Raw genomic sequence first — 144179 nt, 5'->3', positions numbered from 1 at the left:
TCCCATGTGCCTCAGCGTTGGTGTAGTACCTCCAACCAGTTGCAGACTAGTTCAGAGGTGAATTTAAAAGCATGTACCTGGGAGATACGCTGAGAGCCCGAAATGGACACGAGCTTCCCTTCCTGCTGTAGAAAAATCTTCCTCAAAGTCTTTTCCTCTTATGCAGATGAGCATAAATTAATGGTTGTTTTTCAGCAAAGAAACAGCAGTAGATGGGAAGGTGCATAAACAGGTGCATCGTTTCTCTCCTCCCCTCTTGAGCAGCTCATTTTAATATACACCAGTTATTGCTGTGCATAATAATGCACATCTGTCAAACGCTTTCCAGAGTGTGTGAAAATACACCTACAGAGCTACAAAGCAAGTAAGCTGCGTAGTAGCTGTGCTGCTCCCCGTGTTGCCAGTGAAGCTTCTCCAAGTTAAAATCTCCTCTGTTCACTCTACTTCAGACCTGTATTTTCTAGTGAAATACGTTATTCCTTTGCACAAAACATAAAGAGACTCCAGTGATGGCCAGTGTCCCTGATGCAATTCCACAGAAACCTCTGACTCCTCCTGAGTCCAAGGCCCTGGAGGGCCCCAGTTCCTGAGGTAATGGGCTCCTGCCAGGAAAGAATGAGGTCCCCTGGGTCAAATTCTCCCCCCAGATAGAGCCATTGCAACCCTAATAAAGGAAACGAGGTTGCCAGGGTGTGGTTGGAGACTGATTTTGGCCATATTTGAAGTGTGTGGAGTGACTCCAGGATGAGATCAAGAATTGGCCTCTCCCCCCAGCCTCCTTAGTTCTTTATGAAGCAGCATACATTGCCTCATGCTTGTATTCCTGGAGCAGAGGCTAGGTCCAAAGCCCTCTAAAGAAGTGAAGCGTTTTCCTTTTGGAGGCTAGATCAGGTTACCAGAGAAGACACACTATCCAACTGCAATAAACTGGTTCTTTACATGTATTTTTGTTCAGACAAATCTCAGACTTAATGCTTACAGCTGAATTTGAAAACTCCTTTTTGCTTTTACTTTGCTCCATCAAGAAGTAAGAAGGAGTTGCAAAAAATAGCCCCAAAAGAAACCCCAACACTCAGCTCTGAGAGCCTGTATTTGGTTGGTGATGCTTTGCAGAGGTCACAGGGATTAATGAAAAACACAATTAGAACAACATCAAGCTGGGGGCCCCAGTTTGGCACTGAAGGAACCATTTGGGTATATCATATTGCATTATGTGATGTAAGAATGTGGGCTAGTGTAATCAAAATGTAACTGCAATCCTTACCAAAAACACCTGTTTAACCTCAGCTAACCCGGGAAGAGAACTTTAGACTTTTTTTTTTTTAATTCTGCATTGGAGGCGTACTGGTGAACGCACAATAATGAAGCTTCTGTTTGTAGGTCCTGGAAATGGAAGTATTCAGAGCTTGTGCCCAGTCTGTCCCAAAATCAATTTTATGTTCTTTAGCTATGTGCTTACTTAACTTAGTTTTGTGCTTGGGAAGACTGCCGAAGTGAGGGAAATGGAGGCTGAAGATCAAAATATTTCATCTGTGATTTGATAAATTGTGGCTAGTGGCAATACGAGCATCTCCTGGCCCAAGAACAGAGGACTATGAGGTACCAAATGCCCCAACTTGTGGAGGCAGCAAGGCCTTTTGGCACTTCTTGAGGAGAAACTGGTTTGAAAATGGAAAGTAGGTGATGAGTAATGATCAGAGCTCAGAACCCAGATCTGAGTTGAAATTGCCAATTTTATCATTTTGCCCACTGAGCTCTTGGAATCATTCTCTTGGTAATAAATGCCGAATAGACGCCAAGGCAGGTTGGCTCAGCAGCAAGAAAGAAATGTCTTGATGGTTCCAAGCATCAGTGTGAGACTGGAGAAAAGAGATTCTTGTCTTCTATTCTGCTTCAAACTTTTTATTTTTTGTGAGATTAGGCAAATTATTTAGGGTGCCATTAACCTAATTTTAGCTGTCTAGAATTTAGTTTAGTTTTTAGATTAGGTCAGTCACTGAAATTCCCTTTCTTCAGTGATTCATCCTGCTAATGCAGTTGCTTGAGTATGGGATGATTTACCTTCTGAAGACATTTCTCTCCAACAGTTGCAAAGGAGCACATATAACTACCTGAGATGAGATGCTAATCTTTTAGTTAACTAAGATGAGGTGAGATGACTCACATCTTTGCTCATGGCACCCCAGTTGATTGCTTCTGTAGAGCAAGGATACTCATCCTTCCTTGTTTAATCAGTGTAGGTACTTGTAAGAATAAATGTTAAATTTTAAAAGGAACAGCTTTCTAAGAGCATGCTGTTACCTTAACCTATAACAGGCCAAGTGTTTCAGGAGTTAGTAGGAAGCACTCACTTGGTTTTTCATATTTCCCCAAGAAGGCTGAAAAGCCACCACAGATCCTTCAGAGATTTTTTTTTTCACCTGTGTACATTAAAGCTTTCCTTCACTTGCAATGAGAGCTTGGTGTTGAATTGCTGCTTGTACCTTGAGCATCCTTACCCCTTTTTGCCGTGTTGTGGTGATAAATTTAGGGTGCTTACTGCCTTATAAGATCAGGAATCCTCAAGGAGATTTCAGGTGTCAGGCTGTTGACCTAAGAGCTCCAGTGCCAGATGCAGGTGGCTCAGTGAAGAAACATGGACCTGCAACTGAGGCTACATCTTGAGCTGGTGATAAATCAGCAAACTTTATTGACTCCAGCAGAGCTATTGCCTATTGCCTTGATTCCAGCCCAAAGTGTCTAGTGGATATATGATATTTTTACACTTCCAGGCAGAATCCTGAGTGAAGTGTCGAAGCTTTTGCAAGGTAAAGGTGTAGTTTTGGAAAAGTGGTCAGTGATGGAAAGCCAAAAAAGGATTTCTGAGATAATGTCAGACAAGTGAGAGACTTGGGCTGTGTGTTTTAAAGATTAGGGGAAGCTGTTCTGGCGAAAGGGCTCAGAGCTGAAAGGCCCTCCACAAATCTCTCATGCAAGGCAGCAAACTCCAGTGCACCAAAATCCCTGGTTTGCCATACCCCGATTCTGATGGGTGACCTACTGAGGCATTTTCTGCTTAAATACATCATGAGACCTTGTACAGGGTAGGATAGGAAATAAAAGGAGCATCAGTATAAACTGAATGAACAAAATACTGATACCACCACACCACCACCAGACCATACTATAGAGTACTTTATAGTATGTTCTGGCTTTGGTATAGCAGCAGTTACAGGGCCCATAATCACTGCACAGAGTCTACGCGGTGCCTATCTGTGCTGTGACTGATTTAACCAACACTATATGAATCACTCATTCCCAGAGGCATTAAATGGCCAATATTTTTTTAAGCAGCTTACCGATTGTATTTTTTTTTTCTTTAATCAAAGCAGGGTGAAACAACTTCCCGTGCTCTGCTGATGTCTTATTTCAGGGAACAGTTTATCTCAGACAGACAAGACTGTATTGAGTTCTCCACAGGCTTGTCAAGGCAAATACTTGTCAATGGTCTAAATACTTTTGTGAATATTAGGGAATAATCTTGCAAGAGGGATAAGAGCGCAAGTTCCAGCTGACCCCTCCCACCCCTTTCCTCAGCCACAAACCTGGGGGGATTAGTTACATTTTGAAACAGATGCCCCTATAATTAGGGAGGAAGAAACATGACTGGCTGTTTGGAAAAGACACCTTTGGGTAACATATCAGCGGACCCACAGATCCATTACAAAAGTGCAATCTGACAAAACAGCTTAAGGTCTCAACTCGCTGCTCCTCTTTCATGACGGCAGTTTGTATCAATGAAGATGCCTCATAGTCCTTCAGCCTAGAAAGGTTCAGACATGGGAGGGCCTGTGGAAAAATTTACAGCAGCCAAAAAGCCCGGTACCGAAATTTCTTTAATCTGATCAGACTTGTTCTTAACCCTGAGACATAAATATCCAGCACATTACACCTTTGATTTACTATTATGCATGTATTGGAGCAACAGTGGTCCTTTTGAATTATGCATTCTCTTAACAGAACATTAAACCTTATGGGGAGATGGAGTATCCCAACACATAACTATTATCCTGACAGAGGGGAGGGTGAGACCAAGAGTAATGCTCCCAAGCTACAGAAACTCTGAGTTTTTGTTGGATTGCTTGAATGAGCATTATAAATAGCACTTTGTTCCTTCTCATTAATAAATAGTGTTTAGATGGCTCACAAGAAACCTGATAGATGGCTCATCAAGAGAAAGAGAAGGGATTATTATTTGACATAAAAGAATAACAACATCCCTAAGTCCTGAAACTTGCCCTGAAACTGCTAAAAGCATGCAGCAGAACTGTGCCTGGGCATCTGAGAACAAAGCATACCTTTTAATAACTTGATAATCCATTTGTTATTGGTTCTTCATATCAAGTCATGACCAAAAGTTACTACAGTACTACAGGAAATCAAGTTTGATTTTGTAATATAGTCAAACAAGTACTTTGGATTGCCATGTCTAAGATCAATAAGGAAGCGGTAACTACATTTGCTGTCATATGATGATATTGATGTAAAAACATAATGGTCAAAATTATAAAATCAATTTCATAATTTAATCAGAAATGTTTATTGATACTATTAAAGCTGAATTCAATAGCTCCTGGTATGCAGTTAATTTCTTACCTGTCAGAAAAACATATTGCAATGTTCTTTCTTTTAAATGCTTGGAGTTAATTCATTGAAAAACCCAGCAGCGACCTGTGGCTGGTATGGGCAGAGCACGGTTGTTAGATGCGGAAAAGGGTGGAAATTCTCTAGCGGTTTATAGCAAAATGTTTTACGCTTTGCAGAGCGCTTGTGTTTTACGCGTGCATACACACATGTGTATAATGTAACATTGGCAATAACAGTGCTAGTAACTGCAGTGTCACAGCATGAATCCTGACCCTGATGAAGGCAGTGGAAACTTTGCTGTCAAATTCAGCACAGCCAGGACTGGTTGTTGGATAAAGGCTCAAAGATTTTCCTCCTACTCCATGACTGCATGTGGGTAGGAGCACAGAGCTGAATTGGGGGGGGGTCCAGGCTGCATTGTATTCTTGTACTACATATCCCTGGGATTGCGTAGCTGCTCCTCTGTGGTAGGCACGGAAGACAGAAGTAAATGCAAGTTTAAGGAAAAAAAAGAAATGGTTGTTTTTGCCTTTGAGCCTCTGACCCAATCTAGTCGATGTTTGGGCTAAATCCTATAACGTGGTGTGTACTGCAAAGGCAGTGGAGCAGGCAGAGGTGGCTGCAGAACAGGTCAACAGTGTGTGTGAGGTCAGAATTCATGGGTAAGAGTAGCCTATACAGGTGGAAGAAAGCAGAAGGCAGAAGGGAGGTTGCTAGGTAGAGATGATATCTACTGTGTGGATATGAAATGTTTTGTTCTGGGCTGTTCTCTTCGTGATGTTCCTGTGAAGGAATCTCTGAGCACACAGGGTAAAGATATCGCAGGGGCTAGGAAAGACACAACCCCACTGTAGAAATCAGGGAGTCACCGCTGAGGTAGTTCTTTGGGAATAAGAGGAGAAAGGGAGATGTCCAAAAAAGTGTATAAATAAATAAATAAAATTTGAGATTGTTGTGTGATTGGAATTGTCTGACCTAGAAAAGCTTTCATGGACCACAAGTGCCTAAGGGCTGGAGAAAGGATAGTTAAGACTGCCTAATTCTCTGTGAACTGTGTACATAATCATAGAATCATAGAATCATTTAGGTTGGAAAAGACCTTCAAGATCATCAAGTCCAACCATAATATAGAGTAAATCCATTAATCTCAGGGAGCCCTACTGACTATGTACTTCATTACTGAAGAAAAACTGATCTGACCCCTGGATGGGTTATTTTAACGTATTTTTTCCATATGGCACTTCATTTTAAAGGAGGCCGTATAGTGAGAAACATTCTCTGTTATCAGAGTATTTTTTCACTTTAAAGAAGTGAGTTTCGTTTGTACTCCATGTGATAGATAAATCATACTGTCTATTTAGGTCCTATTTCTCTACGTATGTGAGATTATAGGTCTTGCATGTAAGCATATATTTGAAATTGATCAATATAAATTACTGATGCAGTAATTTTTTTTCTTTTTTTACATAGCCAGTCAAAGATTAGTACTTCTTTTAGAGCAGTGCAAAAAATTTTTATGTTAAGATTTTCTTACTTTGATGTGTATTTGTCACGTGTCAGGAACAGATGTAGGTATGCACATATTCATTTATACTGAGATTCGTGTTCCTCATGGCTTTAAATCCGATGTGAAGCTACTTTTAATAGGCCAGAAACCAGCTCACTCCATGTCTCTGGGCCAACTGAAGATGAGACACAACTGCTAACCATGCCTTACTGTGGCTTTCAAGGCACTCTCCAAAGATGGAGACCAGATTTTATAACTGGCACGACTAAGTGTTGATAACCAAAAACTATTTGTAAGAGGCGATTTTTTGGTGGATAAAATGTAGCTTGGGCTACTCCTAAGGCCAGGCTTAACACTTAGCTCTGCTACAAGCCTTCTGCAGTACCTAACCTGCAGAAGGTAACTTAAACTGCCTGTTCATCAGATATGAATCTTACCACAGATACTCTGCATAGTGGTTGTGAAATAAAGAATGGCTTACCACACGTATAAGTCTTTCTTTTTTTCCTTTTGTAAAGTAGCAGAGACTATTTGGGAAGCCAACAATGAAATTCTCTGCTGTCATCTTTTCTTTCATTATATTTATCAGTACGGAATCAAATAATCTTTTCTCCTTCCTACCCTAGAAAATAATAGCAGCAAGCCTAAGAAACCTACCTGTTTCAAGGTTTGTGGAGTAAGGTGTTTTTAATATGACAGGTGAGAAGATAGATGAGGCATTTTTCAAAGTGGAAGCAAATTTAAGTCACTAAATCACACACACAGAGCAAGAGTCCCTTTCCCAAACATTTCCAGAAATTCCTCAATGTCCTTGAAATGTGACCCTAAAATCTGATACAATGAAGATTTTTTTTTCTCTGTAGAATTACACGGAGGATTTATATTTAACTTGGTGAGTGATACCCTTTCTTGAGAATGTAGGCTCATTCTCCTTGATTTGCACAGGCTTGTTTTACTGGACTTAAGCCTTTTAAAATTGTGTGTCCAAGTCTGCTCTGTGGAAGTGCCTGTTCACTCAGCTAACGGAGAAGAACAAGAACTGCTAGAAGGTGCATTTCATCTCAAACACCTATTGTAGGATGGGGTGAACCATCCTGAGAAAACTCTCTTTTTCCATTATGGAAGGAGTATAGAGGATGAGATTAGACCTAATTCTGACTTTCGCATGGTTATAGGGGAACTGAGTGACCGTAGATTTTGGAGGTATGCAAATGCAAAGATGTTGTAAGATGGCAATAAATTAACTACAAAGTTCAGAAGATTTTGCTACCTATTAAAATAGGATTGTCTGCCTCAACATTTAAGGCTTTATATGAGATTTAACTGAGGGAGCGCAGCCAATTAGTTAAAGATTAGACTATGGACTAAATGTGGCTAAGGTCTTTTCCTTGCTCAGATGTTGTTTTTCTGAGTGCTAATTGCTTGTCTATATTTTAATTTTCCTTCAGCATAAATAATGATGATAATGTGTAAATCATGATGGTCTTCTGTAACTGAATTCAGGAAGGATTATTAATCACTATGCTATTTTGGGTTGGACTGCATTTCAGAAATGGGAATGACAAGATTTGTTTTCATAAAACAAGTAGTTGAGCCTTTGAGATCTGATTTGGAATAGTTGTCTATATAATGCATATCAGTAAAGCAATTTGTATCCAGTTTGTATATGAGAAACTGGCATATTTTGTGACTGATATAACTGATTTAGAAATGAACTTAACAGATTGTCCTATGTACAGTAGAAAGGAATGTGCCAGGGTGGGGGAAGGATGGAGACTTTTTCTTGGAAATGTTCCGACATTTTGGAGAAGCATTTAGAGAAGCCACAGGAATGCCAGGATTAAGAGCCTGAATGCAGAATATAAGCTTAAGGAGATGGTGATGGATTGCTTAATTCTTTTATTAAGACCCCATACTGTGTTGTATTCAGTATAGTTTACCATCGTTTCCAAAAGATGCAGTCATAACTGAGAAGGGACTGAATGAAAAGGGCTCAGATGAAGCTAGGTCTAAAAAGAATATGAAGATTGACTAAAAATTTTAGTCTTCTAAAGGAATATTTTATGTGGCTCAACTAAGCTATATAAAATCTTAAATCATATACTCAAATCTACACTTCTATTGTGGTGTCATAAAGCCATAATAAACATTTGGTTCTTTGTCTACCATGAAAATGCAGTGTTGATGCATTTTGCTGTGGAATGTGGTAGACTCAGGTCATGGAGATATTATCAGATCTTTCATCACCATGCATCCAGGCAAATAAAATGTGAAAATCAGTTTTCAAAGCCCAAACCTCTAAAATGTCACAATGGTTTCTGAGTTTTAAAGCTTGAAATTGCAGCTCTTAGTGAAATGCCTTGTGCCGCCCTGTTAACATTTGTTAGGTGGCAGCAAAAAGGCCACTTAGAGCAATCAGGATGACTTTGTGTTTGTTTTCATCTTCCATTAGTCTATGACAAAGTATCAAATTTGCCATTTTAACCATAACTACCCCATTAGATCTATTGTCTCTTCCTGCAGTTTATGTGGAATTCTGAATTCAGAGAGATACCATCTAGATGACGGTCCTTGGCCTAAACCAGATGATAGAAACGCACCAATGGAAAGTGCATATGTGACTAGAAAGCACAAACATAGTAAGTCTGGACAGTGAGAAATCTGATGACGGCAAAACATCATACTGAATATATTATATGACCAAACATGACAGGTTGGGGAAAAAAACTCCAAACCTAAGCAGTTAAATAGCACCTTTTAAACAAAACAAAACAAAACAAAAATGTCACTTTATCATGTGCGAAAGCCAGGATGTGTAAATAGACAAAAGAATGTTTAGTGTCACAATATGACTTGGGAGTGGTGCTAAATCTTAATCAGCCATATAGTTTGCAAACTTTCCCACAGCTAAATTGATGGCCAAACCTAAAATAATTAGGGAGTGTAGCTGAGATAAATTTGTTCATACCTATGTGGCTCATCTCCCCCTTCCTAAAAGTAGGAAACAGTCAAGATGACAATTTGTCAGGAAAGTCCTGCAACTTTTTTGGAACAGCTGAAAAAAATTGCAAGAATGTTTTGGTGGGGTGTTTAGTTTCTGGACCCGTAACATAAGAAGGTCTAGCAGAAGAAATGTTAATGCAAGATTAGTCTGGCAGCTTTGATCCCAAAAGAAAAAAGAGAAGATCCAATTCAAAAGATTGGCTTCAATTTGGGGTTGACTTTTGAGTTTCTGGGAGATTTTTCTCATCTAACATAAATCAAGCACCTAGGAATTCATTGTCTTTAACGTAATGATATAGGCTCTGTCTATAGTTGGTGGGAGAGAAATGATCATTTCCATGGAATGATTAATCTGTATTGTCCTTGACAGTTATTTTAGGACAGGCTGAATCATACCCTGAAGATAGTTATCCCTCTCTGCTGGCTATAGGCAGCTTTGATGAGTAGCCTAGACTTACATACCTAAGTTTATGATGGCCAATGTGGATGCAGTGTGTCCTCCCTCAGTGACTCTGTAAGTCCATCTCTGATCCAAGACATCTGCTTTTAATCATAAAAAGTAAAAAAACTTCTTAAAGGTTTGTATTAATTAGGTGTGAAAAATTACTTTTTGGATCAGTTCAGGAGCACTTCAAGGTTGTTTAACCACCTCTAAATGACCTAAGACATATTAACTGAGATAGAGCAAGTGGGAAGAGGGAAACGGAAGTACCACTTTTTGAAGTATGAAAGAACACGATGAAAATAGTTCCTTCTCTTTTGCTTTTAAGATTTGCTTTTGTTCATCTCTTGAACTTAAAAATCTCATCAAACAATCTGTCAGCACCTGTACGGTGAACAGACCCCTTTAGCAGGAACAGTAAAAGGAAGCCATCAGTAGTTGGTCCTGCTTGTAATTTTAAGCATATCATTCAATCCACTTAAGCTGGTAGGACTTCTCTTAATAGTCACTGAATGCATGCATGTCTGTGAAAGGGCTTTTTCCTCCTTAATTATATGAATGTAAGGAGCCCAGCAGAAAGCAGCCATATGCAGGTGGCCTAAATTCCAGCTGTGTCCCTTTTACCTAGTCAGTGCAGAGAGCTAGCTAGCCTCGAAAACCAATGCAGGTCTACGTAAGGTACTGAGCAGGGAGCTGCCTAGAGCTAATTAATATGAAACACTAGGTAAAATAGTGAATTAGAAGAGATTTGCAGCAATAAGGAACAGTTCTGACCAGGAACAGGTTGAGAATAGTGTTTCAGAAATAAATTGGGAAAAAAAGAAAAGATACTGGAGTTGCTAACCTGCAGTCAGTACACTCTTGGATCCCACCGAAGGATGGGTTTAGTCCTGATACTTGATTCAAAGGAGAGATACCAGCATCATGGTGTGGAGAATCAAACAAATAGCCCATATGTCTGCCAGTACATCAGTTACCGTAAATCTGTTTTGCAAATGCTTTGTAAACCTGTGATGGTGTGGAGGTATTTTGATGAAGTACTTCCAGGACATCATTGCAGTAAATAACTGTAGTTTACAAACCAATTCACTGACTGGTACGAGGGAAAAAAAAAAAAGATTGTGTACTGCTTCTTTCCCTGGTGTTTCCTGTGCACGAATACCATAACTCACAACACATTTTAGCAAGATGGCCAAGTGATTTTGCTTAACTTGAAGTTTGCTGAGCTTTTCTGTTTGGTGGGGGACTCCTTAAGATGACTGTCGTGGTTTAACCCCAGCCAGCAACTAAGCACCACGCAGCTGCTCACTCCCCACCCCCCACAGTGGGGTGGGGGAGAAGATTGGGAAAAGAAGTAAAACTCATGGGTTGAGATAAGAACGGTTTAATAGAATATAAAAAGAAGAAACTAATAATGATAATGATAACACTAATAAAGTGACAGCAGTAACGATAAAAGGATTGGAATATACAAATGATGCGCAGTGCAATTGCTCACCACCGGCCGGTTGACGCCCAGTTAGTCCCAGAGTGGCGATCCCCCCCCAGTCCCCCCAGTTTATACACTAGATGTGACGTCACATGGTATGGAATACCCTGTTGGCCAGTTTGGGTCAGGTGCCCTGGCTCTGTCCTGTGCCAACTTCTTGTGCCCCTCCAGCTTTCTCACTGGCTGGGCATGAGAAGCTGAAAAATCCTTGACTTTAGACTAAACACTACTTAGCAACAACTGAAAACATCAGTGTTACCAACATTCTTCTCCTATTGAACTCAAAACATAGCACTGTACCAGCTACTAGGAAGACAATTAACTCTATCCCAGCTGAAACTAGGACAATGACATTCTGTTTCTCTTGCTTGGCAATTTTACAGTGTTTTGTTGCTTGAGGTGTTGCTTAAAATCTTCTGGTAATGCCGAACTCCTCTTGCTGTGAACCTAAAAGATACTGGTTACTTGGAAAAGGGTTAACTGTTGTCACAGAACCAATTCCCAGGAGATGCAGGCAAAGCAAGTGCTTTGATTCAACATGGAGTTTAGGATCTTGAGGATGAAAGTCACCCAAATGACTAGATCATCTAATCCAGTCCTCTGCCCAGAGCAGGACTGATTTTAACTTTTCTGGATAGATATTTGTTGAACTTGTTCGTACAAATCCCCAGCGCTGAAGACTTAATCATGTGCTGTTCCTCACAGGCAATCTAATTCAATTCTGCACTCTTAGGATCAGAGACTTGTTGCTAGTGTCCAACCTGAACTCCTCAGTGTTTTATGCCTATAACTTCTAGTTTATCCAATCTGGACATGTCCTAGTTTCAGCTGGAATAGAGTTAACTGTCTTCCTAGTAGCTGGTACTGTGCTATGTTTTGAGTTCAGTATGTGAAGAATGTTGGTAACACTGATGTTTTCAGTTGTTGCTAAGTAGTGTTTAGTCTAAAGTCAAGGATTTTTCAGCTTCTCATGCCCAGCCAGTGAGAAAGCTGGAGGGGCACAAGAAGTTGGCACAGGACAGAGCCAGGGCACCTGACCCAAACTGGCCAACGGGGTATTCCATAACGTGTGACGTCCCATCTAGTATAGGAACTGGGAAGTGGGGGCGGGGAATCGCCGCTCGGGGACTAGCTAGGTGCCGGTCAGCGGGTGGTGAGCAATTGCACTGCGCATCATGTGTACATTCCAATCCTTTTATCGTTACTGCTGTCATTTTATTAGTGTTATCATTATCATTATTAGTTTCTTCTTTTTATATTCTATTAAACTGTTCTTATCTCAACCCATGAGTTTTGCTTCTTTTCCCAATTTTCTCTCCCATCCCACTGGGTGGGGGGGGAGTGAGTGAGCGGCTGCGTGGTGCTTAGTTGCTGGCTGGGGTTAAACCATGACAGTCCATAAAAAACAGATGATGCTTTTTTTTTTTTCCCTGCAACCTCTTTGATTCACAAGGTGGTCTTAACTCTCCTTTTTGCTTGTGACTACTTGACTTCTCTTTGTCCAAAGTCAGAGTAATTCAATATTAGATACTCAGTGTCAAGGGCATCAAACCTTGTTCATCCTTGGCTCTCATGAAATGGAAGACTGTTCCTATCTCCTTATTTGTCTGTGCAAATTTAGTGTTCTCCAGGCACAGAGCAATACCAAGAGCTGATTCTGCTTTTTGCTGGTAAGAAAATGCAGTATGTTTCAAGAGGTCCAAAGAGAGATCTGACAAGGCTTTTTTTGCTGCTAAAAGCCTACCTGCCTACGGGTGAATCTCTGCCCAGCAGATTGAAGCATGAGGCTCCTGCTTAATAAAATGTGATCCTTTATGAGAAAGAGAAAACTGTGATCTCGTGCTCTGGTGTTGTGTTCTTTTTTCAGTTCCTATTGATTGGCAAGAAACGAGTACACACTTTAATTACATCTGGCCTTTTTACAACATGACTAAGCTGTCCAACAGATGTCTGCTTTAGGTCCAAACAACATGAACATATGACAGGGAAGCAAACAATAATCTCGAGGAGTTTTATCTCTCTTGTTTTTCACAGATTTGGTCACACTATATCAAAAACCTGTGTAAGCTCTTTATTCTTTTGGAAAGTAACATTGCCAACAAGTAGCTTCTGAATCTGGTCTCCTCTTATGACTTCCAAAGAATAAAGCCCTCTCTGGGAAGATATCCTCAGTTTGCATCTAATTGCCACTCATAACCTGATGATGCATACAGGGATCGAAGCTTTATAGGCCACACTCCAGCATAAATCCTTAAGGAGGACTAGGAAATGGATACCATCAGGCCAGATTTGGAGGACTGGAAATAATTTACCCATAACTCTTGATTTAATCTATCTGTCTGTTCAAATTCATCTCTCATCTAATCAATCTGAACAAGATGACTGAAATTCTGGAAATAGTGTGTTTATTAGTGTAAAAAAAATAAATAATAAAAAAAAGTTCTGGAAATATGTGTTTTAACAAGTTGTTGAGTTAGCAATTCTTTCTTACTCTACAGCCCGGCTCTGCCACACATACTCTAACTTTCATCTCCAGCCAGAAAACTTCAAAGTCCTTCTGAGGTCAAGGGCAGTGTGGCAACATGTATTAAATCAAGGGTTCCCAGATCAGTGTACGTTCTTGGATGTGGACATGGACTGCAATGTACAATGACATTGTAGAAACTAGACTAAGCTAGCCACTTGGAGAGATTAATGATGTGGGGCTGTATCAGCCTGCAGAGCTGAGAGGGTTGGGTTTGGATTTTTTGTTGTTGTTGTTTTAACTACTGTGATTTAAAGAGCAGAAGGCACGTATGTAACTTCAGCATATTGTTCTGCAGCTTTCTTTATTAGATCTACTCATTAGTGAAATTCACGTAATGGTGCTGCACAACCCAGTGGTAAGCTAAATCCTCTCAAAGCAGGGCAAGAAAACAGTCTTTCTCCAAATGTAGCTTTATCAGAAACATAATGAAAACCTGGTTTATAAGGTGAAACAGTCATCCATAATAATAGTAAGCTTGCAGCAATGCTCTGAATTGGTTGGGTTTGCTCCCACTTCTAGTATTTGTTCCATTTGGTATAATCTCGTTTTCCGTTCACAACCATCATGTTCTTTCTGTCCTGAGTATGAAATGCAAGCTAGTCCTTGCCTGATGTATTTCTGCTCAGAGCAGTGTAACACAGGGGCTTAGCTGTATTAGGCAGCAATAATGGTTGTCACTTTTCCTCCAAGCAGGTTGGAAAGAAACATAATGAAAAATTTACCTGTTTTGCTACAGAAACAAAACCAAAGCCTTATAGTAACTGGCAAGAGTTTACACGTTATCAGATGAACTAATATTCTGAAATTGTCTTCTTTAACCTTGGAATTACCAAAACTCATGGTGATAAGAAAGAGTTTCCACAAAAACAGAGCTGCATTTGAATCCACAAAATAATATGCACATAAAGCCTGCTTTCATCCCTTGAAAATACAAACACTTAAATAAGGTTTTAAATAATATTTTCATTACTGTAGATTCCCTCTGGGCTTGGTAGAGATAAACAGAGGGAGGGCAGCTTGGGTTTTGGATGCATTGAATCATTCTTTGGAATTGCCTATCTGATTTAGGCACTTCAGTGAAGTGTATACAGTTCAGCCTGGTGTGTTTAGCTAAAAAAGAGCACGTAGTATGTGCAGAGTATGTGGAGTACCTGCCTATCTGCTTTGTGTGTACAACTACACACTTTTAATTTTTCATAAAATTGCAGAAAGGACAGGGAAGAAAAATCTTCACAATGTTTATGTGAATTTACATGCATTATGTTCCCAGTCTTCTACAGATATTATAAGGTGGTATATCCATATACTATACATATTTAATATTTGCTTTGAAAAGCTTTCTTTAAATCCCACTTCCAAACTCACTTAGAAACCTTGATTCTCAGGGTGAGCTTAGTTAACTAAGGAGAGAATAATAAAATTAATTAACGGAACTGGTAACTCAGCTGCAGTTTCAAATATCCAATCTAATTGCCCCAAACTTCCAGGTAACTAATTTGGAATGTTGATTCCTCAGAAAACCTCCTTCCAAATGAATCACCCTCTTTGCTTCAGGCAGAACTTTGCTGTTCTTCAAGTTTCCCATCCACCTCTTGGCCGCTCCTAATTTGATATGGGTGCCAATCTGTCATAATTAGAGTGGGAATACGAAAACACAATTCAAGTGAACTTAAATAATATTTCTGAACTTCAGCTAAAGTACAGTTTAGATTTTCAGCCCAGATTCAGGTAGTTTCTATTTTTGCCAAACAAATTACCTCATTGCTGAATAAAATGGCTATCTTGCTTCATCAGCATTGCTCTGCGAAAAAAAGAAATTAATCAGATTTCCTGCCATTCCATTAGCTTTTTTTTTTGTTTCATTTAATATTTCAGCTGCCTCTAGAATGATTTTTCTAATACCAAAAGGGCTTAGTCAATTTTCAGGACTAACTACTTGCAAAATGTCAGTTTAATAAAGCAGGTTTATTGCTGGAACTTGGCACAAAAAGAAAAGCTGAAGCAATGTAAAAAGGTGTTTTGATGAACTTTAAAAAAAAAGGGGGGGGGGGTGGCAGTCCTGGTTGTTTATGAATGCCCTTGATTTCTGTAAAAACTGAGTCAGTTGAGGCTGCTCAGCTTTTTTTGGTGTTTGCACTCTTCATGCGCAGAAATCAGGATGAGCATCGGCACACCTGAAATGATAGACGGAGCCGTCAGTCCTCGTCCAGCCCATCAAAATAGTCTGGTCTCCAGAGCAGATTCTAATCAGGGCGCTAGAAGGCCAGGACCACCACTGTCAGCATAGGCATTTTTGGTTGGCATCTTTTACATTATTATCCAGTTACGCTTTAAACTTGGTTTAAATCTATCTGTTGATGGAAGATTTGACACGGAGTTTTCTCATGTGTTTCATATTGGTAAATAGGGAGTGGGCAACAGTTGTCAATCAGTTTGTTTGCAGGGATGAAAAAATGCAATTTCAAAACAACTAAAACCACTTATAAAAAAATTACTGAAAAAGCCAAATTCTTTTAAATTTCTTGTTCTGAAATAAAGTTTCAGGTCCAAATTAATCTGAATTAAGTATGTTAAATAATCAAAAGGCAAAAATAGAATCAAAACAAGAAAATCCCCCTGAAAGTTGGACACGGAGAGAAATGCTAATGTTTTGATTATCCCTTTCAACTGATTTTGCTTTTTTATGGTATGGAGAAAGCCCATTTCATTCTGGGTCAGCTCCAAAAGAGATAGCTTTTCATCTGTTTGTGGACTATCATGCTCAGATACCCATCTGGCTTGTGCTGGCCACTGGTGCCCTGCTAGAGCCCCTGGTAGGAGTGTATTGATGCCAAGCTGAAGGACGGGCAGCTCTTTCTCAGAGCTTTTCCCCGCTTTGCTTTTGCCCCCCTGCAGCCAGCCTGCTTATGTCAGGTGAACGCTTAACTGTCTTGAACAGCCATGCCTTGGGCTTCTTTAAAACTGCTAAACGAAGGAAACAAGGATGGAGAATTCCGTTTTGCGTGCGTGTTGGTTTGGCGTGAAATACTCTCACCTGCCATTCATCAGAAATAGTCACCAGCTGCTCCCAGGCTAACGTTACAGTGTCAATGGGAGGTCTTTAGCATGAGAGGGAGAAAAACGTCTTTGCCAAGATGTTAAAAAATGGAGTACAGTGAAACTGGAAACTTCCCCTGATAGTGAGCACATTATCTAAGCATCTTATTACAAATTACTGAGAGCCCTTTTAGCAATGTTTTTTTATTATGTCTTAAGGGGATTTAACTAATTAGGCACAAACTCTTATGCTCTGGATTTATTCAATCATATTTTTTCACTTAAGGTATGGCAAGTCGTCTGTTTTTTCATGTTCTGGTGGTCATTTGCGGATGAGGCAGATTTAGCTGGGAGGAACCCAGCTGCAGTTACTAATAATGTTCAGTGGTGCTGACTCCCCATGCTTGCCATGCACGAACTCCCGTTGGAGTCAGCTGAAGACCTGCATTCTTGCTAGCAAGCAGTTCTGGCCTTGCTGCTCGGATTGACACTGTCACATACCGTTGGTATAGCTATAGGACTCGATTTTGAGTATACAAGGGTGGCAAGGTTGGGTCATCAATGCTGATGTTGCTGCTTTCATTTGGAGAACAGGAGCCCCCCACCTGCCTGATAGCCGAGACTGGTAGTCCTGAAAAGCTCCAACTTGGAGTGGAAAAGAAGCAACAACTCAAGGACCCTGATGCCCTTACAAAAGAGCCTGGAGTATCTCAGTTAAGGACCTTCCCTCTGCCTGGTGCTTAGGTACTTGAAGTAGGCAGTGTGAATAGCTTGGTTTGGGGTTGGATCACTATGCCTTCGTAGAACACATCGCCTCTCTTACTAGTACTAAAACACATGCATAGGAAACAATTACTGGCCCTGGACTTCTGCACAGAGTCCACAAGTAACCTTAGACGATATAGTGACCTACGAAAGGTCATTAAGAAGAGGAGACCTATTGTCTGTGGATTTTAATCACAAATTTAACATGTATAGAGCTCTGTGGATAGATTGAAAACCACTTTTAATCTGACAGTTCCTGCTGTTTTCATTGAGACCTGTGATCTCACAAGCATTTCCACAGCAACCAGTAGTAAAGTCACAGAGATCTTTGTATTTAAAGTAGAATCATATAGCAGGAGAGAGTGGAGGTTATACTAGAGAGTACTGTGTGCCTTCAGCCTCTTGGACCTGCGGTGGGGTGGGAGAAGCAGCTTTGCAGACTCATATCCAAACTCACAAAGATTAATCCATCCTTGCTCATGTATCTGTAAAAATCAACACTGTGTTCTGGGTTGCAGAAATGCAGAAATATATTTGATGTATGAAATTTTTTCTCATTAGAATTTGTTACTGTCAGGTATTACTTAGCTTATAAAGGCTTTTTGAGAACCATTTGTTCTTTAAGAGTCAAAAATATGTTGCTGTACTTCCATTTCAGGTTTAGCTAATTTAAATAACTTTAAAAACTATTAATGGTCAAATCCTCAAGTTGTTCTAGACTCACGTGAGGTGAAATTTGCAATTGTTTTTTGATAAGACATGGACTCCTCCATTACATTGGGATCTTTGGAAGTCTTTGTCTGGTTTCGTGCCTAATGGTTAACTCAGAAATCCAACCATGTTCTCCAAACATCTTGCATTCATGCAGCAAAATTTCATCCTCTCACCTATAGAACTTGGCAGTGTCGGGGGCCATGCATAGGTTTCTACAGAACTTCACTTCATCTAAGGTACAGGGAGGCATTGCTGGCACATTCATTTAACCCACAGTTTTGGTTAATTTAATTCAGAAAGCCAAGCTGCAAAATGCTAAGATTTCACTACTCTTGAGTTTTACTGAACATGTTGCATGATACCTCAAACAACCAGAATCATCTGGCACCAACTATGTTTGACTTACTGTCGTAGTAAAAGGTGTATAGGAAAAATCAATATCTGTTTTGTTTCACAGTAGAAGATCTCAGCATTTTGCAGCCTAACATACATTTTAGTGGTTTCATTGCACCACTAAAGGTCAAGTACCATATCTGTGCCTGTGATTTCCTGTATTGCTTTAAAGCACATCCAGGGCCTGTAACTCTTTAAGCTCTTTAAGGGCACAATCCTGTTATACTGAAACGAATGGAGGTATTTTTTGATGGCCAAAAATGAAATGCAGAAAAGAATAATTTGTGCAGTATTTTTGGAGCTTTTCTTCAACTTTTTCTCATTTTCACGTGTAATATGTAGCAGTGATTCTATAAATTATGTGCTTAATTGTAAGCTCATGGCTAAGCCCATATTATAGCTTACGGGGCCAGGGACTCGGATAGCAGGGATGAGAACTGAATGGTAGCAGATTGTCTTTGTATTAGAAATTCCTTGATTATGAATGTTACATTGCTTTTTAAAGAATTTCAGATCTTGCATATTTTCTTAGTGCTGTTTCCTGACTCAATTCATATTCTGTAGTGCAAGCTGCATAGTAGCTCTGGTTTGTAGCATTTACATTTTCCACCTCTTCTATTGTCTGTTACCTGATATGTTGTATTTTCTTATTAGGAACTTACCTGGTGAAATACTTGACACCACAGTATCCCACACAGCTAATTCCAGACAAATTTATAAAAATCAGATAAACCCCACACTTGTTTACTAACCACTTTTGCATTTTATTGACATTTCTGGTTCTGCCTGCTTTCATTCTTTTTTTGCTGTGATGAAGGCTTTATGCTCCCTGATTTATTTGGTGTAGAGTACTGTTATACATACGAAAGGTACAATATAAATCAATCAATAATAATAATAAATAAAGTGAAGTTAACATTTCACTTTATCATTTTCTAAACATCAAAACACAAAGTCTCTGTTGACTGTCAGACGTTAAATGAAGCACTACACAAACACACCATCACACACCTCTTGTTACTTACTTGGTGCAACTAAACTCCAGGCTTAAGGGTGGCCTCTCAAGAGTTTATGACATGTCTTTTGTTGTCCTATCCTTTACTTTTAAACTGTATCTTGTAAATCAATTTCTATTATAATTCTCATAAAAGATTATTCTGTTCAATAAAGTTTATGCTATGGCGATATCAGATAACAGTACCTGGTTCCCCTTAGCTTGTTTGAGCCGTGTAGGACATGCATATCTCATAAATTGCTCTCCCTGTTTGATGACGCATCTATGGCTGCTTGCAGGAAACTGTATTTTTGTTAAGTTGAGAAGACTGTAATTCTTAAAGTGATCCCTGAACCTTACTTAATGCTGCAAAACACTACAGGAACGGGGGTTGAACTTTAATGTCTGCAAGGGGGAAAGTAATAACTTTCCCCATCTCTTCTGTAAGTGACTTGGGCTATGTGATGAATGCAGAACCTTCACTCACAAGGTTTTCCTGATATTATACACTTGTAGCAAATAAGGTTAGAACCTTTAAAATATAGCATTTAGTAATGTACTGGAAATAGCTTCTCCTCAATTCCTTTAAAGGTCACAGCATTTGCTTTTCAGTCGTAATTTTAGTTCAGGCCTCTACAGAGTAGAACTGAGAACACGCTTGGCAGTGTTCTCTCAATTTCACCAAGACTGAAAATAAAATGGCACAGGAGATTCATATATAGTGAACAAGTGTGTATTTCATGTGTGTTTGTATGCATGCATACAGAAAAATCTTCAAGTTTGGGAGTAGATAATCAGGCATAGACATAAAACACAGAGAAATGATCAGTTTAATATCCACTGTTTCCCTCAAATCTTAGCATGACCTCACTCCCTTCCACCACCCAGAGCTTGCAGATCTCCAGCCTCCCCAGCCAAAGAACAGGCCTGTTTCTAACTTTGTGATCACGTTTTGCTTAATAATATGGCCTGGCTATGAAAAAAAGATGTGCATTTCTTTAATGATTTGGTTAGGGCATCTAAAATGCAGAAAGACACTGAAGAATAACGAGTGGCTGTAAGATATATTTTTCCTCTCACACTTAGGAAATACTGGATGGCTAGGAGAGCAGTGTATTTCATAGTTGGCCTAAATTTGCCAGTAACGCTAATGTTTATTAAGACTTGAAGTTTACTCATTAAGGACAGGTGTGGAATATTTGGGTAAGGTATTACATGTTAGAGTAGGGTTAGAAGATGGATGTTAGGAGCATCTACGAAGTATGGGCTAGGGGAAGTGGCGTTTCACTTGAAGTGACACAGATGAGAAGCAGCGAAGATGGGGTTGTGCGGGAAGGCTTTTGATTCTTTTTTCTGGCTGTGAAAGAGTCACATAGGCTCAGATCCAATGAATATTGATGCTCCGGACTTCTAGTTTCAGTGCAAAGATTAGGAGCCATAGTAGCTGTCTAGAAAGGGGCTGTGATGCTAGAGGTCATTGTTTCAATACCCAGGTTTAACAGATTCCTCCAAGCAGATGCCATGACCCTGAGTTCACGTGCCTTTGCTCTTATCATTGGGAATGGTTGGCAGCTGAGAAGAGGATGTAATTTTTTTGCTGAAATAGGTCCTGAGCCATAATATTTTTTACACATGAACTTATATTTTAAGGTTCACCCTAGGCTTATAAAACAAATGCTTTTTTTAAAGCACATAAATCAAGTTGGATGCCAGCTGGATTTTCCCAGGAGAATATTCATATTCAGTGACTGAAAGGATTTATTCTCTGTTTACATTTATGAGATTTGGCAACAGTTAATGGAAGTAGAAAAATCAGCTATCTTCCTTTATAGCAGGTAACTATATCTCTTTGGCTGATCAAGATTTACAAACATCTTCCCAGTTGATTTATTCATGTTAACATTACTACTGGTCTATTTTGAAACTCAGAAGAATGATGCCAATTTTCATTTTTGTAAACAAAGGGGGAGAATTGGTTTTGTCAGCTACCAGCTAATAACTTTCCAAATAGTATGTTTGGAGGGTTTCACTGGACTATTTGGAAGATGTTTGGCCTGTTTTGTGTTAACTGAAGGACTCAGAGCTGTGTTTTCTAAAGTGACTGCTGAGAATACCTGATAGTTTAGGTGTCCAGCTGAGACATCCGGTTTTCAGCTCTCAGGTGCCCAGTATATGAAAATCTACCCTCTTTCAGGTGTCTCTGCTGGAGCTCCAAATTGAAATAGTCTGATCATTAGTTATCCTTTCTACCAATCCTTTCTGTCCTCAGACATTCTCTTTGCTCTGAAAGCATCTGCTCTTGAAAGCTCTGCTGGACACCCTGCAACAGGGTGCTTACTGTAGCTGGGGTCTTGGATGCAGTCCTTTAGCTGATGTGGATGGTAATAGACTGGATCAGGTTGCATTTCAAAACCACTTGATGCTAGCAGTGTGGCATGACTGTCTGCATGAGCTGATGAACAAACCATACCTGAATGTCATGGAAAGGAAGCCTCATTCGGAAAGTTGTGGCACCGGTTTTTTTTATTTTTCTCGTGTTTGTGGTGATCCAGGAAGACGGTGATTCCCAACCACTTTAGATCAGTGTCGGATCCTCAAAGATCTTGTGGAATGACACACAGTGTCATTTATGTGAAAACACTGTACATTTCATTGTCTGATATGTCTTTATAGACCTGCTGCAGAGTATTGAAGGTGGCCTTGTAGACCACAAGTGGTCCAGGACCACACTGTAAGAGATCACGGATTAAGTCTGTTATGCTTTCCTGACTGGTTTACACTTATAAGCTCTGTCTTGGTTTATGTGCTCTGCATTCAAACCTAATTTACAAATATACCCGATTAATTACCTCAGTGCATTTGCTGGGCAAGGCATTTCACAAATATGCTAAAGCTACAATTACCACTTTAAAAAGGCCCTACACCATTGATCCTGTCCTTCTAGAAAACACTTTGTGCCACAGCTGGAGCACAAGCCACTTTGGAGATTGAAATACCATCACATATTCTCCTTTGCATCTATAAAGGCCTTGCAACCTGAAGACAAATTTCTTTGCCAGCTTCTTGACTGGAGGAGCTAACCCTGCTTACCATCTCTCACCGTGCAGAGTGCTGTTGGCCTCCCAGCACAGAGGGGCCATAGAATATATTATTCCATTAACACTTCTCTGTGTTCTGTACTCTGCATATTAAAGCAACTGAGGAGATCAATTATCTTCAGCTGGGGATGCTAAGCCTTATTATGTCTTTTTTTTAATGTTTATCCAGAGCGCTATGAACTTTCATTCTCCAAAGGTAGCAATCAGCAAAGATAAATTGAGTGGCAGAAAGCAGCTACTTAACTAACCACTATCTCTACTCGGTGCAGGGATCTGAATTCAACAGAGGTGAGGCCCTAAAATGAAAGCTAAAGGAGGGGTTGGGAGGCAAAAAACAGTCAGCTGAGATCACAGAGAAAGAGATGTTAATGGCAAAGATCACACGCAACAAAACCAAACAAAATGAAGCAGCTAAAGACAGTGATTATATAGATCTGAGCAGACTGTTGACTATGTGGAATTGCAATTATCTCTCAGGCTCCTGGGACCTTGCTCATGGAATCATTACTACAAAACTAAGAGGATTGTTCTCAGGTGCAGAACATATTGATTTTGCTGTTCTCCAGCATCCTGCAAAGCAACTGACCATGTCATTTAAGTGTTCGTTAACCAAACACATCAATAAACATAAAACTTTCAAAAAAGTAAAAATCACCTCATAAATAATTATAAAGGAGTGAATTATTACCAAGGAGCAACTGTAATTGATGTCATTATAAATAAACCACAAAATATATCCTGTCCCAAGCTTAAAAATGTATGAAGGCATCCATCTACCTTGTTAAAAAATGATAGTTTATCTTGCCAGGAGGACAGCTTTCATAGCTGCCTGATTGGAAGAGGTGTGTGCAGGGAAGAGATTACATTGTAAATATTTTTTATTTGCTTTATTTTTCCTTTTTTTAAAAATTTTTATGTGAATTCGAAGCTTATAAAGAGAGAGGGACAGATAACATTTGTTACAGCTAAGCTGTAGGGAGAGCAAGAAGAGTTTCTCTGTGCGGTTCACATCAGCCGTGACCCACAGTGCTCCGACTATTGTAATCCTTGACCTTTGAAGAGCAGCTGTCAGTAACAACAGGCTTTTTTTCCCCCTAGTCTTTTTTTCTCTGACCCAAGGACTGCAGGGACAAGCAAATTCGTTTTGAATGTGTGATGTGAGGTAATCAGTAATGGCAAAGCACTCACATCCTCTGTTCTCCAATATTGCCTATTCACCCATAACTGCAATTAACACTGGTGAGATATTAATGCAGGAGGAAATGAGACCCTTGGCTCTCTGTTGACTGATGTCCCAACATACTTCTTAATCAGGGGTCCCTTCTTCTCCAAATAGTAAGACAGAGACAAACCCACAGGGTAGGTCAAAGGGGTAAAGATGAAGGCTTTAGATTTTCACTGACTAGTAAGTGAAAGGGACAGATGAATCTGGTAATGGTGGTCTTTTACCGCATATTATTTCATACATGAAAGAAAACAGTTGAATACTTTCTTTGTGTGTACGTTCATTTAAATAAGCACAAATCTGGGGCTGACCAACTCCCAGAGAAGTCAGTCGAAGACTGTCACTTGGATGTGAGATAGGGCTCACATGTTCCTTTGAAGGAGAGCTTTTAATAAACTTGGAAACTTCCACAACTTGTCATCCAAAGTGGATGGGAGAGTCTTTCCATCCCCCTTCCCCTGGATCCTGCATGGATCTGTACAGCAGCATGCCCACCAGGGATACCTGATTTGGGGATGCTGTTTATAAATTGTACATAAACTAGAGATGTGACTTCACATTGTGGGATTTTGTGAAATGTGATATTTCCTTATCTAGTGGGCTGATGTATCAGAAAACAATGTTTTCTGTTTTAAAAGTTTCAGTGAAGAATCTGAAGGAAAACTGATTTTGTTTTAATTTTGTATATGTCCAGTGATACATTTCTTTTCAGGTCAGATTAGCGCTAGCTTGTGGCTCTTCTTGAACCCTTGCACATCCTGAGAGATTTTGGAGTCAAAAGGGGTTGTTGGTTGTTTTGACTTCCAGGCAGTTGTTGCTTTTGGTTATTCATGTTTCTCCTTCCTGCATTGCACTCCCCTGGCTTCTGTGGGGGGTCTCTCTTTGCAGCTGTATTTCCACAGAGAGTCTTGAGACTCCTGTTCACATAATAAAATCTGAGTTTTCCCCGAGAAGATACTCTGGTTTTTTTCACCCTGGTTCAGCAGGAAAGCCAATGCCAAAATATCAGACTTTCTCATGGGGATTTTAGCAGTCTTTTCTTTGAAAGGCCTTCCATAAATTAAGATTCTCATTTTGCTGTCAGTTTTGGGCAAGCTGAGAAGAACATAGGCACTGCCTTGGAGACATGAGAGTATGAAAAAACAGAAATGGAGGCAGAGTGAGGGACTGGTACAGAAAGTCCCAAGAAAACGTTCCCCTGGTAATTCCATGGGACTTCTTATAGATCAGTCTGGGCAAAGGTATGTACTCAGAGGGGTGAGGGCAATGTTTGTCATGCAGTTTATTAGTTTTATTTTCTTTTCCTACTCAGACTCTTTCTTTATTAATTTACTTTATTAATGTAAGAACTTCTTCAAACATTTTTCAGAGCATCTGGATTGTTTCAGTTTTGACAAAATAAATTCAGAGGTGATATTTTCGCAGGAGATAATTATTGGCAAAGGAAGAGTGGATAAGGTGAGTAGAGGAGGGAAGAAGGAGGAATGTAGAAAGGGAATTGGGAAAGAGAAATAAATACAAAATGGAGAGAGAGCAAGACTAGGGGAAGTTGGAGAGCTGCTTATTAAAAAGGGACTCTATTTTCTTTTATGAAAAAAGGAAAATTACAGGTTGGTATCACCAAGTTTATACTGCCCATGTACTTGCACCTGGATTGCTTCCGTGCCTGACACGGAGTTCCCAGATAGTGCTGACCACTCAGTGTAGCAACACTTCTGGAGGAACTACTGAATTAAAAAAAAAACCAAACAAACCAATAATAGTAATAATAATGATAATCCCCTTGGAGATATACCAGACCTGGTGGGTCATCCGCTTATCCTAGACACATAAGTTTTTCTCTGGAAGGACGTTTGCTGTCTGCATAGACTGTTCTGGGAGTGCAGATTACGAGCTCGGCTTGCCTTATTTTTGCCTTATTTAGCTAATTTTTAGTGTCTAAAGTCAAACATACTCTAAAAGTCATATTCTTTTTGTAGAGATCACAATCATGACAAGCTTTTAAGTTTTCACTACATGGCACCATATAGCTTAATTAATAGAGTTGGCTGATGCAAGGTCTCAGGGCTCTCACTCCTACTGGATTTGCATTATTGTAACAGTAATAATTTAAGTGTATTTGCAATCTACAAAAGAGGAGGAGGGGATGGAGCACAGCTGTCAAAAAGTAAATTTGATTCATTAAAAAAAAAAGTTATCTGATCATTTGACTGATTTATCAGTTGACATGAAACAAGAGACAGTGCAAGATTGCAGCTACCTTAAAGCATGAAAAAGGGTGAGTTCTGGCATAACCAGCATTACAGAGAATCGAATAGAAAACTGAATACTTCCATAATGCAAGCCTGAAGTTAAGCAGTAGATTATGCCATTGAAAAAACAGGGACTTGACTTGGATCTGCAAAGCTTCAGTTTTGAATTTGGAGCTTTTTCCTTTGCTTTTCTAGACTGTCCAGCACTCTCTCCAGCTCCCACAACATTTCCTGGCACTGTCTCCATAACCCTGGTTGGAGGAGCTTATCTAAATCTCTCCATTGGGGAATGGAAATAGAACATATAGTGCAAGTTCCCTGGCTCATCATCTGCTCTGACAACAACCACAGCAACAACAAGAAGCTGGACTTATTTTTACTACTTGGCAGTGGAACAGCTTTGGGAAGAAAACATTTCTGAAATTACATTTTCATTAAAATTTGAGAAAACATTCAAGGGGGAGCACAAGGAGGTATATTTAACGGTACATTAAGAGACCTATTTTCAGTTGAGCAGAGGCGTGCTTGGAAATAACATTTGCCCCTGGACAAATCCACAATGCAACAAACTAAAACTGAACCTGCAATTGAATTCTGTATCCACAAAAGTTGTTAGCAAATCAGGCCAACAATGAGGGGAGGGCAGCCTTTGAAATACGAACCAGAATAAATCTCCATTTCAGCTATCACATTGCAGTAAATAAGTCATCGTTTTTTACCTTCTGGTCATGTAGAAATCTTTTATATCAATTTGTATCTTTTATGTAATAATAGGAGGTTCTGTATTAAGGAGTGATACAGTACTGACTCACAGGTTAGATATTTCTGATGGACTAATTATCTAGATGATAAGAATAGTTCCCACACTTTGGAATAATAATAAGAAAAAGGAGCAAATTAACATTTATTAAGTGTGTTTGAAAAATAATTGTTATTCAGCACTTCTTGCAGTTAGCACAGTATTAATTATCTCTGTCTAGTTCATTTGCTCAGTTATACCTAATGAAGACAGCAGCTTCTGGAAACAAAAACTATGTCTATTGAGAAGATTAAAATTATTGGAGGAAGTCCAAAATTCATTCATTTAATTCTGCTGCCTGAAATTTTTCTAAAAAGATTTTGTTAAACTACAGGATGAAATCCTTCTTTCACTCCAGATTTGCGGGGCTTTAAATGAGAGCAGACTCTGATACATAGGTTTTCGGGATTTTTTTATGTGGTGGAACATCTTGGTTCTGCACAACCCGAAAGTTGGCTGGTTCCCACATTCCTAACGATGACGTGCAGGAAGGAGTTCAGAGTGTTGGCTGTTGATTTGTCAATAGCTTAATTCTCCATGACAACCTCCCCAGAGGAGTGAGAAAAGTCAATAGCACAAAGTTCACATCACCTTGGATAGCTGATGGGAGGCAAAACACAATAAAGAAGATAGAGGCCATAAACTGTGATAGGCAATGATTAACCCATCAAACTGGAGAAGTATAAAGAATCATTAAAATGACAAAATACAATGAGTCATTTGGTGCTGATCTAATTAAATAGTATTCTAATGTAAATCAGTGAGTTATAATCTGAGAACTGAGGGAAAAAGGCATTTGGCCTAACTACTGATTTCTGAAAAGTCCCTATAATTATGTTCCTCTGCTTGATATCTCTGTCATCTACCTGTGGCTCATTTCTGTGAATTTGGTTTTGGTGAGGACAAGCTTGATCCAAATCCAGGCAGAGGCAGTGGAAAGGCTCTGACTGATTTCAGCATGCTTTTTGGCACAGCCAAAAATTGATTGGTGATGAATTTGGCAGAATGGATTTTTTTTTTCCAATTGGGGAGGAAGATTATTTTTTACCCAGAGTGTGTGCTTAAGTCTCATTATCATTTCAGAGTCAGCATGTTCCTTATTTCTAATGGCATTGTTGGTGGCTGTTGTAAGAATATGGACGTTCAGGTCTGGTTTTGAAAGACGTTGAGATGAGAAGACTGATACGGATTTCAGATCTCTTTTACCCTGGCCCTGGGGCTCTGAAATTCCTTTCTTTAACAGGAAAATCAGGAATGATTTGTTTTTGCCAGGACTTCCTTAGTAGTAATTTGGTTTCATAACATAAAAATAGATTAGGTTGGTTCAGGTGTAAGTTCCATGTTATCTGCATGCTCCAAGTCTGAGGGTGAAAGTTCTTGGGCATTTAAAAATTTGGTTGATTTTTAGTAAAAATTAACATTTGTGAGCTTATTTCTTTGGAAGAAATGGAAAAGATGTGTATGATATTGACTTTTTATTTTCTGCTTCGTATTTGAATGTTGTTACTCTTGCCGGTATACATCTTCCATCACTGTTATTCCTTTACCTGTATGAACTCTGGTGCACAGGGCTGCCATATTCGCTCCCTGCAAGTTTAGCAGCTGATGAACAATAGTATGGAAACAGATTCTTGTAGTTTTACTCATGCAGAGAGCCGGCATTTCTGATTTTACTGGTTTCATTGTCTGTATCTAGGCCAGAGATTAGGTAGCCGTGAAACAGGATCAAGAAGACTGATGACCAGCTCTTAAGGATGTTTTTTAAAATGTCCTGCTTTAATGGAGTTAGCCATATTGTTCACAGTGTGTGGTATAGTTTCACATGAGTTCATGTCACTGTGTTGTTCTCACCAATTTATTATTCATCTGCCATGGCTAAAATATTTATAGGCTGTAAGGTTTGTTTCTTCCCAAGCACCTGTAGTGCTTGTGCACAACAGTAACTTGGGCATCTGTCACAGCAGGCATATTTGGTGGTTTTGGCTGCTGCTGTTCCAATCAGTGACCCAAAAGGCTCCCTAAATGACCAAATTATGAAATGATGCTGACCAATAGCATGGCATTATTTTTAGTGGAACTCTTTCACTTACTACCCTTCTGAACAATTAACCCTGCCAGCGTCTGCTGTAATGAATGTCAGGTCCCCATCAAATAAACCTCTCTTATCCATTAGTAATTATTGGCCATGGCCTTGCATCAAAAAGAGTGAGCTGAAGGTAAATGTTCAGATGGTATTATTTGACTAATGTACCACTTGAATCTGACCTCTTTTTCATTGTGCAGTATAGGCTGATGAGGAGTCTTTCAGAGACTTTGCTCCTTTTTAGTGAAACATAATCTCCTTCATTACAGTCTGAGTTGTTTAATCACATCCTTTTCAATGAGGCCAGCTTTTCCTGGCAGGCCCGTTTTTTGCAGGCAGTTGAGGGAAATCACAAAAGTTCTGTTGTTCCATGGATGAACATGGCTTAAGGCCTCCTCTGTTCACAGGCATGAAGTCTCTCGCGGCAATTCTCTGTGTAATGATTTTTATTTTAGAGTTAGGATTGTAAGTGCTTGCTTGGAGATTAGGCTTTTGCTTTTACATTGCACATGTAATAGAACAAGTTTGCAGTTAAAAAACTGAGAAGGTTCAAATAGCTGCAAGTGGTCCCAAGCTTTACTTACTATTACACATATTTTTAATTTCTAAATTGCTCTTTTTCTTCAAAGTGGTCTGTTGTCACTGAAAGCATCTCATTTCTAGCTGCAAAGTTCTTGATTTCTCCCCCACCTCAATTGTGGGGCAGGTGGTTCCTCCAATTATGGCTGGTTTCTACTTTTCAGTGATACTAGAGAACATCCTGAATGTTTCCAGGACCACGATCATTTTACAATACCTGCTTGTCTCTCCATCCCTGCTGCTGTTCCCTGGTAGAGATGTTTTTTCTATATCCAGTTGCATGTTAGGAAGAGAAAACTTCTTTCACTTAACACAGTTAAGTTAAATATCTTACAATTCAGCAATCTTTATTTTAAAATGTGTCATCTGAGCATGTGTAGGTGTTTACTGCAAACCTGATGTGGCTGGTTACCATTCAGACAAACATGGTCTTCTCAGAAAGCAGGTAATTTAGAAGCTGTGTCTTCTAAAACACACTTCCCAAAGCATACCAGCTTGATTGGCTGGAAATTAGCTGAACTTATGGCAAGTGAGTTGATTTTGCTATTTGATATTGGGAGGCAAAACTTACTGTTCATGAGTTTATTTCCACTGGCTGTTATTCCTATAAAGAACTCTGCAGATCTTACCCTGTGGATTACACACACAGAAAGACTTCAGCCTCTTTGTTGAGTATCCCCTCCTTGAGAACATCGCTGCTAGTTGCTTATTTTGAGATATATCCCATTTTGCCTCCAACATAAGGGGAAAGGAAAAACTGGAGTGTGATCCCAGGCTCAAGCTCACACAAGCACTTAGGCTGTGGTTCAGCAAAGCTTTATAAAGATGGGCTGAACTTTAAAATGAACTAGAAGTAGGACAGTTTCCCATGCATCAAATCAGATGTGTGTTTTAGGGGCTTTGCTAAATGAAGACCTAAAACCTTATGACTTTGCTTAGTGAGGGGTGAATGATTGTATGTGCAGCATACCTCTGCCTCTGGTGCCAATCAACTTGTACTGGAAAAGAGCTCCACAGAAGAGGGCCTTATTGTGAGCCTGAAGTTGATTCACAACCTGAAAATTGCAATGACCGGCATCAAAACTCTCAATTTTTCTCCTTTTTCCCCACTGGCTGGTCAATGGTAAGACCAAAGGCTTGTTAGAGACCTGAAAACAGTAAAAATTTGTAGCAGCCGTTTTCACGCAGCAGGGCTGCTTGTGCTGTTGTGGTATCTTAATTCCAACCCAGACAATTTTCTTCTTGGTAATGGAGAGGAGTTGAGAAGCAGTGATTTAGGGCTAGTGGGAGGGACAGATGCAGGAGAGTAGCAGTTCTGGCTCTAACACTGCACAGCCTCTTGTGTAAGATTAATGACTGTGGACTACTCTCTATTTTTCTCTCTACAACTGTGAGCAATCGCCTCCAAAAGCAGCCTGCTGCTGGCTAGCCAAATAGATAACAAGATCCCTGTGTGTTAAATATGCACAGCTGCACGTCTGACATTGCTGATCCATCTGCACTCCCCGATACCACGTGCCAGCTGCCTTGCTTGGGGTGAATGAGGAAGGGATCCATTAAAGAAAGAAAGTCTGCAGTGTAATCTCAGCACTCTCCTCCTCGTCATCACTGTGCTCTGTTACTCCAGGTTCCTGGAGTCTCTCTCACATCCTCATCCGGCTACGGGGATTTGAAAGCAGCAAACACTTTTACTTTACCATTTAAAAAGTGAGCTGTGTTGCCAGGTGGGTTTTCCCTGAGCTCTTGCAGTGCTAATTTTCACCTCCCCGAGGTGGTGATTCAGAAAAGCTTGGCCAGTCAAGTGAGTCACAGTGCTTTCTTACATCCTTCTTTTGTTGCCTCACACTTTCTTTAGGTAAGAAAACTGAATAACCTTTCCTTGACTTCTCTCTGTCTGTATCTCCTGCTCTCCATCCTCTGCCCCTCCAAGTAGCTTTGTTTCTGGCACTCTCTTTGGCAGCTGGGAGAGAAGAACACCAGCATATTCCTGACACTCTGTGCGCTAATGCCTGCACTGGCCTTAGGGGTCTGATAGCAGCAGCTTGATGAAGGAAGGGGCATTGGCTCTAGCCAAGAGTTTCAAACCCAGGAGCCTTCAGCATTGCTCTGGGTCCATGTTTAGGCACTGGAGTCAGTGTGGGCTGTTCTTGCTCTATGCTTTTTTGAAAATCAAGCCTCCTTGATGGTGGTGCCAAGGTAGAGATAAGTTGTGCCTTCCTGTGGCTCCGTTGCCTTCCTCTTGCTCCCCAGGGCTGTGAATCTTGGCCATCAAGGGAGGGAGAGAGTGAAGCGGGGAAGGAGAATGCCAAAGTCTGTATGGAAGCCACTGCCTGCACTAAGGAGTGTTTTCGGGTGCTTACAGGCCCAGCGCCATGGTAAATACTGCTCTGCGGTTGCTGTTTCTGTGTGAACTAGCTCACATCTGGCCATGCTGAATGACAAGAACACACTCATGTCTACATCCAGAAGGCCATGTAGAAGACAGGTTCCCAGCAAAGTGCCCTTCAGGATCCTTGCTGGAGGAGGGAGTGGGGCATGGAATAAAACATGTTGTTATCTGTCTACAAGGCCTTTTATTTGGCATTATCCTTAATCTTTTACTCACAGCTGAAGCTGTGTACCATGCTTGTAAATGAGGAATGTCATCACTGTTCTACTGACAGATGTATAAATCCTTTAAACCATGATTTTATTATGTAAACTTCCTTGCCACTGGCATCCTGTCAGTACTCTAGTGGGAGGGCTTTTCTCCCCAGGTGTAACTGTGCAAACATTATGGTTATGGCACAAAGTCCAACTTGGTTAGATTCTGTCACATAAATATACATCGAGTTAAATCAAACACAGCTTGCGTCCTGTTGGAAAAGCCCATTCATAAGCAGTTGTTTGAGATCCATAAGATAACCCAGTGTGTAAAGATAGCCAGTTCCTCTAAAGCGTTGCTCCTGGGGAAATGTACAAGGGAAGATCAGTAATTAAGCTAAAGCTAATAGGTGACCAATGCCCTTGGATTTTATATGCCTGGATTTCCAACACTCTGCCCTTTTTTTTTTTTCTTCTTTGTTTTTGTGGTGAGAAAGAGTTCTGTAAGTGAAGGAATATCCAGAATCTGGGAGGGAGCCCTTCCAAAACAGCGTGTTACAGACAGTCATTGTCTGGGAAAAAAGGAAATGATAATACTTTGGAACATAATGACATTTTGTATATAAAATAATGGAATTGGCAAAAGTATCATACAAGTGCACATGCTTCAGTTTATTGCTAAGTGAATGTGGGAATTAATCCCCTCCTCCCAATCACTGCTATGTTTTAAAGTGCAGAAGCATTAGCAATATCTAAACCCCAACTGGTACAGAAAAGTTTAGCAGAATAAGCTAAAATGGATATAAACAATTGCTGGAGAAATTAAATTTCTCAGTCTTTTGGAGAATTGGGTTTGCTATGACTACACACAGGATACTGCCCAAAAATACAAAAAACAAACACAGTACCCCATTCGTGCTTGAAATATTCTGGAATCTGTGGTGAGCAAGACATTTGTGTTCCCCTGGTAATAAAGGCAGCCAAATAATGTATCAAATATACTTGCAAGGATGTATCATGATTGTTAACATTTTTCTTCATGCTTTTTGATTTATTTTGTTAGATAAGTGTACTGGGCCTGTTCCTGATCTTGGCCAGATTTTAAATGGGCACGAGTATACCGGCTCCTGATTATCATCTTTGTAAGTGAGAATGGAGCCAAGGCAGTACCTAGAAGTGAGTCTGAACAAAACTTTGGCATCCATGTGATTCTTTTTTTTTTTAAAAGACCCTTTGGAAAAGAAGCACCCTCTTTCTCAGCAGAGCAAGACCCTGGGTGCAAACAGATTTGAACATATTTAGGGCTACATTTCTAATGGAGACCAGATGAAGCAATAGGTGTCTCAAATTCTTACACATATTTAGGCATCAATATCCCAATAAATTACATTTGACAATTGCATACGTGTAGACTCATGCCATCTCACTTTTTGCAGTTACAAGGTGTGCCTAAATCACAGGTGCCTCTATAATGGGAATAGAAAGGGAGTGTCCACTAGAATAAATCACTGTCACAGAAAAAGATGTGATTCTTCATTGATCGTAAAGGCAGTTTAAGATGATTTAGGCTTCTGAAGTGGGCGCCGCAGTTAACTGCCCAAAGTTAGGCAGACCTGTGACCTTTTCTGAGGCATTTTGAACCCCTGGTCTGCCTGGTTCTCACCATATCTTCACAGTGCCTAGCAACTCAATCAGATCGGAGAGCCTACCTTAGATAGGAATGTTTGGCCTCTGCTTGCATACAACAGTGGGAGATGCAGTCTAGAGTGAAAACCACGATCATTATCATTTTATGTATCAAGTTTTGTCATCTATATACACAAGGTACTGAAGAGTGTATACATAAATTAGGTTGTTGAATGCAAATGGGGTTAAGTAGATATCTAGCAGGTTATCTGACAGGCATAACTTAGGGACGATTTATGTCTGCGGTCATTATAATGGAATGTACAGTTGTTTGGAGGCCAGAAAAGTTGGAGAGTTTCTTTTTTACTTCAGTCAAATATAGGCTAAGCCCCCTGTAAGTAGTGTGTTTCTTCTGCATTCCCAATGGAAAAGGCTTGACTTCCCTCTTCCTTACCAGAATTTCCATTAAGATAAAGATGAAGAGGATACAAGGTAGCTCAGCCTTCAGTGCTAAGGAAAATGGAAGCACTGGAAACAGGAAAATACCTTTTAGAGTTACGAAACCATAAAATGTTTGCTAAAAGCCAGAGACCATATGAAAGTAGTCTGGTCTGGGGGTTTTGTTAAAAAAATTGAGACTCAGCCAAGATGCATTCAAACATTTACAGGTTGAACAAGGCAAGTTGCAAAAGCAAAAGTGCAATTATCCGCCAGGAATTTTTGTTTGTCTGTGGTACTTGTTCTCCTAAGACTTTCAGATATGTTCTGAAATCCAAATAGTAAGTGTATCTGCATACCTTGCAAACCCAGAAGCCAGATTACAATCCAGATTTCACTACAGCTCTAAATATTTCCCCTTTTGGCAGATCTGCTCTTCTTTTCTGGGCCCATTACTAGCTGAAATCAAGGACCAGGCTGTGTTCTTGCATCAGTCTATGTAGATGTAAAGTAATATCTTTTGACACAGTGAAATTATACTGGGATAAATGAAATTTGAATCTGGCCTTAGAAGCACCACGTTCTGGAAAACCATGAGAAAGGTTAAATCTACATGTTGGTGTGCCAGTATACCACATGAAAAACTGTTATTCTCGATATATTTCTATACGGCCTGAAATTCTCATCAAAGTTCTTGTCCAGTTTCATAGGCTCGTGAAGGCAGATCATAAAAGTTTCAAATTAGTGAGACACCTCAGAGGTAGTTGGCTGCATATTTGAAACATATTTTAAGAGGTGTGTCCCATCATTGGTAATGACAAAATCAGCTCTGTGTATCTTGGTACATAAAGGAAAATATGCATCCCAATGAAAACTGCTTTAGGCTTTTTTCACCTTCGTGTTTATGCATTTATAAAAATCTTTCACACGTACCAAGATCATTCTTCCTATATGTTTACAGGATTTAAAAAAGAAAAGAAAAGAGAAGAAAAAAGAAAAGAAAAGAAAAAAGGCAGCCACTAAAATTAGCAGCTTGATGAAATAGTGTAAATCCCGCCTGCTGTCTGCTTTTGGGAGAAACTCTACTTTTGACTCTTCTCTAATGAATGATGACATTTTGCATTCAAGGAACAAATGTGACTTTTCCTGCTGGCCAACACTGTCTTGCTTTCTCTTTCTTCTCCTTGGGTACACATAACAGAAGCTCAGTAAGGAGGAAAACAGTCTTAAACAAATTGCAAAGCCCTAGATCTTTTTTCAGAAAAGTTGTAACTGCATACAATGTGGTCATGAATTAAAAGGCAAAATAATGTTTGAAGCTGAACCGTAGAGTCAGCTCCCTCTGTGCAGTGAGGGCAACAGTTGGGAGTCCTTGGAGCTGCAGCTGTGCAAGGAGGGAAACTGCAAAACCAGGAGTAACAACGACTTTTTTAGTCTTCCAGATTATTCCTGGTAATCATCTAAAATAAAGATCTGCAGGTGGAGCGGTTTGCATGAAAAGGAGAAGATCTTGCTGAGTATGCATGCAGGACAGGGCTTGGGGCGAGATTTTCAACCTGTCCAAGCCTTCTTGCAGGATTGATCACTGCGGAGTTTCAGTACCTTCTCTCCACTTCTCTCCCACGCGAGGTGCCCCTTTGACTTTGGTGACAGAGCCAGCTGTGCAGGGCTGGGAGAAGGGTCCTCTGCTCGATTTGCCAAGTCAGGGCAGAGAGCAGAAGTGGTGTCGTTCTCCCATTCCCTCCTTCCATCCTGCTTTCCAGCAGGGATCTGTGCAGACTTGAAGCAGTGTCTTCACATACTGCTGGGAAATGCTTTTGCGTATTTGGTTTTAATGGCAGACAGAGGCCCTGGGACTCCACACCTTCTCTAAAATGCCAAAGTTCTCACTGCTTCTAAAGTGGGAATGCAAAAATAAAAAGTGACATATTTTAATTATGAAGTGGGGTGGGAGTGGGAAGGAAAAAATAAAAAGCAATCCAACAAAGCCAAGATTTAGGGTGACATCACTTTCTATATAATTGCAATGCCAGCAGACACTCAATAAACATATCAGCATTGTTAAAATGATTTATGGCCCAAATAGTTGAATATAAAATATTATCAATAGATGTGTCATCATTGATCTTTCCTGGGGCTAGCAGCTGAAGGATGGAAGGAGGAGATGATTTTAACAAACAATCCTTGACAGGAATCCAGAGGAAACAATGTGCAGGGACAGACAGCTGACAAATTCAGTATGGGGCCATTAAAACATGTGATGAATTTGCTGGGAAAGTATATATTTGTGGAAGAGGTGAGCTCATATCTACCATAAATTTGTCAGCTGTGACACAGTGTTCTCAGGCCTGGCATGAATAATGCCTAGCTATTTACAGGCTTTGTCTGGCAAAAGCTCTATCAGTCACTCCAGGGTTATTTACAACGAAAAGTGTCTATCAGTTACAAGGACATGACTTTGCCACTAAAAGATAACAAAAGAGGAAGTCAGCCAGTGGCCTCTCTGTGCAAGATGCATCTTCTCCAGAGAAGCTCTGGGCTGGAATGAATCAGATGGACTGCTGTAGGACCTCCTGGCAGAGTGCCTGGCATAGGCTGTAACAGTACATTTATCCACACTGATTAGATTAGAATTATTAATAGGGGTCTATGGAGTGGAGCAAAGGGTCATTTAGAGTTTAATTCTGTTCTCAGATAACTTCATTTCAGCTGATGGGATTGTTATTGTAGGGGGTTTATATGTTTATAGGAAACAATATACTCAATAATGAAGTCATGCATCCTTCTGCAAGATTAGGAGAGCTATTGTGTAGCTGGAGTGAAGTCTTCACAATTGTGTTAATTAAGTAATAGTGATTTGACTTTGTCTCCTCATAAAATGCATTTAAGAAGTGACTAAAAGCTGCTGAGAAAGTGTTCCCTCAATAGAAATATATAGCAAAACAAGCAAGAAATGAAAGCAGCCTTGGATTGAGTAAACAGAATTGCTGATGCGATGCTTTTACTTAAGACAGACAACAACTTGACCTGGAGTTTCAGCTTCCTGCTATGTTAATATAAATGCATATCAATTTAGTATTGAGTATACTGGGGTCATCTTTTTTTGTCCTCAGTCCTTATAAAAGTGGAAAGCAAGATTATAGACTGTGGTATTTATGGCATGTTTACATTTGTCAGTCGTTTGTTTCAAGCTTTAGACCATGGAGTTTGAGATTACATCTAGCTTCTTCAAAGTGGGCACCCAAAGTTAGACGTTGAAATCTGCATTTAAGATGATAGATTGAAATGGCCTGATATGGAAAGATAACAGGTAGGGCTGGTGGAAATTTGCAGGGCAGGATTTGCAAGTGTTCGTGAGCGGTGCCAATTAAGCCACTCTCTGAAGGAAATCCGGGAGTCAATCTTGTATCAAATTTTACACACCAAAAATGTTGACCCATGTTCTTTTTTGAAATGCTGTTGTCTGGATTTCACACAGTGTGTCACTCTGTTCCTAATATCACAGTTACAGTTTTGTCACTAGGTACGTTATCTTCAAGGGCTTAGCGTGTGGTGATAACATTTTTCTGAGAAGTTTAATTTTGCCTGTTTTTCAGTGGCGGGGAGCCAGCTTCTTACATGGTGTAAATTGGACTCTTTCCATTCACTTCAGTGGAACCGTAGTAACATACACCATTTGAAATGAAATTAAGCAGTAAGCATGGAATGTGAAAAAGCAGCATATTAATGCTTCAGGATAGGATTTCAACTGCAAGTGAAGGAAGTCTTTCGTTCATGACCCCAAGATGTGATCACAGAATAAATAATAAATCCTGACAACGGAAAACACTTCCTTATCCCTCTAAATGTAGTATTCTCTGTTAAAAAGAAAGGTAATCCCATCTTTGTTTCTCAGGCAGAATGGTGCAGCTACAAGTTTGTCAAGCAGATGCTTAATGGGATGGTAATTAATGAGGATAAAGAAAGTTACAGCATTTTCAAAATGGCCACGAGCTTGTGCAGTAAAGGATTTTTAAAACACAGATGTTTATCTCATAGGCTTTGCAAGTGTGTGTGACAGCGCCATTGGTGTGATAAATTGTAAGTGCTCCAGAGGAGCTATCATGGTCAATTGTATCATTGATATGTTGGCTGAGTGATTTACTGTGCGTGGTATATAAAATAACTCAAAGGAGTTGCTATGGCCTGTTGATCAAATCTATACTCAAAGAACCCCAGGAAAGCAGCTAGACCTATTGCTCTAAAGCCAATCTAGATATGGCAGGTTTTGTCACCAACATGGTTAAAACAGCTTTCAGTGACTTGAAGCAATATGTTTCCATATTTTTAAGTGGACATAAAATGTATTTGGGAATCGCTCAAATACTTTTATCCTTTTTCTCTTTATTGTGTCACTGAGAAAGCAAAAGCAAATGCTAAAAGACATGTAGTTCATAATCTGCCAGCCAAGGAAAGGGGAAGGAAAATGAAGCAGATACACCTGCCACCATGCTTCTCCTCCTTTTTTTCTTGGTCCACAGAAAAGTGTGCTGGTTCAGGAAAGAAAGATGCAGTTGTTAAAGAATAACTATACTTGAAGGGAATCTTGTTCTGTGTAGGTCTGGTGTTTGTTTTTGCTGGGAGATGAGTGCTCTGAGGGTTTGGGAACTTTTGTTGTGAGGACTTGCGCCATCCACTCGCTCTGGGAGTGAAAAAGGCTGGAGATCTGGTTTGGCTCTGTCCCGAGTCTGCTGGGAGTGTTTTGACAACTCTGGTATCCATTTGAATTTCGGCCACTCTATCTATGTGTCCAAGGATTTATGCCTTTTCCTGGCTGTGTGTCTCATGACTTCAGGAATTTGCCAGCCAGCATGAAGATTATTTTAATTAAAATCTCTTTCAAAATTTGGTTTCCACTACAGGGGCCCTACCTCCAGCCTTGCTGATTCCCATTGACTCTAGCAGGAGTCAGAGGGAAGTACTTTGAAGACACAGCTTTAACAAACAATTGAAAGCCCATAAAGACAAACAACAAATAATCTTTCTTCAGTGAACTGTAGGTCACATTTTCAGAAAGGTGTAATCCCCCGTATTGTCTTGGTAGGAAAATCTTCCTGTGCTGGCCTGGAAACTTTGCATATGCCTCTTTTTTATTGAGCTTATATCCAGGCAGCTGTTCTATTTTCTTAGTTTCTTCTGAGGACCTTGTTGGCTGTGTTTCATTAGATTTTATCTAGGCTTTTGTATTTATCAAGGTAACGGTAATACAGTGGCAGACCTGAGAGCCTTGAGGTGGAATTTCAGGGTGCTTTATCTCTTTTGGACACATCAGTGCCAGGCTGCAGGTCTCAAGGCACTTGCATGCAGCCCAGCGTCTTTATTCCTGCATTGCAGGTAGGAAACTGGACTGCACAGGGCAAAACATTTCACCTGGGAAGTGGGACACAATCTCACCCATCCAGCCTAGTCCTGTGTGGGCTGTGGGGAGGCTTGCAAACACCTGATAGACACTTTGAGAGACATCAGGAGGGGAGAAGTGAATGTGGGCTGGTCAGGTTTGCCTCTAACACCTGCCAGGCGTGGCCATAGGGAGCTCATCGACCTGTTTATGCAGCTCAGCTGGCAGGAGAGGGAGACACAGGATGGCACTGGGTGGTGTGGGTGACAGATCTGGGTGGTGTGGGTGACAGGTCTGCCTGCCCAGGCCTCTCACCCTGGGGAGAGAGGCCTTGGCCTGGCTGTCCTGCTGGCAGCTCACATGGCAGACTTGCGTTTTGAAACCTGCTCAGTATTGTGTTCTTTGGGGGTTTTTGGCTAAATATAACTTGACTATAAAAAAGCAAACCCCTAAAAGCTCCAAAGTGGCCAGAGGGATTCATTCCTCTAACAAGTAACTTTAAAAACATGTCTTCAATTGAGTCCATGTGTCCCCTTTCAGACAATTTCTACTGGAAATGCCTTCACAAGTAGAGGCATTGCTGTAAATAATCAGATTTCAAACACTACAACTCCTAGTCATTTTGAATATAGTCCTGGAGTTGGAATAACAAACATAAAACTGGCTGCCCTAATACAGGAAAAGGAACTGTAAGGCCATCAGCAAAATCCAAACCAGGAAATGCTGCCAACTTAAGGCAAAGTAAACTGAGAGTAATAAATCAAACTGAAACACATATTTTATTGTGGACTGAACAATACAGGGCCTGACGTTTCCACAGGCAAGGCACAAATATCCTTTTACTATCAAAACCAAAAGTTTTTAAAGCTTCAAAAGGAGCTGCAGGCAAAGGAGCAAATAATAAATGACAGGCAAAGCTGGTCTGACAGGGCTTTGCGGGTTGTGTTATGGAGGTCTTAGAAGACTCGCAGATGTCAACCTGCCCTCCAAGCATCACTGCTGACCATGTCATCCCCAGCTGCTAACACCTGCAGCAATTTTGGGCAGGTGAGCTAAAACAGCTTAATAAGTTACCTCCCTTCAGCTGAGCTGCTGTGAGCACTGGTAGCCCATCTCCATTGCAAGGCAAAGTGTATCAGCTTGTATTTCTTTTGCCGAAGATGCTAAAATCAACGTTCTGATGAAGATTTAAGCCAACATTTTGAGCTTGCGGTGGGGACTGCTGGCAGGGACAGCTCAGCTGAGAGGCGGTACCTCCTCAAGCTTTTCTGGCATAGTTGCAGTTAATTGTGAGCTTGTGCCCAGGCTGTCAACTGTGAGCACTAATTCTGCAGCCGTTGTACAAGTAAGCATGTGATTGAACCAGCAGATGATGTTGGATTTTGCTTTTTAGCTTAAATCTACTTTATTGTTCAGTGTGTCAATTCCTGTGAGACCTTATATGTGGAGCAAATGTACCTTGACTGCTGCAGAGCCTGAGTTTTCCCAACCAAAGGCAGGCAACTTTTCAGAAATGGGAAAAAAGATCCTAGCTGCTATCCTCTTCTGTGTGGAGGAAAAGCAGAGAGGGCATTGCAGCACATTACATTCACATCTGAGCAGCCTGGGCACTTCGTCATCCTTTTTAAACATACTTTAGAGCGCTTCATGATGGTACTCAAGTCTTACTGGTTCCCTTTTCACCCCAGTTGGCAAAGTGACTACATGGTGGAACTGCGAAGGCGACTGCAGCCTGCAGAGGCCTGCGGCTGCCTTTCCTGTGCCTCATCTCTATAGGGCTCATCAGCAGACTGCTGTGGGTGACATTTGGCCCACACAGGAAGATAAGAATTAAGACTGAAAGGAACTTCCTAAGTCATCAAGTCCTGTCCCCTGCTGTTGAAGGCAACCACATCATATGATGTCTTTCAAACACTTATCTAGTTCCATCTTGAAACCATTTAGGTTTCTTGCCCTCACTACTCCTACTGAGAGGCTGTCTTTCTTCTCGTGGTTGTAAACCTTCTTCTAATTTCCAGCCTAAATATGTCCAGGGCAGTTTAGTCTGTGTTTAATAGATACTGAGAAAATAAATTAGTCACCAACTTTCTTTTATTTATGTGCATCAAGCTTTTGATACACATGTATAAGGCCCCTCTGCTGCTGTATGTATTTCAGGCTCATGTGAAGATGTCTGGGTGAGGGGGAAGGAGGCCAGCCCTGCTGTGTGCCCCATTTGGGGGAGGAGAGGGTGACCTGGGCAGTCAAGGGGAAATGGGGGGCAAAAGGGAGCAAGTGGAGAAAGAAAGTGAGGAATAGGAAAGGAGAAGACAGCTGAGCTGGGGCAAGGGTCAGGAACAAGGTGTTAGAGGCAATGAGGCCTGATAACAAGCAGAGGAAAAATTTTGAAACAGAATGTGGGGGGAAAGGCACTTTTAAGAAAAATAAATACTGATGTAGATAAAACATAAGCAAACAAAAAAAAATATTTAGGCAATAGGCAAGCCGATGAGAAGGAATGTAAGGTAAAAGGGGAGGATTTGCAAAGAGTTTAGAGCAGGGAAAAAAGAAACCAATTCAGAGATGAAAACCAAAACTGTTTCAAGTGTGGGGATGTCCCACTTGTTGGGGCAGACTCCAGTTCTGCTGCACAAGCTGGCTGGAGCTAAACTCTTCTTCCAGCTGCAGGTCCCAAGAAGGAGAAGTGCAGGTGTAGTCTTAAGGAAAAAAATCTGTAGAGAGGCAAAAGTGTGTTTTCTGAGAATATTTTAATATTATTTCTGTGGAGGGTGGGAACTTGAAGAGGGAATGAAAGGTACAAAGTTGTTAGCTGGCTTTTGCTGCAGCTCAGCAAAGCTCCTTGCTCCACTGGTCTGTGAGAAGTTGTCATCACTAACATGGCAAATATGAATACTAAAGGAGAAACCATCCCTCTTCGTCAAAACACACTTTAAATACCAAAAGACAATTCCTACTGAAGTGGATAATTTTAAAAAAGGATGGGGTTTTCCCCCTCCCTGAGGCTAGCATCCTATGCTATCATTATGTGTAAAAAGATGCACAGATGAAGTGAGAAAAACGTGGGTCAATATGCATACGCTCTAGGTAACATAGACCTTTGTACTGAGCTAGCTTTAAAAATCCCGCAAAGAGCAGTATTTACTCATAGTTCATGCCAAATGTTATATTCCAAGTTAGTAGGAAGCTGCATCTAGCAGATGGGGGAGGTAGCTGTAAGATGATGTGATTCTGCTTTGTAATGCTGTGTTAATAGCCATTAAGGATCCTGTCATGTTGCAGTTACTTTACGAAGAGCGAACACTTGCACAGGGGCCTGCACACTCCTGCAGCCTGTACTGTGCAGGGATGGAGGCAGCACAGGGGTACAGACATCAGCCACATCTGAGCCTCTAAATGTTTAAGTATGTGCTTTGCTTTGAGAATTCCTGGGGACAAGATAGGTGCTTATGCGCAGCATATGTGCAGACGGCTTTGCAGAGTCAAGACCACTGTTCATGTTCTGCATGTGGTGCTGATGTGACGTTAAGTCATGGGAATACAGCCAGTGACCAGAGTGAGGATGGGTCTGGCTTTGGACTTGCCGATATTTATTACAAACAATAAATGGAAATGGAATTTCGGTTGTCAGTGGGAGATCAGGTGGTGATAACATTGGCTCTCTTGTCAGTTCTCCTCCTTTCCTTATACAGTTTACAATTTCTAAATTGAATTTAGAAGCTTCTTTTTCCTTACCTTATGCTGGAACTCAGTGAGAAGGGACCTTTTCTGATACCAGTTCCTGTGTTTCAAAATCAAAACTTGAAATGCATTCCTCTCAAGCTAAAGAGAAGCAAAGCATTTATGTCTTTTAGATGAGGCTGGTGTTTGCAGGTCCAGTCCCAATCTGCAAATTAGCCAGAATTCATTCAAGAGCATTAATCTTGCATTACTGTGGGTTTTTTAGTGGACTGTAAGTTGTTCCTTTATTTTTTTTTTCTTCCCAGATGCACACATTTGAAATCAATTTTTTTCTGGCCTTATAGCAAGAGAGGTAGTTTCCATCAAGCCAATTAATGAATGGGAGGCGATGTTCAGTATGTATACCAGGGGCTGCCGTCTGATCGGTGAGCTGGGGGCATTGCCTGCATCTTAGTACAAGTCATCAGGTGGCAAATTCACCAAGGAGTCTGCCAGCTGTTTAACTTCATTACAGTTTATCATTATGTCTGCCTCCTTTTTTTTTATTTCTACATTTAATCACCTAATATCATTTTTATCGGCTTGTCAGGGCGTGGGAGAGAGCGGTGGGGAATTCATTTCACTTCCTTATAGTACATGTCTATTTTGTTAAAATATTATGGCAAGTTTATGTCTGTCCTACTTTGAAAAATAAGATTCAAGTGAACTAATTAAGCCTGTGAGTACCAAAACATCTAATTAGTATTAACTCTTACCTGTAAAACTATGATATGTGTCTTCACTGCAAGGTACATTTCTGTATTGTTTAAAATGCATAATGAACCAATAACTGGTAGCCAGGCAGTTGCTTAAAGACGGCACATTCCCAGCTCAAAACAGTCACTTGCTTTTGATAGAAGCATGTTATTGTCAGTATGACAAGACCAATCACATACTAATAGAGAGGTGATCACCAGTTCCAAATGTATCTTCATTGGCAGTTTGACGAGGCATCAAGCCAAACCACTCTTCATGCCTTATAGCTTGGCCACCAAAAAGGGTGACGACTTCCCTGTGTGCCGTGTGTGTATTCTGGATGTGGAAATGTATTGCAGTTTCGGTGGAGAGCTCGCAGTTGGTTAACTCGTACAAGATTTTAGGCGAGCAATTAATAGCATGGTTGGAAATTGAAATTCTAGCTACTTAACATTTGCCGTATATGCCATGCCCGGTTTTAGATGCTGTACTTGTAGTGGAAGTACATTCTTGCATGGACACCAATCTAGAAATAGCTGTTGTTAAAAAAAAAAAAATCCTGTAGAGCTCCAAGGTATCCTTGCATCCGGATACACTGTAACATTATGAATTTGGGCTGATGTGGTGCATGCAGTGTTGTTCATCTTTTGATTCAGAAAATGGCTAGTTCGGCACATACCAAGGTGATACTAAACAGTCATCGCATCTCCTCGTTCAAGAAACTACTTTGCAACAGTGATCCAAGTTTCACTGGAGATTACTGTTTGTGAGTAGACCATATAAATCACACTTTCTCCACCTCCTCCTCTGCCAGCTCTTCTGTCTAGTGGCTGCATTCAGAACATTACCTCTATCCCACAAGGTTAGGACAAGTGCTACCAGTGGTGAGATCCCTTTCTATGGCATCTCCAGTCCGGGTCCCTGGGGAACTGGAGCTCTGCTGATTGTTCCCAAATTACTGCATTTCTCTAACAGGCTTTAGTGTCTCAAAAATTCACTCCGTTCCTGACCTTCTCAGACCTCTTGTCTGGCAGTTTTCCACAATGCCATCAAACTGGATGCTGTAACCTTTTAAAAAATGTTGTTAACGTAGGTTAAAATCACAGATGCATTTTAGGTTTGATTTCTCTTTTAGAAATTCCAAATTACGCCGCATATTGGAAAGGCCTGGTTTGGCTCGGAGCCATTCTGATAGATGTCATATTGCTAAACAAGATGGGCTTAGAAATATGCCTAGATGTTTCCTTTTTTATTTCAAACAAATACAAGCAGTAGATTAACATTTGGCTGACCCTGGCGGCAATTGCTAAATGTAATGTTTAGAGCAATCTAACACTCTGATACTCTGTGGTCCTCCACAGTGGAACGTTGTTTTCAAACAGCTTTCCAAGTTGTACAAATTGTGGGCATTTCTACAACAGGAACGTAACCTACTGACCAGCAGATTGACGGCATCCAAACCACGCAGCCAGCCGATGTTATGGGGGTTTTTCTCGACCTCGTCGTGCGGGCAACGGCAAGGTGTTCCTGTAGCTGGCTGTTTGCTTGCAAGTAGTCGACTAAAAATCATACTTTTGTATCATTTATAAAGTTTGTGTGATATACAGCCCAGAAAAGCTTTCAATGAACAGAGAAGCCCACACCAAAGAGCGTGTAAGCAGGCCATAGAGTCAAATCACGTGACAGAAAATTAAATTTTCATGTCTCGTAAATGAAATATACATTAGGGACTCTCTCCAGTGACCTCCAGATTCTGTAATTTTTGGATCAGAGCTAAAGACCTAAATCATGTAGCCACAAAGGCCTGAAACATGTATATGGCGGGTACTGCCTTGCTACAGGCCTGCGACGGTAAACAAATGGAACTAGTTTTGGAGAACTGCTATTGACAGTAAAATTCTAATTTTGCTCCAGCTCCCAGAACAGATGTACCTCAGAGTCCATAGACTGCAATACTTAACTGCAGCTACTCAGCTGTGACCTTCAGCCTCAGGCTCACTGCAATAAAATTTTCATGCAACCATATGGAAGAATATTTTAATAGAGATTTACTGTCAGTAACTGTCCCAAAGGAGCAAATAAGGAAGCTGTAACATATTGCGTACAGTAAATCAAGGGGACTTCAATGGAAAAACGAAACCTCCCTGAGGCAAGCATCTTTAAAATTACAGGCAACACTTTGTACAAATATGTGTACAAAGGACTAGATATGCACTCAGTTAAGCAACTCAAAATGGGTTTGATTTGAAGATATATTTATTAGAATTTATTTATTGTATTTTGTAAGTGCTAATGGGGGAGGGGGTCATCTCGCTGGGCTCACCAGCAACTGCTGTGCAAGTTTGGCTTCATTGGATGTGATGCACAACAGGCAAAAGTGGAGAGAGGGAGGGAGAGGGAGCACTGAGTTGATGAGTTCACGTGGCAAATTGCATCTCCCAGCAAACACAACTGCAATGGTGGTCTCTTAGCCTCTCTGACCATATTGGAAGATTTTAGTTAAGAGCAATTAACCTTTGCAGTTGCCTGGCTGCTTCCTGGAGCCTGGTGGAACTGGCAGGGAATGAAGGGGAATTTCCTGCTGGAGTGCTCAGTAGGAAACAGGAAACACAAATGCCATAGCTTTGGAAGCATGTCAGAGCTGTTCCCTGTTGGCAGTCCTCTGCGGACACTCATGTGGGCAGATGGAATCTGAAGAGCACAAATGGGCAGAGGTCTGTCCATTTGGAGGTGTTTAGAGACTTAAGAATTCACCTTTTACAGCTTCATTCTCTTAGCTTTTCCATTGACAGTCCTTTTGGGGGAATTTCTGCAACTGGATAAAGGCAAATAGGAATCTGAATTTCCCCTCTACTCTCACAAACACTCATTTCATTCCTCTAATGAAGCTAATAACATGACAAGGGAATAAATCAAGAACACGTAGATTAAATGCTTATGGAGGTTAGACCGAGTTATCCTTTATAATATTCAGTACTAAGTGTCACGTAAAGAACAGCCTACCTGAAAACATACAGGTATATATTGAATACATTGAATCACGAAGTATGTGATGAAAGAAGGGCATAGCAAAGCCTGGGGAAAAAGTAGCCAAGTAGCAGGATACGAATCTGCCTTTCTGAAAGAAAAGTGGAGTATTGCATATGACGGACACCAGCAAGCCACAGCAAGATGATTGTTGAGTATGATTAATACAGCACGAGGATTTCCCTGGGTAGGTGCAGCAGTGGGGGTTGCCATGAAAAACCAGGTAATGCACACATGCAAATTCACGTGGGCTTACGTTAGAAGCAATCAAAAAGCATCCTTTATGTGGTTCCTTGGTTCCAACACTGTGGTGAACTCTGGTTACGAGGAGGTGATCGCAGCTGTCAAAAGCAAAAGTAGTGCAGGGTCCCTGGCTTCTGAGTGCTGCTGCCTACAGCTCCTAGTTCCCTCTCTGTTGCTTCTGGATGTACATGGGTGGATGAGATCGCAACAGTGATCTGGAGCTAGAATTTAGGCAAAATCTAGCTCCAAAACCTCATACCCTAAACTCCCCCTTTTCACACACATATTTTGGGGAGACAGGTGCAAATCTTAGTTTGAATTGGCCTTTCTTTCCTCTAAAGTGAAAAAAACCGAGATACATTGTTCTTCACTTGGGTAAATCTGAGGGCAGAGGGCTTAAGGACTGTCCTTTGCTCACGATGGCTACGGGGACACGCAGCTCTCCAAGCATGTGGTGCTGAGGAGCAATAATGTCTACTGCTTTGGGTGGGCGAGCAGGAGAAGTAGCAGGGGTGTATCTCAATGTAAAACTGTGAAGAAAGGAGTCATAGACATGCTGTAAATCTGCGCAGGTTTTGGTCTCTAGGCAAACATTACAAGAGAGAATGAGGAAAAGTGAAACCTTAAAGTGAGTGCTCTGCAAGACCCTGCTTTTTGACTAATCGCATGGTCCAAAGTGGTCACTGGAAAGTAAAAAGCACTTTAAAACAGTCATTTAAGTCTGGACTCTGAAAACACTGCTCCTCCATGCCTCGTGTGATGATTTTGGAGGCTGCTGTTTTATCAGCAACCTCATTCCAGAAGAACTTTACAATTTCTGACAGCTATTTCAAAGGAAGGACAGGTCTTAACTTTAGAACATCTCATGCCTACTCTGGATAGCAATTAGAGATGTTAAAAAAAGTCATTTTTACAAGAAATATTTTTAAATTGTGGGTTTCAGCCATCTCTTTCTTTGTACTTTGCAAATTGTTTGTTTCTGTGCTGTAAAATAGGATGGGAAATCATGGGAAGCAGTTCTGTGACCCCTCTTTTGCTCCTCACGTGTGTCGTCTTATCTGTAAGAAGTCCTCACTTCTCTTGAGTCTGAGTGCTTCCATTTCACTGAACTCTTGCTGTGCTGTGAAACATCAGCTACAGGCATCTTTGAAAAGGCAGACAGAAAGTAGCTTTTAATGACTGAAAGCTACGTCTCCCCCCGACAAAGATCTCTCAGTATTTATTGGTTTTGTTTTGATTCTTTTTTTGTTGTTTGGTGGGGTTTTTGGTACTAGCCCTAGTATCAGATTCAGACTAACCTAAGGAATCTATAGGGTTTTTTTCCCTTTTGCTTCTATATTCCTGTTTCCATCTTGAAATGCTCTATTCAAACAGTTCCTAAATGAGAGGATTATAAAAGTTTTGTTTTGCTGATCCACTGTTGACAGAGGCTTTTGAGGAGAGAGAAATCACTGACAGTCTCTGAGCATCACAGAGACTGTCTCTTCTTAGCTCAGTACCATTTAATCACCTGCAGGCATCCCAATTACCATAAGCAGAATTACTATCCCAATTAAGCAGCAGTCCTTGCCACTTGGTGTCATTAGGCTTAATTTGGTTCCTTGGGAAGTGTCCTGATTAAGTTGATTACCTGATTAAGTGGGTGTACTCTATATGATGGGCCTGATGCATCAGTGCTTTATGCCAGTTCTGCTTGTTGATTAAAGTGCTATTATGGCAGCATAGAAATAGAGCAATGCCAAGGTGAATCTGGCCCGTTGCTTTTAGCAGTTGTTGTCCAAGCTTGCAAAACACTTTGCATTTTTAGCAGGAAGTCACGGGACACAAATCACCCCTGGGATTAATTCTCCAGTTTCGGAGGAAATGAAATTGGGGTGGAATTGGCAGTTGTTTTTCTTCTAAGAACAAAAAAGTGAAATCAGCTGTCTGCAAGGGGGGTGGCTGATGTGGTGAAAATGGACTTGAGAAATGCAAGATAGGAACATTTAAAATTTAAGGGCGGGGAGGGGGAATCTAGCAGCTCATGTTGCTACTATTTTTCCCTGGTTTTCCATGCTGGAAAATACTGCTGTATCATATCAGCCCATTTCAGCCATGAGCTAGAAAACTGCTCTCTGAGAATACAGTCACAATTATGTTTTTAAACTCTTTTTGTATCTGTTTGTGTTTCTTGGCTACCTCTGGGTCTAACATGGAATGTCATAATATTAGGAGCCATATTCATTCACTGGCTGACATAATCAAAAGCAGTGATATCATAAGAGAGGTTAATTAGGCATCACGAGAAAACAGAGGTTATTTCTGGCCTAGCCAGAAGTAAGAGGGAACAGAAGCAAAACTAGTAAAGCAAAGTCTGTGAAGACTTTCTTTTTAATTTCTATTTTAGGAATAAAAAATGTGGGATACTTTTTAGGTGTTAGATCTTTCAATATAATTGTGACAAATGACAGTACTCAAAATGCGCAGGTTAATCTTTGAGCATTAACTCCATACCTAAATAATACCTGTAATAGCTTGGGCACATTTGTTGTAGAAGTCTATATAGGGGTGTCATGTCTAGACTTCTTGCATAGCCAAGGAATCAATACAGGAACTTCTGGGGTCGATCCGACCTGATAGAGATGTCTGCTTTAGGATGAGGTGTCCTGTCAATATACAGCGAGTCTTTTCAGCTAGCTCAGAGGTTAATATCTGTGCTGTAGGCACCCAGACTTGGCAAGGTGAATCAAATGCCCACTCTTCGCTGAGGTTGTGCTACTGGGCCACAGACGTGCCCACTACTTTCAGCAGAACGTGTTGAGAAAAGAATCTGCCCATCTGGCATGAGATGGAGGGGTAATATCTCCGCTTGCTTTTATCTCTTGTCCCTTTCATCCAGAACATATTGCTGCAACTGAAGTTAATACAGCTATTGGCAATGTTATGAACATATTCGATTTTTTTCCCTCCCATTAGGTTTTCTTGGAGGACAGGAAGCAATTTTGCCTTCTGTCATGCCATTTATCTAAGGATAAAGGAGGAGGGATGCAAACCTGCATAAAACTATCCTTGCTAACAGGAATCAGTTGTCCAGCAATATCTGTTTGATCTGTCCAGCTCATGGAAGAGATACAGCACTAACTAAGCCGACACTGTATTTTCCAGGCTGTTAGCCAGCTTTTATCCATCTTTTGATGCAAAAGAGGGTCTGTACAGTCAAAGGGCAGAAAGAGGAAGGCTTGCCCAAAGGGCTAATCAGAGTGGCAGGCTAGTTTAGGTGCTTTAGAAGCATAAATGTGATGGATGTGGTAGCAGTGGATGCTCTCCATTTAAAAGATTCTTGAAGTAGCACACAGCTGTCATAATACCTGTGTCTTTCCTTCTTACCCATCCCTCTCTAAAATCATTCATCCCTAAATAGTCCTCATGCAGGAGTATTTAGGGAATGGAGAGGTTTCTGTCTTCATTTATGAGAGGATTTCCAGGGAGCCTCCTTGTAGCCAGCATAGTCTAGCTGACTTCTCAGGTTGATCTAATCTGTGCTAGGAAGTGGCTGGATCCCACCAGAACAACTTTTTCCTAGACATTTTCTTTGGCATTTATGATAGCTTCTTCAAAGCAGATATTCTAGCCCAGACCACACAAAGTGAAAATACTGGTTTGGACAGCAGTATCCAAAAATGCCTTTTGAGGTACATGAACCTGCAAGATAGAGGTGTATATCATTAACTGAACAACATTTAAATCTTCTTTTCCTTTGAGTAGTTCAACACACCCCCTGTTCCCATCAGGAGGATAAACAGTCTGAGCTGAGGAAATTATTCTGAACCTTGTTTGTAAGCACTCGTGGGCCAAATTGAAAATTAGGGAACCCCGTTACAGAGTTGGGCTGATACACAACAGCTGGAGAATCTGGCCCTTAGTACCGACATCCCCTACGTGTGTACATTCAACTCTTGTGACCTGAGCATGTGCAGTACGTTATTTCCTCTATCTTCGCAATCTGGCAAGAAACTGTAGCACCCTGAAAGGTTACAGATGTGGCTATAAAGTTTGCATGGATACTCACTCAGCTGTGTGCGTCACAGCTACGTGAGCCTGACTCCTCCTTGGAGTCAAGTAAAGAAGGGGCAGGGCTTTCTGTCAGTGAATGCACCTTTAAAATAAGAACATAAACACCCACTGCAGCATAGGAATCCCCAGGCTAGCTATAATCTGGGCTAGTGGGCCATATTCTGTAGGCAAAGATGCATATGGGAGTGTTTCCTGCTTGCATATCCAGCTGCCTTTGGCTGCTCAGCCTGAATGAGCAGGCTCTTGATTTTCAGTGGCATCAGCATTCAGCGCAAGTCTGCAAGGAGGCTCAGCCTCCTGTAGATTTTGCCACACATGCCTCAGCTTGGCTTTTGCTAAATATTAGGCTTAAACCATTTATTTATTCTGCCTCTTCGTTTCTTGCTCCTGAAGGTATGATCCATTTCCACAGAGGTCAGCAATGATATTCCCATTTGCGTCAGCGAGGCATGGCAGGAGCAGACAAAAGTTGCCCCTGTGGCTCTTCTGAGCGTGTCCGCTCCCTGAGTAATGAGTGATCTGTTCCTTGTTCCCTGGGTGTGCCACGTGTTCAAGGTCTGTTGTTTAGTTTTGATTGGCCAAACAGGCTATGAAGTGTCACTTCTCTTTGACTGGATAAATGTAGCGTTTAGGAGCAGGTGTCTAGTTTTAATATTCATAGCAATTGTACTTTAAACACTTTCTAAGGCAGTTCTTCAATACTTCATTAGGGCTCACTCCCTCTGAAAACACTATTGCCAGCAAACTTGTTCACTGTAACACTGACAGGAAGAAAACACCGAAAAGGTGAAAACATAATTGAATCCAATTCCTTTAAAACTGGAATGAATGAATGAATGAATGAATGAATATTGCTGTAAGGTATTTGCAGTAACCTCCCAGATGTCTCTCTTAGACTTTGGATGAACTTGGCTCATAAGTGCCTTTTCTTTTATTTAGATTTTGCTTTTTATTAAGTTTTTTAAAAACATTTTACAACCAATAATAAAAAGGAATATTAAATCTCATACAATGTTTCATAGCTAATAAAGAAAAAAGTGTGCTGTATCCTACTAATATATCTTGCTCTCCAGGAAAGCGTTGGTACCTTAGAACTGGCAATGGGCCTGACCCCCCCAAATCCAGTACTTCCCTCCATTCTATAGAGTAGGAGTTTTAGGTTTGTAGATGTGTATTCCTACAGCTTTAAGTGAGACAAACAGAATCCTCTGTGCTCTGTCATGTATTTATATGGGATAAATCATCAGGATGTGTCTTAGGAGATTTCCACCATTACAGACCTCAGAAACCTCATGAGAGAAGCTCATCTCCCAGAGTTCTTGTCTTGCTGAGGTCAAAATCTTGTAAGAACATGGCTATTCTAAAGGATTAAATGTGAACTCGATGTTAGCACTGATTTAATCTTGCTCATAAACTTCAAACTCGAGCCAAAACCTCTCTACATGCAGATAGCAGGAATGACAGCTTGATGGATCTGAAACTTTAAGCATTGTGTACAGTTGAGATTGCTAAGCAGGATGAGAGATATGTAGAACCTTGGATAGTCCTGTAAGGATATATAAGCCCTTCACAGGCTTGTCAGATGAAGAGCAAATGTGGATTTATGTGTTAGGATGAAGGAAATGGGAACCTTCCTACCAATGAAGGTTAGGAAAACTTTTACGTTTTCTCCAGTGAATTGCATGCCCGCATAAGACAAGGGGATTAAAAATCGATGTTCTGCATGCCAGGAGCCATAGCCTTCAGAGAACAAATGTGGTTCTGGGAGATCCCTGAAAAAGAATGAGACCTTTAGGTAATAAAGAGTATTTTTAGGGATTTTATTTGGGGGGGGGGAGGGGGGAGGGGTGGTGTTTGTTTTTACAGTTAAAGGAAATTAAACCAAAGCCCTAGCTTGATTCCTCCTTGTGGATTAGTCTGTGCTCATTATTGCTGTTAATAGAACTGTGAGCACTCAAGGTCCCAAACATGCAAAGACTTGTACAGCTATTCTGTGTGCCTATTGAATCCAGAACTGACAAACAACTGCCTGCAAAGTTAATGGTACATGTCTTTGCAGGATTTGGGCATGAGAAGGGGTTTGGAATCATGGTTGTTTTAAGAGCCCAAACAAAACAAGGGCTGGTGGAAAACATAAAAGTGATTCTCTTCATTCAGACGTGATTCCTGATCAATTGGTATCTTTGAGGGTCTCTAGCTAAGCCTTGTACAGGAGAAAGTGGTAAGGAATCACAAGTGAATGACAAAATCAATCAAAGGCAGGAAAGAAGAACAACCTCCTTGTTTATGATAAGTATCAGTTCTGTTTCCTCTCCATTGGCTTCATCCAAAGACCACTGTAATCAATAATATTTTTCTCTTGACTTCAAAGCACTTTGGGTGAAAGCCTGTTGCTGCACATGGTTGTTTTCAACTGTGAGTCTCTGAGCACAGCTGCACTATACACTGTTCTGTGGTACAGCAGTCCTGGATCTCGTGCTGTGCACAGTGTCCTGCAATAATCCTAGCCCAGGTCTGCAACCGGCATAGCCGCATGGTCACAGTGTGCTGCCAAAGCTGTGCCATTCTGCTGAAACACCTTCTCATGCCATTCCCCTCTGTACCGCTTCAGGTTCAAAGGGAAATCATAAAGTGAAGGGCATCTTGGGAAGCATCAATACCACCAGCCTCTTAATAAGCTACAACTTAAGGGGGAGTTACTGTAAAGACATGAGCGCACCTGCATTACGGTGTGGTTTTGGCTAAACAGCCTAGCCAAGCTGTTTGGGAAATTATTTGTTTTCTCTCTTTTCTTTTAAAAAGCTCCCCATCACCACCCCACCATGCACAAGCACACTCAATTTGGTCATGACAGCGTTTTGACCCTACTGTGGAAAAGGCAAGGAAAAATGTGTTTGGTTTTGGTAGATACTTATTTTTCAGTTTCATACGGAAATGCTGCAGTTTTAAATTACTGCAGAAAAAAGACTTTTAAAAAGGGATGGAAAGGTTAAAATGTGAATAAAAATAGAAGCATTTTGCAAAAGGAAATGTAAACCTTTTTGGGAAAAAATTTCAACTGCATTTCCTTGCTGTATTTTGCTGTATCTCTAACTATTGGAAGGGGAGGCAGGCAACTCTACACAGTGGTTCATCCAGCTGATTTTACATATGTACATGTGGAACAAATCTCTTTTAAGTCACTGGATATGCTTGGAGAAAACACATGACTTTTAGGGAGCAAAAACTGGTGGGACAAACATTATACCTATGCAGAGAATAAAGCATTTGTCAAGGCTTCTAACAATCAAAATTTTGGACTTGATCCTCAACATTTAGGTGAAATACAAAACTGGGATGTTTAGGCTCTTACACTGTAGATAGTCATCTTGTGTCTTTAATAACAAATAACTAGGCTGGGATTTCCAGTGAAGTCCAGGTTTGCTAGGTGCCCAGCCTCAATGAAAATTCCCTTTGAAAACTATGGGGGAGGTGGGTGATAATGAGGGTGAAAGCAGGGCTGTATCTGTGGCCCTACTGACACTGCACAATTAAAGGTAGCTGTGATACATTGAAGTATTACACAAAAGGAAAACTTCAGCAGCCAGTGCCTTTGACAGAAGGATACATTATGAGCTTTGCCCTAAAGCTTTGTAGGGAACCCCCAAAGCATGAACAAGGTGTTTCATGCTTCATGCTATTTTGGGGTCCAACATTTGAGAGATTGGCTTTAAGCACAGAGGCCCCAGTTGTAGTCCCGTCCTGCTTGTCATCTGCTGGGACCAGGTAGAAAGCAAATAAGGGGATTTTCAAAAGAGGTAGAGGACCTAACTCAGAGATTTTTAATTCTTTCTCTAGAACTGAAAGCACTTCCTACAAAACTTTTAAAAATATTTTGTGATAAATTCAAATGCCTCTCAGGCATGGTTAGCCTTTAAATACAACCCTCATGCCATGTTGTTATTTATGTAAGACCGGGCCATCCTGATTAAGAGAGTGATAGTATGAAGAATAAGAACAGTGACTTGTAAAGAATATTGAGGCAGCATCACGGAGCTGTTCTCCTGGAACATAAATTTTCATCAAAAAAATACAGTGCTTTCTTTGCAAGGGATTGTAGAGCGCTTTAGAAGGCTAATGACGTTATTGGTAGGTGATACATTTTGCAAAAGGAAGACAAGGAAGAGAAAACATAATTTCCTCTAAATTCAGCATAAATTCTATTACCTCTGTTATTGTCCCATAGGCCAATGGCACAGATTTCCTAAAGCATCTGCTTCCTAGATTATATGGTATGGTTTGTTCTTTCAGAGCCCTGTATTGTTTCTATGGAGATCAGTGCAAATGTTTAGCTCTTCATGTCTATACAGGGATTATGACTTAAAAAATAAAAAAGGAATGTGAAGTTGGGCATCTATGTACATACTTAGCTACCGGTAAATTGGAATCTGCTGGTGGACCAGCAACTGTGAAAATGTGCTCTATGTTTAGATTCAAGGAGGTGAGTGCCAGGCTCCTGTGTTTAGAAAATCTTGGCCAGGGTCTGCAAGTTATTTACTGATTAGTTGTATTTTATCTTGACTCCTGCCTCATATTTCCTTCTAGTTAAGAGAACTGTTGCAGTTAATCACAGCAACATTTTTAGACATAGGTGATGGGGATTTAGTGGTGCTGGGCCCTTACTCTAAAAAACTTTTCCTGTGTTACTACACAGATACCGTAAAAAGCAAGTTAGCATTAGGAAGCGGTGATATTCTCACATTGCAGAGAGGAGGCAGAGGTACAAATAGGTTACGTGGTGTTTTGTCTGGAGCCTATGACAGACCTGGAAAGTGAACGCAGACCCTATTTTCTTGTTTGAATGTCTGTAACCCCAGAACAGTTCTTCTACCTTCGTCTCCCTCACAGATTTTATTAGCGTACAGCTGGACCTTGGCGTCCCAATCACTCATGGTAATTATTCATCAGTGTCTTGCAGGACTTGGGTGCTGGAAGTATTAGATCTATTGTACATTTACTTATATAATTAAATATATATATAAAAAACATAATTTATATAATTTATTCTTCAAAGTCAGAAGGGAAAAGGAACCCCTAAGTTTTGATTAGACACTAAATTCATTATTTCACATTAGAATTACCTTCACCAGAGGACCAAGGAAACTTATTTGATTCAGTAACAAGAGCTCCAAAGGGTACTAATTTAGTAAGACTATTGACTGTTCATTACTCCGATGTTGCTCAAATAGCTGAGAGCATGTGTGGTGTTTAATGTGATCTTAAACATTACTATCTACGGTAAATCAGAAACAGGGCACAAGTGCTATAGCTGCTGTTTAATGATGTATGAAAAAGCTGCCTGGTAAAGTGTACCATTAAGAAAAGCTAAAACCAGTGCTGAACAAAGACCTGATGAAATATTGATACCTTTGCAGCCAGTACAATTTCTTGTTACTTGGAAAGTGACTGAAGTCTGGTTTTCTGAAAAATCATACTTAACTTGAGCAAAGCAATGCAATCAGATGGATGGGAGCAAATGATCTATTGGGGGAAAAAAACCCCCAAGGAAAAATAATACAGTTTTCAATACATCAGTGTTTAGTTTATAATCAGGAAGACTTCCAGTTCTGCCATTATTCCCTTTCCATTGAAATACTGAACCTCCCCCACCCCATCCCTAACTCGTTCCTCTTTCTTGGAGAAAGAATCTGATTAAAAAAAAAAAAAAAATTACTAAGACAGTCCTTTTTAAAAGATGAACTAAAGGATGTAAACTTCATCCCACCTTTAAAAAGTGTAAGAAGACTGACGTTGGGGGAAGCTCTCCCAGGTCAGATGCCATCATTGCCAGACCTTCTCTTAGAGATTCTTGGGAAAAGCATCACTCCCTCTGCAGCTGACATGCATGTTCTTAGCAGGGAGGATGCTTCTCTTCTCTGCACATGTATATCTGAGAGAATGGCTTTGTTCAGCACTGTCATGAGCGCTGTTACTTAACCCCAAACCAGTAATGTGCATCCCCATTTGCCAGTATGTTGACATAAAGCTAGTGTTTTGGTTGTGAACCTGACCCCAGGAAGGGTAGCTTCCATTTCTTCAAAGCTAGGGAAGCACCTCTTCAACTCTTTGTGAACCAGGGCTCAAACATCTGTGCAAATTAGGTTATTTTTATTTTACTTCTCTGATTCATTCCCCACCCCCCATCCCCCCTTCCACAAAACTTGTGGTTTGTGTAACTGGGGCTGTGGTAGGTCAGCACTATTGCCCTCTTTATCTGCTGCGAGGGTCTTGTGCACAGGGATATGATGGAAGTTTTTACAAGTCAGGGTGCTGTTGTAATTGTGGAAGCTGGCAGGGATTGCAGTACCCGTGCTTAGTGGTTAGAACATCTCTCTCACACCAACACCTTCTGTAGTCTGTGTTGGGGAAGACCTGAGGTTTCTCCTCTCTGATTGCTGCTTGTGGGCTTTTGCTGACCCCATAGAGCCCTGTGGCATATTCAGCCTAGAAAGAAATTAATACAAGACCGAGAAGGCACCCAGAAATGGTCAAAGCAGGGAGTTTAAAAACACAAGACCAAAAGAAAGTGCTTTTTCACACAGCACATAATGAAATTGTGCTACTCATAAACACAGGATGCTGAGGAGACCCGAAGAATGAATTGATTCAAAATAAATAAAATAATGGGATTAGGCAACTTTATTAGAAGAGGTCCATTGGTGGTTATTAATGAAGTAGCTCTCAGGTCAGGAAATCCTGGAGCCATTGCTTTTAGGAAGCAGGACACTGTAATCAGGAAAGGATCGTGCTTCCCTGGCCCCATTTTTGTCCTGGGTTTCTATTACTGAGGCATACCAGAGGCAGCGACTAGGCCTGAAGCAGAGAGGCCCTTTGCTGGAAACAGCCTGAAACTATGAGCTTGATTCAGGCCAGCTGAAACCCACAGGTCTCTGCTCTGAGAGGGAGGTTGCCATCTGCACAGAGGACAAAACAGGAGGTCACATTTCAGGATTTGGCATATGTCTGCAGAGGGCATTTGCTCTCAGCAAAGTCTCAGAGGTTGCTCCAAACTTCTTATACTGGGGGAATAAAGGCCAGACACGTGGTTATTAATGTGCAGCGTGGGCTCCCTCCACTCTGTTGCTGCAAGAGGCCTTGTATAGGTCTGCCTACTCCAATATACAAATATATCCAATATATGTACCCCATAAATGTACACGGTATGTACACATGCACGTATATATGCTGACATGAGCAAAAATAAAGAGGAATCAAGAATCATGCGCTCAATGTGTGCTCCAGCAGCATTTCAAGTTATTTGGGGCTACGGCATAACTTTTTTACAAGTGGGTATTTTAAAACCAAGTAATAAAAGGGATTTCAGAGATAATTGATGTAGATCTGTGGTATTGTGCAAGAAAGTGCCCTGAAGAAAGACCTGAGACAGGCGGCTCATTCAGATTGTAATTAACTCACAAAGAGCAGGTGAGGGGAGGGACAAGCCTCCAGCCTTTTCACTCTTCTCCTTAAACAAAGAAGACCTTTACAAATATGTGTGTATTAGAGCCTTTGGTCTGCAAATTTCTCTCTGGCTCACACCGTCATAAAAGATTCAGAGGGCTGTATCTTTTGGATTACTAATTTATGCTGTTTACAGACTGGGAAAGGGGAAAAGAAGAAAAGCTCTGAAAAGTCTAGGAGCTGTGCTTTGCTATTAGGAGAAATCAGCTTTTGTCAGACAATGTTGTTCAGCCTGATAGGGGATTTTGTTTAGCTGGAGAGGAAGGACCAGCCTGAGAGCAGGATGTTCTCTGTTGAGGCCCAGTTCAGCAAAGTGGGCTCTCAGGAAACGAACAGGGGGCAGGAGCAGTAACGATGGCAGGTTTGGGGAATATGCACTGAACAAGACCCAATGTGAGGACGAGTCTATGGGCAGGGCTCCTGGAGATGCCGGTTTCACCCCAAACTGTGGGAAAGGCTCGTGTTCTTAGCTTCGTCTGCCTTCTTCCCATCTCTTTCCTTGCACCAACCTGAGGTTGGCAAGGCACAAAATGCCCCCCTTTCTCCAAATACGCTAGAGCTGTGATGTCCTATTTGTATTTCCCAGAGGTCAGAAAATGGTTTGTCTATTTCTGGTGTTTGCCTGCCAGCACCTGGTAGCAGGGTAACATTTTGCTCTTACCCTGCTGTGAGGCTGCAGGTACAGTACCACTCTTATCATCTGCTCTGTGCTGCTGTAATCCCTGATTTTCATTTTTCAATACCAAGCCCTGATTTTTGTCAGTGAGAGTCAAGGTGTGCAAGGAATGTAGGTCCAAGCCCTTCATGAGACCTGTCTGAGACCTCTGCAACTTCATTTTTTTCCTTATTGCTCTTTTTCCTTTCCATTAGCCAAGCAGAAACCTGACTTTCCTCTCCACAGCAGTGCAATCAGCACATTGAAGATCTACACATTATAATCCCTCTGCATCCTTTTCCTGAATTTCTTAAACTCATTTATTCATCTAAATGTATGAGCAAAGCTTTTCCTCCCTTGCCTTGAATGGATTCAGACACCCTTAAATTAAAATAAAAAATGGCATTGGGGTGCTGTCACTACTTGAGAAAAGCCAGAGGAATCAAATTAAGCCCATCATTGTCCCTAATTCACACATTTGTAGGAAGGAAAATTGAAAGTTCAGCACCATGACTGAAAGATGGAGTCCCAGTTTGTCATCTTCTCTTCTTAAAAAATACATCTTAGTGATTTGATAGATCACAGGGATCCTTGCCTCTGAAACAAAGAAATGGGAGATGGTCTTTCACTGGTGATGTAAAATAGGAGCCACAGCAAGGTAGTTGAGGATGCATCCTCCATTAGGCATGTAAGTAGTTGCACTGAGATCACTTGCGTAAGATTAAGCATGAATGCTGACAAAACTGGGGCTCAGCCGAAGCATTGCAGGGAAGGTGGTTCCATGAGAACATGAAAGGATGAATAAAATCAGGGTCATGCTTTAAAATATTGGTGCCCATGTGACAAACATAATTTAGGGTGCAGAACATAGGTTTCTGTTAGTACCTAAGTGGACACAGCTACTCTTTGTGTCTGTGGTTTTATTCACTAGTACACACGCAGTCTGCAGATGCTTTGCTTTTAAAATGTGTCCCCAGTTCTTTTCTCTTTAACCTGCAACGAGTTTCATCTAATGACTACCGGACTTAACCAGCTTCATCAACAATTCACTTTTCTTTTTAAAAATCAAAAGAGCTTACAGAAACATTTTATTAAAAGGAAAGGCTGGCTTTAACATCTGTAGAAGGAGGGGAAAGTAGCTGTCATAAGTAGATCTTTTATTTGCCTTTCTAAAATTTTAATGGGACTCAATGGTCAGGCCTGAAAATTTGCTATGTGCCTCCAAAACATCCTAATGCCCAGACACCCGCACACACACATGCATGCACAAAAATCCACCCATAACGCCAACACATGCTTCTCCCGTTCAGAATAACCTTCTCCCCTGAAGGGCCACGTGCATAAAGTGCCAGCACATAACGGCTCATGTAACTGAATTTTAAACTCCTGAAAATAGCAGCTTAGATTGGAAGTGCTGACATAGGCTTAGCGACAGCAGTGCCAGTTTAACAGTTGTATGCACTATGGAGTGTTCTTGCAACATTCCTCATTTGAAAGACAATCTGTGCGTGGTATAGACTAGTATGGTTAAAAAAAAAGAAATGGAGGTGGGGGGGGAACCAACTGTGGTCTTGGCTGACAAACTCTGTCAACCAACGCAATCTGTGCTCCTGATGTTTACTGCTTGAAGCTAAGTAGGATATTTAGCCAAATTTCAATTCCTGCTACAAATAAAGCTCAATTTATGTATGTGAGTATGTGTGTGTGAGAAAGAGAGATGATTGCTCATTTAAATGACAACTTTATATATGATAATTACAGTCATTAATGAAGACACACTTACTTTACCATAGATTATGAGGATAAAAGAAGATCGCCCAAGAATCACGTTCTGGTATAGACTAGAGTCAATAAGAAAATTAGTCCAAATACTATCCGGAAAATTGTTCTTAAATAATGCCCTAAAGGTTAAAGGAACAATGGGTGTAAATTCAATGGAAGAAATTTTAAAAACACACTAGAGGTCACTGTTGCTACTTGAGCAAAAGCTTTTTCTGCTTCCTTTTAATTTAAGACACTAAAGATCAAACATTTCAGCAGAAAAAAAGTACTTCTGTTTCTATATATTTCAAAGCATGTACAGTTTGATATCCTGAAAAAATAAACAATATATTGATACGGAACAGATGGTTGTGCTATGATTGTGGAAATGGTATGTACTGTACGTATGAAGAACTTGGACTCATAGGACAATACAGTTCTATTTTGTGCAGCATCTTTCATACAAATGGCATCCCCAAACACTTTATAGCTTGTAGCATTAAATAATATAGCTTTAAATTACAGAGATAAATAATCAGTGGGAGAGAAATTAAATGTTATGGGCAAGGGACAAAAGAAATGTTAGATATCTGAAAGCTGTGCGAAGGCATAAATTACAAATCAGAGCCAAAGATAAATGAGGAAGCCAAACAATTAAGTCTTGTAATGCAGGAGAAAATACCTCAGTCTTCCCAAATTATTCATGAGCTGGGTATTAAAAGGGAAGCAATCATTTTATATCATAAATACAGTCCTATGCCTAAATGTATTTATAACTACATATGTGTGTGTGTGTGTGTGTAATGCCTGTGTCTGTGTATATATATATATTTATATCTGAAGAAGAAATCCCTCTGAATGCCCAAGGGTGTAGACACTCACTATAAATGCAGGACTCGACCATGGCATGTTGCATGTGTTACAGCCTTCAGCAATTAAAAAGGACTGGATTTAGAGGAACATTTTTACTCATTGATATGGAGAATAAAATCATGGACTTCATATAATAGGAATATTACCATGGACTTCAAAAGCAGGTGCTGAAACCTTCCTGCAGAATGCAGTTCTCTTTTCTGAGATCTTAGTTGTCTCTTGAATGCCATTAAATTTCAGCAGACAACCAGTCTCTCTAAGAGCTCAAGGAATTAAGCTACCAGTGTAAATAATAGTAAGTAATGCAAGCGAGTGAGAAGGCAGGTACACTGATATTTTCGAAGAACATTGTTCTGTGTTCAGTCTTCAAGCTCTAATTATCATCTCATCTTTCAGAGCTGCCACTGAATTGGATATGGGTTTAGGGGACTGCCCAGTGATGGCTGCTGTATCTGATAGGTCCCTTACCTACTAATGTCATTGGGATCAGAATTTCCAGGTCCATGGGAACACTATAAGAGCTTGAGATACTTTTCCAGCTTCCCCTCAGATAGTCTTTTTGAAACCATGTGGATTTTACCTCCGTAGATCTGTTGCCCCTGCAAGCAAGGAACTCAAGGATTATTATCTCATACCTGCAAATTCTGTAATTTTTAGTGATAAAGCATATCTTTTCCAAGTTATCTGTCATCTCATTGTCCCTTTTGTCTGTATGCCTGGGCTTTTCAGGTATCTGGCAGCCCACACAGCTACTGCACTGGCTGGCTGCAGGATGTCTGGACAGTTGACCACTGCCACAGGCACACAGATCGGCTCCGTATCTCTTGTCTGTTGGTGGCCTGGCATCGCTCGGTTCTAGGGATCTTCAAATGTCGGCAGCTCAGGATTGTCCCCAAAATGCAACACTGAATTACAGAACTGGGAAAGTAGCAGCAAGAATTTCTATACATGTATTCTGTATGTATACAATATCAATTTATAGATTTAATACAAGTCAGGGCCATGTTAAAGCCTCAGGCTGCTCTGTCTTTTTTTCCCAGAGTTGTAATATTTTTTTTTGCTGAGCCAGTTTCTAGTTTCTTCTTATAGCATTAGGCATGGCCCTATCTTTTCATGTGACTCCACGCAGACCTGCAATGTGTTATATTTAGACATCTAAAGCATTCCCTGGTACCAAGGTAGCTTTATTTTTAAAAAGTGGAAGTTTCTTTGGGTAAGGATAGATTAGCAGCTGCTGAGGGACATTGGACCAACACGGTCAGTTTTCTGCAATGGTATTTGTGTGGCTCTAATTTTCCCCTTGGCCATCTTTGGACTGAGAAATGCTCTTCATTCTAGAGAAAGCAATGCTAATGAGTGAAGCTGGGGTGGAAAACTGGGGAAGTCACCCAAAACAGTATGTATTAGCTGGGACATTCAATCTTGGATGCCCAGTCTGGGGCATTTTAGAGAGATTTTAGTTTTGAGAGCTGCCCAAGCATTTTGTGGAAATCCAGCTCCAGTAGCTTCCTGTGGCTGTGAGCTTAAACTGGATGTGGCCTGAGAGAAGGATGTGAGGGGAGGAGGGAATAAATAACTTAAACAGGCTGGCAGAAAAGTTCAGTTGTCTGCCTCTGGTTTGCACGTTCACATTGTTTTTGCATTGGTCTTTGACTATGTAACACCTAGCCTTGAATCCTTTTGTTTGGTGTTTACTTGAACAAAGCTCTTCTCGTCAAAGCCAGTAAAGCAGAGAGGATCACAAAGGCTGGAAGAACATGTTGCAAGAGGACTCCTTCCCAGTTTAGGGTAAAAGTGAGGGATTGTACAAGTAAGAAAGGCTCAGTGGAAGGTCCTGCCCTTTCTCTCTAAGAGAAAATACAGGCCAAAGGATAAGATGTTTCACCATTATCTCTCATATGTAGTTTACCTTCTCCAAGTTTGTCAGCAAAGCCCTGTCCCTCCTTCCTTTCAAGCCCCCCATCAAATTCTGTTCTTACCATGCAGCCTTCAGTGAATCTTATAACCAGAGACAGAAAATTTTGTATGCTCTTTCCCTTTGGTCATTCATCTTACATCTCTGTATATTGGCTGTGGACGTTTGCTGTGCAGACACCTTTTCCTCTTACGTGTCAAAACCAAGACCAAGATATTGTGGTTGCCAGTGAATTACACTGTATGGCCCAGCAGCTTGGCTTGGGAATCAGCTCATAAGTGAGCTGGTGAATTCCCAGCCCTGCCACCAAGCTGGGCAGGTAATTTCCTCTTTCTGTTTTCTCTCCCATCTGATTTTTGTACTATAAATTCTTTAGAACAGAGAATATCTGTTATTCTGTGAATACACAGCACCTAGTGTAATAGCTGCTAGACATTACTGCAATGCATATTGTAAATAACTGGAAGATGATTTAGCATTTTTAAGGACTACAGTATTTATTTCCTTGCCAGCCTTTTTTCCATGTTTTTTTTCCCTTTGTCTATTCAGTGATCACTGCCTCTGAATAAGAGCAGAATCTTACTTTCTTTATGAAGCACACAATGAATATGTGAAAACTCTAGGTACTGCCTCAATATTATTGAGAAACAATAAAAACATGTCCTAGTATCTAGCAATCACTGCATGTGAGAGAGAGAGGCAAGAAATAAAAGAATCATGTTGCATGCCCTTACTGAACAAACATTAGCTCTTCAGGGTACTGTATTATCACAAAGCACTTAAGAAATCTGAATTATTATAACATTCTGAACCAAACTCGCTCAGTTCCTTACTTGTCACACAGGCTCAGCTGCTAATGTTATTTTAATCAAAGATTTGACTAATATTAGGTAGATAGTTAGCAGTGAAAATTAACCCATACACTTCTCGCTAGGGAGGAGATTATTATTTTTAAATCTGCATTTAAGTTTCCCACTAACCCAGAGTGATTTCTCCGGAGATAAGCACAGCAGCCAAAATGTAGTGTGCTGTACCTGAGTCCCAGTACCCAGAAACTTCCCTCAGAGTAGAGGTTTGAGGTTTTTGAAAGAAAACAATTCATATCAGTTTTAGTGTAAGGAGGTGAAGGAGCTTTCCACTTCACAGCTTCCAGTCTCACGTGAATGCTGCTGGATGAAGGCTGTTTCTCTTGCAGTTGGCTTCATAGCGTAAATCATAGTATTAGTCTTTTAATTAAACCTAGCTAATGGAAAACTAGAACAGCCATTTTGGGGCTAAGAAACATTTGCTCCATTGGCCCTATTTTCCTCTCACAGTAGGGAAACTCAAGCAAATATTCCCGTTTCCTGGGAGTGTCAAGGAGACAAGAAGTCCAGGCGGGCCAAGGGTCTGCTGCACAGAAGCTAGCCCAGGTACTGGAGGCAGCCCTTTTCCTTTCCTGCCTGTTTTTCCTCCTTTCCCAGTTGACTCAGGCAGACAGCACAGCTGAACTGTGAAGAGCAGCTGCCTGTCCCTCTTGGGAAGAGTTTCCACCACCTTGTGCCACCGCCCCTTGGCCAAGTGAGCGAGATTTGGAGTGGGATATGGGATTTCAGTTCCTCTGAAAAGCCGGGGGAGAAGCCTTAAATCAGTGCATTCACATCCAAGTAGGTAGCGTAGTCCAGAATCCACATAACAGAGCTGAAACATGATGGCACAAGACATTTAACTGATGTCAAATTTAAATCCCTATTAAAAAGAAGTGTTCTCTAGTCTGCACCAGGCCATCCATTCTGGTAATCTCATTCCATATTTCTTTTATTGTTGAAAGAAGACGTAGATTAATGACAGAATGAATCCCAGTAGAAGGAACACGCTCCTTATAAGGGAGGCTTGGGGGAGAGATGGTGGAAATTGTAACATAGGATGACTTTGTTGGCAGAGAAAGTTGCGTTTGACCGTTTATATTTGAAAATCCTTCACCCAGGTCAGCATAGTTCAGCCAAATTATCTCCATCTGGATAGATGGAGCTGAGGATTGCCTGTCAGAAAAAAGACCTAGAATGTCATATTATAACTTAGTGCCATGTTTTAAAAGCCTCTTAGTGACTGTGGCGGATCTGTTCAGACAAGGGGGTTGGATGGGAGAGGTACAGTGAGGACTCCTCACACTGAAGCTCACCAGCCACGGGATGAAAAGGTCTGAACACACTTGTTTGTTCAGCCCTCTCTCCCAACTAGTCCGCCCCGACTTGTTGTTGCCTTTTAGAGAAATATGGTCGTGGTTCTTGATGGTCTTGAATTAATATACAATTTTGCTAGACAAGTGAATGTTCGCTATTTGCACCGCTGTCAACACATGATGTTTAGTGAGATTCCTGTGATGATTTCTAAAGCCTCAGGCTCTGGAGTCACATGAATATAGACTCATCCCTAGCTTCCTGTGGAAAAAAAAAACCCACCAAACCAAAAGAACCCCCAACCAACCATAAACAAAAGCTTTGATCTTCACGAGTGTAGAGGAAAAGGACAAAAGTGCAGTGCCAATTTGCCTGTTAAAAACAATGCATGGCAAATGAAAACAAACAATGTATTTATAACAACCCCACAATCTTAAAACTTGTGTCATGATGGAGACAAGAGGCTGGTGTGGTCATCTGAGAGGTTCAAAGCACAGTAAAGCCACACCATGCTGTAGGGAGGCTTGTGGTATCTAGGTATGTACTGGTCCAGTCACCTGCGGGTATTTAAGCTCCAGTTAACATGTAGGACTGCGGATGTCCACACAACCTGGCAGGTCTCACAAAACAGGTATTCTCCTGCCACTCCTTGACAAAGCCTGGGCTTGTTCAATGCCACCCAAAACATCAGCAGAGAAAGGAGGTAGCACTTCCCCCTTCCTATTACCCCGCTGTTAGTGCAGTTACCTGGAAGGTGAGAGATCCCCCTCCCTCTACCTGGGGATATCTGTGCTCCCATCTCCTTCTGTCCTATGACTGCTCTCACGGGCAGATAACCATGTACTCTTAGGTACAAGGCTGCGTTGCCAAAGCTGGTGGAGATGCAAGGTTTTGTGGGAGCAAACTCAAAAGTCCACATTTTAAGTAAAGACTTCTTTAGCTAATGGACTCCTACTGGCCATAAGAAAACTATGAGAGTGACTGTGAATGGACCACATCCTCCTAAGGTACCTGGTAGCCTCGTATTAAAGGCATTCCCAAGTCAGTATGTATTTAAGGTTGGTAAAGGAAGAGGGTCTTAAACTGTGGGGTATATGTTCCCAGAGTGTGACATGCAAGGTGGACAGGAAGGGGAAGTACACGATCATGTTCTTGTCTTTTTTTGTACAGGGAGTGTAATGTAGCTTTTTTAAAATGTTGGGTTTTTTTTTTTTTTCTCTTAGCTTTTTTTTTTTTTTTTTTACCCCCAAATAGAGATGTTACATTATGTTTTGGGTCAGAAGGAACCTTCTATTACCCCTATAGGAAGATGTTTTGGATTTTTCATGGAGGAAGAGGAGGAAGGAAAAATGTTTTGTATCAACCCAAACAGATTTTATTTTTCTGTTTCAGCCACTGAAGTGAAAAAAAAAAAAAAAAAAAAAAAAAAAAAAAAAAAAATCAGTGATTAGTACAGCCCTAATCTGGAGATGTATATTTTAGGGATCACATTATGCTGAATATGTGCATTACATAGGCAAAGTAAAAATTCATGCCATTATTGTGCCTGTTCAGTAGCCACTTTTCAAATTGAAATATCTCAGCCATTTTAAATGACGTTTTTATTTTTGCAAAGACGCTAAAAGCAATTAGAGGGCAATATTGACTGTTCACTTGCCAAATACCACTGTTCCAATGAAAGCTGCTTTTGAGTTACTGTACACAAGTGCAAAAAGCATCCCAAATCATTTTACATACATTACAAGCAAAACCAAAAAGAAATCACCATTTAAAAGAAAAGAAAAAGCCGTTTATAAAAGAACTGCTTGCTCCCAAGTTGAAACCATGTGTCAGCCTAGAGCAATCTGTTAAATCTGAGTTATGAACCCCTGCAAAAAAAATAGTTGTTTGCAGTGCAGATGCTGAGACTCACAATTAAAGCAGAGGCATGGTGAGGAGAGGTCTCGTGCTGATGTTCTGCACAGGGAAAGTTCTCTAAATGCCTTCGGTGGGAGAGGTGATAAATTTTGTGTCTCCTCTGTCAGTAACATTTGTTATTTACCTGTTTTAGCTGTCTCTTTCTTAATAAAAAAGTAAAAATATGAAACTCTTGCATATGACCATATACAAATGACCAGGATGGATTGTCTGTAATTTTAAAAAGTCATGATCAACCCATCTTTCCAGAATTCAAGGCTACCTCCAGTTCACCTGAAGGGCTATTAATTTCTCCTCAGCATGAATTTATGCAGCAGGATCATTCTTAGAGAGTTGAGTAAAGGCATAGATAAGTCATCTCAAAACTTTTCTGAGGAGCTAAAACACAAGATGTTGTTCGTACCCAGAGAAAACGATCAGGATCTTATTGCAAGGATGCTTTCAACTTCAGTGGTTGGTAGGTTATCGAGGCTGACCTGGCAGGAGATTGCAGCAGATACTTTCATCCCTTGGGGATTTGTTCTCCACCCACACTTTGTCTGTGCGGTGTAAAGGGCTCCTGCCTTTGGGATCCAACTTTCGGAGTATATGGGTGTCTTAAAATCAGTTGAGTTATGCTGTTGGGGTAAATCGTAGGCTTTACTCTGCTATCTGCCATTAATTTATCTGTGGGCTATGAGCCAACATCTGTCTTCTCTGCCTCAGGGCTTGATTCTCATTAATACTGAGGCCTCTTTACACCTTCTTGGCAGTGAAAAATGGCCGTGCAGCAGAATTTTATTTACACTCATTTGGTGGCCCCTTTTTTCACTTCTGACACACTTTTCCGCCTTTTCAATGTGTTGCCCTGAAGAACTCACGAGTGTTTTGCTCTTGGACCTGTGTTTTCATTACTGTGTTGTCTGCCCTCATGCATGGAAAACAGAGATTTTATCTGCCAGAAATGAATGAGGTTTTATCGTTACGATCCAAGCAAATGTCATGATTCAGAGCGTAAGAGGATCAACAGCATGGATGAGTTGCACAATAAGTCTGCGTAAACAGAAGCCAGGATGTGAGGAGGTGGAGTGGCTTCCTTTCCTTTCAAGAAAAATGTTATCCTAGAAGCAAACTGGGGTTAAATTTTCTGAATTGGGGAATATTCCCCTTATTTTACAAGGCTGAGTGGTGTAAATACAATTTTTTCCGCTTTCGTCTCCCCCCCCCGCCCTTAGAGGAGCTGGGTTTTTTCCTGGGACATCCCAAACAGAGTTGATATATCTCTGATATTTTCTGGTGTCTGTGAAAACAATTTTCTCCTTCATTTCAAAATAACAATTGAGTGCCACACCATGTGCCTTTGAGATATGAGACAGGGTAACCCTGTTAAGAATTCAACCACAGCCATGCAGAAAAGGAAAGAGGGTTATTTGAGTGGAGTGACACAAGGGTGATGGTTAGTAGGCTGCACTGAGCCATTGTTCATGGGAACATAGTCTTTATTTATAAATTATAAGTAAAGATCTGCTAACTGCCCAACTGAGGACACTTACTCGTCTGCACACTTCAGTCCAAGTGCAATAAATACAGATCAAATGTTCACCATCCATATAATAACAAGGATCTGATCCAAAGCACATTTTTATTTCTGCAGGGTTACCTTGGATCGTGTCGTGTTTTGTTATATTATATATGGATGCATCGTTATTTAAACGAAAATAAGGGACAGAGTTGAAAACAATTGTAATTGCCAGTTAGAACTCTTGAGGCAACTGGAGACACTGTCTGAAAAGTAGCACCTTAGCCAATATTGATGAATACTTTTTTTTCACATCTTACAGTGCCATTTATTTTACATCGTTTTAGACTGTTTTCAGTTAGCTCTTAAAGTTTTGAAATAATTAAAATGGAAAATTTTAAAAAAGCCTACTGTCGGGGATTCAAAGTAATACCCAAAGCTTCTATTGACTTCAGTGGAAACTAGAGGTGCTCTTTGGCTCTGGGAACACAGCATTTTTATTTTGCTAGGTAATCATAAAGAAACGTATTGCATAGAGCTTCGTGCCAGATTCCCCATTATGCTGCAGGAGTGTACTGATTGCAGAAGGAAGAGCTCAGAAACCAAAAAGTGACAGTGAGTGTGGCAGGTCTCACCTTTACCCCTCTCCCTTCCACGTACGCATTTTGATTTGATCTTTTATTACCTAACCATATACCACTTTTACACAGAAGCCCTGCCTAATGGAGAGCACCAGATGGATGATGTATAGCCAAAAAAGCAGTTTGTTTTGCATGCTTGTCATTGAGTACAGCTTTAATTTATTACATATCATTCATCTCGGTGTAAAATAAGTTTTGGCTTTTTTCTTTTTTTTTTTTTTTTTTTTTTTTCTAATAGACTTCCCCATGGTGCCCATTTTTGCAGGATCTGAGTGTATCAAAATCATTGAAGGTTTTACCTTCAGAAGTAGCCCTGGGAGTATGTTTGTCCCAAATTCACATGCATGGATTTAGGCACTTAATTTTAAGCACAGAAATCTCCTCTGGCTAGCATATATTCAGTACAGGAAAGTTGATGGCTCTGCAGAGCAAGTCAAAGTAGGCAGTAATTAAGGGTGTAAGTGGAGTCCTTGGCATGTGCTGGTGGAGGCATCTGTCTCTTCCCCTGTTATCCTAGGGTTGTAAGGGACATTTGGGGACAAGAATACACCAGAGTCACAAAGAACCAAAATACCTAAGAGTCCACTAAGATGTTTTCTCAGGGAACTAGCTAGGCTAGTAGCAAATATTACTATCCCAAGCTGTTCTTCATCACTCATGTCCTGGAGATTATTGTACTCAGGAGCTCCATCAGCAGCAGAGAGGCAGTGTGTGCTCCCTGCTCTGCCTCAGTGCCAAGCCAGCAGGTTAGCTCTAACTGCCTTCATTGCTGGTCTGCCTCAAAGCTTCGAACCACATTGAAGGCAGCCTGTGTCCTATTGAATGGCAAAGCTCTGGGACAGTACTTCACTGTACCCAGAAGCTGAGCTTTTTCTTGCTGGACATACCTTGCTGTCTTTACAAGCCACACTGCAGCATCCCCAGGCTACACGTAACTACAAGACAGAAGCAGAGATCCTCCCAATACTATTTAATGTATTGACTCTCCTGTTTCATCTCTTTCCTGCCTGAAAACTGATGAAGGAGGATCATGCAAGAGTTAAAAAAGAAAAAAAAAAGATCTGTAGACTTGTAACTTCTCCACTTTTGGGGCAAGAGTAAGGTTTCACTAGAGATTTTGTTTTATTATGGATGGGATGCGTCTCATGTCATTTTAGATGGCAGTGAAGTAGATGCCTGTGTCTAAGCCAGTCGTTTGAATGTTTCATCTAGTCAGTGGTAGGAAACGGGCACTTGGAGGTCATGACTGATTTGACCTGTTTTAGATGCCTACCATAGCAAGAGATGATTCACAGCCTGGGAGTACTTATTTCTGTCTACTTGCTAGAGAGCCCTGATGACTAGCTTAGAGCTGGATGCCTGCACTTGAACATCTAAAATTGGAGTGGACTCCTATTCTTCCTGACTTTGGGGTGCATGTGTCATATTTTCAGGCCCCTGCTCAACAGAACACCAGGGCACATGCTTTTCTTTAAAGTGCTGCCTCCAGGCTTTGCTGTGGGGAGGTGGCATTGACCACCCACCTCCGTGCCAGGCTGAAGTAGCTCCTTAGCGTGCTTTTTACGGGATATTTACAAACAATAGCAAAAAATATTCCACTATCTCCAGCTGTATGCTAGACAGCAAAAAATTCAGTGCAGATCCATTCAGCCAAATCAGAATTACAGAAGCAGGAATAAAAAAGGGGTGCCTAAAGTTAGCTCTTTAAAGCCCTGTTTAAACTCGTGCATACGGGTCCTCATTTCCAAAGCAGAGCATAGCTGTTTCTGTTACAGTTGCTGCATTTTTCACGTATCTTTGGCAAGTTTTAAAAATCCTTTTTGCATCATTGAATTTAACCATATTACAGAAAGGTACTTTTTGCAACTTTAGGGGAATTTCTTGGAAAACCTCTGTACTGTAATCTATTACCATCAGTGATGGCACACATAAAAGAAGGTACACAGAGAAGAAGGGTGTTTTCTCCACAAAGGGCATCACAGTTTTTTTAAATGAGGTAGAAAGGAAGACTTTTCATGCTGTCTTTAGTTAAACTGGACAATGTATTTTTTTTTTCTGGAATGAATCTTCCACATTTCACCTAGAAAGGGGGAAAAGTCTTAGCTTTAGCTTCTGTATAAATGTTTGCACAATGTTAATTCTAGAGTTTGTGTGTGATCCCCTTTAATTGTCTTAAATGATCATAATAAAGGGAAGAACCACTGAATTTTTTACAAGAAAGACTGCGTGCAATTATGTACGGAGATTGAAGTAGTGGCTTAAATGTACAAAGTTGGTTCAAATATGGAAGGAATGGATTTGGCTCAGCAAGTTTGAGATGGAACAGAGCTGTTTCTGGAAAGCCATTACAAGTGTCAGCCTGGAAACTGGCTATCTCTGCACTTGCTAAAGAGCTGCATTAACACCAGTTTCCACTGCACGATCTTTCGGCTCGTGCTGAAATTTCGGCTCGTGCTGAAACTGCACAGATTTGGGTTTAAGAAGACCCTTCTGATGGCAAAGTAGGAGAGGGTGAAGCTACACCGACTTCAAGAAGGAAAAAAAGGGTAGAGCAGCTGATAAAGCATCCGCTGTATGTTCACAGGGTTTTGAAAGCTGGGCTGATGTAAAAATTAAGGTCGTGGACTGATGCGAAAATTAAGACTGTCTCCTTGAAGCTTTTGGCAGCTGTCCTGAGAGCCCTGGTTGTCCACCTGCTTTCAGACTTTGCTCCAGCACCTGCCCAAGAGAGGTGCATTCCTAGAGAGGGCTCTGTGAGAAGGCACTGAAAATTTACAAACTGAGCTACAAAAGCAAAAGCAAGATCTGATAATGGAAAAGAGCTGTTGCACATCATGCACTTCTTCAGCTGCTGAGCTGTACAGAACAGTTGCATCAACCTATTAAGTGACACTATTCCTTGCTTGGATGAGATGTTATACCTGGTTTCTGTCCTGCTTATTTCTTACTCTCCTCCCTTAAGGCTAAGTTAAGACAGTTTATTTGCACAGAATAGGTGGTTATGAGTGTTTTCTAGGCTGTGACTGTTTACTTTTACAGAATATAATTTTATTTCAGGGGTGGCCCTTCAGATTTCTTGGTACTCTTTAAAGAGTCAAGAGCTGCTTAGGGTGAATATCACCACTTTCTGCTGCTCCTGTACTGATGTCCACACAAATACCAAAGGAAAGGTGTCCAAGCCTAAGCCCTCAATCTGAAGGGGGCTCTGAATTTTAGAAGTGTCCCTCACGCTAACAGCGAGCTGACTTGAAATCCTGTGTCTGAGTAGCTCCAGACTTTCTGGGGTTTGAAAACTAACATCAGATCTGATATTTGGCCCAGCTTCTTAATGAAAATGGAAAATTGCATTTTGAGCCTCAGCCTTCCTGAAGGACAGCCTGTGCCAAACCCAATGAGCTCGAGATAGAAACAAGGATTTGCAGGACACTGTGTCCCATCTCAGGCAGAGGTCAGCAGGAGTTCTGAGCGAAGTGGGACTGGCCCCTCTGGCTGGAAACTTCTTTATTTGCCTCTGAGATCCTTGGCCACTGGGGTTTGAGACCTATGCAGGTGTGCAGTGGGGAGTGAGCCATTTGTTACCCTCAGAAGAGGATATTTGTGATGAGGGAAATCACGGGTTTTATATGCTCACATTTTTTGTTCCTTTCTTAAGCAAAAAGGAACCTTTAGAATGCCAAAATCTTGTCTTAATATTTCACAGAAGTAAGTATTTTATAAACACACGTTGCAAATGGCACTATAAATTCTCCACTATGGAAAATTGCTATCTGGTTTGAAACTAGGCAGGATAAATAGAACTATAAAAGGTTACCTGGAGTAAACAGATAGGGTTTCCAAAACATACCACATGAGATAGATTGGAGCTCATAGTAATCTGTTTTCCATGCTTAACATACGCTCAGCATCAGCTGAACTCTGTAACTGAGCTGCCATCTGTATCAATCCCGTTCCTAGATGTCATGGCCCTGTTAATGAAATCTGGAAGTGAAATTGTAAATGGATTCAGTGAATGGTAGATGTCAGCCATTGCGTGATGGGCAATCATCAATCATCTACTGTCAGTTATTTCTGTCTCAGTGAGTAAGCCTTTATTTAAAGCATAAAGTAAGAATGTTGCCAGACCACAGGAACAAGCCCTGAGCTGTTTGCAGGTGCTGCTATTCACAGCTGCCAATTAAACCCCTGACATTTCCATAATGGCCAAGAGGCAAAGCATATGCACTTGATATAAACATTTTTGTAAAAATTAATCTCAGTTTATCAATACTTCACTTTTTTTTTTTTTTCAGGGCAACATACAACATCCTACTTGGCCTATTGTTTGTTTGCTGTAGAAAGAGAGAAATATGAGTTGGAAGGCAGCCAGGGCGTTCATTTCCCCAGGATATACAGTAGATTGCAGTGGCTTGTTTCAACCCTTAATTGGGGAGGGAAAGCACAGTAGTGAGGAATCCCACCTTCAGAAAATGTTGTGTGTGCCCTTGCCCCCCAGCCATGCGCACGTGCTCAACTCCATTGCTTCACATCACGCACTGGCCCTTAGCTCAGTAAAAATGTAATGCTTGGTCTGGCAAATGCTGTTCCTGAAGTTACCCAACCCATTGTGGTTCTTTGCTGCTATACCAAAATTTTGCCTTACCTGGATTTTTATACAGATCTCTGGGCGCATTACTTCTGGCTGGTCCTTTTCATTACCCCTCCACTATCTGAAAAAGAATCCAAAATACCAAAATCTAAAAATGAGCACTTTTTAATATACACATTATTTTCTTTGGGGCAGGAGAAAAAAAAAATATTGTCAACTCAACTTAGTAAAGGCATTCATCTGTACTGCTGCAAATTTATATATGTATTTCATGAAATTGCCAGTGACGAGCTAGCTTTTTTTTTTCAGAGAAAATATTTTCATGGAAAAAAAAAAAGATATATTTCTACAGAAAAATAAACTGCCTAGTATTTCCACCTGACATTTATAGTTTGGAGGACATAAAACTTTTCAGAGGTCCCTTTATTTTTTGCTCTCAGCTGCTTATAGTTCTTCAGGGGTACACTGATCTATAAGTAAATACAGAAAAAGAAAGGGCTGCATTCACATTTTCAAGGAGATTTCATCACATGCTGATTGCTCTACCCCATTTTGCTGCAAAGTCTAGACAAGACAGAACACTGAGTGGGAAACTGGATAGCACTGGGGCATTTTAAAGTTGTCTTCTTCACTCTTCATGGTACCGAGGAAGATCACATAAGTCAGCCATCAATTTGAAGTGTGTTTTCATGTGTCGTACTATCTGGTTGTAAAATTATGCACTATTGGATGAAATTAATTTCTGAAACTTATAGAATTTTCTTAACATGATATATCTGGAGTTGGTGTTAGAGGTCTTGCTGGCATGTGTGCATTAAATTAGATGTGATTTTTTGCCAGATTTTGCCAGCTGTGCTGGTGTAGGTGCTAATTGTCAGATGCAGATATACTGGTGCAGCTTTTATTAGCATAGCTTATGTTACTTTACCTAACTGAAGTAAGCCATCCTGCCTTAAGCACTTCCCTGGCAGTGGACGTGTATCTATACTGAGCCGTTTCCTATCTATCAATGTATCTGTATCTGAAAGTTTCAAGTATAGATTGATCTTTGCTCAATTTTCCGTTTCTTTTGTCCATGTAGGTGCCTCGCGAAGTTCCACGTTGCTTCAGATTTCAGGGCTAGATGTTGCTTCAGATACCCAGGACCCATTTTGAATTCAGCTAATTCAGGTAATTTTCTAACATGTTTCTTAAGTTTTTTTAATGCATTTTTTTCATTGAAAACCATTCAAAGTGTTTGAGATCCATGAAAACGTAGCCTTTAGATATTAAAAAAGAATGTTAAAATCTAAGTAATGCTGCTGATTTGGTCTCTTTAGAACTTGAAGGACCATACTGGCTGAGTTACCCAGGGTAGTCAACTAATCCCACATGTATCATCTGTTTATTTTAAACAAAAAGTGTTATAAAAGGCTGGCTTAACAAAGTTAAAAAGCAAAAATCTCACAAAAGTCTCAGCATCAAACGCTTCTCTGTAGCATATGTTTGTGGCCATAAAGTAATTTCTTGGGTTCCGGATGACTCAGTATTCATTATCACCCAAGATGACCATCTAATTTGTGTACCTTCATGTAAGCAGAAATAACTGCTGCATTCAGTAAGGTCATGCTGCAGTGCTATCACTCTGACTTGGTCCCTCTGCACTGAGCTAAAAGGCAAAGGTAAAAGGTAACTAACCCCCATTAGGCTCAGTTCCTGTGCTCTTGTAGATGTTGCAGCAATAATAACAAGATTGCTCTGAGTATGTCCACATGACAATGTAGAAATGCCCAAGCTAGCTGTAAATGAACCATTGTGGGTACTGGACGCAGTCAAGATGAGACAGTAGAGAACACCAAGAGGACTAATTTACCCTGCTTTTTGGCAGTGTTAGCTCCATGTGGGGTAATTTATCCTGCCAGAAAGCAGGCTCATTTATGGCTAGCTCATTTATAGCTAGTCTGAGTACCTCTTCACTATACTAGAATTTGCAATGTAGACGTACTTTCTATTAAGGGGACAAGTGTGTGATTGCATTAAGTAAAAATATGGAGGTTGGGATTTTGAAGGCACCTAAGGGCTTCTTTCGAAGGTGGTTTAAGAGGTTACCACCTCCAGCGATCTGCTTCGCAACTTCTGCTGAAGATAACTTTCCCCATGAATCAGCATGTGGGATCACATGCCCACCTAAGAGCCTCTTGAGTTTACAGAACAATATTCTAGCTTAAATCGCTGAAGAGGATGTGCTTGCATTAAGACACTAAATGATGAATTGAATCATAGCAAATATATCTATTGATATGGCAGAAACAGGCAGACAGCTTGGGTGATAATGCTCCATATTGCTCATTTTACAGAGCCCAAAGAGAACTGGGTGCCAGGTCCCATGGAAATGTCTTTCTGCTTTAGAATGCAATAGGGGTTAGGTACCTAATTCTCCTCAAATACTTTCAAAAAAAAGCTGTTAGCAATATTTGTCTTTTTAGGGTTGCATAGATCCAAATGTTGCTTATCTAGTCACCTACTGTAGTCTGATCCAGCTAAAGAAGCTAAAGCACAAACCTAGCTTTCCAGCATGACACCAGTGAGATTTCTCAGGTGCTTAAAGCTAAAGATATTTTTAAATTGAGATTTGTTTGTTCAAGGTTTACCTCCATTTACTTCAGGGTAGTTAATACATGTTAACACTTCTGGTGCAAAGGGAGACTAGCATGTACAGAAGGATTTGGCATTCAAGAAAGCAAACAAGTACCGGTAGCTGTTCTTACTTCTACTGCTGCAGTCACATACAATGAGCCCCAGGCTTGACTCTTGCTTCCCTGCTTCAGGGGCTGCGCAGCTATGATCTAGTGTGCTGACCTTACTAGCCAAGTAATGACTTTCATGCTGCTGAATCCCATCAGGAACTTCATGTCTCTTGTGGTCGTCTTCATCCATGGCTAACTTGTATTATCATTGGCACGCTTAAAATTGTGATGTTATGTTTCAAATGTTTTTAAAGCTGAAACACACAAGCTCTTTTATTTCTCTTCTGCCTAGTAGGATTATTTCAGCTCCACACATGCAAAACCTCATATTATGCAAGAAATTAATCATATCAGGGTAAAGTAGCTACTGAAAAATTGCCAAGCACCATAAACATTGGTCAAAATGCAGGCCAACCATTTGCACAGCAAGTAATTGAAGCTAGAGGTTCATTGGAGCGACACGTAACTTTTCATTATGAATTAGAAAGCTTTTCAAACATAAAATGATATCTGAGAAGACTGCACTACCTAAAAGGTTTCAGTAAACACTGAAAAAAAGTGTTAAAATATGCTGGAGAGATCAATCATGCTTTATGGTTACTTGCTCCACGTAGTTTCACACAATTCTCTGATAAACAATGTCCCACACACTCTGCCCAGACCCATTATTTTCTTCAGCACCAAAGCGTCAAGGGCCAGATCCTTATTTGGTTTAAGTCAGCAGAGCTCTGCTGAGGTTGACTGCTTGCCATTGATTTATGCCAGCTGAAGATCTGGCCTGAAGAGTGACAAAAATGTAATTTTATGTTTTATTTATGGGTGTAAAACAATAGTCCTAAAGGGAGCAGATGTTCCATGTCGAGGGAGGAGGTTTATGAAATGCAATTCCAGACACAAAACCTAATCTCTGTGGTCAGGGAAGGCATGAGGCCTGTTTTACATGATGAACTTTAATTGAAATCTTGCTCTTTTGTGTTCATTAATTTCTTCTATTTGGGATCCAACAAGCATCGTTTAAATTACTTACCAGCTGCCAGACACCTTAAAAAGCAATAGATACTTGTCTTAGACACCTGGAGAAGGTTGGACAATCTTCACTTGTCTTCCCAATACCTGCTGAAATGGTATTAATTTGGTATCACATATTTTTAATTAAGTGGTCACTTCACTAAAGAAATTTCCATCTGTTTCAGATGGAGCTGTGGGGAGAAAGATCATTCAGTTTTTATGGAGGGTTTTGCAATTGTAAAATGTCTGGGTTTTTCCAATTTGGAATGAAAACCAAAGCATTTTGAAATTCTCTCAAAAAGAGAAGGGAGTGTCTGCCTCTAAGTCTCAGGCCCCAGACCTCTTATTGTCCCCAGTGCCGAAACTATTCCCTTTGTGGACCGTCTTCCCTCTGTAGATCCTAGAGTAGGAGTTCTTTGGCTGCTCTAAAGCAGCTGCCAAAAATTGAAGTTAGGGAGCTGAAAGGAAATCATTGGTAATAGCCTGCTTGCAGGAATGCCACAGTTTTTGAAGCACTCTTCATCATGTTTTGTTTCAATGAGCTGACATTTTTGACTCCCATGCCACTGCACCCACCCTAAGAAGGAGAGAGCATTCAGTGATATGCCTTCTCCTTGGCTTTATATGGCACAGGCACATACCATGGTGAGATCGGAGCTCTTCAGAGGCACAAAGCAATAGTCAGCTGAGCAGCGCTGATTCACGAGATGAATTTTGGACCAAAAAGTGCAAGGACGAGATTTTCTCCCTGACCTCCTGTGTTCCTCCTGACACCCTTGCGGTCAAGTACAGTACGTGGACAGCTGGAGAACAAGCTCTGCTTATCAGAGGCCAACAGTGACATCTAAATTGCACCTTCAGAAAAAGAGGGTAAGTGGAGCAAAATTGGAAGTGAGTATTCCTGTATTCTGTTAAGAGTAAAAGAGAGAAACAAAAATACAGATTGAGGAGGGCTGTGTATGAAGAACAGAATGGAGCAGGAGCTAACTCTCTTATCTCAATTTAGCTGGAAATCCCAAATTTAAAGTGTGATTTTGTCCTGAAGCAGGCTGAGCATAAGAAGTTTGAAATTCTCCATCAACCAAAATCAGAAACAGAAACCTAAGGCTAAACTGCAAATGGGATGCAGGGAACACTGAAACATTTCATTCATGTTTCAGCATAATTTTTTGTTAATTCATTTTAGAAATCTGGTGCATCTTCATTGTAATGCTTTTCAACACAAACAGCTGCAACAAACACAACTTTCCATTCTAAAAACATCAAAGCGGGAGCTTCCAAGGTTATAAAAATGCTTAATTTTTGTTAGCCTCCCTGGGTAAGGAGTTAGTGGAATAAGTTTTTCAGAACAGCTTTATTTTGTTAGACATGACATTTGTTCCCTTTCAAAGCCACTCTGAACAACGTTTCCAGTTGCGCGTTTCCAAAGGCGTGACTCACATCATGTGATGGGAGATGTCTTCACAGCCACACCAGTCCTTCTAGACTCCCTCATAAGTCTCCCAGTAGAGAAACAGGCACTTTAGGACACAGTCTGACCTGTTTTAAACCTCTGCTTTAGGATGACGTAAATTAGGCCCTGGAACTGTCTTTTTTTTCCCTATCAGCTGAAAGGTAGTCTATGGGGACTAATGCCAAGGATCAAATGAATCCCACCCAAATATTCTTGTCTGTGGGGATAGGTGCTGTAGTATACTGTGGTAAAGCAGTTCACATCTCTAGACACCATATGTAGGCAAGTGAGAGAAAGGTTTATGTATTGGAATGAAGTCACAGAAGAGTAATAAAATGCTCAAAAAATTGGAAGGGCTTAGTTAGAAGGAAGTATGAAAGCACCTAAATATGTACAAACGCAAAGTGCAGGAGGAATATGTTACATGTTTATTTACCACTTGAAATGTGAAAACACAACTGAGGGACAATAAAAATCAAGGCTTTCCAAGGGAATGACGTAAAGAAGGTGGGTTGTGATAAAGGGAGGAATAATTTTCTTATCAGATGATCTGTTTAGTCTGGGGAGTAGTTTTCAGGAGAAGCAGTAGCCTCAGAGTTTGAGTCACTTCATACCAGAGCTTGGAAATTCACAACAGAGATCACTCCTGTCTGGGCAGCGAATGAAAAAATAGGGTCTACTGATCTTATCCAGCCCTCACTTCATTCAGCAGGAATCTTTTCCACTGACTCAAGCAGAATTTGGATCAGACCCTTTTTTACCTCCTATGTTGATGGCTGTCTGAAAAGACTTAGGAAAAGACACAAGGTAGAGCCCAAGTATGACACCAAGAATGGCTTTTTTTGGGCTGCTACAAGGAAAAATGCAAGTCTCAGAAAACTACGAAGCAGGCGGCTGGCAAATCAGAGGGACTGTTTTACATCTGGGAGCTGAGTCAAGGTCTAAAATGTCTTCATGGAATTAAATGACATGGAGCTTGGATGTCGCCAATTCCCTTAAAACTGTAAGGAAACACTTCTCAAACAGCAGCTATAGGGACAGAGTCATCACTTGGCAAATTTTGCTTTTGCCACAGCAGGGCAATAGCTCTCCATATCCAGCTTATTTTATTTATATGCCCAGTATTTGGGAGAGGTTTTGTTGTGGATAACAAAAGACAGCTACATTTTATATCTGATTCAAAAGAAAACAATAATAATAGAAGTGGGGTAACATTTTTGTATATGCCTGAGTGATTCCCTTTGCCTGTTTTCAACCTACCTAACAGCAAACCTCACTTCATTCTACACTGCTCTAATTAATTTGACAGGACTGGAAACTTGCTCTTCCTGTTCACACTTATTATTCATCTCTTCAGAATGCCCTGTAGGGAGAACGAAGCACAATAAAGCAGTATTTACCAAATCCCTCAATGCTAAATACACCTTTTAAGCTGACTCTGCACAACGCCAGCAGTGAGAAGATCTGACTAAAGGGCAGCCAAAGAAAAACAAGATTTTCCAGAGCATCGTCTCTTTACACATGGCTAGCAAGTCTTAGGCAAGGAAACTATGTCTTTTTCCCCCCCTTCAAGTTCTGCAGTAGGCTCTGGGGATCCCAACTTAGTCCTCCTGTATCTAAAAGCTTTGCTGTAGCCAAAGCAAATGACAGAGTGATCATACTCAATAAGATATGATGTTAGTTCACAAGAGCCACTGGGTAATTTCATACAGGCGTATCTTTTAACCTTTCATCACCCAAATTAGAAACATCATAACACAACATAAAACACATCTGAAAAATCCATCGGAGACAGGAACTCAGAAACATGCAAGTAGACATAAGCGTTTTGAGAATTAGAAAGTGTTTTGAGAAAACACTGAAATTGAATGTTAGGTTTCCTTTTTTAAAATTCTCATTGCAGAAAGGGACCTTTTACAAACACATGATGTGATTAAGGAATTTTAAAAGTGAAACACGCGTATTTGCACACACTAGGGAAGTAACTCAGACATTTCATATTTTAAAAGTGAAAGATCAATGAAAGAGATTTTCAGCAGCAAGTTACCAGTTGGGTCCTCCACTCTAATCACCAACTCCCTTTGCACCTTTATGCCTCCGTAAATCTCACCTTACGTGAAGCTAAAGGTTAAGTTTTCAAAGTACCTGAGAAAATTTCTACACAGCATAGGGCAGCACTCTGCAAATATACCCACATCAACCCTAAATGAACTAACTCAAACACTGAAAGGGAAAGAATCATAGTAGTAGGGCAGTTTTTCCAGCTTTTTGCTCTTAACCTCCAAATGTTGCTTTGTGTGGCATTCAGCCAGAGTTAGATGCCACAGTATGCAAGTCACTTTTGGGGACTTGAAGCCAATTTTCAAAGACATGTAAAGAAACGGATAGGCATTCAGTGGGATTTTTCAAGCCGCCTGGGAAAATGGAAACTAAGTAACTGCACATAGGTGCTTTTGGAAATTAAATACTTTAAACTTTTCAAAAATCTGAGAATTAGATTCCTGACCTGCTTCTGAAAAATTTATGTTGAGTCATTTTTCCTAGATCCTGAACCTCCTTATTCATGTTGGAGAGTAGCAAATCCCAACATGTTTCATGGACAAGCATGCACACATACACACACAGGCTTCTTTATTCCCTTTAGTCTTAGCTTTTCTCCACTTATCCACTTGTTGACCTATGGAAAATTTAATCCTGATTCCTTTCGCAGTCACAGAGATCTTACACCGATGTTCCATTGTTCATCTCTGTAGGAGTATTTGGGTTTTACAGTAATGCACTTTTCTGGCCTTGATGCAAAGCCTAATGAAGACAAACAGGAGACTCACGCCAGTTCAGCTTGGTTTTGGATCAGACCCTAATAAAGAGAGGAATTGGGCTCGTTGAATTGTAGATAGAATAACGGCTCAACTTCTTCAGGCGTAGCTCCTCTCTGAATTGCCATAGAGGGAAACCCACTCTAAACAGATTGAATCTGGAATAAAACCTTGGATAATTGGGAGTAGAATGGGTCTACTGACTTCAAGGGGAACTACTGCATGAAAAAAAGGTGTGCTGGCATTGGCCTTTGCTGTGTTACATAAGAAAGATGGTTCTTGAAACTAATTAATCCTTGAAAAGATCAGCTGACCCATCTCATTGTTAGCAATACATTTTTAATTATTCATTTTAGTCAAGCATCATTTGAACACAAGTCAATTTGCAATTTCATTAGAGTACAGAAAAGGCCTGGGGTCTATTCCTGGTAAAAAGGAAAAAATCTCTGGCAAAATTTCATAAAGGATGTTAATCCTCTAATTAATTTTATGTATCAAGCAAGAATTAATGTGTCCTGCTATTTAAGCAGAAGTCATCTTGCCAAGAAGTGCATTTTGTCATACCTTCCCCTCCAGGAAAACCTCTTTACAAGCTTTGTGGCAAAATACGCTGGCAACTAATGACTAGCTTTGAAGCAACATTCACAGACCATTTGCTTTGATGACATTTGGAGCTTTTTCTCCCCGCCCCCTTCCAAAGTCTATTGTAAGTGTAGTGCTCTCACTGCACTGCCTTTGAAAACTAATCAATAAAGTAAGATTTGTCAGGTTGCATCTGAGGAGTATCACATCTTTTAACTCCTTTCTTGGTTGAGTTGCTGTACACATTTTTAAACTAAACCTTATGAACAGATTTGAGTATGTTATACTTACCATATTCACAGGCACACAAGTGTGACGCCTTTCTTTTTCTCCCTTATGTTAACTTCAAAAGCTCAAAACCTATGCCAGTTAACCTTCCATAAAACTGACATTATATGGTCATCATACATAATCAAATGATGGATTGCATGTCAAAAAATCACAAATAGCAAATGTTTACCCTCGTTACAACTATAAGAATTACGGTATTGCAAAAATGGAAAAAAGTGACTTCACCCCACGCCAAAGAACTCCAAAGAAAACACATCCACGTTAGTAAATACTGAAACAAATTTTGAATAGCTCACTAGCATCAGTATAAATCTTAAGAGTGAGGCAATCCACACTCACGGCGATGGATGGAGATCAGAATATGGGCCACAGAGTTTCATCTTTATTGTAACTCTTGACTTTCCTTAATCAATGCTAAAATCTTTAGGTCTGATTTCTCATTTCAATGGCTTTGTGTAATGTGTCTCAACCGTACCTCATCTAATTTAATAAAATGCAAGCTAAGGAAGTACTTAAGTTACTTATCAAGGGTTTCAGATGACACATTATTATTGTACTCAAAAGTCAATATTTGCTAATCGTGTTAGTACAGGAACTGATCCAGGGCTACAATTCTTGAATTGCAAAGGCATTTAAGATTAATTAAACCTATCTCCTCCTCACTTGACACATACACACAGAGCACCCCTCCTCCACCCCTCTTCTGAAATGGACAAGTCAGTGTCTCCATAAGAAAAACCTGTCTAGTCCACAGCTTATAAGTTTCTCAGCTTTCTGCCTCCACTGTTGGTCTGTCATTCAGAGCCTGACTTCAGGCATTGGGGTAGCTCACGTTCAGCATGTTGGGATTGTGCCCTTTGTCTTTGACACTGCTATGATATCAAACCAATCAATTGTACCTGTATTGTACCTGTAATCTTTGCACAAGACTGTGGTTGAAATCAGGGGAGAGCTCACGCTGAGCAAAAGCAGAGCCAATCTGGGCAGTGTGATGCAAGTTGAGAAAGCCTGATTGCTCATTTTGTTTCAGTTGGGATTGCTCATCTAACAGGCTCACGCTTCAAGGTACTGAGGTGTTGAGCAAGCCTTATTCCACACAGTGGCAGAAGAGCAGTGAGTTTACACTCTATTATTCATTCTAATTTTTCTTTTATCATACATAATGGGAACAGTTAAAAAACGATCTATGTCTTTCTTTCTCTCTTTTAAAGCTGTTGATGAATTTGGCATGTCTAACATGCAAAGATTTAGTGCATTTCCTAGGGCTAGGTACAATGTGAGCAGGTGATGTGCAAGCTTCCACATGCAGAGCTGCCAGTGCACTTTCAGGCTGGATTTGCAACCCTTCTGCTATGCCAGCCTCGGTCTCCTCTGAGTATACCATCAGCTGCTCAGAGGCAATGTCTGCGTCTGTACATGCGCATATGATAAGCGATGTTGTGACTTCCTGATACGATCATATATTTATTCAGAACCTGGCTTAGAATGAGATACAGATTTGCCTTGAAGCAGGAATCTCTTAGGGGCTTAAATGTGGCTTACCTGCTACCCAGCATATATTATTGTAGTTTGTATATTATTGTGGTTTTCCCTTACTCCTTTAAGCCATTATTATACTGGTCTGAACAGCATAGATTAAATGTTTATATGAAAATAATAGAGCAGAGTGAAGAATTGGAATCAGTCACATTAGCAGAGATTCTGATCTACATAAAACTCAGGCAGAACACAACAGCGACGCTATCTGCACTGGATTGCCCCAGATTTACACTCATAAATGGGACAGCAGTATTGGAAACCACAGGTCTGATTCATCGTAGAGTTACTTCTAAAATTGGTGTATTGCAGAGGCTTATAAAGTGGGAGGGGTTCACTGTTATCAGGAGATTGAATTGATATTGTGTATTAAATTGTACAGCGATTGCATGGGTTTTGATCTAGGCATGTGGAACATTAACATGCAAGTTAAAAAAAAAATAACTGTTTTGAGTACTGCGGTATCCAGTCTGCTTACATCTCAGATCAACCCAGTATTAAGTAAAATACTCAGATGCATATTTTACGAAATCAAAATGACATGTTCTGTTTGATATTCCAATTACTGTTGAACTATTAATCTGAATGTGCTAATAGTGGCTGTCATGTAAGTCTAGCATCTGAAAGCCTCTAAGCAGTAATCCACTATCCTCAGGTTCTTTTTTGGTATTCATTCAATTTAAAATACGAGACAATTTACCCTTTAAAGTCGCCCCCCCCCCCCCCTTTTTTTTTAAATTAAACATTATTTTATGCATGTCTTAACATACTAATTGATTCATTTAGACCTGCCACACACTGGCTGAGTTACTAATCCCTTTTATTTATTTATTTTTCTTTAAATCAATAATGATGCCATTTTTAGCATGCTTTGGAAGTATTCAAAATCTCAGCTATTTCTCTGTGTGTGTATCTATTTGCCTCAGTCGATTGTTAGGACAGGGAATGTCACACTTACCTTTACTGGTCTATGCAAACTCAATTTGATAATCTTAGCTCATCTCCCAGTGGAGCACGTATCCGTGTCACAAATGTCACCTTTGAAACTGGCACTAATTGGCATTCATGTTGGAAGTCTCAGTGGAATGGCCATAGACACAAGGTGAAATTTTGGCTCTGTTGAAGGCAACAGGAGTTTTGTCATTGACTTTAATAGGGTCAGGACTTCTTCCAGAGACTGAATTGTCTCTCATACAGATGTTCATACTGGGCTGGGAGCTTCAAACCCTCTGTGTTTGCTTATGACTAGTAAAATGTGTTTTTCTGCTAACCTTCATACTTCCCCTGCCAGGATCTAGTCCTCTTTTTAAAGGACAGAGTGAATAAGCCCAGATAAGACCTCCAGCTTCCTCTTGTACTGTCCTCCCCAAACCCCAGCTCCCTTCCTTCTCTTTATACTTGATCATAATGTCTTTCCAGGCCCAGTGCAAGTTCTCTGTCTTCTGTTATCTTTTGATTCTTCTTCTGTTCTTGTGTATTTTTAACCACTCTGTTTTCTGGAGCCTCTGCCTTCAAGCATGCTCTTGCTCTTGAAAAAATGAAATCCCTTTAATTCAGTCTGCCTTTTTAACAACCCACTGATTTCCTCATGACTCTTGTCTCCACATTCTCTGAAGCTGCTGTTTGTTCCCACTTCTAACTAGCTTCTCTGTCTCTGATTTTTAATGGACAGGCTTCTCCAGCTCCTGTACTTGGCTTCATCTGAGGACAGTCTTTGCCCTTCTCTTTCCTGATCTCTCCCTCCCAACACTTGGCTTCTGTAATCCTCTCTTCTTGTCATTCCCGATTTGCTTTGGAGATGCCTCCTCCCTGACAGCTCCTTTATTTTTTTGTGCCTCCCTTTGCCATTTGGTCTCCCCATTGCCTCACAGAGGTATCCATGTGAGAATCCTCGGTGCGCTTGCCCTTCTCTGCCAGTCACTCTCCTTCTCTGCCAGTAATGCTCTTGTCTGGACTTTCATAAACATCTGCTTCTGCACATCCAGCTGCCACTTCAGTATTGGCTTGACTTCTTAAGGTTAGTTATTTACCACTTCTTCCTGATTTTTAGATCCTTATCTCCTCTATCAGTTGTTACTGTTGCTGTCTCCTAGACCACCTTTTCTCCCATCTTGCTGCCCCTTCTCCTGCCATTGATTGTCTTCCCTATCATGGTGGCAATCATGATTTTTTTTCATCAACACAAGCTAAAAATGTTATGATCATCTCTGTTCTTGATGGATGATGTTGGCAAGATCTCCCTGCTTCCTCCCTTCCATTTAAAATGTGGCTTGCCAATGCCACCTTGTCTCCACCAGCCAGCAGCTTCCTTGATTTTCTACTGCCTGCTATAAGAAATTCAAGCCATTAAAAAAACCCATAAAATCTATTGCTTGAAGTTCTGCTGCCATTTATCTTCCACTCTATTTAGCCGACTACTTCTTCCATTCTTCTCTTTTACAGGTTTCCTCTGTCCCCTTTTTCCTCTTTGCACTTTCTGCTGTGCTGCTCCATAGATAAGGAAGCATTTTTTTGTTGTCATCCATGAGCAATTTTTTCTTTTGCTTCCTGAAATCTTCCGTTAAAACTCACCTCTAAACCTTCAGCTCTCCCTTTCTCTCAGTCAAGCAGAGGCTTTAATGCACTAGAAGACAAAAACTGTGATACTGGCCACAGAGCCGTTAATACAGCCTCTTCTCTCATGCCCAGGCACAGCCCTAGTTAAGTCAGTTAATGTCCACTGTGTTACCTGGAGCCTGTGGAGATGGTAGACAGCAGTGATTGGTACTTGTGTTTGTAATGCATGAAAGGTGCTCAGTGTGCTACAGTACATTGTTGTTAAGAATGTAGAATAATCGTTATACTGAGAAATGAAATAATTGCATTTAGGGAAAAAAAATGAAGAAAATGGTGAATACCTTGAAGCCTGGAGCAAAGCTGAAAGCAGGAGTTGCAAATTGTACAACTCCTATTATCTTGCACTGAAACACACTGGCTACTGTTTTGAAAGATTTCCACTACAAGTTAGGTAGGGAGTTCTTGGTACACAGAATCACTTGTTACTCAGAAAGCACTGCTACACAGAACTTCAAGTTTTATTGGGTGAGTTTTTATGGCTAAGGCTATGTAGGAGTTAGAATGAGGTTATCTCGGTGAGTTTTACAGAGCAGGGTGAATTATTTGCATAGGTTTTTACTTCATTCTGCAAAGTTCCCCCAGCCAACCTAAAAGGAGTGCTGGAGGAGTGTGACAACTAAACTCCCTAGGACAGAAGTAAAATACTTCTGTGTGTGGACCATTAAGTCAGATTATTAGAAATATTCCCTCTGATAAAGGGAGAGTATATAATGCCACACAGTGCTACGAAATGTTTCATTCTTTAATATCATGATCTAGAGTCTGTGTAGGCCTTGACTCAAGAGTCTGGATGTGCTGCAGACAAGTGAGTCATTTTCCAGTTCATACAGGGCTGCCCTTGATTTTATGAACTTCAGGTCAGACCAATATATACTCTGTTCTGCAAATGACTCTCTTTTTGTGTCAGGACCATGATATGGTTTGGACAAGATCTAGAGCTGAAGGCTTTCAGTGGTGAGAGTTACAGAAAAATGAATGGAAGGATCCAGATCTAGATCTCATGTATCTACATGCCACAACGTTTATGGTGACCAAAACTCCCCCACTAGAGGAAACCAGATTAAATTAAATGCTTGGGGTCACTGCATGATCTCCCTGTCTCACTTTTTTTGTCCTGTAACCCATGTATTGTGCTGATCCATTTTTCTTAGAGTGTGATAGAAAATGTTTTTCTTTGGAAACTCTACAGTTCTGAGCCAGCTTTGACCTCTGACTCAGTTCAAGGCTTCTCTGCAGTCTAGAAAATCTGAAGGTGACCACCACCCCCCACTGTGGCTCTGTGGCACAAAGTCTTGTCTTCTCCTTTCCCACAGATTTCTGTGTGTCAGCAACAGGCCCAGCTCGTTGTCGCTTGGCAGCCAGGGCCTAGTCCTGCCTTCTTCATCACAGAATTGATTTGGATACATTTGTATGATTCTGTTTAAGTGCAAGTTAATTACTGCAAATTCCTGGCCTCTGAGCCCATCAGGGCTAATCCAGCCTTAGGACCCCTTCAGCACAGCAGCGGATGGCCATGCAGTACTGTACTTACCTAAGAGCACTGAAAATCTGTGTGGCTTACCCAGTGCAATTCCAGCTGAAAGTAAATTTTTCCAGACACATTCAGGATATACCTTAGAAAGGAACTTAAAAAGGCATCTCTCTGTTACCCAGTGGACCATTGCAAATACCCATCTTGACCAATAAAAGGTGAAGCACACCTGTGGGGCTGGAGTGAGAAATCACAAGTTTCCTACTGAGCTCAAAAGAAAGTTTGTGCGTTGCTGCTGTGCAAGGACATTTTATGTATTGGAGGTCGACCTTCTGCGCATTCAGAGGCACAAATCCGCAGGTTGTGTAAAGTGTCCCCAGCTCCACAGAGAAGCTGTGACAATTTACACCAGCTGAGGTGCTGCTCAGCGTTTTTGGTTATGGGCCTTATTTACTCATGGCTAGTTAGAGTTCCTGTGGAGCTGTTACGGCACTGTGTGGGTATAAATCTTTCTTTAGATGCCTTTGGAGCAGTTAGGAGATAGCATGCCTGTCTATAAAGTAGAAGCATCCTTGAGCATATGCCTGGCATAACCTTACAATAGAATGGTGCCATAGCGATCTGCAATATAGCTATTTTTACCTAAATGAAGATCTACAAATAATGTCCACTAAAAAGTTGCCACATAGGATAATTAGGTAGTGAAAAAATCCCATTGTGTTTTGGCATAGCCCATTTCATTCGTGTCTGCATCTTGAAGCAGTTACATCCTGGAATAAACCTAGCTCCTCATCTACCCAAGAGTGTTGTGCTGACTTACCTACTTTCTCTTCTAGAAATTGTTTAGTCAGGGAAAGGTGTCAGCCACTCTTTTATTGAACTAAGTTTGTCAAACAGTTCAACAGCAGCCTTATGTAGGCAAGGCCTAAGGTACTGTCATAGAGCAACAGTTCTTAACTCATTGCAGTAAAATAAGGTCAGTGTAAATAAGAATTTAGTTGTATGGCTAGACTGTTAAACACAGCTAGTTTCTGCGTATTCACAGAGGGAATTCAGATCTCCCTGTGGTGGGATGCAGCTGTGCTGCAAAGGTTGTGTGGCATTTTCACGGCCAGGCCCTGAAATACAGACATTTCAGAACACCTCCCTCTCCCCACAACACTATGAGTGGTGCCAGCAAAAAATAGGGTAAGGGTGAACAAGGAAACCATTACTGGCCTTTGCAAACCTCCTCGAGATCAGCATGCACAAAGCCAGCAGTGAGCAGGAGGAAGAAAAAGCTCAGTCTCCTGAGTCCTCCTCTGTTGTCCACTCCTCAGGGGAGGCTGGTTCTGCAAAGCACAGCATGACATTTCAATGTATTTTCTGGATGTAGTATGTGAATTGCAAGGGATACAAAACTGTCCTACAAAAAGATGTATTTCTAGGTAATACTAAGGGGAAAAAGTAGGTCCCTGTGAAAAAATATTTCCCTAGCAGTTTTTAGCTTTAAAGATATTAAATTACAGTACAACTTCCCAAGAGTGTTCTTGCAAGTCATTTATACCATAACACATAAAATTACAGTAAGCCTCCATTAGTACTGTGGCTACTTTTGTAATCAGTTTTGAAGAATGTGCTCCATCAGTGGAAATATTTTGATTTAAGTTCATATTGAGGAGCAGTCTAAAAGTTACACTCTAAATTACACTTTAAAATAAGTCCCATGGTACATCCCTACAATATATATGGTATGCTGACTCCATGTAATTAAATTCTTGTCTAAAGTTGTCATTAAGTTGCAGTAAATATTTAAGGTAGCTTCATTTTAAAATAGATTTACTTCTTGATTTTAGCTGATAAATATTCTTGTATAGAAAATAAATTAAAATATTCCTACATATATATAACAGGGCAGGACTGGTGGTTGTAGCTGTTACGAGCAAGCAGACTAGCAGTGGCTTCTATCAGCAGCAACGTAGCTGACAGACAACAACATGGAGAAAATAACAGGGTCCCACACAAGGCTTGTCAAGGAATGGAAGTCCCAGGCCCCCTCCCATCTTCTCTCATTCCTAGGTCAGAAATAACACCAAATTGCTTATTAACTAGTGAACCGCAAGACTTCCTGTGAGTAACAAAAATTAGGCAGGTTTGGATGGTGGAAGTAATCTTTTCTCATACGTGCTCAAGCCATCATGGGTACAACACTACCATTAAATGAAAAGGATGGGGAAATTTCACTGAGTGGACTGGGGGAGAAAAGGGTCAGTGCTTCAGAGAGTCTAAAAAATAATGATACTTTTCAGAAGTTTGATGAAACAGCGTAGGATGATGGAGGAGAAAGTCTCAAAAAAATCCCTGTATCTGCAGAAGAGCTCAGGTGTGCATTCATTCTTATTAGTCCCTAAGAATCCATCCTGGATTCTCATGCTATGGGACTCAACCAAAAAAGCTTCAGTTGGAACTTGCATCTTTTAGAAACTCCACTAATTAGTCTGTAGGAAATCAGGCTTGATTACTTTTGGTGCTCACAAAACTACTTGTGTTTTTTCTGGAACACAAACAGGCAAATTGCTGAGATGACAAATATATCCAACATGTCTTCCAAGAATCTCTCATGCCCTTTCATGAGTGTTTGAATCTCTCCATTTCCCAAATGTATGCTTATTTGACATTTTTATAAGTAACAGGTGTTTTACGTAGTTTCATTGGTGCCTCAAACTTTCTCAAGAAAATGAAAAAGGGTCTGTCTTTATCTGGTCTACACCGATTGACATTATCTTAAACCATCTTCAAATTTCTTTCCATTCACCTCCATAACTCTTTCTACAGGCTGTCCTCCAACTTTTCTTCATATCTTTATGGTTATCTATTAGAAAACTGTCACTTGGTCAGACTCTTTTTAATGTGTTACATTGTCAAAATTTGACACTCTAATGCAGTGTATTCAAACTTTTTTGATCTCTAGAAATTTCTCATCGGTGATGTGGAGCCTTTCAGAAATTTCACATAGATTGCTGTATAGCACAAATGAACTTGCTGTTCTCACTCACCCTGCATGCATCCTTTAGAAGCAGTCCAAGTATTCCCCCCTATATCCACAGATTACAGATTGTACAGCTTTCACACATCAAACTTGGGATCCTGAAATGTCAGGAGTGGCTGACTTATGCCTTAGAAAAATATCTGAGTTAAAGATCTAACTAAAAGTAAACGTAAATTTGAAACTTAGTAGATAGCTCCAGTCTCCTATAAAGGAGCCGGAGTCTGGTTGTTGTGGAAGCCTTAATAGGACATGATTCCTAGTTAGATCTACAGAGCACGCTTAATGACCGCATCAGACATTGAGGGATTACAGTTACCAAGGGATGGAGAGGAAAAAAGCCCTGAGGAGTTTTAAAAAAGCCCGTATGAGATTTGGACAGCAGTCTTCTGTAAAGGGCCTAGGTCAGCCTTTATAAAGGCTGGGAGAAAACTATAGAGAAAATAAGTCTGTGAGACTTTGCCCCCAGCACATAAACAAGCATAGCTTTCTTTTCCTTTCTTCCTATTGGTTGGATATCTGGCATTAAAACCAAACAGAAAATCTTCTGGGATCTTCTGATGTTTTATGTTGGAAACTGAGGTCTTTGCTGGTTGGACTGCCACTTCTGATGAGTAGCTTACATTGAAGTCACACAAGTCAGCATTCTAAAAATTGAGTAAGTGACATGGAAAACGTAGTCATTCTATAAAATTCGGTTTCATTTATTCATTGCTAACACCTATTCAAGTTCAGTAACAAAAGAGTTATTAAGGTTAATGTCATCTTCATTTACAGCATTAGAGTTTACAAAAACATCTGGCCCTGTCCAGGTATAGTGTAGCCTGTAAGAAGCAACCAGGAAGACAGGAATTCAAATTTGTGATATTTCTAAGCATATATTTCAGGTTTTTGCTGTAGAACATGAGAGCTAATTTAAAAAAAAAAAAAAAAAAAGTCCTTTGCAAGTCATTATTGGTGAAGGAACTGTTAACACTTCATCTACTAAAATGTTTCCAAACTGTTATGCAAGCCTTGGAGAACACATTTTTCTTTCTCTCATTATGTCCATTTTTTTTGTCATTGAATTTCAGCCTTCTGCAGGTCTCTAACACCCAAAGGTGCAGCTTAGTATCCAATGGGATATTCAAAAACAACTATTCATCAAGCTCTTTTTCATACCACTGTGAATCACCAATGTGACTCCCCATGAGTAACTTCCCCAGGTGCTTAAATAGCCTTAGACATTTGGCCCTACAGCCACGATTCTGCAAAACATGCCCAACATATGCTCAGCTTTAGGCATGTAAGAAATCCCACTCTGCTCAGCAAAAAAAAAAAAAAAAAAAAAAAAATACCCCAAACCTAAATTGCTATGCTCAGTTAGAATATAATATTTGGACATCTTCTGTTCACAGAGACTGTGGCAGCACATGCAAAGCTTCATTCCCGTGTCTACGTGGGTCCTAATTTTCCAGGGTTAAAACTTGAATCAAGTTTTTCCTTTAGTGAGGACAACCTGCAAAGAGCAGACAACCTCATTAACAGGGAAATCTATAAATCCTGTAGTCCTCACCTCTGTTAACTACATTGTTTGAGGTGAAAACTGTTAACTGCAGCTTTTAAAAGGTATGCATAAATGCAACCTTTTTCCACAAAAAACTTTGAAAATGTGTGTAAACAATAACAAATTCTGATAAATGCAATGCTGTTTTAATAGATTTATGTGCTGAAGACAAGAACTACTTACAGTAATAAAATGCATGGGCTTGATTCTTTATTCACCTGAGTCACTCCATTACCTCCAGTGCTTTAAGGAAATTGCTACAAGAGTAGAATCAGGCCCTTAATGGTTTGCCAGCTACCATACTGACATTACATCCAGACAATATTCACAGAAATTTATATTTAGCTCCACAAGAACAGTACATTAGATATCCTTAAGTGTTTTATGAGGCAGGACTTCTCTGACTATTCTGACAAAACATCAGTATGTGTAGTAACTGAAGCTTTGAACAAATATTGCAGTTATGATTTACAGCAGAATTGCCAGAGTTTTCCTAGCTTCATCTCTGATGGCTACTTACTTAGGCTGTCATTTTTAGCTCCACAGATTATATCTGCCTTGGCCTCTTCCACAAATACTGGATTCACTGGAGTGTGTTGCAGACAATACAGCTCTCAAAACAATGAAGCATTTGTGTTCATTTTCTTCTATTTTATCTTTGGAATTCTACTATTTAGGTCACTATCTGTTGCTTCCAGCTATTCTTTCCTGACAAACTGTAACTCTTTTTAGGCTTAAAAAGATATAATCAATGAATTCATCTACGTTATTCCTCTGGGTATAAAGGTCTAGATGTAATAAGTGGTACACATAGTGTAAGATTACATTGCTATTCCTGAACTGCAGCCCCAAGATTAATTGTGCCTTATAGGCCAAAATTTTAAGAGATGCTGGATGCTGGCCTCTCTGAAAATCTGGTACAACTAACACAATAAAACCCCAATATTACTAAATTTCTCAAATGCTTTTAACATGATCCCTCACCAGCATGAACTGGAAGGCTGTGAATGCATGTATCTCCCACAACACATAATTTTAGATACAGAGAAGGAGAATAATGATGATCGGATCCTTTACCTGATCATGTCTGCCTTTCCTAAATGGAAAAAAACCCACCACAGGTTTACCTGAAAAATATAATTCTTGGATTTTAGCGAGTAACATCACTCATCATGAAATGCGTCAGTATCTGTGGAATAAAAATTATACTCGGGTATGGGGACATACAGGAATTCCATTTACATTTAAACTTAAGCTCACCGATTGCTCTGCTCATGTAAAAAATTACCGTGCTCTGAATGGAACAAAGATGATTGCTTAAGCAAACAGTCATAAATTAATTTATAATGAAACATGACAGTCATAATTTAATTTAGAATGTATTTAAGATTGTTGCTACTATTTGTATAGGTCTTTTTTGCCTGGAGGAAGATGTGGCTTCAGTGAAATGTCAGCTACTGAAATACCAGCTATTGAAATACCAAACTTCTTATGCGTACATGTGTATTAATTAATTAAAATGATGTAGATACTTTCCTAATGAAGATCTGTTGTCTACTGCAAGCAGTCAGACAAAAGACTGCATGACTGAGGCACATGCAGTATCAGTGGGGCACCAAGAACTTACCAGGAAGCATGAGGGATGCTGAGCATAACCTGTAAAATCTGTGGGGTTGTGAGGCTGCCGCTCAGCTTCCTTCCTCAGTGGTGAGGAAAGGGAACGTAGCATGAGAGCATGGAGTAGGGCTGCAGCTTTTGCACCGACCTGCTCTCCAAAGCTGTTGGCTGCCCACGCACAGAGCAGCTGTGTAGGCCCAGTACTGCATCCCTAAAATACATTAGGCAGACGGCTGCTTTTGTTGACATAGAGCTAAGCACATCTGAAATGTAGTTCAGGCACCTAATGTCTGAATTGCCCTCTCTGCATCACGGACTGCTGTAAGAGCACCTGAAATGACTGTATGCCTACCCTATGCCCCTCAGGTTAGGAGGCACCAAGCCATCTCTAGCTACACCCCTGCTGCGTTGCTGGCTTCAGTATCCAGGTGTTCAAGAACTAGGCAAAGGTTAAACTCCTCATGTCTGCACCCCTGCCAATGTCAGTATGCTACCCTGTCTGCTGGGCTGGGTCCATGTCCAGCATCTTGCTGATGCCAGCATAGTAAGAAGAGGCAAAGGGCAAGACTGGTACTTAGAGCACTGGCACTCACAAGAAACAAGCTCTGTGGTGTGTACTCTTTTAAGATACATACATATAGCTAGACAGTTTATTTTCTGCTAGATTTCTTCTAAATCTTTTGGATGTTTCTGACCAACCAATATGAATATATATATTTTAAAAGACAAAAATTCCTACCTTGTGGAATTTTATTTTTTATATTGTAGAGGTTGTTCTTTGTAAGCCGTAATGAATATTCTGCCTGCATTGACTCCACCAATGAAACTATTTGGGGTTAAAGTATTTCTCTAAGCTTTACACTTTTATCAAATTTGCCTAATAAAAATGGTATAAGAGTGGTTTGATTTTAATGCAAGAAATTATTTCTGTTTCTACTAGTGTCGAGTCACAAAAAGAAGCAACTATGCAGTTTGTTAACTGAGAGATGGTATGGTAGGGCATTTGGGGATAGTCAATGATAGTCAGGGTGTGACCAAAAAAAATCTTAGTAGTTTATCTCGACATCAGTTAAGAAACCATGAGCCCAAGAACTTGTGATTTCTATTTGGAAAGTAATGTTTAAGAAAAACCAAATTACAGGCCTTGCAGTGTACTATCTATGCTAAAAATAGGTGTTTATGAAAAGTAAAATAAAAACCAAAGCCCCTCTGTTATGATTAGTTTAATAGGGGAGGGCAATGGATGCATTTGCTGTAAACTGTCAAAATTAACATGTGTCAAACTGATGAGCGAACAGATTCTTTAAATACGGTTAAGCAGCACAGAGGAAGTACATGGGTAAGGAAGTATGTAAGTGACAGTAATTGGTCAAAAAGTAGTTTGTGTCTTCCTCCAATTGCAAAGTTTGCAAAGGGTTGTTTCCACACCCCTTGTGGCAACAGAATTCCCCTTGTCATACATTGAGCTCCTATTTTACAGCTCAGGAGACCAGGGGGTTGGTTAGACGCTCATGTTAAAGCATGAGCCAGTATATTCTTACCCTGCTCTGAGGGGGAGACCAGTGGTGGCATTTCAGGTGGGCAGCTCTAGGGCCCTTCTATCCTGGGTGTTGAGAAAATTAGCATCACCTGGAAGGGCAGTAAGCTGGTTTTAAACTTCAAGTATGCTCAAGGACACATAGTGGCAAGCATTCAGGATGTATCATTTCGCATGCTGAGCTTGGGTAGCCATAATGTGCTTAGCCTGTACTTCCTGTTATGTATCTACTATTTATCCCAATTTCAAAACTGATTAAAAATTAGGCTTTTCGCATCAGAGAATGAAACCTTCCTAATAAAACACCATCCAGCAGCCACAACAGGTCCTTCCTTTCCAATTACCTCACCTTCTCAAATGAGAAGTATAATTAACCATATTATCCTTGAAAACAAAACCGATCCTGGTTCCTTTACAGAATTATTTCTAGAGGAATATCCTGGGGAGGGAAGGGTTGATAAGCTGAACACTGTCCTAGCAAAAGCCTTTTATCTTTCTCAATAAGATTTGTCATTTTTGTGTATCAGTACCTTAAAAGCCAGTTTTATAACTCTCATATTTAATACTGATAGTAGAAGCCTTTCTTCATTTCCACTTTCTTGGCTAATAGTGCATCTGCAAGTTACCCGATAGTTTAGATTTTCCTAGAACACCACAAAGACAAACACATCCCTCAGATACACAGATCAAACTACATTCTCAGGATAAAATTTTAGCAACAGCCACTATTTGGGGTTTACATTTACTTGTCATATGGACATGCAAATCTTCTCTCTTATAAACCGTTTCAACATTGCCAGCAGAGGCTTGACAACACAACAGAGAGTCTTGCTATTTCAAGTTATATTATCTGTTAAGGGTATTATGATGATGAAGTTCTTTGAAAGGCTAAAAACATTTTTTCTGGGTTAATTTTCCGTCAGATCAGTAAGATGATCCAGCTCGTCATATACTGCACAATGGCTGAAGGACAGGGAGCTGCAGCCACAGACCGTAAGTAATGCTTATTGGGCACCAGCACGGTCTTTGGTGGACTTGGGGATTTGATTTCATAATCAACTAACTAGCACCAAGAATGCTGGTTAATACAAAAGCAAATTCACTAGTTTGAAAACCAGTATAGTTAAGTATTTCAGGACTCCACTGCAGATCGTTGTGTGTACAACCTGTTCCTTCACCAAGGATTTCTAGTTTAAATGGATCAAAGGAAGCACTTTGTCACCACTCTAAGTAGAAAATTGAGGCATGGAATAATTGGGTAAATTACCAAGAGAGAACATTCAGGCAAAGTCCATATCGAATTCCCACTTCGCTCCCTTTTACCAGTTTCTGTAGTATAGTATTTTCCCCAACAGACTAGAAAAATGTAAAAAAGTTTAATGATGATTTACAAATATACAATACTTACATTTTTAGGAGTTACAAAAATGGCACATACTACAGAAACCAAAAGCTTCCTCTAACCTTTGGTACATTTCAAAGCTATTTATTTACAAAGAAAAATTACAGTCACTTTTCATAGTGCCACATGTTTACATATAAGCATTTCTCAGTTGAAAAATATCTTGCAGCTTACCCACAGGCAGTTTTTGCAGTTTAAGCTCTGCAACCATTTATCACATCAAAAATTCTATCAGCCCCTGTTAAGCTGACATGACATTGCATTTTTATGTTTTAACAGCCTTCAGTTTGAAAAATATGTACAACCCATAAGGCTAAACTGATTCATAGTTGTTGAGATTTCACCTGGTTTGTTTTATATTGCTCATGGTTTAGTAAAATGACATAGGCTACCTCTTTTAATTAGCTCGGTAACACACGTTTAGAAAAAAGTGGTCCAATTTTGTTAGCTAGGGTTATTTCCAACTCTTCATGAAGGGAATTAAAAAAAAAAAGTCCTTTCCAGGATGTTTTTTCACCTTATGAAACTTTTATATTAAATTCTTCCTTCACTATGTACAATTCTTACCTAAGGTAATGGAGACAAACTGAACACGCTTTCCAAATCCTGTTCATTTCCATTAGTTTTCCGATGTTAGATGTTTTCTAGATTGTACTTTCTTTAAACCAAAACTTTCTTCTACCTGAGAGCAAACATTAGTATTTCTTAGTCTGTGCGTACTTGAGAGTCTTATTATAGATTAAAATATTTGCAGTAATACAGCCAAAACACATACAGTCTGGTTTTGACATCTACTTTCGTGTATATACAAACACCTTCATGCGCTGATGATTTTCAGACTATACAATTTCAACACATAACAGTATGTGAACTCAATACAATCTTCATTGGGCTGAAGGTAGTTTGGGACTACACATTTACAACTGGTAGTTTTTAATTAAGACTAAATAGCACCAGAGTATTAGTTATGGTTCAGGTCAAGATCTTTTTAAATTGAGAAATAGAAAAAGTTTGCCGTCAGTAGCTGTGAACAGAGTTTAAAAACTGTCTTCCAGTATTACAATATTTCCCTCCCAAAAACTTACTCCATAGACAAAATAAACTCCAAATTCAAGCATCTTTAAAGAATGCCTGCATTCTGGATTTTCTTCGTGCAAGAGCTGCTTGTTTTTTTCTTTCAATCTCTTCTTGAGAACATTTTCTATTTTTTTGTTCTGCCACAGACACTGTAAATAAAAAACATGTATTAGGAGCCTTCAAGTTTGTTCAGTATGTATTTTAACTTATCTGTTTTCAATGTTTGAAGATCTATGGCAAGAGCGCACTATTCTGACATACCAGGCACCCAAGTTAAAAATGGCTCATCTATTCTGTCCCCAAGGCAGGAAGGGGGATAAGATGCATGACCTTTGTAGGGCTACTGATTACTACCTCCCAATGAAAATACTGGGATGCAGACATTTGCTTCAAGGAAATTTTACTTGGCTGCCCTTCAGGTGAACCTTATGACATCAGGAGTGAACATAGGAGATGGTGGTGGGTTAAGAAAATTAAAGCTCTCAGAGTGAAAAGGGCTCTACAATTTAGTGAGTTAGGCAGAGATATGGGCATGGAGATGGTATAGACACAGGGGTCAGATACAGTACAGGTGTCACACAAATAAAACCAGAAAGGTTGAAAAAGGTCAAAAGTAGCAATAAAAATTGGCAAAGGAGACAAGAACATGATAGCTAAGTGTAATATTTTATATGTTGTGTTAGAGAACTATAAATTCCCATACAATAAAATCCTGACCTCACTGGAACCAACAGGAACACTCCCTGCACATGTTAAGAATTTTACCGGTTTTATACACCAATTTCCAAGTAATGTAATTTTTAATAAGTAGTCTTTCAAACTCTTTGTCTCTTTGCTTCTTAAAAAAAGAAAGCATCCATGAAAAATTATGTATGTTTTTGAAAGGATCACTTAACGTCCATCTTTTTGTTACACCAATATCTTTCCACCAAAAATTTAAGATGAGGACAGTTGTCATTTATCTGTAAAGAAAATCTATGCTATTCTTTTTCATTCCTTTATTGTCTAGAACATTTCACAGAATGACTAATTATCTCTCCCCTCCCTTCTCCCTTAACATCCAAAATTGCTACTTTCCATTTATCTGCTGCTTTGCTGGGGAAGAAACACAGGTAAAATACTGATTCTTCAAATAATGCTGGCTGATAGTTTGCAGGAATTAATTTTTTTGTTGTTTTTGTAACAGTGCTTCCTGAAAACTGAGGTTGGTACAGTACACTCTAAAGGCACGTTTCATCAAAATTAATATTGGTTAAAACTTCACTAAGCCATGAGATCAAGTAAAAACAAGACTGACTGGCACTTGACTCGTTCTACTTTTCCCTAGCAAGTAACACCAGTGCATGGAATATTACAGACTGTTGCTTGATGATGGAAAAGTGACTGACTTCCTCTCTAGATGAAAGGAAATGTTAGTGAGTGTTTAGACTGGTAACACAAGAATATTTCACTGGCAATTTTAGCCACAGAGCAAACAACAATACAGGCCGAGGTTTCAGAAGCATCGAATGATTTGAGGTTCCGGTTTCCAGGTGTACCATAGTAAAAAGAAATTGGCATTCCATATCACCTGCTGCCTTCTTTCCCTGCCCCACCGTTAACTGGGTTTTTACAAATCATGGCGGAGATAAGTAATTTTTAATGTTTTTCAAAATGAACTGTAAATTAAAGCACAGATTCACGCTACAACATTTACTATGTATCAAAATAGGAGTATTTTTAAGTAACAATTTAAGAATATGGTATGCTGAGTGCTGCCATCAGCCTATACTTGATTCTAGTACTTGATTCTAGTGATTCTGAGCGTCTATGGAAAGAGTGTGAAGTATTCAGAGAAGTGGAATGAAATCGGGAAACAAAAGTCCTTAACTACAGGAATTCAAGAGATGCATCAGGACAATTTCATTTTGGAGCAAATAACCTCCAAATTCTTGTTAGAACATTTACTAACACCTACACTGAATAGATGAATATCGAAGCCTATTGTAAGTTGCAATACAGTACAAATTTCTCTGACATTCTGATTATAGTAAGAAAACAAACAAAACCAGTCTAATAGTGATACAATAAACACGATTACCTGATGTAGGCAGTACAAAAGACTCTGAAAGGTGCCTCTTGAAAGGTGGTTTCTTATTGTCAAGCTTGCTGTGCAAAGTCACATTCACCTGATTCTTGCTTCCTTCCAAACTCTGCAGAGTAATTCCAATGCCAGAATGACTCCCTGGCTTTTCAGACCCTACATGAAGAGCACCCTGAGAACTGTTAGTCTTTTGGAACTTAAACTTTGAAGGTATAAGTGATATTCTGTTAGCAGAACCGTTATTTAGCATCTTTCCTGTATTACACAAAAGATCTGGGCTGTCTAGTGTTTTGCTACTGAAAACGTTTACTGCATTAACAGGACTTGCTTCAGAACCAGGCTCTCCTGCCGGCACAGAATTTGACCTATACCATTTTCCCGAAACAGTCTTTGTAGTATCTTCAGAAGTGTCTTGATGACAGTTTTTAGACAGTGTATCTTTACACTCCATAGAAGTACCCGAGATCATAGTTAAAGGACTTGAGACGTTTTTACAGTTCACTACGTGACCTGTTCTGGCCAGCCCATGCGTAACCTTTGATGAATTCCTACAGGAATTGTTTAGTGAGAAAGTGTCCTGTTTTGCATTTGGTTTTTGTGCCAAGAGGAGATCAGGTAGTCCTTGTTTAGATGCTGGGAAGCTGTTATCAGCATTTGATCTGGAATTAATACTGGCTCCTTGTATAGTTTTAGCTCTTTCATTTCCTTGTTTAACATCCTGGCTCTGAGTCTGCTTTTCTATATCATCACACACCTGATACAACAATTCATCATCCTCACGGTTTGCATCCCAAAGACTATCGGATTCACAAAACATATCTAATACCTCATCAGAAAATTGCGGTTCATTCCAGTCATCACAGGACACAGGACATTTCTTTGGTACTTCAACTTGATTTAAGTTATCTGTATTAGCTTGGTTAACCATTTTAGTTAGATCATTAGGTTTCGTATTGGTAGAAACACTGGATGATTGACAGAAAATACTGTATGTGTTATTCCCAGGTTTTTCAGTCCATTGTCTATGAGGATTAGATCTTGAAGGAAACAGAGGAAGAGGGTCACTTTTGGGCTGAATAGTTTCATTTCCATTCTTCACTTCAGATTGCACTGAAACAGGAATATAGTTCAAATTACTGGTTTGGGCACTTTTCCCAATAGAATTTATTTTATCTGGCTTAACGTCACATTTGCCATGAAAGGCTATGGTCTCTGTCTTTGAGTTTTGTGTCTTATATGGCTTTTGTAAAGAAAGAGATTTCACATTTCGTGTGTTTTTACTACAGTGTTTCGAAGGTGAAAACTGCAAACTGTTAGATTTGCGTACACTCCCCAAACAAGTTACTGAATTGGAACTTCTTTCCTTTGTTCTGCTAGCATCAGTGAAACCACGCACAGATGGATTTGTACGAATTGGTGGTGCTTCTTCAGTACTTAACAATTCAGGATTTTGGGTTATTTGCATCACAAAAGAGTCATCTGCCAAAAAATCTGTATCCCAGTCATCAAAGTCATCATTAACTACTCCAGCAAGCTTACTGGAGACCACCAATTGTGTCTTCAAAGAAGAAGGATTTTTTTTTGTCAACACATGCGTATCAGGTTTTGGAAAAGTCTGGTTCACGCTTCCTAATGCACACAGACTATCTTTTCGATATGCCTCCGAATTACCACGTTGCATGTCTTTAATTTGCTCAGGAAGGTGTTCCTCATCCAAGGTGCTTTTATTTTCATGGAAACTATTATTTAAAGAAATACCTGATAGTCCTTGGCTCAACTGTCCACTACACTTCTGGGTAGAGCAGTCAAAAAGAGCATGAAGGGCTATTTCAGACTCAAGATCTATGGACTTTTGACTGCTAGATTGACAAGGCTCTCCAGCAGGGATGCCAGTGCTCTGTCCAACTGGTTTCAGGGACAGAGCAGTATCTGTTTCAGAAAATTCACCAAGGAGTGATTTCAAGTTCTTCATATTTACTCCATCTTTAGAATTATTTAAAGACTCTGAGGTGGTCTGGATGAAGTGATGACCAAGCTTCTCTTGTTCCTGAACAGCATCTAGCTCTACTAGATTTTTATCAAATTCCTTAGCCAATTTCATGAGTTCCTCTTCAGGATTTTTTATTTTAAGATCTCTAGATTAAAAAAAAAAAAAAAAAAATTCAGAAAAGAAAGTCACACCTACTGAGAAAGTTTAGCCAAGCTCAATAACACGACTGTATGAGCTGTTCATTCTCTAGTTTAACAACTACAGAGAATATGACTGAATCCCACCACTTTCAATGCGCTGTCAGCATGCAATCTTTTTGAGAGTTCCCAAGAAATACCCCATTAAGAAGAGATAACAAGCCCAAAGTTAAAAGCATTCTATATGCTAATCTACAATTACATGGTTCACTATACATAAAGGAACACCACATACCCTTTTTCATGAAAGCCCAGCTGTGATGGGCAAAACAAAACTGTAATTTACCTTGTACAACTTAACTTCGTCCTAGTTCGCGCTTTTACTACTCCAGGTGTACAAGGAATAGCATCCTCACCAATCCATGTCCCTAAAAGGGAGCCTTCATTACAGGCTGCTTTTTCATCCTGAAGGATTAGATTTATAATGCTTAGCAATTTGATTTCAGATAAAGATTGGACTAGACACACACCTTGCATTAAAGTTGCTACACCAATTAAACTGCATCAAATCTGTTGAAAGGCACAGATAGGAGCTAAACCAACATAAGCTAAGTGAGATTACTGCTACATTGTCTACTAATAGTTGTATAATTTTAATTACATCAATTTAAAACAGGAACTCCAATTAAAATAACTTAATTTTACTTTGGTGCTCAAATCTAATACTCTATTTACTTCAGGTTTACACATAATCTGCAATATTCACATTACAAGCTGTGATCTAGTTTACTTTAGTATGCTAGTAAGGAGCTGGTTGAGATGCACTGTCTTTATCTACTTAAAGCAGCATTAACAGATCAGAGAATTTGAAAGAAATCATATTCTGTATGCTTCCAGGAAAAAATTCTGACTTCTTCCATTATAACTCATTTATACAAGGAGCCTTTAAACAGAAATAAGTGAAGTTTAGAAACTAAACGAACTTGTTTCAGAGCTTCAAAGTTTAGGCTTGGATGTGAATTCTGAAATCTAAGAGATACAATACTGCAATGGTAAAATGTGTAGAAGGCCAGAGCCAAATGCTGGATGTGAGAAATTCCTGCATGTAAGCCAGCAAAAATAATTTGAACTTCACTAACAGGGTAGTTCTGGGTAGGATTTTTTTTCAAATTTTTTTTTTTTTTTTTTTTTAAGAAAAAAAGAACACGAGCAACAGATAGTTGCAAATCCAGTCTGATGTTATTTACATTTGTGACAGGGCTGTAATCATTTAAAAGATAGAAAGTGCCATCCCTTATCAATGATTTTCTAATTCTTAAGTATAATTTTTCCAAAATATGCCAAATATTGAGTACATTTTACATGGCCCTGTCAAATAAGCAGGCATATTTTGCAAGCTAAACGCTACAGAACTGTTTTAGGAATAACAGGTTCTCTTCTTGCACTTAATAAAAGGCAAACAATAAGCCAACACTATCTTATTTTAACTTTCCAGGCTGTGGACATCAGGTTTACAACAAGAGAGACACAGCAAGAGCATGGATCTTGGGGTAAAAAGGCAAATTATTCAGAATAAGGAAGCAACGTTACTAAGTTTATATCATTGTGGAGTCTCTCTCTCATCTGAGTCTTGTTCTTGTACTTCAGCAGTCATTCAAGATCATTCAAAATGCTTAAAAACAACTGCCAAGTAAATCCAGCATGTGAAGAAACTCTTTACCTTTTCACAGATGAGTGATTAAGGATAAACAAATGCAGCAGTATTCCTAAAACCAGGGGCAATAACTTATATTCCAAAAGTAAAACTTTCTAAAATGAACTGCTAAGAGCTCGTAAGAAGTCCTAAGAGCAACCAGTCAAATGCTATGCTTATGATTTTAACTCAGTCCAGTTTTATGAACATGTTACTAGTTCTCTGCACACCCAATTGTTACCATGTTAAAGAGACTACTGTAACTAAAATTAAGCCTTTGCTAAAACTGAATACTGTAGCACTATTCTGTTTGATTACTGCATACATAGAGCATAGAAAGTAACAATTACCTGAGGAGCAATACGATTAACAATTTCTGAAATTTCTACTGCGCATCTACTGGTAGACTGTTTGGTTTTTCCATTGCCTACGAAAACAAACAAAAACCCTTAAAAACTGCAAAACAATTTGATTTATAAAGTGCAGTATATCTCAAATAATTAAAATACATGTGCTAAAATCAGAACTTGATTCAGCACTATATTGAAAAATTTATGGGTTTTGAATAAAAATAAAACCAAACAACCTAACCATGACAACAGAAAGAGACCTTTTCTCAGGAAATTTGATAACTTTTAGTACACTCCCACTGCATGCCTCAAATAGGTGCCCTGAAGTCTGGATTTCATTAGTATTACCTAGTCTGTGTGCAATTGGTGAATGAGGATCCCAAAAGATTTCTTGCTGGATATCGGTGTCATTAACAGGAGAGCTGAAAGTAGGTATTCGGGATTTCCTACTCAACGATCTCTTTGGTGTTTTATGTAAACATGACTCTGTGTGAACAGAAGGATGATCCTTATTAAAAAACAACAAATAAAAGGCCAAAATAACTTAGAACATACAACAGGACAAGGCACAAAGAAGATGCTTTAGGGCCTTTAAGAATAAAAATCAAGTTTACGCTCATCAACATTCATTTACTTACAACAGGAACACTGTTCACAACTATGCATTTAATGCAGAGTATGACTCTTTGTCAGTTAGATCACCACAGAGCATTACATGATACCGGCAGCTGTATGCTCAGGATCTGATGATAAGGATGATAACTGTCAATCCTCCTACTTGAGGAAATATTGACTTCAGCTTACATTAAGAGAAAAACTTTGTATAGCTATATGGGAGAGTATTTTGTAATCTGGCTTGCTCTGTGTCTTTCACCCAGACTCTGATTTTGGTCACAACTTTAATGGGCCCCCAAGCTGTTCTGGGTCACGAGCTACCTTTGTCTATACTTCCTCCACAGGACCTTTTCAGCTAGGACTGTTTAAGGCAGGTTCAAAACCAGCTTGCAGCCATCTCAGATCAGTAAGTGAACTGAGCACGCTATGTGAAGCTCAACTAGTCACCCCTGCCCTTTAGAAATGACGTTGCAGATGTGGAATCCTACAGAAATAATTTTAAAAGAAGCAATTACTACGTGAGAAGCATCTTAGGAGATGCTCTGCACTTAAGCGCTTAGCACAGCCAGGCTTTATCCTCTCCGCGAGTGGATCAGCGTCCTCAGCCAGTTCGAAGTATCTGCCGCGGGAAGATGCTCTTCATCACTCCTTGACAAGAAGAGCCCCTTCCCCAGGCACACGGGCGGGGGAGAGCGGGGGGTTACACCGCACCGCCCCCCCCCCCCCTCACAGGCAGGCCGCGCCTCCCCCGCGGCTCCAGGGCTGGCGGGCAGGGCAGGGCAGGGCCGGGCCGGGCCCCCGCCGGCGCGGGGCCTGCGCGGGGCCCCCAGGGGCCGCTCCCGCCGTACCTGCAGCGCCGCGCACCGCCGCCTCCCGCGACTGCGACGGCCGGGGCGCGCGCGGCGCCTCCCCCGCGGGCAGGTCCTGGCCCGCACCGCCGGCCGCCGACGCCGCCTCCTCCTCCTTCTCCTCCGGGGGGAGCTCCGCCGGCCGCCGCCGGGTGAGCTGCTCCTCGCCGCCGCCGCTCCGCCTCCTCAGGGCGGCGGGCCTGAGGCAAGGTCCCTTCCGCCGGCTACCGGGCATGGCGCGCGCTGCGGCGGCGCCGCATCCACCCCGCCGCCGCCGGCGCCGCCATTTTGCCGGGGAGCCCGCCGCGCCACCGCCGATTGGCCGCCTCCGTGCCGCCTCGAGCGGCCATTGGCCCCGCGCGGCGGGGGTGGGGCTGCGGACGCGGCAGGGAACTGCAGCTGGCTGGGAGCTCGCGCCGCGCGCCCTCGGCCCCGCCCCCTCCTGCGGCGGGGCGCCCTCCCTCCGTCGCCCGGCGAGCCGCTGCGGCGCTGCGCAGGCCGGTTCTCGCTCCGCGGGCTGCCCTCGGAGTTACGCGTTCAAAACCTGTAGTCCAGTAGTTGAGTGAAAGAAAAGCTAAGTCCGCCGCCGCCAGAGGGGCTGGGTGTGCCCTCCGGCGGGCCCCGCCATCGGCCTGCCCTGAGGTGGCCTCGTGTCCCTGAGGCGCCTCGTGCGCCTCTGAGGCGGCCTCGCGCCCTCGATTCGCCCGTGGCTCCAACACTGCTGCCTGTGGCTCCTACCCAGCTACCCACGCTGGCTGCCGCTGTCCCGCCAGGCCTGTGGCGGCCCAGGTCTCTGCTGAGGTCCTCGGGGCCCAGAAGAGGGAGGGATGTGCGGTGAGTGTCCTTAAAGAGAAAACAAACCCAGGCAGGCGTAAACCATTTCAGCCCAGCGTGGGAATTGGGGCTGGCAAAGAGAGACTTACAGAAGCCAAATTTGGTAGGTAAGAAATTAACATGAGGTTCCTGAGGGACTGTGATATTACATCATTATTTAAAACAATATAAATGCAAACACATGTATGTATTACATCATAAGGTGGATATTTCCTCCCTGAGCCACTAAATGTAAACGTGTAAACGTATCTACCACGCATATAAGGTCAAGGAGTGAACTACTTGTATAGGCCAAGGAGTGAGCTACTTGTATATTGGTTGCCTGCCTGGTTTTCATTTAATTGATTTGGAGTACTTCAGGATCACACTTCATTTATGAGATGTGAGCAGTGGATTTCAGTCTAGGATCGGGAGTATGATAAGTTTTAAAGTCACCAAAGAGTGATTCCCTGAGCTGTGAAACCTTTTCTTTCCACCCAGGGCCTCAGGCAAACAGTATGTTTTTTCACTTTTCCATTCTCATGAGTGTAATTAAAGCCAATGGAAGACATTTTAATGAGGAAAAAATTAAGTACTATGTATTAAACAGAGAAACTGTGTTATATACATGGTTAAAGTATCACACTTAATCACAGAAAGTTGCAACATTTGAATAATCAACTTGTTTATGTCATACTTATCAAATATAAATCGGAGACAAGACTGAAAAAATGGGTGAAGAATTAGGGTCCAAAACCCATCATAGACATCTGAACATGGCTGCTGCCTTGTAATCATACTAACATGGGTAGATCTGTGCATCACTACAAAGTGTGGTGAAGGTATGCATGACATTTTTGACTGCTGGTTTGCAATATAGTAATTAAAAGCTGTAATGCATCATGCGGGTACAGAAATGGCTTACCTGGGTTCTTTATGCCATAGGCGCAATATAGATTACTTGCTCGTTGTTTCCTTTTAAAAATGGATACCGAGAAGAAACTCTGTCTTTCTCCAGTAGTAGTAGACACAACTTGAGGGATAACAAAACATTGAAATCAACACACTTACTAGAAAGTGCTACTAAAATCTTGATGTCCCCTACCACTTCCTAGTGACCTCTTAGCAGGTGGGTACTAAAGTTGTCTGCTTTCATACTGCTCTATGTTAACAAGCATAGTCTGAAATACTGTCATCAATAATTAAAATTAAGTGACATCTGTCATGTTCACTGAGTGCTTTGAATTTTGCAGTGCCGCCTTTGATTTCTTCCCTTCTCTGAGCTCATTGTTCACTAACCTCATTCATAAAATGTGCATTTTTGCCACAGGTCTTTCACACATTAGTGAGGTTTTACTCACACAGTAAAAGCATTTTGGAAAAAAAAAAAGGCATATTTAACACGTATCTAGTTCTGCATGAGAGTTCTTATTACATCAGTTTAAGTGTATGCAAAGTTGTGTTACCAAAAGTTGGCAAAACAAAAAAAAAATCTGCATGTACAGAAAAGCTGAACAGGTTCATGACTGAACACCCCCCCCCCCCCCCCCTTTCCTAATGTGTAAAGGTATGTGTATCTCATTGCCGCTTAAGAACTTAGCTCTGAGCTGATGCTGTTTATTAACTTAAGAAATGTAGTGGTAGAAGTCTGTGATGTTGAAGGGTTTCTCTGTGGAGCTGTAGCCTCAAGGAGGAGGGAGTTTGCATTCCCTTGTCATGGTACGAGCAGCTGGATCAATGGCTAATTGTGGTGAGGCTGCGTTCCAGGGACTTGCAGCAAACTCCTAGTGCTGCAGTTGTGAGTCCTACTTTCAAATCAAGAGGGATAAATAATGGAGGAGATTGAATGAATAATAAAGTTAGTTTAGTTTTTAATAGTACTATAAACTGCCCGAGAACTTTTCACGGTATTTTATGAGACAAGGATCTAAATTTAAACTAAATGAAATAAACGTGGAAGATCTGAGAAGTTTCCTAAGAATTTCCCGTTGGTGTAATGAGACATTGAAAATAAGAGTGAAAAAATGCTCCTTTTTGAAGTCCTTTGAGCACAGAGCTTTAAAGTGAGCATTTTTATCTTGGAAAGAGTATGTATCATTAGTGAGGTTTTTCAAAATGTCTAGTGTTTTGTTCATCTTTCATTCTTGTTAGGGCTGGAAAAAAGGGAAAATCAATAATCATGATTTCAATGAAAATATCAAGATTTGTGAGAGGACCGAAGTTATTATAAATAATGAAATCAATTTGACAAATACTGCCTTCTTCCAGAGTGTTTTTGAATGCTCTGTGATATTTTCAAAGTGAGCTATCTTGGGCTTTTTTGTTCCCAAACTACATGTTCATTTCAAAATTGATTTCTTTTTAAGCACTGAAAAAGAAGTAGACAAAACCCACACATGCGCTCATAATTTGTCTCCAATGAAAACATGTGTGTGTGCATTTTGATCACCTGAGATCAGGTGAAAAGACAAATTCTCCAAGCCATATGTTCCTTGGATAATTTGTTTTTGAAAATGGTGTGGGTGCAAACTCTACAACTCAGTACAATTATATGATACTTTAAACATAAACATGTTTTCTCCTAGGGAAGGAACAGTTAAATAGTGTATGTAGCTGGGTAGCTACCTGTAGTATGTACCTAAGGAAATATGATAAACAGGTCACAGCCTCTCTGCTTCTGCAGTTAGATGTCTGGCAAGGCAAGTATCAAGAAGAGCCATAGGCTTTCTAAACCTATGAGAACCTGTCTGTTTCTTTGTTTGTGTACAAAAGCAAAACACAAAAGCAAATGTTAACAAAAGCAAAATATATCTAAGGTTATAGCACTACTGCATTCAGTCTACAGTTCTGCAGAAGTCCTCAGGAAATTTCAGTGGTGCCGAGTACAACAGTCTCTGGCCACGCTTCCTTGCATGATGCAGGCTGCCCTCAGCCTTGTGTATTTCTGCAGAGTGTGGCTCAGCAATGCTCAGGGATGTGCAGAGGGGCACTGAGTGAGGTAACTTAGGTGCCCGATATCTTCTAGCCAGCTTTGCCCATTCAGAGCCGGCTTGGATGTTTCACTGCAGTGCTGCCTTGTGCTGTGTAGGCATACCCTGGTATGTCTGGCTTCACATCTGTCAAAAAGAGATAATAGTACTTACTGCAGCATGCGTTGTCCTGGGGATAACCACGGAGCTGTTGGATATGGCAGTGAGGGGAACACAGAAGTGAATTTAGATGCTTAATGTAAGATGCATTTATAAGTACAACCCTGTGGGCCCAAACAAAAATAAACGAAGACACCAGTATAAAACTTAGCTATGAAAGTAGAATATTCTAGCCACAGTTTTCCACCTTTTTTACCCCCAGAAATCCTACTCATCCATATATTCTCTTAAGAAGCCTTGGAGTGTTTACTAAAATAGAGCACTACATGATAGCAGATAGTTTATACAAGTTAACAGCAAGAGATACGTGTTTTGTTGCCTTCTTTTGGGACCTTAGGAAAAACTGAGAGGGTGCCTGAAATGTTAACTTAATGGACAATAATTTTTTCTATCCATAGGGGAACACAGGCATTGTGCCTGGTTTTTTGCTTTTATTAATAGCATTTTGATAGCACAGTTATAAAGCTTGTCCTTGGCTTGCCTTGAAATATCATACTGACTTCACTTATTATAGAATGTTACTTTAATTTTCCAAGGTGAAATGTTCGCAGAGCAGAAACAGGTGAGGAAAATATGGCCAAAACAGTTACATATACCTTTATTTTTAAAGTGCTGTCCAGAAGGTTTTGCAGCATTTTTTGCTGATGCATAAATTGACCTAGACAGTAAATGATACATGACCTTAAAAATATCTGGAGTAGCCTTGCTTGAAAATTTTTAGTAGAGAGTTATTAAATGTCAGAGTAATTTACACAAGCGTAGCCTAGTTTATGCTTTTGCATTCTCTTTCCCTCTTTCTCTCCACCATGCCAATCGAGAACCATAGAAGCTTTAAAAATATTTTACATATATATCTTTTTTTTTCTTATAGAGGTTCATCTTACTTTATTTATCACAGTCAGAAAATCTCATCAAATGTGAGACTATAATGTAGCTCATAAAGGCCTGATCCAGCAGAGCACTTAAGTACCTGCATAACTTCATCATGATGACATTTTCTATTGCTCATTAACTGGCATTTAAAGGAAATTTTCCATTGCTTGGTGTCTGGGCATTTAGAGGAAATTGTCAGCCAAAATGGGTGAGCCATTTAGAAGAATTAGGTCAGGCAACGAAGAGCCTACAAGGCGCAGAGGTCTGCAGGGAGCCCTGGAGGTTCGGGCCCCTTGCAGAAAGCTGGAGATAGCTATCGGGAGGGCCTTCTATTAAGTATTTATTATAATGTAGGCTTAATTCCACAGCTGTTCTCCAGCGCTCAGGTTGAACTGCATTGAGGAGATGAATCATGGCTGTGCAAGACTGTGGAGACTGCTGTTTGTAGAACTTAGGTCTTAAATCTTAACTGGGCCAGTTAGCTTCAGTGCACTGCTGCCTGGAGGCGACTCAACAGCTTCTTCTGGAAGAGGTACAATAATCTGGGCATCTCTGTGTTGTGCTGGCTCACACTGGGTAGGCTTGCACCAAGGAATGACCAGGAGGAGTCTTGAGGCACTCATCCCCCATCCACTCACTTATTTGCTGCATCTGGCCTTGCTGCCAAGGAGCTTTCAGAGCTTTTCACTATTTTGCACTCATGTCCATACTATCATTGTTTGCTGTACCAAGGAGGACATGCATCCTGGGTGATCCTCTCAGCTGAGATGCACCTTCTGCTATCTTATTGTTTATACATGAAGAGAAGATATAAGTAAGGGCAGGATCAAAAACTGTTCATAGAAATTACAGCAGCAAGGCTCTCCCCTCTTCTCTCCCCCCCTGCTCCTCCCTCTCCCCCCTCTCCCCTCTCTCCCCTCTCTCTCCTCTCTCTCCTCTCTCTCCTCTCTCTTTGCTTTTTTCTGCTGTATTTCAGCCCCAGGCTATCAAGGACTGGGAAATAGGTTTTCTGTTCTGCTCTCTTAGTTTCTGGAATATTTTTTTATCCCTTATAGGAAAACAAGTTAGAGGGTTCTTTAAAGAACAGGAAAGAATAGGTTTCCGTCTTGTTTGGAAAGCCTGACAAATATTAATCTACTATATATCCTGTAAATGATTTCTTTCATCAGTGACAAAAACTGACCTGTATTTGAGACCTCAACTTGTTGAACTCTCATATGCTACAGTGTAAATCAGGGAAGTATTTTGTCAGCTACCAAACACAAAGCATTGGATGGCCAGAGAAGACAACTTTTTGATCAAGCATTCTGGAGAAGAAAATAGGCACTGCTTATTTATTTAAAGTAGGCTTAGCTTTTGATTGATACATCTGTTCCAGGAGAATGTTTAGCCTGTGGTCCTAAATAGCTTACTGAAGAATCAGTGATCAAACTAGTATGAAATTCTCCAAGTGCAGTCTTCTCTGTTTTTCTCCAACATACTCAGTGATTTCTGGATAGACTATTTTTATGTCAAGTGTTCATAGCTTGCAGTTGAAAAAACAATTTCTGTTACCGAAGTGCTTTTTTTTGAGGCTTTTGTTTTATAAATTCTATACATTATCCTTTGAGCCTGTGTCCCATTAACTATAAGCCACAGTTTACATGGAAGTGCATAACAATGAAGTCCCTCCATTCCATGTGCGTGACTCATTATGCAGCATATACTGCTGCTGGTTTTGATGTTGGGGTGATTGGAAGTTACTCTCTCCTAACAGCAGTTTTGTCATCTCTGCAAAATGATTTGAAGCCTCTGACCAGTACCTGATGACCACATTACAGGACTGCTGCTCTGTGCGACCTAACTGCCATTATTGGTTGTTTCAGTGACAAGACCAAGCTCGGAGTAGATATGGAGGTTTGGCAGCAGGTTGTGGAGCCCTAGTTTCAGGAATGAAGTGAGAGAAAAATTATGTTTCCGATGCTTCACTTGTTTTCTGGTGGCACTGTTTCTTTCCCCAGAATGGTTGGTTCTGGCACCTTCCTCAAGCAGGACTGAGTTCTGGGCCCAGGGTCGCTTCCAGCTTTATACACCATGGCTTGATGGTCCTAATTTATCATAGAGTAAGCAAACAAGTGCCTGGATAAGAATTAGACACCCTTTTGATTATTAATTTTTTCATTTATTTTCAGATGGCTTTTCCTTTTGTCGTATTGTTCACACATAATGCGTCTGACTCTTCCTATGTCACACTACATCTTCGCAGTAATTTTCTGCGCTGTTCTGTCCCTCTGGATTTTACAGCAGTGGATCAGAAAGGAAGTGCAAGCCCTAGCAGAAATAATAAATCCACTGCAGGTCTTGAAGGTACTAATTTCTGCAAAACAAAATACTGCCTCAATTCTGTTATGGGCTAGAAGGGGTGATCAAAGTGAAATACATTTATTGTGGAATTGGTTTGCAAAGCCTGCTTCTAAACCATTACACACTCTTTCTGGATTTCTTTTTTCCCCTGCAACAGTAAATAATGCAGTTGTGTCCAACCTGGCCTGTAGTACTGAGTTCCATGCAGCTCTCGGGAAGTTCAAGAATTGCTCCCAAGCCAGGCCTGTGTCACGAGATAGGCAGAGAGCTGTGTTGGCCTGTCAAAGGGGTCACTGGATAATATGAATCTGGATAACACATAGGAGATCTGCAAGGGGCTGCAAAATGCAGTACTTGTGGGTTGTCCACATAGTTGCTGCACTGGGGTCCTTGGAGTCATGGTCATCTCCCAGCTGCTGAATCGCTTGGAGCACTCGGAAGTCTGTGGCATATGTCCTGTGACTCCAGCCGGAAGGTTGGGGTGGTTGGTCATTGCTGGAGTAATCTGACTTTTGAAAAAATATTTTAGGAACTGTCCTACAATTACAGATATTTCTAATCTATGCAATCTATCTAATTAGGTTCAACCATGCCCAATTCCTTGTCTGATTGCCTGAGCCTTTCCGCTTAACCAGTCAGGTTTATTCAATAAGGTGTCCTATAATGTTATTTCCTTCCTTGAGAGTATATGTTATCATCCCTGACACAGACTTAAGAATCCCTCCATTTTTTTCTTATTTTAACATCCTCTGTCTCCACAGTAAAGCCCTGTGCTTTAGTTAGGAATCACCTAGCTTAGGAGAAACCTAGGTGACACTTTGGGTCTCATTAGTTTTATTTTTAAGTACCTGGAAGATTCTTAGGAGACACAGCAAGTATAGAGTAGGCACAATATAGGTAGAATCCCCATAAATTCAGTACAAGTTAATTTAAATTGTAGATTCAAATAGTTAACAAGATTAGAAATAATAAGAAATGAATACAGTTGCACATGTGGTTGACTCACTATTACTGTCATTTCCTTTTGGCTTTGCTCATGGGGATAACAAGGTAAGAAATAATTTTGTTTGTTTCCTTTTATTGATTGGTTTGATACTTGAAATAAAGATTATCTTTTTTTGTCTGAACAAGTCTTTTATAAGTTAATATTATGTTAATTAGAATGGATGTCTTCCTGAGCCTTATTTTCTTGTTCATTTGATCTAATTAGCTGATTAATTTTTAATTGCCTACTGAGAGATCTTTACCATATTGTAATTTGTGTTTTACCTTTACATTTGGAAAACAATGGTATGCCTAAAATGACTCTGAAGTATTGTATTGAGGTATTTCTGTGAGGGATAATTGCAAATTATGATTTCTTCCTGCTTCCTAATTTTAGTGCAATCTACTTTGAGTTAGTGCTCATTAATCAAAAAGGTTTGCATAGTGTGGAGTAGTAAGAAGGTGTTTCAGTTAGGCAAGCGTCACAGTAGAGGGTCTGTGACTTGATGATCAAATGGAAATGAAATCTCTTGGCTGTGTATGAATACTGCAATGAACACTTCCCAATTTACAATATTTATTCTTTTTATCCAGAATAGTGTTCTGAGATGCTCAGAATGAATGTATTAGTAAGCTTAGAAATAGAACTATAAAGTTCTAGCAAGGACAAGTGTTGATTAAAACTTATTTTTTGGTGGTGGAAAATAAATCACAGTTCTTGGCAAGTTATTTCAAGTTATTCCCTGAGTGTTTAAAATTTGCACCATATTTTTAGACTCAATTAGTCTTGCTGTAACTTCTAGCCCTTGGATCTTGTTCTGCCTTTGCCCACTAGATTGAAGAGCCCTCTATTAGCAAATTTTTGTTCCCTGTGGTAAGCACTTGTAGACTGTGATCAAGTCATTCTTTAACTTTCTCTTTGATAAGTTAATTGATTGAGTGCCTTGAGTCTCTTACAGTAAGACATGTTTCCTAATACTGTAATTGTTCCCCTGGCTTCCTCATAATCCATGGAATTTTTCATAGTCTCTCTTAAAACAACACCATGAACCCACTGAAACTACTAGTTGTTTCACTGATGCCAAATAAGATAACATAACCTCCCTACTCCTCTTTGTTATTGTTTGTACATCTGGCTAGCATAGTAGCTTTTTGTTACTGCACTACTCTAGAAATTCATAGTAATCTGGTTACTCGTCATGGCCTCAGTTCCCAAATCCTTGCCTCCTCTTTAGGATCTCTTTTCTTTAGGACTCTTTAGAGTCCTCCCTCATTAAGTCTGTCTCATTATACTCCTTAATCCATGGCCTTCCTGGTGACTATACTGAAGTACACAATGTCTACTTACACTCATGTAACCCAACTGTCTTCTTCATTATTTTCCATTTTCTAGTCATCTTCCAATATTGTGAAAATGGTATTTTTTTAACAAAAATGAAAGATAGTCTAGGAGGCAATAACCAATTCCAATACCAGTGCCTTGTTCCCCAATCATGTAATGATGGCTTAGATGTATCTGCTATGTAGTTTTTAAGTAGTTTAAGATGCCATTCTGATTCATCACATCTAATTCTAGCCATCCAAAAATTAGCTTCTAATGGTTGGTAGTTTTCTAAGCTCTTAATAGACAATGGAGAGAGATGGAGACCTTCACAGGAGGATGTAGTGGACTTATCTGAAAAGTCATAAATCACATTTTGACAGTACCTTTTTCTTTTCATTGACTATAAAGGAAACATAGAAAAGTTAAGACAAGATGCAAACTTTTAGACAGCTATAATTACTGTGGATGAATCCCATCTCTTATGCTTTTTAGCTTTTTGATCAAACTATGGTGTGGTACAAAGCCAGTTCTCTTGCAGGCATCCATCAAGATGGTTGCCTTTAGCAGTCCTATTTGTAATCACATCAGAAAATGATATCAAGTTAGCTTGACAGGATCAGTTTTCCAGAAACCCATGTGGATCAGCTTTAATTAGATTATCCCTTTTAGTTCTTTATCAAGTTAGTTATCACTTATATGCCTCTTTTGCTTTTCTATCAAATCTTTTTATCGAATTCCTACTTTTTCCACTTTAATATTGACACACATCCAAATTGTGAAAAATCTGAGGCTCTGATGTCTGAGATTTTTTTCGTTTGTTTCCACCCCATCTATTTCGGGTAGACTTTTCTCTGAGGTACCTCTGAACTCCTTGATCAGTCAGTGGTACGTCTCAGGATGACTTAGAGCCATGTCTTATAAGAAGATCTTCAGAAGTCTTTACCATGCAGCTTGCCCTTGCATACGGTTAAGTCCTGCAATCTTCACAGTGGAGGGTGAGGTAGTGGGGTTGTTTTGGGTTTTTGGGGGGGGGGGGTTAGGACTTGAAGTGAAAAGTTTCATAAATGTATTAGATTGTGTGTTTCGCTTTCCAAACTTGCATGTTGTAAAAGATTTTTTTAATATCTGAGGAGAAATTACCACATTTTTGGTTGTTCTTCTTCTTCATTCCTTTTCCTCTGTAAAAGAGAGATGTCCAGAAGTAGCCAGAGAGACCATAGTGTCCCATTGCCCTCTGACTGCAGAGGCTTACAGGGCTGAAGGAAAGCTATGACCTTGTACTGCCTATGTGGTAAGAGATGAAAACCAACTTTTTTTTTTTTTTTTTTTTTTTTCATGTAATATTATTGCATGAGGAGAACGCTCTGGAATAAGGATTTCTGCCTCCAACTTACAAGGATGCTTGCAGAATAAAAGCGATAGAAGAAAATGTACACAATGGTGTTTTCCTGAACAAGGAGACTCCCCAAAAGCTTGAAACTCTACCTGACAGGTGAGATATTCTTGCAAGAGAGTTCATTCAAGTCAACATTAAACTTGAAAACTACTGGTGGGATTTTAAGTATCAATACACTAAGCTACCTGGTACCAAAGTGGTGAACTGTAAAGGCAAGTCATTGCTGTCCTGTCCAGCTTGATCCTTCTGCTAGATTTTGACTAGCACCCCGAAGGACAGAAGGTCTTGTATCTCATTCCCTGTTCAACCCTGTATCTCAAACCCTGTTCATCTGCTGGAGGGATGCATTGCCGTTGTAGGAGTGGATCCTTTTACAAGATGCATAAGGATTTCTTGTACCACCAACCAGTGGTGGACTGCAATGTCACCAATTATAGGAATAATTTATTTTCTGTAAAGACAGATTGGAGAAATAATTCAATGACAAGTCCTTCTTCCTGGGTAATCCAAGGACAGATTTTGCTGGGAAGGCAAGATGGTGTTACCTGACAATGATATTTTACACTGACTAATTCTGAGTGTCCTAATAAATATCAGGGCAGCAGTTAAGGTCTAGTATGACCACCCACTGTTGGAGGTTAGTTTGCCTCAGTTGGAGATGTCTGGAATTTTCTTTCTTCTCTTTTCTTAGTCTTATCACTTCATTTTTTGCTATACTTTGCTATTTCTGCCTCTGCATCAGAAGTAAAGGTAATAGTTTTGCAGTGGCCAGACCACCAGATGGGCCAATTGGGGAGTTTCAGTTCATTAAGGGACTGGGAATGTTGGGGGTTTTTAAGTTACTTTGCTAGACTAGTGTCATATGGGATATTTTGAGAGAATATTTTCCAAAATGCAGTTTTATAGTCCAGAACTAGTATCTTGTAACACAGCAAGTGCTTCACAGGCACAGTGCATAGTTACCACTCCAACATCTCCTACATCAGCTTAACAGAATATTTGCACCAAAACCATTCCAGATCTTTGGGACAGATCACACTTACGCTCATTATAGGAGTTACCTAACCAGCAATGAGTTGCATCTTAATGTGAAGGTATTTATGTGATTACTTCCTGGGAGGTGTTCATCCAAGTGTAAATTACTCTGCCTCAGAACAGATTTTAGCTGGTGCCGACAGCTTGGATGACTGGCACATTGTCATTTTCATAACACACCTAAAAGGAAAGTGCCAAAAGAACCTAAGTGGCACTGGTGCAGCGAAAAATTTTCAGAAAAAAATTGTCTCAAGGTGTATCAGTAGAAATAGGTTGGCTTCAGTTAATATCTGCGATAAAACAGGATTAAAAACTATTATTTTTCTTTCACATTGTTTCTGGGGGGGATCTCTGTTAATGTGAAAGCAGTGCATGGTGATACTGCCATGGTAACACAAAATTGTGTGGTTTACGCTCCTTCTAGTGCATACTCGTCCTCTTTTCAGATGTCCCCGAACCACCCTTTCCCAGCTGTGCTGTGTTGGTGTCATGCTGGTGTCACAGCTTATTTTCTGTCCTAACCATTGTCAGAGGTTGCGTGGGGCAAAACTTCTGTGCTCTTGTGGATATTTTACCCTGGTTTCCCAAAGAATGCAAGGGATATACAGTCACTCTGTGTGCCAGCTAGTCAGTTGTGTTCCTCTCTTTCTGTTGTCCAGTTAGAACAAAATTTGATGAAAAAAAGTATTTCTGAAATTAAATTCCTACTAGTATTATGAAAAGTGGTGGTTAAGAAGAGCAGACAGACCCAATTTATCACTCCCATTCCTCTGGACAAGAGAATCGCTGCACTAGAGTGATGCTACATATGCTCCAGAGTTCACACATTACCAAACACATCTCACATGCACTTTATTAGACAGAGTATAATCCAGCCATGGGATGCAAAATCAAAGCGAACCACACTTTGTAAGTTTACAGCTCAGGAAATGGAGAGAAGCTGCTTTCCTTCTGCTCACTAGAACAAAAATCCTTTTGAAAAGAAGGTTCATTCCAGCCTCTGTTTTGGAAGTGTGCTGCATGTGATTTCATCCCATTAGCTGTGATGGTCACCATTCAGTCTTCTAAGTGATGACGTGATGTACTGGGGGAAAGGGTTGTTTCCAGTGTTATCAGGATAAATCTTTCTATGAACACTTGACCAAGAACGCACATGTTTTGCAATTATGTCTGTTTAAAGAAACCAGTCATTTCCCCATAGTACTGTAGAATCTTTTTTTCTGGCAAGAGATGTGAAGAATTTGCGATTTCTATATATTATAATAGATTTTAATGCAGAAATTATTCACATCCAGGTTTGTAAAACAGAAGGCGTGTAGCCCACAGTTTTGTTTGTTTCATTTAGTTAGCATGGCATGGCTAGGTCCTGGAACTAGCTTATGTGAGGTCATTACCCTATTGATTAAATAGTGTGATGAAAAGGGCATGATAATACACTGCTGGGAGATTATTGCCAGACACTTTGCAAACAAAGCTGCTGAAAGGAGAGCAGTTGTGAGACCTTCAGTGTGGTGGGTAATTAGCAAGCAAGTAGGAATTAAAATAAAGGATACATGGCGTGATATAGTGATTATGTGCAGATAAGTAATGTTTTGAATACTCCCTTTTGGTGACTCTAATGAGAATACATCTTAGTACAGGAAATGTCTGCTGGGACTACACTATCCAGAATCCTTAAACAAGCTGTGCAGTATGTTGTCCCTGACAGTGAAAAGAAAGCATGGAAGCAGTGCTGCAGATCTGCCTCTTTTTCTTCAAACCTTTCTCTCTGGGTCCTTCTTTCCTGCCAAAAATCTCATACTGGTGTAATGAGTCTTGGAGAAAAACAGTAAATCAGTGCTATTTCTTTGGGATGGAGCACCATTTCTTTAAAAAACCCCAAACAATCTTTTTGGGGCCAACAACTGGATCTGAAAAAACTACCTTTTGAGTGGGGAGCATCAGCTCCTACAACAAGAAAGAGAGGTCTAAACCTGGGATGTACAGGCAGTAGCAAACATGTGATTCTTGCATTCAGACTAGCCTCCCCTCCGCCCCCCTGAGGAGCACAAACACTTACATGTATCTGAAATAAATCAGGGCATCTGATTTATTCTGTGGCGCATGTTTCACCTCAGCAACCCTTGCAGGCCTGCAAAAACCCAACAGGTTAGAGGCTTTCCAGGCAGCACCTCAGTTGCCTAAAGGGGAATTAAATGAAAATTTTCAGGATGTGGCACGGACCAACTGTAGAGAGATAGAAGGGTAGACATTGAAAGACATCTTGATGGCCATGCATTATTTCTTTGCCCAGTTTCAATCTCCTTTCACTCATGAGATCTATCACAAGACGCTGAAAATTTCGAAGATTTTATTGTTAGTACAATTCGTCAGGGCCCTTACCCACGGTGTTATAGACCAGAGAGGGAGAGCTCCTGTCTTAGTGTCTTCTTTCAGAAATCTCAAGCTACATGTTGAATAGACAAAGTTAAACAGCCACAACAGCAGTAACAATGGGAGGGAAGAGGGCACCAGCGAAAGAAAAATAGGAGGGAAGGGAGAAGAGAGGAAAAGAGAGAAACAGTGCTGTTGTGAGGGAAAGCATCTACTGAAGGCAGAAGGGGGAAGTAGTGGCAAGGTAAATGGGGAATACTCTGTCCGGCTCTATTAACCTTCATTTTAGTTCCTCTTTTCTGTTTTTCAGCTTAAGTAAGCAAGCATATAGCCATGTTTATATAATAGCTGGAGTAATGAAGATGGAATATACCAATTTGGGGCTAATTCTTGCCCTCAGGAGAGCATGGGGACTGCAGCTGTGGCCAGCCCCTACCGAAAAGGAGTGGTGAGGAGTACAGCTCCTTGTATCCGACTTCCCATTACATCCTCACCAGGGACCACCATAGTCTAGCCCTTAAAATAAATAGATGAGGTTAATTTTTCCAGCAGTAGAGTTGGTTTAGCAGCTCTCAGCACTGGTTCAGTTGTGCTCCCACTGAAGCTAATGAAGTGGTTTCCTTGAGAACAGTTGGACTCGCTGCAAACTTTTCAAAAACCCCATTTATAGCCATTTTAAGTCATTGGGTTTTGAGTCTTGGGACTATCTTTTGTTCTCTTCCTATTTGATATCTTCACCTTCCAGATCATAACAGGCAGGGTTTTCCTCAACCTTTATCATAATGCCGTTATGTATTTATGGCCATAATGTCCTTTGATTAGAGAGCGTGGGAGAAGCGTGCACCATGGCACATTTGACCACATCCTCTGAAACTGAGGTTGTGGCTGAGCTAATTATTTTCATGGCTGAAAGAGAACAGGCAGTGCTGCCTAAAGAGTAGGAAGATATGTGTATGTGTGAGCGTGTGTTTGTGTGGTTATACCATCTGGGAAGAGCAGAGCCAGATATACTTCCCTGTGGCATTTTTTACGTGCAGATCCTCGGTAAAGACGTAACCAGAGAAGTCTCATTTCTCTGCCTGAAGTCCTGCGTTTGCCTGAGGTTTGGCATGCTGGGGACTGCATCTCGCTGCAGAAACTCTGCCCTCTTGAATTCCTGTACTGCCATTCCCCAACTGACGGCCTTTGCTTCTGTGGGCAGGGGGGAAGTTGCCCTTCCTCTGCATTGCTTGTTTTTGTTATACTAGCAGTATGAGGTACCCTTTATTTATAATCTGAACGTTAGGGATGTTAGGCCAATCTGGTGCTTCCAGCTGGCTGAACACTTCCTAGCACTTTGGATGCCAGATATAACATAATTTATTGTGGAACACAGTAGGGGTAATACACTTCTCGCTATCAAAGGTTAATGTAGAATATCAGCAGCTCTTCGGCAAGGATACACGTATTTTTGGATGGTCTGTGATTATGTGTCTCTTATTAAAATAGAAAAACAAACTGCTTTCCTTTTTAATGCTGCTGTTCACCCCCTTCTGTTTTCCCTATTTCGCCTCAATTATTTTAACCCCTTCATTGCATTATGCAGTTTTCACACATTTCCTCAGGGAGAAAATAACAATTGTACTTTGTTTCTCTGGCATGAAACTGAGCAAACTAAGGGGGATTTTTTTTTTTTTTTTTTAACTGAAACATTCATTTCTGTGCCAAAACAGAGCAAAACTGCTGAGTTAGCCACGGCTGTAAATTGAACTGGTCCTTTTACCTCAAGAAAATATTAAAGCATCCTTCTGCCACTGAGCTGGCACCCATTGCTGGATCAAGTGCTACTATTAACGAGAAATCAGGAGAGTACATTATCACTCCAGTCCTGTCATTACCAGAGGGTTTCACTGAACTATAGCGTTCAGGAGACTTGAGACTGCAAAGACCAGAGAAAAATGGCATACTTAGAGCAAGGGAAGGAAAGCTTCAGACAAAAAACTTGGAGATACATTAAGAGTTTGTGAAGGTACCCAGCATGGGAGGCAAGTGGCTGCTTTGTTAAAAAGGGATATGATAGGTAAAGCATCCCATTATTCTTGAAGTTTAGAAACAAACTGGTGTACACTTTTCTAATGGGCTCATCTAATCAATTCTAGAAGGTGTGAAACCTGTCAGGGCAAGATTGTGTCTGCCTGAAATCTAATGATGTTCATTCTGCACGAAGGAAAACCCCAAAGAGAGGTTTTTATTGGGAACTTTTTTTCTTCCCAGTAGAGTAAGCTCCCTCTCAGGGATTCTTCTGACAAAGAGGGATTTTTTAATCATCAGAAATACACAGTGAACTGCATTGATAGTTCAGGTAAAGAATATAATGGAAATGTACAAGATAATCAGTTAGTAAAGAAAGGCTGTGGTTATTTAAGATGTTAACTTAGCACTTACCCTGCATGTTGCCAGGTCAGCAGTTGGGGAAGCTGCCTTCTTCCTGCAAACCCATTTTGAATTCACTGGCTGTTTTGGCATCAGAGCCATAGGGAAGGCTTAGGTGAACATTTTGTTATAGTTCACAGTCCAGGCTGCATCTGACTTCCATTTTATGGGATAAAAAATGACAAATAATACGTAAATTCAGTTCGTTTTGCTTCTCCTTTTCTAAGTTCTTTAGAGACTTGAAATAATTTTCCTGACACCCATGCAAGGTAAGCATAGCTATCGAGTTTTACAGATGTGGAAACTGAGGCACAGAGGGGTTAAATAGTGACATTTGAAAATATGGATGCCTAAAATGAGGCAATTCGAGCCCATGGTCGAAATAGCAGAAGTCCTGAGCTCCCGATTTCACTAGAAAACAAGGACACTCAGCATATCCATGGGGCAGACCATGAATTGACATGCTGAAATCTGAGGGCTGCAGAACAAGTGTGTCCCAAGTATGGTTCCCCAGCTTGTGGTGAGACCACTAGACCAGAGCGCTCCTGAATGATTGCCAGGACCTGCGTGTTGTTTCTACCCCTGTTTAGGATTTGGGAATCTGACATTTTTACTGATTTTTGCTCCCAACTTACCTTAACCCTACACCTGCCTTTTTTTTTTTTTTTTTTTTTTTTTTTGTGAAAGGTCTCCTTACAGGCATGATCAACTTCATAAGAAAATCTCTATAGGAACGTAAAATATATTTTTGTTTTTGTTTCCTGGGATCGGCTTCCCTCCGAGAATTACTCATCAAGCCACATATCTGCTTTGCTCAGGCCTATTCTAGTAGAAATATTTCTTGTTTATTTAGTCTTACACACAGGTCTGACATGCCCTTGTTACCACAACACAGTCGACTGAGAGCTTGGAGTGCCCAGGGAATCCAAGATTATGGCCCAGAAGTGAAAGATGAGCACTGATCTTAACTCTGTATCTTTTGGGGCTCTGGTCAGGGCATTAGCACATCCTGAGCTCTGACACGGTATAGAGCTGTGGTTGTTCTGGGTGTCTGAAAGGCAGCAGTCCCTGCCGTTCACAACAAACATCCCCAACCTGGGGCTCCCAAGGAGCAGATGTACCATTGAGCCAGTGGTTATTTTGACTGAGCACTTAATTAGTTTGACTAATACAATTTCTGTCAATTCATAGTATCAGTAAGTTAAACAATATTGAGCTACTATTTCACAAATCCTAGAAAATCATCTATTCCCCAACTTACAGCCAAAAAGAATATTCCCCCTCCCAAGTTGTTTTCAAAGAGGTTTCAGAAATCATTCAGATAATCAGACTTCAGTGCTGTGAAATTTTATCAAAGGGCACTCTTCCCCTGGACTCAGATATGAACCTATTTTGCCAATCAGATAAAACTTCCCAAGCTTTTTCCTAGCACCATCAGTGGTTAACTTGATCTTATTGCACTGTAAAGGATTTTGTGCTACAAATCATTTTTCATAGAATCTCTTTGTTACGTTGGGTGAACTCTGGACAGATTATTTCTAAGAACATTTCCAGGAATATTAACAGCACAGCGTAGTCTCCAGTGAAATGAAAATAACTTAAAAAGGGTTTCTTTTAGATGAATAAAAGAGAGAATGTATAATGAAAAGGGATGATAGGGAAATGTTGAAGTGTACGAATAGGCAGAAGAAATACCTATTAAGCAGAATAATGTCTGTATACCAGCCCCCCGTCCATTTTAAATTGTATATATTATTTTAGCTATTGGGACTCCTTCCTTCCACCTTGTGAAAGCTGACAATTTTTACTTGCAGCCTGGAGCTAAATACTGCAGTGCCTCAAAATGGAAGATGAAACAAGCCAACAGGTTTTCTTTGTCTTTTGAAAAAAATGGAGTGTCATTTCTTCTTCCTCCCCCTCGTGTGTTCCTCCCCCCCCGCTACACCCCTACTAGTACTAGCAGCTTTTCCTCCAAAAAAGCACTAGATGGTGCCCCTTTTCTTTGAGTGTGACAGAGCTGGATTTCCCAAGAGAGGTGCTACTGCCCTGCCGTGAAGATCATCAGGCACAAAAACTTGTAGGGTCTCCTTGTCCCTTAATATAAGAGCCCAAGTTAGGTCTCTTACTTCTTTCAAGTCTTCAAACCTGAACTAGATCCATCTTTAGGAGACTTGTCTTGTTAATGACAGAGAATGAGTCATGACTTCAAAGATTCATGAGCAGTAAAATAATAACCTCCCTCTGATTTCAAACCAGAAAGGAGAAAAAGCAGGTTATGTATCTCCCTTCCTGTTTTCAGTAGCCCAACACTGCAGCATCAAAGAACATTTGCAGTATTTGGAGAAAAGAAAACTTTTCAAGTCAAAGTTCTTTAGTTAGATGTTAGCTGGGCAATATGACTGATATTAATTTGTTAATTAATTTTATTATGACCCTTGGCCTTTGACTGAGCAGCCTTTCGTAAACAGAATTGATATTACTGTTCAATATTTATCTTTTAAAATAAAATGCCAAACAGGGAATATGGCCTAGCCTTGTATTCCGCATGTTCTGTCAACTTACGCTATATCTTTATCAAAAAAAATCTTATTAGTTATGGTTAGCAGATTGTTACTTAGCCTTTGAAACTGGAATGAATAATTGGTTAAAAGGATATTACTTATCTGCATCTGTATTTCTTTCTGCATTGGAATAACTGTTTACCTGGTACATGTCATCTTTGTATTTAGACGGTTGATATATTCTAGTCCCTTAACAGAAGAAACAGATAACGTGACATTGAAACAAATTCAAAATCAACAACAAATAAAATGCCTGCTTGCTAGGAATTAAAGTTGAGGCAGATATCAAACCCCTCGATGTGAAACCCCTAAAATTTAACTGAAAAAAGCCACTTCCTTTAATGTGTTTACTTATACATTTGAAATAGCGTAGAAGTAAACATTCTTTGAAGTCACCCAAGATAAATTAGTCCAGGTTTGTCATTTCTTACTATTTTTGTAAATAGTCCTTAGAAAATTAGGTCTGTTGGCATCTGGGAACAAAAATTCGACTGGGAAAAGAAGCTTTAATATGAAACAGAAAGAATTGTTCCCATGCTCTGGCTGCCCTGTCATATGTCATGACATGTGGCAGGTTGACTGCTCATTAATTCTATTTATATCAGTATGATAATACACCCCACTGAGTACACATGTGTTAAAATATTCATAAATTATGTTTAGTGCAAGCAGATATACATTACATGCCAAAAGAAGACTTATTTAAAGACAAAACTGGTAAACAGTCAAACACGGAAAAGTCTTTTTAATGTTGGTCCAGTACATTGTGTATCATCAAACTCACATTTAATTGCCTTTACTTGCAGAATCTGTCTCCAGCAATGCAATATCCAATGCACCTTTATATTTTTTAACAACTTGCAAAAGAAGCAGCTTTTACTGAAAGTAATTGGAATTTCAGCAATTACTGTAAATGTCATATTATCTCAAAGCAGTAACTATAACAATTTGAAATATTTAAAATGAAGGTTTACTTTGACCTTCACATATTTTAAGGTACTTTACACAGCTGAAAGCTCTACTCTAAATATTAAAAAATTAAAATGCAAACTATTTTTGGAGGGAAATGCAGTCTAGCCCCCCAAATAGTTAATCTTAGTTAATAGTAAATTTTAAGGAAAAAACAGCCAAAAATAGTTAATCATACATTGCTCAGGATATTTTATGTTACACATATATATATTTCTTAAACTTTTAAAATGCCTTTTAAAACAGCAAAATTAAAAATAATTTTTACAAGTAGTTAATTTTGTATAGAATGTGAAAGTAATCTCAGAATATTAAAATGGATATATCTGTGTCTTAAAATCTGTTTGTTCAGAATCAAAATGCTCTTCTACATGCAATCAATTTTGAATTGCTCCTAGTGTTGTGTTAGAATGATTAGAATATTTAGACATGTGCTTTTTCTCTAACAGGAAGTCATTATGAATTGTGTTGAATTCCTTGATTTAAAAATATCTTAAAAATGACATTTTAAATTTAAAAATGCATTTCAGAACTTCAGAAATTATCACAAATTATTGTGGACTAATGGCACAGGTGTTAAAATCACTGCAAGTTTCAAAATTATTAACAGAAGGTATGATATGGTACACATTTATTTGCAGTTATTGTGATAGCAGTTATCCTCATAAGTAAGTACGAACCAAGGTGGTTTTGATATCCTGTTAGTGCTTCACATTTGGAAAACAATTTCAAAACTTTTTAAAACATCAAATGTTGTAATGGGGGCAATGAGAAGGGAGGAGGGGGTTGCTTCATGATGAAATTTTTAAAAAGATATATGATGAGAGTCAGAGTTTATGTACGTTGCAAAGGGCAAATAATTACCCTGTTTCTACTCAGTTTTAAGGGATCTGAACAGGGGCAGGATGAAGTGACTGACTGGAAAGCATATATAACCTTTCTAATCACAAAACCATACTAATGTTTCTAGCAGCAGTGAAGCATATTGACTTCTGATAAAGGATGAAGAGGGGGCACAGGAGTGCAGCGTTACAAAGCCATCTCTTCAGCACGTTTTGTAGGAATGATGGCTTGCCCAGGTGTTTGTGGGCAAAACTGTCATCCCTTGATTTCGGCTGTGCTGTCAAATGTGCCAGCCGAGTTGACCGTTGCCCAGCTGTACAAGTGGCTTACTTTTACCCATCAGTGAAATGGTTAGAAGGGGTTGGGAATTTTCTCTTTTTTTGATTGAAAAGGCTGGTTTGAGGAAGCAAACTTTTTTGCAGGCAGGTATCAATTTCAAAGAAACTTTCATCAGAAGAGATTTGTCAGCCGTCGGATGGAATTTCTGGTCGAGACCAGGAGGAGATGGCAAGGGTGGAGTATCAGGTAGCGCCTCGGTTGGGGCACTCACCTGGAATGTGGAAAATCAAGGTTTGGGCCTAGGGACTTGAACGTGCGATTTACAAAGATTTACAAAGCCAGTGCCCTGAACACTAAGCTTTTGAGTTGTTTGCTTGCTGTGCATTTAACTGTTTATGCAAAGTGGAGCTGTGCTAGCAGGAGATCTTGAGACCTGATGTGTCCCTGATGTGTTGGACTAGTCTGAGACCTGATGGCTAAGGCACTTGTGTAAAATGGGAGAGAGCAGCAAAGCAGGCAGCACTGAATGCTTTGCCTGCCCAGCTTCTAAAGACTGTCTGTCCGTCTCTCATTCTTGTGTTTGAAATTCAAAAATCTGGGTCCCAGGGAGGAATGGCAACATTTCTGAAATCTCATAAAAGCTTTGCAAAATTTGAAACCTGCTTCTCCCATCCTACCGCTATCCTCTTTGCCATAGAAACAAATTGCAAAAATCCACTGAATTCCTGGGAGCAAACTGTGACTCGTGTAACACAGTTTGTCAATTGCTAGAGAATTTACTGGATGTAAGGTTCATTGTAAGTATAAAAAATGCGGTCTCTTAATAAGACAGCTTTTAAAAATAAAACGCTTCCTGAATTTTAAGAAACTTTGTAATAATATAAACAAGGCTTTTAATCTTGGTAATGGTAGCAGCAAATTATATACACCATCTAATTTTATCAGACGATAACAGTTGTAGTTTTTATCTTCAAAAACAGGTTGTGAGTGCTAGAGGGGAATAACTCTTCATAGCAAAAGCTAAGTTAATTTTATGTTGTCTTATGTTGCTGGCAAAGAAACCTCTTTTTTTTAGTTCATCTCTTTTTTCTGTTTTTTTCTTAAAAAAGGAGTCATTTCACACAGCAGTTGTTTATTTAAATACAAAAAAATCATGTTAAAAAGATCTCTCATTATAAGCTTTCTGAAAGTTTGCTATGCACTTTCATGTAAAACTTGGCCTCAGTACAGAACTGCTGTACAATCGTTTTCATCTGAGATTTGAACATATTGGAAGAACTAGAGCAGTTCTTTCTTCTATCCTGTCATTTTTTTCCCTTGGAAATGATGAGCATATGGCAACCACCCTCACTGGATTCTCAAACAACAGGAGGGACCTTATTTCGATTCCTACATCCTGTCATCAGTGAATCCCATGATATTTTGTTCTTGCAAGGCTAAAGATGTGATTCGCATTTGCCATAAGGACAGAGCTTAATGTGATGCCATTTTACCACAGGAGCCCTCAATCAGTTAATTAAACATGATATAAATCACTGCATGTATTTGTAAAGTAAGATTAATATGGCAAAGTCAGAGTAATGAGGAATCCTCACCATTGTGTGAGTGTGAATCACCGATTCGAAGATTACCCTTTTTGAAACTGGATATCTTTGAGTGGGTTTTGTTGGCTTAATCCCTCAGACTGCTTTGTGCAACTTGAAACTCAGAGCTGTCATCTTTAGCCAAAATTTCAGCCATAACTTCCTCAGCTTTCACCCAATCATTTAAATCGGCATTCATAATACTTAGAAAGATCAAGCCTTTCAGCATACCACAAGGCTTCTTCATACCACCTGGGACATCAGCAACATGTTTAATAAATATTTCATTTCATTTCATCGTGAAGATTCTTCTTTTGTTTTTTTCTGGGAGATTTACAGGGTACCCACAGCAGCACATTCCGTCACTGCGGTCACTTAGGTTTACAGCCTTAATAAAAGGATTTTTTTTTTTTTTCTTTCTTGAAGTGCTATGGAGCCTTGTTAAACTAGAGCAATTACAGACACACAAGATAGGTGCTCTGGAAAGATCAAAGCCCCCCTAAAGACAGCTCTGTAGGATTCTGGAGCTCTCTTTGAAAAGTGCTCAGTTTACAAAGTAGAGATGTATAAAACCACGCATTAAAAATCCCATGTTCAAATAATGCTAAAGGCCTGACACTAGTTAATATGGAATCCACTTTAGCCACTCTCTTTTCACATCAAGCTTTGAACTACTCCGAAGGAAGTCTCCTTCTGTGCTGTGGCACTGTGCGTCCTGTGACATGGTGTCTTGGGACATGGAAAACTATCCTTTCATTATAGAGCACCAGTCCTGTACTTCGCTATTCTGAAACACCAGATGGATGCTATGTATGGTAGGCAGCCTTGACTCTTTGTATTTCAGTTAGAAGAGGGGTATGTATGAGAGGAAAGAAAGAGGGAAAAAAATATGCTATCCTTGTTCTTGAACTGAATTCTGTGTTCATCAGGGCAGTGGAAACAGGGACCAGGGTAGAGGCAGATCCAATGAAAGGATGTGCTGCCACACCTGCCTCCTCAAACAGGGCCCTATGCTGGAGAGCTATAAAGAGGCTGAAGAGTGTCTCAGAAGCATTATGCTATTAAAGGAGCTAGCAAGAGGATAAGATACAGTCAGAAGTTTTAAGTGCTTTCCAGAATTTGTAGACTTTACTCAGAAGTTGCTTCCATCAGCTTGAGACAGATCTTGATAGCCCCGCTGTGAATGAACTGCACAAGGGGTACTGCTTTAAAATGTTGGTGGGTGCCCCAGCTGGGGCTGGGATGCCTGGGTAATAATTCAACGTCAAAGGAATTAAACTTGCATCTCCCAGCTCACAGGAGAATACCCTGCCATCGCACCATCTGCTCCTTCATCAGAAAAAGGAGGAAAGGAAGAAAAGATATGGGTGCTTTCTGCTCCTTCCAGGGCAGTTGTGCTGCTGGATGTCAAAGATCATGAGCAGACAGCACAGTACTGACTCCAAAAGCCAAAGGGCGAAGAGATGTACTGGAGGCTGGTCCCTTTTCCACACATTAACCTGCAGACAGTTGTCGGAGCAGACTAAGCAGTGAGTGCCACATGCTCAAAGGCTGTCTGATGTGCGCCGATGGAGTTTGTGTACCTCCAGAGTGAGTGATTTGTGTGTAGGGGCCTTTCAAATTGCTATTCTCTGTTCTGGTGCCTCTGCTTACTCTTAGTTGATGCAGCACTTAAGGGCTTGACTCTGTGAGCCCTAAGTCAGCAGCTTAAGAGCATGCAAAGCCGAGCCCTAAGGTCAGGGACTTCTGTGGCTGTTAAAGGAGACCCCCGGCTGACTTTTTTGTCTGTCCTGATGGCCTTAGAAAACCAGTAGATCCTGTGCAGCTGGAAGCACTGTCATTGCCGATGGAGTTTTGAAAGGTCTGTGTTTGCAAATGTGTGAATGATGAAAGTAAAATGGTAACAGGAGAATCCCTGTTGTATTCATAACTTTTCTAAGCTGCAGGTGCATAAACATAAACATTTGAGATGTGCTGATCTCCTTTCTGTAAGTTAAAACACTCAAAATTGAAACTGAAGTGAAAAGCTCTATTACAGAATTGAGACTGTTTCATCTGTGCTAGTGTTTTTCTCTCATTCATGTTCTTTTTAAGTTCACAAATTCAGAAGATTTGCTTTTGATGCAGCAGTTAATATACATCATTGTGATACTGATTTGTGGATAGCTATTGGAGTTTTAGCCTAAAACTATGCATAAATTACCTTACAATACCTTGAAAAATGGCCTGTTTAAAGAACTTCACTTTTCTATGATAACTGTCAATAAAATTTTTGTGGTAAAGATTGTCATTATACCAAAATAGTATAGTACTGAAAGGCTATCAGATAAAAACCATGTTTTCCTTTGAAGTCTTAAAAGTATTCCTAAGTCTGTTATGATGCAGGATTTTTATCATAAATGGGTTAGTTAGAAAGAATGACTAAAAAGAAAATAACAGAAATAGATATGATGAGCTAACCTTAGAAAGGAAGCTGTATAATGTGTAAGTAAAGTCTCTGGAGCTGAGTTATACCTGTAGGTGTATGTGCTGAGCATTTGCTATGATCATTTGTGAGTGTTGCCACTGTTCTCAGAGACTGCAGGATTTTACCCATTTATATATTTTTTTTCTTTCTTTCTTTCTTTCCTTCTTTCTTTCTTTCCTTCTTTCTTTCTTTCTTTCTTTCTTTCTTTCTTTCTTTCTACCTATCTATCTATCACCTTGTACTCTAGTCACCTGGGGCTGGAAAGCAGTTGCCATTTCCATCTACCCAAATGTCCTATAGCAGGACTGAACTGTCCAGTGTTTTTTACAGTTTTCTGTTTAGAGTTGCTTCTTTTTCTACTCTGGGAATCCATCACTCTCATAAAACTTGAGTTACAGCTGCATTTACTTACTGTGTGGCTTGCTTTTATGGCTCTTCCAAACCTATATTGCCTTTTACAAAACCTGAAACATATATCCCCATGTTCATTCTTGTTCTTATTTTTGCCCTATGGGTCATATTGCTTACTTACCCAGTGCTGTCAGACCCTGAATAGCTTTTCTTTATTTATTCCTTTCTTACATTGTTGTGTTTTGTGTTATCTCTAACCTAAAGTTCCGTGTCATTTACGATGAAAACTTGCAAAATGCAAACAGTTTACTTAGAGGATTAGAGTTGATGTGAAGGATTAATGCAGAGCTAAGGAATCTCCCTGCAAGATATTTGGATCAAATCCGGCCTGCACAAGTTACCACAAGTTGTAGGGAGCAGAGAGAATGTACATTTTCATTGGTTTGGGGAATTTTTGTGTATAATCACTCAGATCTTGAAATGGTTTTGTTTCAGTCAGGTTTGTAAGTTTTTGGGACTGAAGCACTACAGTCATTTTATTTCAGCATGTGTATCCGAGTGAATTTTACAATTGGTGCCTGAGCATTCAGGGAGAAGGCACTTGGAGCTGATAAGAAGTTAACATGTGAAGTAGGAAAGTCTGTGTGCATGTCCAGCCAGGAAGGGGAAACAATGCCATAAGACTTTTGTCCTCACAGTCGGCACAGCTCAGCACAGAAGTAGAAAATTTGTTTCTGATCTATTTGTGGAATTGAACTACTTCATTCCCAACCTTTTTGAATGTTGTTGGAAAGATGGTAGTTGAGGTATCACAGGTTCTCACAGGCTCATAGGTTCTCCATAGAAAAGTTAACCAGAGTGAAAATCTTCAAAGGCACACATAAGATTTATCCAGCAGTGCTGGTTGGCAAGGTGAGAAATCCTGTGTGTAATCCTGTGAATGGACTAGCTCAGAATGCCTGAGAAACCTTCTCTCTGGGAGTGAGAAGGCTGGACAGTGTAGGAAGAGTGGTGTGGGTTCCTTAAAGCCAATTTGCAAGTGAAAAAGTAGCCTCAAGTTCCTTGTGTTACGTAGTAATTTCCCCCAGATGCTGGTACTAAATAGTACATTTAATACTGAGTAGCAAATGTTGGGGTAGTTTCAGCTGGAATATTCCAAGGATTAGAGCTCAAGGATTAAAACCTCTTGCTGGGCTAGTTGTAGAGCTGCCTATGGTGCTGGTATCTTTGTCTGTTGTTCCAAATATTTGATATAGAAGTGAAAAAAAAGATGAGCTTGAAAGCAATCAGGATCTCTGTTCATATGCTTTACATTAAATGTGTCCTAATTTCCTGTCATGTTTTTTTGTAGCTTTGTAATCCTCCTTATTGTAAGATTAAGGTAGGTTTGTGGGGCTGTGCTACAGGGACATGTACCTGAATTTGCCCTGAAAAGAGTCGGTGAATGCAGTCAAGACTGCTCCATTATGCTGGCTGGAGTGTGTTGAGGATCCGACCCAACTTTGGTATTTGGTGGTAATGCTTAAGTAGGCTTTAGTGGCTTTTTCTCTGCGTTTTAATTTCTTTGCATCATAACAAAAAACTCTTCAGAACATTGCTACATAGATTAATATAGAAAGTGCTTGTGATACTTTTATACACAGGGAGTTTAATACTTGGACGCAAGAGCAAATTGATTGCAGGCAATCCTGTGCTTGAGTACCCAGGAGTGAAAGGAATGATTACAATAACCTCTGGGACTTCTTCTCAGAAGTGGTTCCTGAAAACACCCACACCCACGAAGTATTGGGCACAACAGAGTATTGTTTCCTTCTGATGTGGAATCACAGAAACATATTTTACTTTGGGAGGTGGGAGGGGTTGAGGGGGAAAGGAAACTCAAGAGACATTAATGTTTAATGTTTTTAATTTTGTAAAATGAACAACAAAAAAGGATATGGTTTGTGAGTGCCTCTGAGATTGTTTAAACTTTGGCAGCTTGCTGTCAGATGAGATGCTAAAAGCCAGGAAGGAAGAAACTGAGGGGCATACTGGGTAAGCTGCTGCTATCTCACCTTCAGCGCCCTGATCTGATGGAAGAGTGAAATAATGGTGAAACAAATTTGTCATGCATTGCTGTGGTCTCCAGAAAATTACTTGCGCTGCCTTGAATTGTATCAGATGGGACCTTGAACTGCAGCCAGGCAGGTATATTTCTCTTATTTGTGGAGGGTTCTAGCTGTTACAGATCTCATTTTCCTGGCCAGCCCCTGGGATAAGGACGACATTAATTGTGCCTTTGCTTCGCTTACCCTTTCCAGATTGCCCTCTTCTGCCCTGACAGAGAACATGTCTGTGGCTGAGGGCTTCCAGGCAGACAATTCAGCATCTCTCAGGGATGGAGAGTAATTCCCAGAGGACCTTAACACCTGCTCAGCTTGCCAAGGGTGCATTAACCCCTGGTAAATGCTGAAGAGAGTAATTCAAGTTATAAAGGTTAGAGCAGTGTCTGTATATACACAGAACAAAGGTGCTCAGGAAACACCACTGCTTTTCTGTGGCAGAGTCTGAAACTTTCGGGTGGGAGAGAGTGGCAAATATTTCATGGGGAAATGTGGTAGGTTGACCCTGGCTGGATGCCAGGTACCCACCAAAGCTGTTCTATCACTCCCCTTCCTCAGCTGGACAGGGGAGAGAAAATATAACAAAGGGCTTGTGAGTTGAGATAAGGACAGGAGAAATCAACTCACCAATTACCGTCACGGGCAAAAGAGACTCAGCCTGGGGAAAAGTAACTCAATTTATTACCAATCAACCAAAGTAGGGTAATGAGAAATAAAACCAAATCTCAGAACACCTTCCCTCCACCCCTCCCTTCCTCCTGGGCACAGCTTCACTCCCGGATTCTCTACCTACCCCCGCAGTGGCACAGGGGGATGGGGAATGGGGTTTACAGTCAGTTCATCACACGTTATTTCTGCCGCTTCGTCCTCCTCAGGAGCAGGGCTTATCACACTCTTCCCCTGCTCCAGCATGGGGTCCCTCCCATGGGAGACAGCCCTCCACAAACTTCTCCAATGTGGGTCCTTCCCACGGGCTGCAGTTCTTGACGAACTGCTACAGCATGGGTCCCTTCCATGGAGTGCAGTCCTTCAGGAGCACACTGCTCCAGCGTGGGTCCCCCACGGGGTCACAAGTCCTGCCAGAAAACCTGCTCCGTGGGCTCCTCTCTCCACAGATCCGCAGGTCCTGACAGGGGCCTGCTCCAGCGCGGGCTTCCCACGGGGTCCCAGCCTCCTTTGGGCACCCACCTGCTCCGACGTGGGGTCCTCCCCGGGCTGCAGGTGGATATCTGCTCCACCGTGGACCTCCCTGGGCTGCAGGGGGACAGCCTGCCTCACCATGGTCTTCCCCACGGGCTGCAGGGGAATCTCTGCTCCGGCGCCTGGAGCATCTCCTCCCCCTCCTTCTTCACTGACCTTGGTGTCTGCAGGGTTGTTTCTCTTACATGTTCTCACTCCTCTCTCCGGCTGCCATTTCTGTGTCCCAGCAACTTTTTTCCTTCTTGAAAATGTTATCACAGAGGCGTTACTGCTATTGCTGATTGGCTCGGCCTTGGCCAGCAGTGGGTCTGTCTTAGAGCCGGCTGGCATTGGCTCTGTCGGACACAGGGGAGGCTTCCAGCAGCTTCTCACAGAAGCCACCCATGTAACCCCCCCCCCCCCCGCTACCAAACCCTTGCCACACAAAGCCAATACAGGATAGTAAATTCAGAAAAAAATTCAGTTTGGAATCTTGAAATTAGTTTGTTTCCATAAAATATTTAAAGGCCTCTGATATTTTAAAGTAGTAAATAGATAATATCAATGTTGGTAGTTTAACATGCCATAAAATAAAAGCAAAGCAAGAAAGTAGAAATGAGAATTACTGATCTTAACAGAAGTAAACAATTTTGCCTTTCAAAAGTGTGGCATTGAAGCTTTTATTGTGAAGCTGAATTTTTGGCAGAAATCTGATGATATTTCTTACTCCTCTTTGAGGCTGACTGATTGCTTTAATTTGTAGGATGTATGTGCTTAAAGTGCTCAGGTTGGTAGTATCCATCTGGTGTATACAACTCTCAGTGGTCAGGGCATTATAATACTGTGCCTCACTGGAGATTTTCCTGGAAGGGGATATAGGAGTTGCTCCAGCACAGCTCTGACACCAGTGAGACACTGGCAAAGGAACAGATGTTACTGTAGGTGAATAATAATCTGCTGTTATGGGGGGCGAGAGGGTGAGCATATTACAAATGAACAACATTGAGCTCATTTAGGTGTGTGCTGGTTTATACTGCACCTTCGTTTGTGCCATCTTTTCTAGTAGCCACCTTTGTTGTTTCTGTTGTGGTGGAGCCCAGAACCAACATCAGGGCCTCCTGCAAGGCATTAAAACCTGCAAGAGACTTGGGAGGAACGGAGCATGTCTATTTATGGCTATCTGCTGTGTGGAGGGGACCAGGTTTCCCAGTGAAAAGCTTTCTGTGGGGTTGGAGTCTGTAGCTTGGTGAGCCCCTGACCCGTTTAGTCCCCAGAAACTGTGGGAATGTGAAAGATTTAAACTAGCATGGCTCAGACTGTACTCACTTTTCTGTATCCCTCCCCTTTTGCTCTGGGCTCCAGGTTTGGGTCCAGGAGTTGGTGGGACATCCATTCCTGGGGAACAGTGGAGTGCAGCAAATATTTGTCATCCAGGACAGGTTAATACAGGAATTTATGTTATTCCTGTGGCAAGTGCCTGGGAACATACAGAAGATAAAGCAATGCTGGCATTTCTTTTACAGTGGGCTAAGGATGGAGAGACTCCAAAAGGTTGCCTAGAATAACGTGGGGAACATTCAGTGTAAAGAACTTATTTTATATCTCTTTTCAAGGTTACTGACTACTGTTTTTTTTTTCTCCCATGAGTGGGAAAAGCACCAGGCTCATTACCTGCACAGTCTACTGCATAACCCAGGAAAAGTACTGTCCCCAGCTGGGCCAAAACCATCTTGCAGGATGTCGTGGTTTAACCCCAGCCAGCAACTAAGCACCACGCAGCTGCTCACTCACTTCCCCCCTACCCAGTGGGGTGGGGGAGAGAATCAGAAGGAAAAAGGTAAAACTCATAGCTTGAGATAAGAACAGTTTAAGAGAACAGAAAGGAAGAAACTAATAATGATAATAGTAACAGTAATAAAATGACAACAATAATAAAAGGATTGGAATGTACAAAACAAGTGATACACAATGCAATTGCTCACCACTCGCCAAGCGATGCCCAGTTAGTTCCTGAGCAGCGATCCCCCCACGCCGACTCCCCCCAGCTTATATACTGGGTATGACATCACCTGGTATGGAATATCCCGTTGGCCAGTTTGGGTCAGCTGCCCTGGCTGTGTCCTGTGCCAACTTCTTGTGCCCCTCCAGCCTTCTTGCTAGCTGAGCATGAGAAGCTGAAAAATCCTTGACTTAGTCTAAACACTGCTTAGCAACAACTGAAAACATGTGTGTTATCAACATTCTTCTCATACTGAATCCAAGACATAACACTGTACCAGCTACTAGAAAGAAAATTAACTCTATCCCAGTCGAAACCAGGACACAGAAATAAAGACATTTCACTGGTTTTCTCATGCAAGTTCTGCTACACCAATATCTCCAGTCTCTGTGTTTGATGACTGTTGAAGATGCTTGCATTTTATTTGGATGATCTAGGTACCCTGTATTGACAGCTGCTCACTGCAGCATTACTGAAGAGCTACTGTGCATTAGGACAGTCTTTAATCGATAGGTGTATGTTTTTCAAGCAATGGGAGAATAGCTTAGATCCATAGAAGTGGAGTTTTAAAAAATGCACCACGCTGCTATGAATCAGCTTAGTTCTAACTAGTTTAATTTAGAAAAAAGCCTCTTCAGCAAATGAAATTTTATGGCACCATTCCCGGTTGGTCTCACTTGCCATACAGATTCTGAGCAGCAGTGCAGGTCAGAAGTAGACCTGAACTTCTCAATATGAGGGTGGCTGATATTCAGCTGCTGCAGTGACAGGCAACTTGGGAGGGAATGATAGAATAGATTAGAAATCCGGAGCTGGGTTTTGGTTTGAAACTGTATGTCAAGTACCTTTCAAACTATATTTTAAAGTGAAGCAAAAGATGGGATCAAAAGGAACTCATTGTCAGCAACCATTAGACCTAAAATTAAACTTGCTGCTCTGTTCGGTTTAAGGCATGTACTAGCGTGTTAGACTGCTGCTCTGCACTGTACCAACAAGCAGGCTGAATACCAAAATGCTGTTATACTTTTTCTACTTCTTCTGCCACTTTGCCACTGAAGTTCTTAAGACCTTTACATCCCTAGTCCCATCAGCCATCTCACCATTCCTGCAGCACAAACTCCAGGTACTGAGCACTGCAAAACTTACCATATGGGTACAGCTGCCTCTTCTCAATAAGCAGTGGCTGTTTAAAGATGATTCAGAGCATGACCAAAAATAGATAGAGGATAAACTTTTCAAAGTCCAGCTTATTGCCAGGCTCTTTTCCTTTTGAACTGACAGCTCTGAAGGGAAGTAGAAACTGGTGTAGACAGTGAAAGCCTATAGCAGTGGCTCTGTTCAAAGTGTGTGACAGATCGAAGAAGTCAGGAGCTGAGTGACAGCAGAGCTCTCCAGGAGAAAGATCTTTCCCAGGCTGAAGAAGCTCATTCTATCTCTCCTGCACTTGCCAGGAGACATTATGAGGCTTGTCAGTCCAGATAGCTTCCATTTAGGTAAACACTTTTGTTTCCTTGCTTTGGATGGGGCATTGCCTTTCCAGAATGAAAATCCACCCATGAAATGCTTTCAGACCTATGGATCTTCCCCAAAGGACCCTGCAAGCACTTCTAATCTGTCTGCCCTGGTTTCCCTTCCTGCAATAACTTATTCAAATCTCTAGAATGAATCTCATAAATACAGAGCTGGGTTAAGGCACAAATACTCTCTGTTGATTTAACAAGCCTCTTGTTGTTGTTTTAGCCTAATCATGCTGTTTTGATGGGTTTACCTTGCAAGGGGCCCTACGTTATGTTTCCATTGTGGCCAGCTAAGCTTGCTTTGCTTTCCACTGATGTTGTCCTATATTTAGTGTTTTGACTTCACATGATCCTGACAGTGTGTAGGGGGAGGAGGAGGAAAAAAATGTATTGCTGATGGCTAATCCTATGCATTGCTCAGAAACTGTGTCCACTCTAACAACCTTTTTTCATGGTAATATTTTTTGTTAGCAATAAAAGGATTAATTCTAGAAATCAAGCTCTTTGATTATGATAAGCATAATAACTATCTTAGACAAATTGCGATCCTTTTAAGAATATTAGTAAACTAAGACCTTTGCTCTCCTTGGCTAGGCTTGAGTCTGCTGGTACATGCATTCATACCATCTGCACTGTGTGCTAATGCAACTCCTTGTTGTCTGGTCTTCCTGGGAATGCATTATATAGATTGCAGCTGGTTCAGAATGCAGCTGCCAGGGTCACGACTCACACTAAGATTAATCATTACGCCTGGGTTAGCTTCATTACTTCGACTACCCATTACATTTAGCAGAGATTATGAGATGTTGCTTTTAACTTACAAGGCTTGGACTAACACCTACTCACCTCAGCAACATGCTTTTATGGTATGTTTCTCTTGGTAAGTCTCCTAGAGCAGCAGAGAGTCTCTCTAGATGCTGTGCTTTCAGCTTGAAGAGAAAACTTTCCAGCATTATGTGTATGAAGTAGCGTAGTGTGGGATTCTCATGTTTCTAGGTTCACTCCTCTGATGTTGACTGATTTCTTCCTAGTGCATGCTGTCAATGCAGAACTTCTTGCCAGAGAAAACGGTATGATGAAGAGGAGGATGAAAACATCATCACCACCCCATTCATAATTAACCTTGCAATTTACCTAGTTCTCTGGATTTACTGCCAGGTATTTTGGGTGGTAGCCATCCAAAGAAATGTGGTTTCCTAGGAAGGAAAGAGAGCTAGTGCAAGTACTTCCACTGCACGTGAAACTAAGATCATGAAACAATACGATGTTTCCCAACAGAAGCCTACAACATAAATTCAACTAACGGAAATGAATAAGAGTCTAACTACTACATTTCCTGAAGCTGAGCCTCTGAGGTCTTCTCAAGCATAAAGGGGAAAAAAGCCAAGTGTACAGAAGACGTTTGAAGGACAGTGGACTAAATGTGCCTGTGGTATTCCACATCAGAGCTATGAAGAGGAAACTTGAGGTTACCTTTTTTATGTACATATGGTTTATGTTCCTGCCCCTAGGGTTGTGTCAAAAGCTACTGTTGCTAAAGAAAACCTGATTGCTCATGTATAGGGTAGAAAGTAAGAAAGAAATTATTTAAATTATTTTACATGCTGTAATTACTTTATGATGTTGTATAGGCTTCTACCTCACCAAGCTGCTCAGTCCTAAATACAGTGAGAAAAAAATATCACTGGATCAGAGAGCCTGGCAGCTACTGAGTGAAAAAACACTGCTGTTTAAGGGGAGAAACAAATTTTCAGAGGTTTCATTTGGCAGAGTACGGAGGGGTAGGGCTTGTTTCTCTGGTGAAAAAAGTTCTGCTTTCTAATGGGCTTCACAGCCAGAGGTTAGTTGCTTGCCAATTTTTGGGAGAAGGTCAAACTTCCTAAAAAGTGCCGTGTAGCAATGGGCTGGCTTTCTCTCACATCAAAATTAAGCACTTAGCTGAGGTGCTTAAGCCAGGAGTCTGCTTGCTCTTGGCAGCCTCTTCTGTCAATGATAAGAGAGACCCTTTCTCCCAAGGGCAGCTGTGCCAGCAGGTATGTTCAGCCATACTCTGCAGGTGTGTGTTCCTCACCACCAACTTTGAGGTTTAGAACAGAAGCATCTCAGAGATTGGTGGCTAAGGCTGAGCCAGAGGAATCCAGCTTGCAATATAAGTATAGTGTAGACCTATGAAAATCACTCATAGCAAAATCAGACCTGGGTTGGGTTCTCCTGATTAAGCACTTGAAAACTTCCAGGTCTAATCTGCTGGTCTGAAGGCAGTTGGTGTAGAGAGCATAGAACAGGTAGAAGAGCAGCGCTTTAGCCCTGTAAGTAGACACATCGTGTGCTCCATGCAAAAAGAGGAGGCCTCTGGGGAACCCTGTTTGAAGGGTCCTCATGCTAAAGCTAAGAGCCCTTTCAGCTGGCCAGGAGAGCTCTCAGGGCTTACCTGTGGGGCTGCTTCCTCTGGAGGGTGGAGCTGCAGGAGCCAATCAGGCATCAGGCTAAGCTACAAAACCTGGGGAAGGACTACCAGCTGTCTGAGATCTTGTCTGGTCAGGGACTGATCTTCCTGCCCTACCTCAAGGTCAACGCAAATCCTAAGTGCAGGAGAGGAAAGAGCACCTTCAGGAGGTGAGTGTGTAATGGAGTTCTGTTCCCCCATGATTTCTCAAATATTTGTTGGCAATCAAGGGATAGCCCTTGAGAGAAGAGGGTCAAAAATAGTGCTGCCAGCCTGCTTGTTGAAGATGGGTGTTGTCTTCCCTGAGTTTTGCAATTCAAGGTGTGGTATTTGGGGGTTAGACTCAGTGACTCAGGGTCCTTACTACATCCTGTATCCTATTATCTTAAATTAAATTTTTGTGTATTTTTTTTTTAAAGGTCTCAAAGTGATTTTGTTGTGCATGACTAACACTTAGTCATACATTTTTGGATTAGAATTGTGTAGTAAGTGGCTCCAGTAAGAACTGCAGGGCTCTTTGATGTAACAACTTTAGAAACGCTAAAGACTCTTTCATGCAATGCATCTGATTTCCCCCCCTCCAAATTCAGTGCTCCCTTTGATTTCAGTCCATCCACTGTTTCCTGTGTTTCTGGGTGCCCAGTAATTCTCTAGTCTCACTATATTAACCCCTGTGTTTTATGCAGTGGTGTAAAAGAATCTTTTGCTTTCAAAGCAAAACTGTCCTCCTCCTTCAAGAGCTGCACGTAAGGATACTGAAAACGTAGCACCCATTACAGTCACATGTATACAGCCTTATTTCCCAGTGTCTCACTTCAGCACTAACCCCCTGAAGCCTGGGTTTCTCTCTCCATGTTTAGTGGAAGATACTTCAGTTGAACCTCTCTTCACTGAAGAAATGGTAGTGTGCAGGGTTCATACCAGTTGTTTTAGAAGCTAATATGTATGTATGTATAGCAGGCTTAAAGGTGGGATTGTGTGCAATTGTTAATCTCCACAAAAATATGCATTAAGCATCACATCTAAGCACAGTGAGGAGCAATGATCAGTTACTTACTTTGGTGCCTAAGGGACGTGTGGCAGGAGGCCGGGCTGCAACTCCACTGTCTGTCAGCAGATTTCCATGGAATGAATCTTATTCTACTCCAGGTTCCTCTGAGATCTACCTGTAAACCTGAAATTTATGGGAGGTGAATGTTTCTGGGGTGAATTACAAGCCTCTGCACCTGAAAAATATGTTGGTGATAACTCAGGCTCCTTCTGTATGTTTGAACCTCCTTGTTGCCTTTTTATAGCAGAGGAAGATCCTTTCCTCTTTGACTGCATGCTAGTTTTGCATGTTATTTACCATCTTGCTATTGTGCAGTCATAAATTAATAAAGTAACAGCTTCACATGCAGCCAAGCTGTGCACTTTGGCTTCTTTTAATGTGATCATTTTGGAGTCAGAAGAAAGGATGATGTTTATTAGATGATGTTTTGTTAAATCCCTTAAGATTCAGGTTTTCAGTTCAGTCCCCACCAGACCTCTTTGTAGGTCACTTATGTGCAGTACCCTGGTTGCACCCATGACTTGTAGATGTCTGTATTCAAGTGACCTAAATTGCATTGAGGGGGGGAGGGAAGGGAGGAGGGAAGGATTGGGGGATGGTGGGAACCAGTCTGTCTGAAAATTCAACAAAATGCCGTTCTTCCTAGAGAAATTCATTCAGAATCAGACTGGTTTAAGAAATTCCCCAAATACAAAGGAATAGATCAATTTAGGCAGGAAATGCTGTTCATGTAGCAGTTAAGGTTGTGGACAGAAGTGAAAATGCAATTAGGGGTATGGTTGCAAAATACGGAGGCAAAAGAGGCTTTGCAATGAGATGTCTGGCACTGTATGATCCAGTAAATGAACTTAAATTGGCTGCATTGATATAAAGTTTATATGAAAGTGAGGGAATCTTCTGGAAGTGATGGTCCCA

General features: G+C 40.6%; 1 protein-coding gene across 11 annotated transcripts; it reads right to left on the bottom strand.

Annotated features, from left to right (window-relative positions):
• Positions 1-40473: 40473 nt before the first annotated feature.
• ETAA1 (ETAA1 activator of ATR kinase) lies at positions 40474-107519 on the bottom strand. 11 transcript variants are annotated; one of them, XR_003924623.2, is made up of 14 exons: positions 107216-107519; positions 106101-106238; positions 105753-105829; positions 104056-104174; positions 101580-103717; positions 99508-99648; positions 98990-99104; positions 97025-97112; positions 94944-95055; positions 74851-74917; positions 74023-74189; positions 62550-62680; positions 57639-57775; positions 52286-53064 (listed from the first exon to the last, which is right to left on the bottom strand). XR_003924623.2 is itself a non-coding variant. In XM_030022579.2 (7 exons), exons 1-6 carry the CDS (start codon positions 107448-107450, stop codon positions 99533-99535), a joined length of 2823 nt encoding a protein of 940 aa, XP_029878439.1. In that variant the 5' UTR covers positions 107451-107519; the 3' UTR covers positions 98382-99104; positions 99508-99532. The 11 variants fall into 11 exon arrangements, 2 of the variants coding, with proteins under 2 accessions (XP_029878439.1, XP_029878438.1); XR_003924615.2 differs by having other exon boundaries at positions 52287-53064; positions 98990-99648; XR_003924616.1 differs by lacking the exons at positions 52286-53064; positions 57639-57775 and adding an exon at positions 40474-42267 and having other exon boundaries at positions 98990-99648.
• Between the last annotated feature and the right edge of the window lie 36660 nt (positions 107520-144179).

This window comes from Aquila chrysaetos, chromosome 8, assembly GCF_900496995.4.
Source record: "Aquila chrysaetos chrysaetos chromosome 8, bAquChr1.4, whole genome shotgun sequence".
Classification (NCBI taxonomy): domain Eukaryota; kingdom Metazoa; phylum Chordata; class Aves; order Accipitriformes; family Accipitridae; genus Aquila; species Aquila chrysaetos.
The sequence above is the reverse complement of the archived record's forward strand: the minus strand, read 5'-3'. Positions and strand labels throughout refer to the sequence as shown.

Coding starts and splice junctions, on each gene's coding strand:
- ETAA1 (XM_030022578.2), bottom strand. CDS start 107,450: ATGCCCGGTAGCCGGCGGAAGGGACCTTGCCTCAGGCCCGCCGCCCTG. Junction 105,830..106,100: donor ACCAATTGCACACAGACTAG/GTAATACTAATG, acceptor TTGTTTTCGTAG/GCAATGGAAAAACCAAACAG. Junction 99,649..101,579: donor TTTTGTACTGCCTACATCAG/GTAATCGTGTTT, acceptor TTTTATTTACAG/TGTCTGTGGCAGAACAAAAA.